We start from the raw sequence: 140801 nt of genomic DNA on the forward strand, positions 1-140801 counted from the left end.
ACCACAGCATAATACAGAGCTCCAGAGCATCCCATAGGGATTCAGAGCACCCCAAGCGCATCAGAACCCCCCCATCTCCCCATGGAAGCCCCCATCGACACCCCTGACCCACCCCCCTCCCCATGGAGCTCCCCCCATGGAACCTGCCTCTCTATGACATCAGCCCCAGCTCCAAGGGACCTGCATCCAGCACCCGTATCCCCGGGGCAGTTGCGCTTTGGGTGCAGTGGTGCTTGCAGCTCCTTGCTTGCAGCTCCTTGGTGTCACCTCCTTGGTGTCACTCTTAGCGGTGGTGGCAGCGATGGCTTTGCTCCGTGTCATCATCCTGCTGGCTTCGGCCTGGCTGGTGCAAGGCTCCTGGGACAGCTGTGGGTGAGTGGCTCCAGGCTCCAGGGTTCCTGGTATTCCATAGGGAGATGCTGCTGCTCCCAGCCACGGTCACACCAATGGGGAGGTGGGATTTGAGGAGCCCCACTTGCTTGCCATCACCCCATGCGCTGGCACAGCACAGCTATGGGGCACCCCATAGGGTCCTGTGTCCTGCAGCACCCTAGGAGGCAGGATGATGCTCATCTCTGGGACACTGCGGAGGGTCCCTTTTCCCTGCAGCACCCAATGGGGCGGGACAATGCTCGCCCTTCATCCCTAAGCATCAAGTGTTGGGCTTCTGCTTCAAGAGGGACCTGCGGTACCCGTCCCATGGCTGATTCTTACGGGATGTCGCGCATCGTCGGAGGCACGGATGCGCACCAGGGCGCCTGGCCGCGGGTGCTCAGCATCCAGTTCCCCACAGCCACCGCATTCTCGCACATCTGCGGGGGGTCCCTCATCCCGTATGAAGACAGGCTGAGGAAGTTGGGGCTTTTCAGCCTGGAGAAGAGAAGGCTGCGTGGAGACCTCAGAGCAGCCTTCCAGTACCTGAAGGGGGCCTACAGGGATGCTGGGGAGGGACTCTTTGTCAGGGACTGTAGTGACAGGACAAGGGGTAATGGGTTAAAACTTAAACAGGGGAAGTTTAAATTGGATATAAGGAGGAAATTCTTTCCTGTTAGGGTGGGGAGACGCTGGAATCGGTTGCCCAGGGAGGTTCCGAGTGCTCCATCCCTGGCGGTGTTCAAGGCCAGGTTGGATGAAGCCTTGTGTGGGATGGTTTAGTGAGAGGTGTCCCTGTCCGTGGCAGGGGGGTTGGAACTAGATGATCTTAAGGTCCTTTCCAACCCTAACTATTCTATGATTCTGTGATTCTATGATCACCCCTCAATGGGTCCTCACAGCCACTCACTGCTTCGTCGGGCAAAAGTAAGGGGGAGAAGGGATTGCAGCCATAGGGAATAGGCCAGGAGCAGCTCCCAGCCCGTCCCCTTCCCCATCCTGGATGCACTGGGAAGAGCGCTCAGGAGAAGGCTGCTTCCAGCTTGACAGCCCTTGAGCCTAAGGCACACTGCTTTCCTTTGGGAAGCAGCCGGAATGTGGCTCCTTCCCATCCCTCTTCTCCATAGAATGGATTAGAATAGATTAAAATGGAATGGAATGCAATGCAATGGTTATGGATCATGGAGTGGGGTGGGTTGGGAAGGAGCTTGAGATCATCCACTTCCAACCCCTTGCCATGGGCAGGGATGCCTTCCATAGAGCAGCTTGCTCCAAGCTGGCCTGCAGCACTGCCAGGGATGGAGCATCCAAACCTTCTCCATCCATGCCATCCCAGTGCCCCAGCACCCTCTTAGGGAATCCCTTCCTTATCTCCAGCCTGCAATTCCCTCTCGGAACCCATCAGCCCTTGTCCTATGGCTCCAATCCCTGCTCTTCCACTCCCTCCCAGCTTCACCACGGATTGCTTCATGATGGTCAGAATCATGGACGTGGCTTGGGCCAATGCCGAGACCCACAAGTGTTGGATACGGCAGGTCGTGGTCCAGGAATATTATACGGCTTAGGATCACGGTTAGGGTTAGGTTTAGAATTACGGTTAGCTTTAGGGTTAGGGTCAGGGTCACGGTTAGGTACAGGGTTAGGTTTAGGGTTAGGTCTTAGGTTTAGGGATAGGGTTAGGTTTAGGGTTACGTGTTAGGGTTAGGGATAGGGTTAGGGTTAGGGTTAGGGTTAACTGTAACCGGAGTTAACCCTAGGGGTGGAGTTAAGACCAGGTTGAGTCTTAGGGTTAGGGTTAGAGTTGCAGTTAGGATCAGGTTTAGGGTTAGAGTTAGGGTTAGGGTTAGGGTTAGGGTTAGGGTTAACCTTCACCAGAGTTAAGCCTGGGGGCGGAGTTAACCCCAGGGTTAGGGTTAGGATTAGTGTTAGCATTAACCCTAATCAGAATTAACCCTAGTTGCGGGTTTAATCACAGGCTTAGGGTTAGGGTTAGGGTTAGGGTCTGGCTTAGCGTTAGACTTAAGTTTAGGGTTAGGTTAACCCTAACCGGAGTTAACTAGGGTTAGGGTTAGGGTTAGAGTTAGGGTTAGGGTTAGGGTTAGGGTTAACCTTCACCAGAGTTAAGCCTGGGGGCGGAGTTAACCCCAGGGTTAGGGTTAGGATTAGTGTTAGCATTAACCCTAATCAGAATTAACCCTAGTTGCGGGTTTAATCACAGGCTTAGGGTTAGGGTTAGGGTTAGGGTCTGGCTTAGCGTTAGACTTAAGTTTAGGGTTAGGTTAACCCTAACCGGAGTTAACTAGGGTTAGGGTTAGGGTTAGGGTTAGGGTTAGGGTTAGGGTTAGGGTTAGGGTTAGGGTTAACCTTCACCAGAGTTAAGCCTGGGGGCGGAGTTAACCCCAGGGTTAGGGTTAGGATTAGTGTTAGCATTAACCCTAATCAGAATTAACCCTAGTTGCGGGTTTAATCACAGGCTTAGGGTTAGGGTTAGGGTTAGGGTCTGGCTTAGCGTTAGACTTAAGTTTAGGGTTAGGTTAACCCTAACCGGAGTTAACTAGGGTTAGGGTTAGGGTTAGAGTTAGGGTTAGGGTTAGGGTTAGGGTTAACCTTCACCAGAGTTAAGCCTGGGGGCGGAGTTAACCCCAGGGTTAGGGTTAGGATTAGTGTTAGCATTAACCCTAATCAGAATTAACCCTAGTTGCGGGTTTAATCACAGGCTTAGGGTTAGGGTTAGGGTTAGGGTCTGGCTTAGCGTTAGACTTAAGTTTAGGGTTAGGTTAACCCTAACCGGAGTTAACTAGGGTTAGGGTTAGGGTTAGGGTTAGGGTTAGGGTTAGGGTTAGGGTTAACCTTCACCAGAGTTAAGCCTGGGGGCGGAGTTAACCCCAGGGTTAGGGTTAGGATTAGTGTTAGCATTAACCCTAATCAGAATTAACCCTAGTTGCGGGTTTAATCACAGGCTTAGGGTTAGGGTTAGGGTTAGGGTCTGGCTTAGCGTTAGACTTAAGTTTAGGGTTAGGTTAACCCTAACCGGAGTTAACTAGGGTTAGGGTTAGGGTTAGAGTTAGGGTTAGGGTTAGGGTTAGGGTTAACCTTCACCAGAGTTAAGCCTGGGGGCGGAGTTAACCCCAGGGTTAGGGTTAGGATTAGTGTTAGCATTAACCCTAATCAGAATTAACCCTAGTTGCGGGTTTAATCACAGGCTTAGGGTTAGGGTTAGGGTTAGGGTCTGGCTTAGCGTTAGACTTAAGTTTAGGGTTAGGTTAACCCTAACCGGAGTTAACTAGGGTTAGGGTTAGGGTTAGGGTTAAGGTTAGGGTTACCTCTAACCGGAGTTAACCCTAGGGGTTAACTGCTCAAGGTTCCTCCCCAAAAACCCCAAGTGCTGGAGCTCACCCACGTCTGCCCCGGGAGCAGGGTCAGGCCCCACAGCTCTGCTCCTGCCAGCGCTGCCGAGCCCTGCACTCCCTTGATGGTGCCATCAGAGCGCCCCACACACCGCAGCACGGGCTGGGCCATTGCTCTGGCTCCGGCAGAGGCACAAGTGCCTTTGGAAGCTGCCAGCGAACAACAAGAGCTGAGAGGCGGCTGCAGAAGGGCTCTGCTGTCGGGCTGAAAGCCAAGGGTGGTGCAGGGCAAAGGAGAGACGGCAGAGCCTCAGCCCTTGGGCTTCCTTCAGAGGAGGTGGCGCTGCTGCCCTTGATCCTGGCTGCTCTCCAGGCCTGACCTGCCCTCAGCGGTCTCCAGTGGCCTCTGGCAAGGCCAGCAGCAGAGACAGGATGTTCTGCACAAATGTCTGCACCTGCTCCTGGGCCTGGGCAGTGCTGAGAGCTCTTCTGCAGCCAAATGCAAATCGTACTTTACAGTCAGACAGCGTGGTGTGGGGTGGAAGGGACCTTAAATCCCCATAGGGATTCAGAGCATCCCACAAGCAGAGCATCCCACAGGGATTCACAGCATCCCACAGTCAGAGCATCGCATAAGGAATCAGAGCATCCCACAAGGATTCAGAGCATCCCACAAGCAGAGCATGCCAGAGGGCTCCAGAGCATCCCACAGGGCTCCAGAGCATCCCACAGGGCTCCAGAGCATCCCACCAAGCAGAGCACCCCGCAGAGATTCACAGCATCACACAACCACAGCATAATACAGAGCTCCAGAGCATCCCATAGGGATTCAGAGCACCCCAAGCGCATCAGAACCCCCCCATCTCCCCATGGAAGCCCCCATCGACACCCCTGACCCACCCCCCTCCCCATGGAGCTCCCCCCATGGAACCTGCCTCTCTATGACATCAGCCCCAGCTCCAAGGGACCTGCATCCAGCACCCGTATCCCCGGGGCAGTTGCGCTTTGGGTGCAGTGGTGCTTGCAGCTCCTTGCTTGCAGCTCCTTGGTGTCACCTCCTTGGTGTCACTCTTAGCGGTGGTGGCAGCGATGGCTTTGCTCCGTGTCATCATCCTGCTGGCTTCGGCCTGGCTGGTGCAAGGCTCCTGGGACAGCTGTGGGTGAGTGGCTCCAGGCTCCAGGGTTCCTGGTATTCCATAGGGAGATGCTGCTGCTCCCAGCCACGGTCACACCAATGGGGAGGTGGGATTTGAGGAGCCCCACTTGCTTGCCATCACCCCATGCGCTGGCACAGCACAGCTATGGGGCACCCCATAGGGTCCTGTGTCCTGCAGCACCCTAGGAGGCAGGATGATGCTCATCTCTGGGACACTGCGGAGGGTCCCTTTTCCCTGCAGCACCCAATGGGGCGGGACAATGCTCGCCCTTCATCCCTAAGCATCAAGTGTTGGGCTTCTGCTTCAAGAGGGACCTGCGGTACCCGTCCCATGGCTGATTCTTACGGGATGTCGCGCATCGTCGGAGGCACGGATGCGCACCAGGGCGCCTGGCCGCGGGTGCTCAGCATCCAGTTCCCCACAGCCACCGCATTCTCGCACATCTGCGGGGGGTCCCTCATCCCGTATGAAGACAGGCTGAGGAAGTTGGGGCTTTTCAGCCTGGAGAAGAGAAGGCTGCGTGGAGACCTCAGAGCAGCCTTCCAGTACCTGAAGGGGGCCTACAGGGATGCTGGGGAGGGACTCTTTGTCAGGGACTGTAGTGACAGGACAAGGGGTAATGGGTTAAAACTTAAACAGGGGAAGTTTAAATTGGATATAAGGAGGAAATTCTTTCCTGTTAGGGTGGGGAGACGCTGGAATCGGTTGCCCAGGGAGGTTCCGAGTGCTCCATCCCTGGCGGTGTTCAAGGCCAGGTTGGATGAAGCCTTGTGTGGGATGGTTTAGTGAGAGGTGTCCCTGTCCGTGGCAGGGGGGTTGGAACTAGATGATCTTAAGGTCCTTTCCAACCCTAACTATTCTATGATTCTGTGATTCTATGATCACCCCTCAATGGGTCCTCACAGCCACTCACTGCTTCGTCGGGCAAAAGTAAGGGGGAGAAGGGATTGCAGCCATAGGGAATAGGCCAGGAGCAGCTCCCAGCCCGTCCCCTTCCCCATCCTGGATGCACTGGGAAGAGCGCTCAGGAGAAGGCTGCTTCCAGCTTGACAGCCCTTGAGCCTAAGGCACACTGCTTTCCTTTGGGAAGCAGCCGGAATGTGGCTCCTTCCCATCCCTCTTCTCCATAGAATGGATTAGAATAGATTAAAATGGAATGGAATGCAATGCAATGGTTATGGATCATGGAGTGGGGTGGGTTGGGAAGGAGCTTGAGATCATCCACTTCCAACCCCTTGCCATGGGCAGGGATGCCTTCCATAGAGCAGCTTGCTCCAAGCTGGCCTGCAGCACTGCCAGGGATGGAGCATCCAAACCTTCTCCATCCATGCCATCCCAGTGCCCCAGCACCCTCTTAGGGAATCCCTTCCTTATCTCCAGCCTGCAATTCCCTCTCGGAACCCATCAGCCCTTGTCCTATGGCTCCAATCCCTGCTCTTCCACTCCCTCCCAGCTTCACCACGGATTGCTTCATGATGGTCAGAATCATGGACGTGGCTTGGGCCAATGCCGAGACCCACAAGTGTTGGATACGGCAGGTCGTGGTCCAGGAATATTATACGGCTTAGGATCACGGTTAGGGTTAGGTTTAGAATTACGGTTAGCTTTAGGGTTAGGGTCAGGGTCACGGTTAGGTACAGGGTTAGGTTTAGGGTTAGGTCTTAGGTTTAGGGATAGGGTTAGGTTTAGGGTTACGTGTTAGGGTTAGGGATAGGGTTAGGGTTAGGGTTAGGGTTAGGGTTAGGGTTAACTGTAACCGGAGTTAACCCTAGGGGTGGAGTTAAGACCAGGTTGAGTCTTAGGGTTAGGGTTAGAGTTGCAGTTAGGATCAGGTTTAGGGTTAGGATTAGGGTTAGGGTTTAGGGTTAGGGTTAGGGTTAACCTTCACCAGAGTTAAGCCTGGGGGCGGAGTTAACCCCAGGGTTAGGGTTAGGATTAGTGTTAGCATTAACCCTAATCAGAATTAACCCTAGTTGCGGGTTTAATCACAGGCTTAGGGTTAGGGTTAGGGTTAGGGTCTGGCTTAGCGTTAGACTTAAGTTTAGGGTTAGGTTAACCCTAACCGGAGTTAACTAGGGTTAGGGTTAGGGTTAGAGTTAGGGTTAGGGTTAGGGTTAGGGTTAGGGTTAACCTTCACCAGAGTTAAGCCTGGGGGCGGAGTTAACCCCAGGGTTAGGGTTAGGATTAGTGTTAGCATTAACCCTAATCAGAATTAACCCTAGTTGCGGGTTTAATCACAGGCTTAGGGTTAGGGTTAGGGTTAGGGTCTGGCTTAGCGTTAGACTTAAGTTTAGGGTTAGGTTAACCCTAACCGGAGTTAACTAGGGTTAGGGTTAGGGTTAGAGTTAGGGTTAGGGTTAGGGTTAGGGTTAGGGTTAACCTTCACCAGAGTTAAGCCTGGGGGCGGAGTTAACCCCAGGGTTAGGGTTAGGATTAGTGTTAGCATTAACCCTAATCAGAATTAACCCTAGTTGCGGGTTTAATCACAGGCTTAGGGTTAGGGTTAGGGTTAGGGTCTGGCTTAGCGTTAGACTTAAGTTTAGGGTTAGGTTAACCCTAACCGGAGTTAACTAGGGTTAGGGTTAGGGTTAGGGTTAAGGTTAGGGTTACCTCTAACCGGAGTTAACCCTAGGGGTTAACTGCTCAAGGTTCCTCCCCAAAAACCCCAAGTGCTGGAGCTCACCCACGTCTGCCCCGGGAGCAGGGTCAGGCCCCACAGCTCTGCTCCTGCCAGCGCTGCCGAGCCCTGCACTCCCTTGATGGTGCCATCAGAGCGCCCCACACACCGCAGCACGGGCTGGGCCATTGCTCTGGCTCCGGCAGAGGCACAAGTGCCTTTGGAAGCTGCCAGCGAACAACAAGAGCTGAGAGGCGGCTGCAGAAGGGCTCTGCTGTCGGGCTGAAAGCCAAGGGTGGTGCAGGGCAAAGGAGAGACGGCAGAGCCTCAGCCCTTGGGCTTCCTTCAGAGGAGGTGGCGCTGCTGCCCTTGATCCTGGCTGCTCTCCAGGCCTGACCTGCCCTCAGCGGTCTCCAGTGGCCTCTGGCAAGGCCAGCAGCAGAGACAGGATGTTCTGCACAAATGTCTGCACCTGCTCCTGGGCCTGGGCAGTGCTGAGAGCTCTTCTGCAGCCAAATGCAAATCGTACTTTACAGTCAGACAGCGTGGTGTGGGGTGGAAGGGACCTTAAATCCGCATAGGGATTCAGAGCATCCCACAAGCAGAGCATCCCACAGGGATTCACAGCATCCCACAGGCAGAGCATCGCATAAGGAATCAGAGCATCCCACAAGGATTCAGAGCATCCCACAAGCAGAGCATGCCAGAGGGCTCCAGAGCATCCCACAGGGCTCCAGAGCATCCCACAGGGCTCCAGAGCATCCCACCAAGCAGAGCACCCCGCAGGGATTCACAGCATCACACAACCACAGCATAATACAGAGCTCCAGAGCATCCCATAGGGATTCAGAGCACCCCAAGCGCATCAGAACCCCCCCATCTCCCCATGGAAGCCCCCATCGACACCCCTGACCCACCCCCCTCCCCATGGAGCTCCCCCCATGGAACCTGCCTCTCTATGACATCAGCCCCAGCTCCAAGGGACCTGCATCCAGCACCCGTATCCCCGGGGCAGTTGCGCTTTGGGTGCAGTGGTGCTTGCAGCTCCTTGCTTGCAGCTCCTTGGTGTCACCTCCTTGGTGTCACTCTTAGCGGTGGTGGCAGCGATGGCTTTGCTCCGTGTCATCATCCTGCTGGCTTCGGCCTGGCTGGTGCAAGGCTCCTGGGACAGCTGTGGGTGAGTGGCTCCAGGCTCCAGGGTTCCTGGTATTCCATAGGGAGATGCTGCTGCTCCCAGCCACGGTCACACCAATGGGGAGGTGGGATTTGAGGAGCCCCACTTGCTTGCCATCACCCCATGCGCTGGCACAGCACAGCTATGGGGCACCCCATAGGGTCCTGTGTCCTGCAGCACCCTAGGAGGCAGGATGATGCTCATCTCTGGGACACTGCGGAGGGTCCCTTTTCCCTGCAGCACCCAATGGGGCGGGACAATGCTCGCCCTTCATCCCTAAGCATCAAGTGTTGGGCTTCTGCTTCAAGAGGGACCTGCGGTACCCGTCCCATGGCTGATTCTTACGGGATGTCGCGCATCGTCGGAGGCACGGATGCGCACCAGGGCGCCTGGCCGCGGGTGCTCAGCATCCAGTTCCCCACAGCCACCGCATTCTCGCACATCTGCGGGGGGTCCCTCATCCCGTATGAAGACAGGCTGAGGAAGTTGGGGCTTTTCAGCCTGGAGAAGAGAAGGCTGCGTGGAGACCTCAGAGCAGCCTTCCAGTACCTGAAGGGGGCCTACAGGGATGCTGGGGAGGGACTCTTTGTCAGGGACTGTAGTGACAGGACAAGGGGTAATGGGTTAAAACTTAAACAGGGGAAGTTTAAATTGGATATAAGGAGGAAATTCTTTCCTGTTAGGGTGGGGAGACGCTGGAATCGGTTGCCCAGGGAGGTTCCGAGTGCTCCATCCCTGGCGGTGTTCAAGGCCAGGTTGGATGAAGCCTTGTGTGGGATGGTTTAGTGAGAGGTGTCCCTGTCCGTGGCAGGGGGGTTGGAACTAGATGATCTTAAGGTCCTTTCCAACCCTAACTATTCTATGATTCTGTGATTCTATGATCACCCCTCAATGGGTCCTCACAGCCACTCACTGCTTCGTCGGGCAAAAGTAAGGGGGAGAAGGGATTGCAGCCATAGGGAATAGGCCAGGAGCAGCTCCCAGCCCGTCCCCTTCCCCATCCTGGATGCACTGGGAAGAGCGCTCAGGAGAAGGCTGCTTCCAGCTTGACAGCCCTTGAGCCTAAGGCACACTGCTTTCCTTTGGGAAGCAGCCGGAATGTGGCTCCTTCCCATCCCTCTTCTCCATAGAATGGATTAGAATAGATTAAAATGGAATGGAATGCAATGCAATGGTTATGGATCATGGAGTGGGGTGGGTTGGGAAGGAGCTTGAGATCATCCACTTCCAACCCCTTGCCATGGGCAGGGATGCCTTCCATAGAGCAGCTTGCTCCAAGCTGGCCTGCAGCACTGCCAGGGATGGAGCATCCAAACCTTCTCCATCCATGCCATCCCAGTGCCCCAGCACCCTCTTAGGGAATCCCTTCCTTATCTCCAGCCTGCAATTCCCTCTCGGAACCCATCAGCCCTTGTCCTATGGCTCCAATCCCTGCTCTTCCACTCCCTCCCAGCTTCACCACGGATTGCTTCATGATGGTCAGAATCATGGACGTGGCTTGGGCCAATGCCGAGACCCACAAGTGTTGGATACGGCAGGTCGTGGTCCAGGAATATTATACGGTTTAGGATCACGGTTAGGGTTAGGTTTAGAATTACGGTTAGCTTTAGGGTTAGGGTCAGGGTCACGGTTAGGTACAGGGTTAGGTTTAGGGTTAGGTCTTAGGTTTAGGGATAGGGTTAGGTTTAGGGTTACGTGTTAGGGTTAGGGATAGGGTTAGGGTTAGGGTTAGGGTTAGGGTTAACTGTAACCGGAGTTAACCCTAGGGGTGGAGTTAAGACCAGGTTGAGTCTTAGGGTTAGGGTTAGAGTTGCAGTTAGGATCAGGTTTAGGGTTAGGATTAGGGTTAGGGTTTAGGGTTAGGGTTAGGGTTAACCTTCACCAGAGTTAAGCCTGGGGGCGGAGTTAACCCCAGGGTTAGGGTTAGGATTAGTGTTAGCATTAACCCTAATCAGAATTAACCCTAGTTGCGGGTTTAATCACAGGCTTAGGGTTAGGGTTAGGGTTAGGGTCTGGCTTAGCGTTAGACTTAAGTTTAGGGTTAGGTTAACCCTAACCGGAGTTAACTAGGGTTAGGGTTAGGGTTAGAGTTAGGGTTAGGGTTAGGGTTAGGGTTAGGGTTAACCTTCACCAGAGTTAAGCCTGGGGGCGGAATTAACCCCAGGATTAGGGTTAGGATTAGTGTTAGCATTAACCCTAATCAGAATTAACCCTAGTTGCGGGTTTAATCACAGGCTTAGGGTTAGGGTTAGGGTTAGGGTCTGGCTTAGCGTTAGACTTAAGTTTAGGGTTAGGTTAACCCTAACCGGAGTTAACTAGGGTTAGGGTTAGGGTTAGAGTTAGGGTTAGGGTTAGGGTTAGGGTTAACCTTCACCAGAGTTAAGCCTGGGGGCGGAGTTAACCCCAGGGTTAGGGTTAGGATTAGTGTTAGCATTAACCCTAATCAGAATTAACCCTAGTTGCGGGTTTAATCACAGGCTTAGGGTTAGGGTTAGGGTTAGGGTCTGGCTTAGCGTTAGACTTAAGTTTAGGGTTAGGTTAACCCTAACCGGAGTTAACTAGGGTTAGGGTTAGGGTTAGGGTTAAGGTTAGGGTTACCTCTAACCGGAGTTAACCCTAGGGGTTAACTGCTCAAGGTTCCTCCCCAAAAACCCCAAGTGCTGGAGCTCACCCACGTCTGCCCCGGGAGCAGGGTCAGGCCCCACAGCTCTGCTCCTGCCAGCGCTGCCGAGCCCTGCACTCCCTTGATGGTGCCATCAGAGCGCCCCACACACCGCAGCACGGGCTGGGCCATTGCTCTGGCTCCGGCAGAGGCACAAGTGCCTTTGGAAGCTGCCAGCGAACAACAAGAGCTGAGAGGCGGCTGCAGAAGGGCTCTGCTGTCGGGCTGAAAGCCAAGGGTGGTGCAGGGCAAAGGAGAGACGGCAGAGCCTCAGCCCTTGGGCTTCCTTCAGAGGAGGTGGCGCTGCTGCCCTTGATCCTGGCTGCTCTCCAGGCCTGACCTGCCCTCAGCGGTCTCCAGTGGCCTCTGGCAAGGCCAGCAGCAGAGACAGGATGTTCTGCACAAATGTCTGCACCTGCTCCTGGGCCTGGGCAGTGCTGAGAGCTCTTCTGCAGCCAAATGCAAATCGTACTTTACAGTCAGACAGCGTGGTGTGGGGTGGAAGGGACCTTAAATCCCCATAGGGATTCAGAGCATCCCACAAGCAGAGCATCCCACAGGGATTCACAGCATCCCACAGTCAGAGCATCGCATAAGGAATCAGAGCATCCCACAAGGATTCAGAGCATCCCACAAGCAGAGCATGCCAGAGGGCTCCAGAGCATCCCACAGGGCTCCAGAGCATCCCACAGGGCTCCAGAGCATCCCACCAAGCAGAGCACCCCGCAGAGATTCACAGCATCACACAACCACAGCATAATACAGAGCTCCAGAGCATCCCATAGGGATTCAGAGCACCCCAAGCGCATCAGAACCCCCCCATCTCCCCATGGAAGCCCCCATCGACACCCCTGACCCACCCCCCTCCCCATGGAGCTCCCCCCATGGAACCTGCCTCTCTATGACATCAGCCCCAGCTCCAAGGGACCTGCATCCAGCACCCGTATCCCCGGGGCAGTTGCGCTTTGGGTGCAGTGGTGCTTGCAGCTCCTTGCTTGCAGCTCCTTGGTGTCACCTCCTTGGTGTCACTCTTAGCGGTGGTGGCAGCGATGGCTTTGCTCCGTGTCATCATCCTGCTGGCTTCGGCCTGGCTGGTGCAAGGCTCCTGGGACAGCTGTGGGTGAGTGGCTCCAGGCTCCAGGGTTCCTGGTATTCCATAGGGAGATGCTGCTGCTCCCAGCCACGGTCACACCAATGGGGAGGTGGGATTTGAGGAGCCCCACTTGCTTGCCATCACCCCATGCGCTGGCACAGCACAGCTATGGGGCACCCCATAGGGTCCTGTGTCCTGCAGCACCCTAGGAGGCAGGATGATGCTCATCTCTGGGACACTGCGGAGGGTCCCTTTTCCCTGCAGCACCCAATGGGGCGGGACAATGCTCGCCCTTCATCCCTAAGCATCAAGTGTTGGGCTTCTGCTTCAAGAGGGACCTGCGGTACCCGTCCCATGGCTGATTCTTACGGGATGTCGCGCATCGTCGGAGGCACGGATGCGCACCAGGGCGCCTGGCCGCGGGTGCTCAGCATCCAGTTCCCCACAGCCACCGCATTCTCGCACATCTGCGGGGGGTCCCTCATCCCGTATGAAGACAGGCTGAGGAAGTTGGGGCTTTTCAGCCTGGAGAAGAGAAGGCTGCGTGGAGACCTCAGAGCAGCCTTCCAGTACCTGAAGGGGGCCTACAGGGATGCTGGGGAGGGACTCTTTGTCAGGGACTGTAGTGACAGGACAAGGGGTAATGGGTTAAAACTTAAACAGGGGAAGTTTAAATTGGATATAAGGAGGAAATTCTTTCCTGTTAGGGTGGGGAGACGCTGGAATCGGTTGCCCAGGGAGGTTCCGAGTGCTCCATCCCTGGCGGTGTTCAAGGCCAGGTTGGATGAAGCCTTGTGTGGGATGGTTTAGTGAGAGGTGTCCCTGTCCGTGGCAGGGGGGTTGGAACTAGATGATCTTAAGGTCCTTTCCAACCCTAACTATTCTATGATTCTGTGATTCTATGATCACCCCTCAATGGGTCCTCACAGCCACTCACTGCTTCGTCGGGCAAAAGTAAGGGGGAGAAGGGATTGCAGCCATAGGGAATAGGCCAGGAGCAGCTCCCAGCCCGTCCCCTTCCCCATCCTGGATGCACTGGGAAGAGCGCTCAGGAGAAGGCTGCTTCCAGCTTGACAGCCCTTGAGCCTAAGGCACACTGCTTTCCTTTGGGAAGCAGCCGGAATGTGGCTCCTTCCCATCCCTCTTCTCCATAGAATGGATTAGAATAGATTAAAATGGAATGGAATGCAATGCAATGGTTATGGATCATGGAGTGGGGTGGGTTGGGAAGGAGCTTGAGATCATCCACTTCCAACCCCTTGCCATGGGCAGGGATGCCTTCCATAGAGCAGCTTGCTCCAAGCTGGCCTGCAGCACTGCCAGGGATGGAGCATCCAAACCTTCTCCATCCATGCCATCCCAGTGCCCCAGCACCCTCTTAGGGAATCCCTTCCTTATCTCCAGCCTGCAATTCCCTCTCGGAACCCATCAGCCCTTGTCCTATGGCTCCAATCCCTGCTCTTCCACTCCCTCCCAGCTTCACCACGGATTGCTTCATGATGGTCAGAATCATGGACGTGGCTTGGGCCAATGCCGAGACCCACAAGTGTTGGATACGGCAGGTCGTGGTCCAGGAATATTATACGGCTTAGGATCACGGTTAGGGTTAGGTTTAGAATTACGGTTAGCTTTAGGGTTAGGGTCAGGGTCACGGTTAGGTACAGGGTTAGGTTTAGGGTTAGGTCTTAGGTTTAGGGATAGGGTTAGGTTTAGGGTTACGTGTTAGGGTTAGGGATAGGGTTAGGGTTAGGGTTAGGGTTAGGGTTAACTGTAACCGGAGTTAACCCTAGGGGTGGAGTTAAGACCAGGTTGAGTCTTAGGGTTAGGGTTAGAGTTGCAGTTAGGATCAGGTTTAGGGTTAGGATTAGGGTTAGGGTTTAGGGTTAGGGTTAGGGTTAACCTTCACCAGAGTTAAGCCTGGGGGCGGAATTAACCCCAGGGTTAGGGTTAGGATTAGTGTTAGCATTAACCCTAATCAGAATTAACCCTAGTTGCGGGTTTAATCACAGGCTTAGGGTTAGGGTTAGGGTTAGGGTCTGGCTTAGCGTTAGACTTAAGTTTAGGGTTAGGTTAACCCTAACCGGAGTTAACTAGGGTTAGGGTTAGGGTTAGAGTTAGGGTTAGGGTTAGGGTTAGGGTTAGGGTTAACCTTCACCAGAGTTAAGCCTGGGGGCGGAGTTAACCCCAGGGTTAGGGTTAGGATTAGTGTTAGCATTAACCCTAATCAGAATTAACCCTAGTTGCGGGTTTAATCACAGGCTTAGGGTTAGGGTTAGGGTTAGGGTCTGGCTTAGCGTTAGACTTAAGTTTAGGGTTAGGTTAACCCTAACCGGAGTTAACTAGGGTTAGGGTTAGGGTTAGGGTTAAGGTTAGGGTTACCTCTAACCGGAGTTAACCCTAGGGGTTAACTGCTCAAGGTTCCTCCCCAAAAACCCCAAGTGCTGGAGCTCACCCACGTCTGCCCTGGGAGCAGGGTCAGGCCCCACAGCTCTGCTCCTGCCAGCGCTGCCGAGCCCTGCACTCCCTTGATGGTGCCATCAGAGCGCCCCACACACCGCAGCACGGGCTGGGCCATTGCTCTGGCTCCGGCAGAGGCACAAGTGCCTTTGGAAGCTGCCAGCGAACAACAAGAGCTGAGAGGCGGCTGCAGAAGGGCTCTGCTGTGGGGCTGAAAGCCAAGGGTGGTGCAGGGCAAAGGAGAGACGGCAGAGCCTCAGCCCTTGGGCTTCCTTCAGAGGAGGTGGCGCTGCTGCCCTTGATCCTGGCTGTTCTCCAGGCCTGACCTGCCCTCAGCGGTCTCCAGTGGCCTCTGGCAAGGCCAGCAGCAGAGACAGGATGTTCTGCACAAATGTCTGCACCTGCTCCTGGGCCTGGGCAGTGCTGAGAGCTCTTCTGCAGCCAAATGCAAATCGTACTTTACAGTCAGACAGCGTGGTGTGGGGTGGAAGGGACCTTAAATCCCCATAGGGATTCAGAGCATCCCACAAGCAGAGCATCCCACAGGGATTCACAGCATCCCACAGGCAGAGCATCGCATAAGGAATCAGAGCATCCCACAAGGATTCAGAGCATCCCACAAGCAGAGCATGCCAGAGGGCTCCAGAGCATGCCAGAGGGCTCCAGAGCATCCCACAGGGCTCCAGAGCATCCCACCAAGCAGAGCACCCCGCAGAGATTCACAGCATCACACAACCACAGCATAATACAGAGCTCCAGAGCATCCCATAGGGATTCAGAGCACCCCAAGCGCATCAGAACCCCCCCATCTCCCCATGGAAGCCCCCATCGACACCCCTGACCCACCCCCCTCCCCATGGAGCTCCCCCCATGGAACCTGCCTCTCTATGACATCAGCCCCAGCTCCAAGGGACCTGCATCCAGCACCCGTATCCCCGGGGCAGTTGCGCTTTGGGTGCAGTGGTGCTTGCAGCTCCTTGCTTGCAGCTCCTTGGTGTCACCTCCTTGGTGTCACTCTTAGCGGTGGTGGCAGCGATGGCTTTGCTCCGTGTCATCATCCTGCTGGCTTCGGCCTGGCTGGTGCAAGGCTCCTGGGACAGCTGTGGGTGAGTGGCTCCAGGCTCCAGGGTTCCTGGTATTCCATAGGGAGATGCTGCTGCTCCCAGCCACGGTCACACCAATGGGGAGGTGGGATTTGAGGAGCCCCACTTGCTTGCCATCACCCCATGCGCTGGCACAGCACAGCTATGGGGCACCCCATAGGGTCCTGTGTCCTGCAGCACCCTAGGAGGCAGGATGATGCTCATCTCTGGGACACTGCGGAGGGTCCCTTTTCCCTGCAGCACCCAATGGGGCGGGACAATGCTCGCCCTTCATCCCTAAGCATCAAGTGTTGGGCTTCTGCTTCAAGAGGGACCTGCGGTACCCGTCCCATGGCTGATTCTTACGGGATGTCGCGCATCGTCGGAGGCACGGATGCGCACCAGGGCGCCTGGCCGCGGGTGCTCAGCATCCAGTTCCCCACAGCCACCGCATTCTCGCACATCTGCGGGGGGTCCCTCATCCCGTATGAAGACAGGCTGAGGAAGTTGGGGCTTTTCAGCCTGGAGAAGAGAAGGCTGCGTGGAGACCTCAGAGCAGCCTTCCAGTACCTGAAGGGGGCCTACAGGGATGCTGGGGAGGGACTCTTTGTCAGGGACTGTAGTGACAGGACAAGGGGTAATGGGTTAAAACTTAAACAGGGGAAGTTTAAATTGGATATAAGGAGGAAATTCTTTCCTGTTAGGGTGGGGAGACGCTGGAATCGGTTGCCCAGGGAGGTTCCGAGTGCTCCATCCCTGGCGGTGTTCAAGGCCAGGTTGGATGAAGCCTTGTGTGGGATGGTTTAGTGAGAGGTGTCCCTGTCCGTGGCAGGGGGGTTGGAACTAGATGATCTTAAGGTCCTTTCCAACCCTAACTATTCTATGATTCTGTGATTCTATGATCACCCCTCAATGGGTCCTCACAGCCACTCACTGCTTCGTCGGGCAAAAGTAAGGGGGAGAAGGGATTGCAGCCATAGGGAATAGGCCAGGAGCAGCTCCCAGCCCGTCCCCTTCCCCATCCTGGATGCACTGGGAAGAGCGCTCAGGAGAAGGCTGCTTCCAGCTTGACAGCCCTTGAGCCTAAGGCACACTGCTTTCCTTTGGGAAGCAGCCGGAATGTGGCTCCTTCCCATCCCTCTTCTCCATAGAATGGATTAGAATAGATTAAAATGGAATGGAATGCAATGCAATGGTTATGGATCATGGAGTGGGGTGGGTTGGGAAGGAGCTTGAGATCATCCACTTCCAACCCCTTGCCATGGGCAGGGATGCCTTCCATAGAGCAGCTTGCTCCAAGCTGGCCTGCAGCACTGCCAGGGATGGAGCATCCAAACCTTCTCCATCCATGCCATCCCAGTGCCCCAGCACCCTCTTAGGGAATCCCTTCCTTATCTCCAGCCTGCAATTCCCTCTCGGAACCCATCAGCCCTTGTCCTATGGCTCCAATCCCTGCTCTTCCACTCCCTCCCAGCTTCACCACGGATTGCTTCATGATGGTCAGAATCATGGACGTGGCTTGGGCCAATGCCGAGACCCACAAGTGTTGGATACGGCAGGTCGTGGTCCAGGAATATTATACGGCTTAGGATCACGGTTAGGGTTAGGTTTAGAATTACGGTTAGCTTTAGGGTTAGGGTCAGGGTCACGGTTAGGTACAGGGTTAGGTTTAGGGTTAGGTCTTAGGTTTAGGGATAGGGTTAGGTTTAGGGTTACGTGTTAGGGTTAGGGATAGGGTTAGGGTTAGGGTTAGGGTTAGGGTTAACTGTAACCGGAGTTAACCCTAGGGGTGGAGTTAAGACCAGGTTGAGTCTTAGGGTTAGGGTTAGAGTTGCAGTTAGGATCAGGTTTAGGGTTAGGATTAGGGTTAGGGTTTAGGGTTAGGGTTAGGGTTAACCTTCACCAGAGTTAAGCCTGGGGGCGGAATTAACCCCAGGGTTAGGGTTAGGATTAGTGTTAGCATTAACCCTAATCAGAATTAACCCTAGTTGCGGGTTTAATCACAGGCTTAGGGTTAGGGTTAGGGTTAGGGTCTGGCTTAGCGTTAGACTTAAGTTTAGGGTTAGGTTAACCCTAACCGGAGTTAACTAGGGTTAGGGTTAGGGTTAGAGTTAGGGTTAGGGTTAGGGTTAGGGTTAGGGTTAACCTTCACCAGAGTTAAGCCTGGGGGCGGAGTTAACCCCAGGGTTAGGGTTAGGATTAGTGTTAGCATTAACCCTAATCAGAATTAACCCTAGTTGCGGGTTTAATCACAGGCTTAGGGTTAGGGTTAGGGTTAGGGTCTGGCTTAGCGTTAGACTTAAGTTTAGGGTTAGGTTAACCCTAACCGGAGTTAACTAGGGTTAGGGTTAGGGTTAGGGTTAAGGTTAGGGTTACCTCTAACCGGAGTTAACCCTAGGGGTTAACTGCTCAAGGTTCCTCCCCAAAAACCCCAAGTGCTGGAGCTCACCCACGTCTGCCCTGGGAGCAGGGTCAGGCCCCACAGCTCTGCTCCTGCCAGCGCTGCCGAGCCCTGCACTCCCTTGATGGTGCCATCAGAGCGCCCCACACACCGCAGCACGGGCTGGGCCATTGCTCTGGCTCCGGCAGAGGCACAAGTGCCTTTGGAAGCTGCCAGCGAACAACAAGAGCTGAGAGGCGGCTGCAGAAGGGCTCTGCTGTGGGGCTGAAAGCCAAGGGTGGTGCAGGGCAAAGGAGAGACGGCAGAGCCTCAGCCCTTGGGCTTCCTTCAGAGGAGGTGGCGCTGCTGCCCTTGATCCTGGCTGTTCTCCAGGCCTGACCTGCCCTCAGCGGTCTCCAGTGGCCTCTGGCAAGGCCAGCAGCAGAGACAGGATGTTCTGCACAAATGTCTGCACCTGCTCCTGGGCCTGGGCAGTGCTGAGAGCTCTTCTGCAGCCAAATGCAAATCGTACTTTACAGTCAGACAGCGTGGTGTGGGGTGGAAGGGACCTTAAATCCCCATAGGGATTCAGAGCATCCCACAAGCAGAGCATCCCACAGGGATTCACAGCATCCCACAGGCAGAGCATCGCATAAGGAATCAGAGCATCCCACAAGGATTCAGAGCATCCCACAAGCAGAGCATGCCAGAGGGCTCCAGAGCATGCCAGAGGGCTCCAGAGCATCCCACAGGGCTCCAGAGCATCCCACCAAGCAGAGCACCCCGCAGAGATTCACAGCATCACACAAGCACAGCATAATACAGAGCTCCAGAGCATCCCATAGGGATTCAGAGCACCCCAAGCGCATCAGAACCCCCCCATCTCCCCATGGAAGCCCCCATCGACACCCCTGACCCACCCCCCTCCCCATGGAGCTCCCCCCATGGAACCTGCCTCTCTATGACATCAGCCCCAGCTCCAAGGGACCTGCATCCAGCACCCGTATCCCCGGGGCAGTTGCGCTTTGGGTGCAGTGGTGCTTGCAGCTCCTTGCTTGCAGCTCCTTGGTGTCACCTCCTTGGTGTCACTCTTAGCGGTGGTGGCAGCGATGGCTTTGCTCCGTGTCATCATCCTGCTGGCTTCGGCCTGGCTGGTGCAAGGCTCCTGGGACAGCTGTGGGTGAGTGGCTCCAGGCTCCAGGGTTCCTGGTATTCCATAGGGAGATGCTGCTGCTCCCAGCCACGGTCACACCAATGGGGAGGTGGGATTTGAGGAGCCCCACTTGCTTGCCATCACCCCATGCGCTGGCACAGCACAGCTATGGGGCACCCCATAGGGTCCTGTGTCCTGCAGCACCCTAGGAGGCAGGATGATGCTCATCTCTGGGACACTGCGGAGGGTCCCTTTTCCCTGCAGCACCCAATGGGGCGGGACAATGCTCGCCCTTCATCCCTAAGCATCAAGTGTTGGGCTTCTGCTTCAAGAGGGACCTGCGGTACCCGTCCCATGGCTGATTCTTACGGGATGTCGCGCATCGTCGGAGGCACGGATGCGCACCAGGGCGCCTGGCCGCGGGTGCTCAGCATCCAGTTCCCCACAGCCACCGCATTCTCGCACATCTGCGGGGGGTCCCTCATCCCGTATGAAGACAGGCTGAGGAAGTTGGGGCTTTTCAGCCTGGAGAAGAGAAGGCTGCGTGGAGACCTCAGAGCAGCCTTCCAGTACCTGAAGGGGGCCTACAGGGATGCTGGGGAGGGACTCTTTGTCAGGGACTGTAGTGACAGGACAAGGGGTAATGGGTTAAAACTTAAACAGGGGAAGTTTAAATTGGATATAAGGAGGAAATTCTTTCCTGTTAGGGTGGGGAGACGCTGGAATCGGTTGCCCAGGGAGGTTCCGAGTGCTCCATCCCTGGCGGTGTTCAAGGCCAGGTTGGATGAAGCCTTGTGTGGGATGGTTTAGTGAGAGGTGTCCCTGTCCGTGGCAGGGGGGTTGGAACTAGATGATCTTAAGGTCCTTTCCAACCCTAACTATTCTATGATTCTGTGATTCTATGATCACCCCTCAATGGGTCCTCACAGCCACTCACTGCTTCGTCGGGCAAAAGTAAGGGGGAGAAGGGATTGCAGCCATAGGGAATAGGCCAGGAGCAGCTCCCAGCCCGTCCCCTTCCCCATCCTGGATGCACTGGGAAGAGCGCTCAGGAGAAGGCTGCTTCCAGCTTGACAGCCCTTGAGCCTAAGGCACACTGCTTTCCTTTGGGAAGCAGCCGGAATGTGGCTCCTTCCCATCCCTCTTCTCCATAGAATGGATTAGAATAGATTAAAATGGAATGGAATGCAATGCAATGGTTATGGATCATGGAGTGGGGTGGGTTGGGAAGGAGCTTGAGATCATCCACTTCCAACCCCTTGCCATGGGCAGGGATGCCTTCCATAGAGCAGCTTGCTCCAAGCTGGCCTGCAGCACTGCCAGGGATGGAGCATCCAAACCTTCTCCATCCATGCCATCCCAGTGCCCCAGCACCCTCTTAGGGAATCCCTTCCTTATCTCCAGCCTGCAATTCCCTCTCGGAACCCATCAGCCCTTGTCCTATAGCTCCAATCCCTGCTCTTCCACTCCCTCCCAGCTTCACCACGGATTGCTTCATGATGGTCAGAATCATGGACGTGGCTTGGGCCAATGCCGAGACCCACAAGTGTTGGATACGGCAGGTCGTGGTCCAGGAATATTATACGGCTTAGGATCACGGTTAGGGTTAGGTTTAGAATTACGGTTAGCTTTAGGGTTAGGGTCAGGGTCACGGTTAGGTACAGGGTTAGGTTTAGGGTTAGGTCTTAGGTTTAGGGATAGGGTTAGGTTTAGGGTTACGTGTTAGGGTTAGGGATAGGGTTAGGGTTAGGGTTAGGGTTAGGGTTAACTGTAACCGGAGTTAACCCTAGGGGTGGAGTTAAGACCAGGTTGAGTCTTAGGGTTAGGGTTAGAGTTGCAGTTAGGATCAGGTTTAGGGTTAGGATTAGGGTTAGGGTTTAGGGTTAGGGTTAGGGTTAACCTTCACCAGAGTTAAGCCTGGGGGCGGAGTTAACCCCAGGGTTAGGGTTAGGATTAGTGTTAGCATTAACCCTAATCAGAATTAACCCTAGTTGCGGGTTTAATCACAGGCTTAGGGTTAGGGTTAGGGTTAGGGTCTGGCTTAGCGTTAGACTTAAGTTTAGGGTTAGGTTAACCCTAACCGGAGTTAACTAGGGTTAGGGTTAGGGTTAGAGTTAGGGTTAGGGTTAGGGTTAGGGTTAGGGTTAACCTTCACCAGAGTTAAGCCTGGGGGCGGAGTTAACCCCAGGGTTAGGGTTAGGATTAGTGTTAGCATTAACCCTAATCAGAATTAACCCTAGTTGCGGGTTTAATCACAGGCTTAGGGTTAGGGTTAGGGTTAGGGTCTGGCTTAGCGTTAGACTTAAGTTTAGGGTTAGGTTAACCCTAACCGGAGTTAACTAGGGTTAGGGTTAGGGTTAGGGTTAAGGTTAGGGTTACCTCTAACCGGAGTTAACCCTAGGGGTTAACTGCTCAAGGTTCCTCCCCAAAAACCCCAAGTGCTGGAGCTCACCCACGTCTGCCCCGGGAGCAGGGTCAGGCCCCACAGCTCTGCTCCTGCCAGCGCTGCCGAGCCCTGCACTCCCTTGATGGTGCCATCAGAGCGCCCCACACACCGCAGCACGGGCTGGGCCATTGCTCTGGCTCCGGCAGAGGCACAAGTGCCTTTGGAAGCTGCCAGCGAACAACAAGAGCTGAGAGGCGGCTGCAGAAGGGCTCTGCTGTCGGGCTGAAAGCCAAGGGTGGTGCAGGGCAAAGGAGAGACGGCAGAGCCTCAGCCCTTGGGCTTCCTTCAGAGGAGGTGGCGCTGCTGCCCTTGATCCTGGCTGCTCTCCAGGCCTGACCTGCCCTCAGCGGTCTCCAGTGGCCTCTGGCAAGGCCAGCAGCAGAGACAGGATGTTCTGCACAAATGTCTGCACCTGCTCCTGGGCCTGGGCAGTGCTGAGAGCTCTTCTGCAGCCAAATGCAAATCGTACTTTACAGTCAGACAGCGTGGTGTGGGGTGGAAGGGACCTTAAATCCCCATAGGGATTCAGAGCATCCCACAAGCAGAGCATCCCACAGGGATTCACAGCATCCCACAGGCAGAGCATCGCATAAGGAATCAGAGCATCCCACAAGGATTCAGAGCATCCCACAAGCAGAGCATGCCAGAGGGCTCCAGAGCATCCCACAGGGCTCCAGAGCATCCCACAGGGCTCCAGAGCATCCCACCAAGCAGAGCACCCCGCAGAGATTCACAGCATCACACAACCACAGCATAATACAGAGCTCCAGAGCATCCCATAGGGATTCAGAGCACCCCAAGCGCATCAGAACCCCCCCATCTCCCCATGGAAGCCCCCATCGACACCCCTGACCCACCCCCCTCCCCATGGAGCTCCCCCCATGGAACCTGCCTCTCTATGACATCAGCCCCAGCTCCAAGGGACCTGCATCCAGCACCCGTATCCCCGGGGCAGTTGCGCTTTGGGTGCAGTGGTGCTTGCAGCTCCTTGCTTGCAGCTCCTTGGTGTCACCTCCTTGGTGTCACTCTTAGCGGTGGTGGCAGCGATGGCTTTGCTCCGTGTCATCATCCTGCTGGCTTCGGCCTGGCTGGTGCAAGGCTCCTGGGACAGCTGTGGGTGAGTGGCTCCAGGCTCCAGGGTTCCTGGTATTCCATAGGGAGATGCTGCTGCTCCCAGCCACGGTCACACCAATGGGGAGGTGGGATTTGAGGAGCCCCACTTGCTTGCCATCACCCCATGCGCTGGCACAGCACAGCTATGGGGCACCCCATAGGGTCCTGTGTCCTGCAGCACCCTAGGAGGCAGGATGATGCTCATCTCTGGGACACTGCGGAGGGTCCCTTTTCCCTGCAGCACCCAATGGGGCGGGACAATGCTCGCCCTTCATCCCTAAGCATCAAGTGTTGGGCTTCTGCTTCAAGAGGGACCTGCGGTACCCGTCCCATGGCTGATTCTTACGGGATGTCGCGCATCGTCGGAGGCACGGATGCGCACCAGGGCGCCTGGCCGCGGGTGCTCAGCATCCAGTTCCCCACAGCCACCGCATTCTCGCACATCTGCGGGGGGTCCCTCATCCCGTATGAAGACAGGCTGAGGAAGTTGGGGCTTTTCAGCCTGGAGAAGAGAAGGCTGCGTGGAGACCTCAGAGCAGCCTTCCAGTACCTGAAGGGGGCCTACAGGGATGCTGGGGAGGGACTCTTTGTCAGGGACTGTAGTGACAGGACAAGGGGTAATGGGTTAAAACTTAAACAGGGGAAGTTTAAATTGGATATAAGGAGGAAATTCTTTCCTGTTAGGGTGGGGAGACGCTGGAATCGGTTGCCCAGGGAGGTTCCGAGTGCTCCATCCCTGGCGGTGTTCAAGGCCAGGTTGGATGAAGCCTTGTGTGGGATGGTTTAGTGAGAGGTGTCCCTGTCCGTGGCAGGGGGGTTGGAACTAGATGATCTTAAGGTCCTTTCCAACCCTAACTATTCTATGATTCTGTGATTCTATGATCACCCCTCAATGGGTCCTCACAGCCACTCACTGCTTCGTCGGGCAAAAGTAAGGGGGAGAAGGGATTGCAGCCATAGGGAATAGGCCAGGAGCAGCTCCCAGCCCGTCCCCTTCCCCATCCTGGATGCACTGGGAAGAGCGCTCAGGAGAAGGCTGCTTCCAGCTTGACAGCCCTTGAGCCTAAGGCACACTGCTTTCCTTTGGGAAGCAGCCGGAATGTGGCTCCTTCCCATCCCTCTTCTCCATAGAATGGATTAGAATAGATTAAAATGGAATGGAATGCAATGCAATGGTTATGGATCATGGAGTGGGGTGGGTTGGGAAGGAGCTTGAGATCATCCACTTCCAACCCCTTGCCATGGGCAGGGATGCCTTCCATAGAGCAGCTTGCTCCAAGCTGGCCTGCAGCACTGCCAGGGATGGAGCATCCAAACCTTCTCCATCCATGCCATCCCAGTGCCCCAGCACCCTCTTAGGGAATCCCTTCCTTATCTCCAGCCTGCAATTCCCTCTCGGAACCCATCAGCCCTTGTCCTATGGCTCCAATCCCTGCTCTTCCACTCCCTCCCAGCTTCACCACGGATTGCTTCATGATGGTCAGAATCATGGACGTGGCTTGGGCCAATGCCGAGACCCACAAGTGTTGGATACGGCAGGTCGTGGTCCAGGAATATTATACGGCTTAGGATCACGGTTAGGGTTAGGTTTAGAATTACGGTTAGCTTTAGGGTTAGGGTCAGGGTCACGGTTAGGTACAGGGTTAGGTTTAGGGTTAGGTCTTAGGTTTAGGGATAGGGTTAGGTTTAGGGTTACGTGTTAGGGTTAGGGATAGGGTTAGGGTTAGGGTTAGGGTTAGGGTTAACTGTAACCGGAGTTAACCCTAGGGGTGGAGTTAAGACCAGGTTGAGTCTTAGGGTTAGGGTTAGAGTTGCAGTTAGGATCAGGTTTAGGGTTAGGATTAGGGTTAGGGTTTAGGGTTAGGGTTAGGGTTAACCTTCACCAGAGTTAAGCCTGGGGGCGGAATTAACCCCAGGGTTAGGGTTAGGATTAGTGTTAGCATTAACCCTAATCAGAATTAACCCTAGTTGCGGGTTTAATCACAGGCTTAGGGTTAGGGTTAGGGTTAGGGTCTGGCTTAGCGTTAGACTTAAGTTTAGGGTTAGGTTAACCCTAACCGGAGTTAACTAGGGTTAGGGTTAGGGTTAGAGTTAGGGTTAGGGTTAGGGTTAGGGTTAGGGTTAACCTTCACCAGAGTTAAGCCTGGGGGCGGAGTTAACCCCAGGGTTAGGGTTAGGATTAGTGTTAGCATTAACCCTAATCAGAATTAACCCTAGTTGCGGGTTTAATCACAGGCTTAGGGTTAGGGTTAGGGTTAGGGTCTGGCTTAGCGTTAGACTTAAGTTTAGGGTTAGGTTAACCCTAACCGGAGTTAACTAGGGTTAGGGTTAGGGTTAGGGTTAAGGTTAGGGTTACCTCTAACCGGAGTTAACCCTAGGGGTTAACTGCTCAAGGTTCCTCCCCAAAAACCCCAAGTGCTGGAGCTCACCCACGTCTGCCCTGGGAGCAGGGTCAGGCCCCACAGCTCTGCTCCTGCCAGCGCTGCCGAGCCCTGCACTCCCTTGATGGTGCCATCAGAGCGCCCCACACACCGCAGCACGGGCTGGGCCATTGCTCTGGCTCCGGCAGAGGCACAAGTGCCTTTGGAAGCTGCCAGCGAACAACAAGAGCTGAGAGGCGGCTGCAGAAGGGCTCTGCTGTGGGGCTGAAAGCCAAGGGTGGTGCAGGGCAAAGGAGAGACGGCAGAGCCTCAGCCCTTGGGCTTCCTTCAGAGGAGGTGGCGCTGCTGCCCTTGATCCTGGCTGTTCTCCAGGCCTGACCTGCCCTCAGCGGTCTCCAGTGGCCTCTGGCAAGGCCAGCAGCAGAGACAGGATGTTCTGCACAAATGTCTGCACCTGCTCCTGGGCCTGGGCAGTGCTGAGAGCTCTTCTGCAGCCAAATGCAAATCGTACTTTACAGTCAGACAGCGTGGTGTGGGGTGGAAGGGACCTTAAATCCCCATAGGGATTCAGAGCATCCCACAAGCAGAGCATCCCACAGGGATTCACAGCATCCCACAGGCAGAGCATCGCATAAGGAATCAGAGCATCCCACAAGGATTCAGAGCATCCCACAAGCAGAGCATGCCAGAGGGCTCCAGAGCATGCCAGAGGGCTCCAGAGCATCCCACAGGGCTCCAGAGCATCCCACCAAGCAGAGCACCCCGCAGAGATTCACAGCATCACACAACCACAGCATAATACAGAGCTCCAGAGCATCCCATAGGGATTCAGAGCACCCCAAGCGCATCAGAACCCCCCCATCTCCCCATGGAAGCCCCCATCGACACCCCTGACCCACCCCCCTCCCCATGGAGCTCCCCCCATGGAACCTGCCTCTCTATGACATCAGCCCCAGCTCCAAGGGACCTGCATCCAGCACCCGTATCCCCGGGGCAGTTGCGCTTTGGGTGCAGTGGTGCTTGCAGCTCCTTGCTTGCAGCTCCTTGGTGTCACCTCCTTGGTGTCACTCTTAGCGGTGGTGGCAGCGATGGCTTTGCTCCGTGTCATCATCCTGCTGGCTTCGGCCTGGCTGGTGCAAGGCTCCTGGGACAGCTGTGGGTGAGTGGCTCCAGGCTCCAGGGTTCCTGGTATTCCATAGGGAGATGCTGCTGCTCCCAGCCACGGTCACACCAATGGGGAGGTGGGATTTGAGGAGCCCCACTTGCTTGCCATCACCCCATGCGCTGGCACAGCACAGCTATGGGGCACCCCATAGGGTCCTGTGTCCTGCAGCACCCTAGGAGGCAGGATGATGCTCATCTCTGGGACACTGCGGAGGGTCCCTTTTCCCTGCAGCACCCAATGGGGCGGGACAATGCTCGCCCTTCATCCCTAAGCATCAAGTGTTGGGCTTCTGCTTCAAGAGGGACCTGCGGTACCCGTCCCATGGCTGATTCTTACGGGATGTCGCGCATCGTCGGAGGCACGGATGCGCACCAGGGCGCCTGGCCGCGGGTGCTCAGCATCCAGTTCCCCACAGCCACCGCATTCTCGCACATCTGCGGGGGGTCCCTCATCCCGTATGAAGACAGGCTGAGGAAGTTGGGGCTTTTCAGCCTGGAGAAGAGAAGGCTGCGTGGAGACCTCAGAGCAGCCTTCCAGTACCTGAAGGGGGCCTACAGGGATGCTGGGGAGGGACTCTTTGTCAGGGACTGTAGTGACAGGACAAGGGGTAATGGGTTAAAACTTAAACAGGGGAAGTTTAAATTGGATATAAGGAGGAAATTCTTTCCTGTTAGGGTGGGGAGACGCTGGAATCGGTTGCCCAGGGAGGTTCCGAGTGCTCCATCCCTGGCGGTGTTCAAGGCCAGGTTGGATGAAGCCTTGTGTGGGATGGTTTAGTGAGAGGTGTCCCTGTCCGTGGCAGGGGGGTTGGAACTAGATGATCTTAAGGTCCTTTCCAACCCTAACTATTCTATGATTCTGTGATTCTATGATCACCCCTCAATGGGTCCTCACAGCCACTCACTGCTTCGTCGGGCAAAAGTAAGGGGGAGAAGGGATTGCAGCCATAGGGAATAGGCCAGGAGCAGCTCCCAGCCCGTCCCCTTCCCCATCCTGGATGCACTGGGAAGAGCGCTCAGGAGAAGGCTGCTTCCAGCTTGACAGCCCTTGAGCCTAAGGCACACTGCTTTCCTTTGGGAAGCAGCCGGAATGTGGCTCCTTCCCATCCCTCTTCTCCATAGAATGGATTAGAATAGATTAAAATGGAATGGAATGCAATGCAATGGTTATGGATCATGGAGTGGGGTGGGTTGGGAAGGAGCTTGAGATCATCCACTTCCAACCCCTTGCCATGGGCAGGGATGCCTTCCATAGAGCAGCTTGCTCCAAGCTGGCCTGCAGCACTGCCAGGGATGGAGCATCCAAACCTTCTCCATCCATGCCATCCCAGTGCCCCAGCACCCTCTTAGGGAATCCCTTCCTTATCTCCAGCCTGCAATTCCCTCTCGGAACCCATCAGCCCTTGTCCTATAGCTCCAATCCCTGCTCTTCCACTCCCTCCCAGCTTCACCACGGATTGCTTCATGATGGTCAGAATCATGGACGTGGCTTGGGCCAATGCCGAGACCCACAAGTGTTGGATACGGCAGGTCGTGGTCCAGGAATATTATACGGCTTAGGATCACGGTTAGGGTTAGGTTTAGAATTACGGTTAGCTTTAGGGTTAGGGTCAGGGTCACGGTTAGGTACAGGGTTAGGTTTAGGGTTAGGTCTTAGGTTTAGGGATAGGGTTAGGTTTAGGGTTACGTGTTAGGGTTAGGGATAGGGTTAGGGTTAGGGTTAGGGTTAGGGTTAACTGTAACCGGAGTTAACCCTAGGGGTGGAGTTAAGACCAGGTTGAGTCTTAGGGTTAGGGTTAGAGTTGCAGTTAGGATCAGGTTTAGGGTTAGGATTAGGGTTAGGGTTTAGGGTTAGGGTTAGGGTTAACCTTCACCAGAGTTAAGCCTGGGGGCGGAGTTAACCCCAGGGTTAGGGTTAGGATTAGTGTTAGCATTAACCCTAATCAGAATTAACCCTAGTTGCGGGTTTAATCACAGGCTTAGGGTTAGGGTTAGGGTTAGGGTCTGGCTTAGCGTTAGACTTAAGTTTAGGGTTAGGTTAACCCTAACCGGAGTTAACTAGGGTTAGGGTTAGGGTTAGAGTTAGGGTTAGGGTTAGGGTTAGGGTTAGGGTTAACCTTCACCAGAGTTAAGCCTGGGGGCGGAGTTAACCCCAGGGTTAGGGTTAGGATTAGTGTTAGCATTAACCCTAATCAGAATTAACCCTAGTTGCGGGTTTAATCACAGGCTTAGGGTTAGGGTTAGGGTTAGGGTCTGGCTTAGCGTTAGACTTAAGTTTAGGGTTAGGTTAACCCTAACCGGAGTTAACTAGGGTTAGGGTTAGGGTTAGGGTTAAGGTTAGGGTTACCTCTAACCGGAGTTAACCCTAGGGGTTAACTGCTCAAGGTTCCTCCCCAAAAACCCCAAGTGCTGGAGCTCACCCACGTCTGCCCCGGGAGCAGGGTCAGGCCCCACAGCTCTGCTCCTGCCAGCGCTGCCGAGCCCTGCACTCCCTTGATGGTGCCATCAGAGCGCCCCACACACCGCAGCACGGGCTGGGCCATTGCTCTGGCTCCGGCAGAGGCACAAGTGCCTTTGGAAGCTGCCAGCGAACAACAAGAGCTGAGAGGCGGCTGCAGAAGGGCTCTGCTGTGGGGCTGAAAGCCAAGGGTGGTGCAGGGCAAAGGAGAGACGGCAGAGCCTCAGCCCTTGGGCTTCCTTCAGAGGAGGTGGCGCTGCTGCCCTTGATCCTGGCTGCTCTCCAGGCCTGACCTGCCCTCAGCGGTCTCCAGTGGCCTCTGGCAAGGCCAGCAGCAGAGACAGGATGTTCTGCACAAATGTCTGCACCTGCTCCTGGGCCTGGGCAGTGCTGAGAGCTCTTCTGCAGCCAAATGCAAATCGTACTTTACAGTCAGACAGCGTGGTGTGGGGTGGAAGGGACCTTAAATCCCCATAGGGATTCAGAGCATCCCACAAGCAGAGCATCCCACAGGGATTCACAGCATCCCACAGGCAGAGCATCGCATAAGGAATCAGAGCATCCCACAAGGATTCAGAGCATCCCACAAGCAGAGCATGCCAGAGGGCTCCAGAGCATGCCAGAGGGCTCCAGAGCATCCCACAGGGCTCCAGAGCATCCCACCAAGCAGAGCACCCCGCAGAGATTCACAGCATCACACAACCACAGCATAATACAGAGCTCCAGAGCATCCCATAGGGATTCAGAGCACCCCAAGCGCATCAGAACCCCCCCATCTCCCCATGGAAGCCCCCATCGACACCCCTGACCCACCCCCCTCCCCATGGAGCTCCCCCCATGGAACCTGCCTCTCTATGACATCAGCCCCAGCTCCAAGGGACCTGCATCCAGCACCCGTATCCCCGGGGCAGTTGCGCTTTGGGTGCAGTGGTGCTTGCAGCTCCTTGCTTGCAGCTCCTTGGTGTCACCTCCTTGGTGTCACTCTTAGCGGTGGTGGCAGCGATGGCTTTGCTCCGTGTCATCATCCTGCTGGCTTCGGCCTGGCTGGTGCAAGGCTCCTGGGACAGCTGTGGGTGAGTGGCTCCAGGCTCCAGGGTTCCTGGTATTCCATAGGGAGATGCTGCTGCTCCCAGCCACGGTCACACCAATGGGGAGGTGGGATTTGAGGAGCCCCACTTGCTTGCCATCACCCCATGCGCTGGCACAGCACAGCTATGGGGCACCCCATAGGGTCCTGTGTCCTGCAGCACCCTAGGAGGCAGGATGATGCTCATCTCTGGGACACTGCGGAGGGTCCCTTTTCCCTGCAGCACCCAATGGGGCGGGACAATGCTCGCCCTTCATCCCTAAGCATCAAGTGTTGGGCTTCTGCTTCAAGAGGGACCTGCGGTACCCGTCCCATGGCTGATTCTTACGGGATGTCGCGCATCGTCGGAGGCACGGATGCGCACCAGGGCGCCTGGCCGCGGGTGCTCAGCATCCAGTTCCCCACAGCCACCGCATTCTCGCACATCTGCGGGGGGTCCCTCATCCCGTATGAAGACAGGCTGAGGAAGTTGGGGCTTTTCAGCCTGGAGAAGAGAAGGCTGCGTGGAGACCTCAGAGCAGCCTTCCAGTACCTGAAGGGGGCCTACAGGGATGCTGGGGAGGGACTCTTTGTCAGGGACTGTAGTGACAGGACAAGGGGTAATGGGTTAAAACTTAAACAGGGGAAGTTTAAATTGGATATAAGGAGGAAATTCTTTCCTGTTAGGGTGGGGAGACGCTGGAATCGGTTGCCCAGGGAGGTTCCGAGTGCTCCATCCCTGGCGGTGTTCAAGGCCAGGTTGGATGAAGCCTTGTGTGGGATGGTTTAGTGAGAGGTGTCCCTGTCCGTGGCAGGGGGGTTGGAACTAGATGATCTTAAGGTCCTTTCCAACCCTAACTATTCTATGATTCTGTGATTCTATGATCACCCCTCAATGGGTCCTCACAGCCACTCACTGCTTCGTCGGGCAAAAGTAAGGGGGAGAAGGGATTGCAGCCATAGGGAATAGGCCAGGAGCAGCTCCCAGCCCGTCCCCTTCCCCATCCTGGATGCACTGGGAAGAGCGCTCAGGAGAAGGCTGCTTCCAGCTTGACAGCCCTTGAGCCTAAGGCACACTGCTTTCCTTTGGGAAGCAGCCGGAATGTGGCTCCTTCCCATCCCTCTTCTCCATAGAATGGATTAGAATAGATTAAAATGGAATGGAATGCAATGCAATGGTTATGGATCATGGAGTGGGGTGGGTTGGGAAGGAGCTTGAGATCATCCACTTCCAACCCCTTGCCATGGGCAGGGATGCCTTCCATAGAGCAGCTTGCTCCAAGCTGGCCTGCAGCACTGCCAGGGATGGAGCATCCAAACCTTCTCCATCCATGCCATCCCAGTGCCCCAGCACCCTCTTAGGGAATCCCTTCCTTATCTCCAGCCTGCAATTCCCTCTCGGAACCCATCAGCCCTTGTCCTATGGCTCCAATCCCTGCTCTTCCACTCCCTCCCAGCTTCACCACGGATTGCTTCATGATGGTCAGAATCATGGACGTGGCTTGGGCCAATGCCGAGACCCACAAGTGTTGGATACGGCAGGTCGTGGTCCAGGAATATTATACGGCTTAGGATCACGGTTAGGGTTAGGTTTAGAATTACGGTTAGCTTTAGGGTTAGGGTCAGGGTCACGGTTAGGTACAGGGTTAGGTTTAGGGTTAGGTCTTAGGTTTAGGGATAGGGTTAGGTTTAGGGTTACGTGTTAGGGTTAGGGATAGGGTTAGGGTTAGGGTTAGGGTTAGGGTTAACTGTAACCGGAGTTAACCCTAGGGGTGGAGTTAAGACCAGGTTGAGTCTTAGGGTTAGGGTTAGAGTTGCAGTTAGGATCAGGTTTAGGGTTAGGATTAGGGTTAGGGTTTAGGGTTAGGGTTAGGGTTAACCTTCACCAGAGTTAAGCCTGGGGGCGGAATTAACCCCAGGGTTAGGGTTAGGATTAGTGTTAGCATTAACCCTAATCAGAATTAACCCTAGTTGCGGGTTTAATCACAGGCTTAGGGTTAGGGTTAGGGTTAGGGTCTGGCTTAGCGTTAGACTTAAGTTTAGGGTTAGGTTAACCCTAACCGGAGTTAACTAGGGTTAGGGTTAGGGTTAGAGTTAGGGTTAGGGTTAGGGTTAGGGTTAGGGTTAACCTTCACCAGAGTTAAGCCTGGGGGCGGAGTTAACCCCAGGGTTAGGGTTAGGATTAGTGTTAGCATTAACCCTAATCAGAATTAACCCTAGTTGCGGGTTTAATCACAGGCTTAGGGTTAGGGTTAGGGTTAGGGTCTGGCTTAGCGTTAGACTTAAGTTTAGGGTTAGGTTAACCCTAACCGGAGTTAACTAGGGTTAGGGTTAGGGTTAGGGTTAAGGTTAGGGTTACCTCTAACCGGAGTTAACCCTAGGGGTTAACTGCTCAAGGTTCCTCCCCAAAAACCCCAAGTGCTGGAGCTCACCCACGTCTGCCCTGGGAGCAGGGTCAGGCCCCACAGCTCTGCTCCTGCCAGCGCTGCCGAGCCCTGCACTCCCTTGATGGTGCCATCAGAGCGCCCCACACACCGCAGCACGGGCTGGGCCATTGCTCTGGCTCCGGCAGAGGCACAAGTGCCTTTGGAAGCTGCCAGCGAACAACAAGAGCTGAGAGGCGGCTGCAGAAGGGCTCTGCTGTCGGGCTGAAAGCCAAGGGTGGTGCAGGGCAAAGGAGAGACGGCAGAGCCTCAGCCCTTGGGCTTCCTTCAGAGGAGGTGGCGCTGCTGCCCTTGATCCTGGCTGCTCTCCAGGCCTGACCTGCCCTCAGCGGTCTCCAGTGGCCTCTGGCAAGGCCAGCAGCAGAGACAGGATGTTCTGCACAAATGTCTGCACCTGCTCCTGGGCCTGGGCAGTGCTGAGAGCTCTTCTGCAGCCAAATGCAAATCGTACTTTACAGTCAGACAGCGTGGTGTGGGGTGGAAGGGACCTTAAATCCCCATAGGGATTCAGAGCATCCCACAAGCAGAGCATCCCACAGGGATTCACAGCATCCCACAGGCAGAGCATCGCATAAGGAATCAGAGCATCCCACAAGGATTCAGAGCATCCCACAAGCAGAGCATGCCAGAGGGCTCCAGAGCATCCCACAGGGCTCCAGAGCATCCCACAGGGCTCCAGAGCATCCCACCAAGCAGAGCACCCCGCAGAGATTCACAGCATCACACAACCACAGCATAATACAGAGCTCCAGAGCATCCCATAGGGATTCAGAGCACCCCAAGCGCATCAGAACCCCCCCATCTCCCCATGGAAGCCCCCATCGACACCCCTGACCCACCCCCCTCCCCATGGAGCTCCCCCCATGGAACCTGCCTCTCTATGACATCAGCCCCAGCTCCAAGGGACCTGCATCCAGCACCCGTATCCCCGGGGCAGTTGCGCTTTGGGTGCAGTGGTGCTTGCAGCTCCTTGCTTGCAGCTCCTTGGTGTCACCTCCTTGGTGTCACTCTTAGCGGTGGTGGCAGCGATGGCTTTGCTCCGTGTCATCATCCTGCTGGCTTCGGCCTGGCTGGTGCAAGGCTCCTGGGACAGCTGTGGGTGAGTGGCTCCAGGCTCCAGGGTTCCTGGTATTCCATAGGGAGATGCTGCTGCTCCCAGCCACGGTCACACCAATGGGGAGGTGGGATTTGAGGAGCCCCACTTGCTTGCCATCACCCCATGCGCTGGCACAGCACAGCTATGGGGCACCCCATAGGGTCCTGTGTCCTGCAGCACCCTAGGAGGCAGGATGATGCTCATCTCTGGGACACTGCGGAGGGTCCCTTTTCCCTGCAGCACCCAATGGGGCGGGACAATGCTCGCCCTTCATCCCTAAGCATCAAGTGTTGGGCTTCTGCTTCAAGAGGGACCTGCGGTACCCGTCCCATGGCTGATTCTTACGGGATGTCGCGCATCGTCGGAGGCACGGATGCGCACCAGGGCGCCTGGCCGCGGGTGCTCAGCATCCAGTTCCCCACAGCCACCGCATTCTCGCACATCTGCGGGGGGTCCCTCATCCCGTATGAAGACAGGCTGAGGAAGTTGGGGCTTTTCAGCCTGGAGAAGATAAGGCTGCGTGGAGACCTCATAGCAGCCTTCCAGTACCTGAAGGGGGCCTACAGGGATGCTGGGGAGGGACTCTTTGTCAGGGACTGTAGTGACAGGACAAGGGGTAATGGGTTAAAACTTAAACAGGGGAAGTTTAAATTGGATATAAGGAGGAAATTCTTTCCTGTTAGGGTGGGGAGACGCTGGAATCGGTTGCCCAGGGAGGTTCCGAGTGCTCCATCCCTGGCGGTGTTCAAGGCCAGGTTGGATGAAGCCTTGTGTGGGATGGTTTAGTGAGAGGTGTCCCTGTCCGTGGCAGGGGGGTTGGAACTAGATGATCTTAAGGTCCTTTCCAACCCTAACTATTCTATGATTCTGTGATTCTATGATCACCCCTCAATGGGTCCTCACAGCCACTCACTGCTTCGTCGGGCAAAAGTAAGGGGGAGAAGGGATTGCAGCCATAGGGAATAGGCCAGGAGCAGCTCCCAGCCCGTCCCCTTCCCCATCCTGGATGCACTGGGAAGAGCGCTCAGGAGAAGGCTGCTTCCAGCTTGACAGCCCTTGAGCCTAAGGCACACTGCTTTCCTTTGGGAAGCAGCCGGAATGTGGCTCCTTCCCATCCCTCTTCTCCATAGAATGGATTAGAATAGATTAAAATGGAATGGAATGCAATGCAATGGTTATGGATCATGGAGTGGGGTGGGTTGGGAAGGAGCTTGAGATCATCCACTTCCAACCCCTTGCCATGGGCAGGGATGCCTTCCATAGAGCAGCTTGCTCCAAGCTGGCCTGCAGCACTGCCAGGGATGGAGCATCCAAACCTTCTCCATCCATGCCATCCCAGTGCCCCAGCACCCTCTTAGGGAATCCCTTCCTTATCTCCAGCCTGCAATTCCCTCTCGGAACCCATCAGCCCTTGTCCTATGGCTCCAATCCCTGCTCTTCCACTCCCTCCCAGCTTCACCACGGATTGCTTCATGATGGTCAGAATCATGGACGTGGCTTGGGCCAATGCCGAGACCCACAAGTGTTGGATACGGCAGGTCGTGGTCCAGGAATATTATACGGCTTAGGATCACGGTTAGGGTTAGGTTTAGAATTACGGTTAGCTTTAGGGTTAGGGTCAGGGTCACGGTTAGGTACAGGGTTAGGTTTAGGGTTAGGTCTTAGGTTTAGGGATAGGGTTAGGTTTAGGGTTACGTGTTAGGGTTAGGGATAGGGTTAGGGTTAGGGTTAGGGTTAGGGTTAACTGTAACCGGAGTTAACCCTAGGGGTGGAGTTAAGACCAGGTTGAGTCTTAGGGTTAGGGTTAGAGTTGCAGTTAGGATCAGGTTTAGGGTTAGGATTAGGGTTAGGGTTTAGGGTTAGGGTTAGGGTTAACCTTCACCAGAGTTAAGCCTGGGGGCGGAGTTAACCCCAGGGTTAGGGTTAGGATTAGTGTTAGCATTAACCCTAATCAGAATTAACCCTAGTTGCGGGTTTAATCACAGGCTTAGGGTTAGGGTTAGGGTTAGGGTCTGGCTTAGCGTTAGACTTAAGTTTAGGGTTAGGTTAACCCTAACCGGAGTTAACTAGGGTTAGGGTTAGGGTTAGAGTTAGGGTTAGGGTTAGGGTTAGGGTTAGGGTTAACCTTCACCAGAGTTAAGCCTGGGGGCGGAGTTAACCCCAGGGTTAGGGTTAGGATTAGTGTTAGCATTAACCCTAATCAGAATTAACCCTAGTTGCGGGTTTAATCACAGGCTTAGGGTTAGGGTTAGGGTTAGGGTCTGGCTTAGCGTTAGACTTAAGTTTAGGGTTAGGTTAACCCTAACCGGAGTTAACTAGGGTTAGGGTTAGGGTTAGGGTTAAGGTTAGGGTTACCTCTAACCGGAGTTAACCCTAGGGGTTAACTGCTCAAGGTTCCTCCCCAAAAACCCCAAGTGCTGGAGCTCACCCACGTCTGCCCCGGGAGCAGGGTCAGGCCCCACAGCTCTGCTCCTGCCAGCGCTGCCGAGCCCTGCACTCCCTTGATGGTGCCATCAGAGCGCCCCACACACCGCAGCACGGGCTGGGCCATTGCTCTGGCTCCGGCAGAGGCACAAGTGCCTTTGGAAGCTGCCAGCGAACAACAAGAGCTGAGAGGCGGCTGCAGAAGGGCTCTGCTGTGGGGCTGAAAGCCAAGGGTGGTGCAGGGCAAAGGAGAGACGGCAGAGCCTCAGCCCTTGGGCTTCCTTCAGAGGAGGTGGCGCTGCTGCCCTTGATCCTGGCTGCTCTCCAGGCCTGACCTGCCCTCAGCGGTCTCCAGTGGCCTCTGGCAAGGCCAGCAGCAGAGACAGGATGTTCTGCACAAATGTCTGCACCTGCTCCTGGGCCTGGGCAGTGCTGAGAGCTCTTCTGCAGCCAAATGCAAATCGTACTTTACAGTCAGACAGCGTGGTGTGGGGTGGAAGGGACCTTAAATCCCCATAGGGATTCAGAGCATCCCACAAGCAGAGCATCCCACAGGGATTCACAGCATCCCACAGGCAGAGCATCGCATAAGGAATCAGAGCATCCCACAAGGATTCAGAGCATCCCACAAGCAGAGCATGCCAGAGGGCTCCAGAGCATCCCACAGGGCTCCAGAGCATCCCACAGGGCTCCAGAGCATCCCACCAAGCAGAGCACCCCGCAGAGATTCACAGCATCACACAACCACAGCATAATACAGAGCTCCAGAGCATCCCATAGGGATTCAGAGCACCCCAAGCGCATCAGAACCCCCCCATCTCCCCATGGAAGCCCCCATCGACACCCCTGACCCACCCCCCTCCCCATGGAGCTCCCCCCATGGAACCTGCCTCTCTATGACATCAGCCCCAGCTCCAAGGGACCTGCATCCAGCACCCGTATCCCCGGGGCAGTTGCGCTTTGGGTGCAGTGGTGCTTGCAGCTCCTTGCTTGCAGCTCCTTGGTGTCACCTCCTTGGTGTCACTCTTAGCGGTGGTGGCAGCGATGGCTTTGCTCCGTGTCATCATCCTGCTGGCTTCGGCCTGGCTGGTGCAAGGCTCCTGGGACAGCTGTGGGTGAGTGGCTCCAGGCTCCAGGGTTCCTGGTATTCCATAGGGAGATGCTGCTGCTCCCAGCCACGGTCACACCAATGGGGAGGTGGGATTTGAGGAGCCCCACTTGCTTGCCATCACCCCATGCGCTGGCACAGCACAGCTATGGGGCACCCCATAGGGTCCTGTGTCCTGCAGCACCCTAGGAGGCAGGATGATGCTCATCTCTGGGACACTGCGGAGGGTCCCTTTTCCCTGCAGCACCCAATGGGGCGGGACAATGCTCGCCCTTCATCCCTAAGCATCAAGTGTTGGGCTTCTGCTTCAAGAGGGACCTGCGGTACCCGTCCCATGGCTGATTCTTACGGGATGTCGCGCATCGTCGGAGGCACGGATGCGCACCAGGGCGCCTGGCCGCGGGTGCTCAGCATCCAGTTCCCCACAGCCACCGCATTCTCGCACATCTGCGGGGGGTCCCTCATCCCGTATGAAGACAGGCTGAGGAAGTTGGGGCTTTTCAGCCTGGAGAAGAGAAGGCTGCGTGGAGACCTCAGAGCAGCCTTCCAGTACCTGAAGGGGGCCTACAGGGATGCTGGGGAGGGACTCTTTGTCAGGGACTGTAGTGACAGGACAAGGGGTAATGGGTTAAAACTTAAACAGGGGAAGTTTAAATTGGATATAAGGAGGAAATTCTTTCCTGTTAGGGTGGGGAGACGCTGGAATCGGTTGCCCAGGGAGGTTCCGAGTGCTCCATCCCTGGCGGTGTTCAAGGCCAGGTTGGATGAAGCCTTGTGTGGGATGGTTTAGTGAGAGGTGTCCCTGTCCGTGGCAGGGGGGTTGGAACTAGATGATCTTAAGGTCCTTTCCAACCCTAACTATTCTATGATTCTGTGATTCTATGATCACCCCTCAATGGGTCCTCACAGCCACTCACTGCTTCGTCGGGCAAAAGTAAGGGGGAGAAGGGATTGCAGCCATAGGGAATAGGCCAGGAGCAGCTCCCAGCCCGTCCCCTTCCCCATCCTGGATGCACTGGGAAGAGCGCTCAGGAGAAGGCTGCTTCCAGCTTGACAGCCCTTGAGCCTAAGGCACACTGCTTTCCTTTGGGAAGCAGCCGGAATGTGGCTCCTTCCCATCCCTCTTCTCCATAGAATGGATTAGAATAGATTAAAATGGAATGGAATGCAATGCAATGGTTATGGATCATGGAGTGGGGTGGGTTGGGAAGGAGCTTGAGATCATCCACTTCCAACCCCTTGCCATGGGCAGGGATGCCTTCCATAGAGCAGCTTGCTCCAAGCTGGCCTGCAGCACTGCCAGGGATGGAGCATCCAAACCTTCTCCATCCATGCCATCCCAGTGCCCCAGCACCCTCTTAGGGAATCCCTTCCTTATCTCCAGCCTGCAATTCCCTCTCGGAACCCATCAGCCCTTGTCCTATGGCTCCAATCCCTGCTCTTCCACTCCCTCCCAGCTTCACCACGGATTGCTTCATGATGGTCAGAATCATGGACGTGGCTTGGGCCAATGCCGAGACCCACAAGTGTTGGATACGGCAGGTCGTGGTCCAGGAATATTATACGGCTTAGGATCACGGTTAGGGTTAGGTTTAGAATTACGGTTAGCTTTAGGGTTAGGGTCAGGGTCACGGTTAGGTACAGGGTTAGGTTTAGGGTTAGGTCTTAGGTTTAGGGATAGGGTTAGGTTTAGGGTTACGTGTTAGGGTTAGGGATAGGGTTAGGGTTAGGGTTAGGGTTAGGGTTAGGGTTAACTGTAACCGGAGTTAACCCTAGGGGTGGAGTTAAGACCAGGTTGAGTCTTAGGGTTAGGGTTAGAGTTGCAGTTAGGATCAGGTTTAGGGTTAGGATTAGGGTTAGGGTTTAGGGTTAGGGTTAGGGTTAACCTTCACCAGAGTTAAGCCTGGGGGCGGAGTTAACCCCAGGGTTAGGGTTAGGATTAGTGTTAGCATTAACCCTAATCAGAATTAACCCTAGTTGCGGGTTTAATCACAGGCTTAGGGTTAGGGTTAGGGTTAGGGTCTGGCTTAGCGTTAGACTTAAGTTTAGGGTTAGGTTAACCCTAACCGGAGTTAACTAGGGTTAGGGTTAGGGTTAGGGTTAAGGTTAGGGTTACCTCTAACCGGAGTTAACCCTAGGGGTTAACTGCTCAAGGTTCCTCCCCAAAAACCCCAAGTGCTGGAGCTCACCCACGTCTGCCCCGGGAGCAGGGTCAGGCCCCACAGCTCTGCTCCTGCCAGCGCTGCCGAGCCCTGCACTCCCTTGATGGTGCCATCAGAGCGCCCCACACACCGCAGCACGGGCTGGGCCATTGCTCTGGCTCCGGCAGAGGCACAAGTGCCTTTGGAAGCTGCCAGCGAACAACAAGAGCTGAGAGGCGGCTGCAGAAGGGCTCTGCTGTCGGGCTGAAAGCCAAGGGTGGTGCAGGGCAAAGGAGAGACGGCAGAGCCTCAGCCCTTGGGCTTCCTTCAGAGGAGGTGGCGCTGCTGCCCTTGATCCTGGCTGCTCTCCAGGCCTGACCTGCCCTCAGCGGTCTCCAGTGGCCTCTGGCAAGGCCAGCAGCAGAGACAGGATGTTCTGCACAAATGTCTGCACCTGCTCCTGGGCCTGGGCAGTGCTGAGAGCTCTTCTGCAGCCAAATGCAAATCGTACTTTACAGTCAGACAGTGTGGTGTGGGGTGGAAGGGACCTTAAATCCCCATAGGGATTCAGAGCATCCCACAAGCAGAGCATCCCACAGGGATTCACAGCATCCCACAGGCAGAGCATCGCATAAGGAATCAGAGCATCCCACAAGGATTCAGAGCATCCCACAAGCAGAGCATGCCAGAGGGCTCCAGAGCATCCCACAGGGCTCCAGAGCATCCCACCAAGCAGAGCACCCCGCAGAGATTCACAGCATCACACAACCACAGCATAATACAGAGCTCCAGAGCATCCCATAGGGATTCAGAGCACCCCAAGCGCATCAGAACCCCCCCATCTCCCCATGGAAGCCCCCATCGACACCCCTGACCCACCCCCCTCCCCATGGAGCTCCCCCCATGGAACCTGCCTCTCTATGACATCAGCCCCAGCTCCAAGGGACCTGCATCCAGCACCCGTATCCCCGGGGCAGTTGCGCTTTGGGTGCAGTGGTGCTTGCAGCTCCTTGCTTGCAGCTCCTTGGTGTCACCTCCTTGGTGTCACTCTTAGCGGTGGTGGCAGCGATGGCTTTGCTCCGTGTCATCATCCTGCTGGCTTCGGCCTGGCTGGTGCAAGGCTCCTGGGACAGCTGTGGGTGAGTGGCTCCAGGCTCCAGGGTTCCTGGTATTCCATAGGGAGATGCTGCTGCTCCCAGCCACGGTCACACCAATGGGGAGGTGGGATTTGAGGAGCCCCACTTGCTTGCCATCACCCCATGCGCTGGCACAGCACAGCTATGGGGCACCCCATAGGGTCCTGTGTCCTGCAGCACCCTAGGAGGCAGGATGATGCTCATCTCTGGGACACTGCGGAGGGTCCCTTTTCCCTGCAGCACCCAATGGGGCGGGACAATGCTCGCCCTTCAGCCCTAAGCATCAAGTGTTGGGCTTCTGCTTCAAGAGGGACCTGCGGTACCCGTCCCATGGCTGATTCTTACGGGATGTCGCGCATCGTCGGAGGCACGGATGCGCACCAGGGCGCCTGGCCGCGGGTGCTCAGCATCCAGTTCCCCACAGCCACCGCATTCTCGCACATCTGCGGGGGGTCCCTCATCCCGTATGAAGACAGGCTGAGGAAGTTGGGGCTTTTCAGCCTGGAGAAGAGAAGGCTGCGTGGAGACCTCAGAGCAGCCTTCCAGTACCTGAAGGGGGCCTACAGGGATGCTGGGGAGGGACTCTTTGTCAGGGACTGTAGTGACAGGACAAGGGGTAATGGGTTAAAACTTAAACAGGGGAAGTTTAAATTGGATATAAGGAGGAAATTCTTTCCTGTTAGGGTGGGGAGACGCTGGAATCGGTTGCCCAGGGAGGTTCCGAGTGCTCCATCCCTGGCGGTGTTCAAGGCCAGGTTGGATGAAGCCTTGTGTGGGATGGTTTAGTGAGAGGTGTCCCTGTCCGTGGCAGGGGGGTTGGAACTAGATGATCTTAAGGTCCTTTCCAACCCTAACTATTCTATGATTCTGTGATTCTATGATCACCCCTCAATGGGTCCTCACAGCCACTCACTGCTTCGTCGGGCAAAAGTAAGGGGGAGAAGGGATTGCAGCCATAGGGAATAGGCCAGGAGCAGCTCCCAGCCCGTCCCCTTCCCCATCCTGGATGCACTGGGAAGAGCGCTCAGGAGAAGGCTGCTTCCAGCTTGACAGCCCTTGAGCCTAAGGCACACTGCTTTCCTTTGGGAAGCAGCCGGAATGTGGCTCCTTCCCATCCCTCTTCTCCATAGAATGGATTAGAATAGATTAAAATGGAATGGAATGCAATGCAATGGTTATGGATCATGGAGTGGGGTGGGTTGGGAAGGAGCTTGAGATCATCCACTTCCAACCCCTTGCCATGGGCAGGGATGCCTTCCATAGAGCAGCTTGCTCCAAGCTGGCCTGCAGCACTGCCAGGGATGGAGCATCCAAACCTTCTCCATCCATGCCATCCCAGTGCCCCAGCACCCTCTTAGGGAATCCCTTCCTTATCTCCAGCCTGCAATTCCCTCTCGGAACCCATCAGCCCTTGTCCTATGGCTCCAATCCCTGCTCTTCCACTCCCTCCCAGCTTCACCACGGATTGCTTCATGATGGTCAGAATCATGGACGTGGCTTGGGCCAATGCCGAGACCCACAAGTGTTGGATACGGCAGGTCGTGGTCCAGGAATATTATACGGCTTAGGATCACGGTTAGGGTTAGGTTTAGAATTACGGTTAGCTTTAGGGTTAGGGTCAGGGTCACGGTTAGGTACAGGGTTAGGTTTAGGGTTAGGTCTTAGGTTTAGGGATAGGGTTAGGTTTAGGGTTACGTGTTAGGGTTAGGGATAGGGTTAGGGTTAGGGTTAGGGTTAGGGTTAACTGTAACCGGAGTTAACCCTAGGGGTGGAGTTAAGACCAAGTTGAGTCTTAGGGTTAGGGTTAGAGTTGCAGTTAGGATCAGGTTTAGGGTTAGGATTAGGGTTAGGGTTTAGGGTTAGGGTTAGGGTTAACCTTCACCAGAGTTAAGCCTGGGGGCGGAGTTAACCCCAGGGTTAGGGTTAGGATTAGTGTTAGCATTAACCCTAATCAGAATTAACCCTAGTTGCGGGTTTAATCACAGGCTTAGGGTTAGGGTTAGGGTTAGGGTCTGGCTTAGCGTTAGACTTAAGTTTAGGGTTAGGTTAACCCTAACCGGAGTTAACTAGGGTTAGGGTTAGGGTTAGAGTTAGGGTTAGGGTTAGGGTTAGGGTTAGGGTTAACCTTCACCAGAGTTAAGCCTGGGGGCGGAGTTAACCCCAGGGTTAGGGTTAGGATTAGTGTTAGCATTAACCCTAATCAGAATTAACCCTAGTTGCGGGTTTAATCACAGGCTTAGGGTTAGGGTTAGGGTTAGGGTCTGGCTTAGCGTTAGACTTAAGTTTAGGGTTAGGTTAACCCTAACCGGAGTTAACTAGGGTTAGGGTTAGGGTTAGAGTTAGGGTTAGGGTTAGGGTTAGTGTTAACCTTCACCAGAGTTAAGCCTGGGGGCGGAGTTAACCCCAGGGTTAGGGTTAGGATTAGTGTTAGCATTAACCCTAATCAGAATTAACCCTAGTTGCGGGTTTAATCACAGGCTTAGGGTTAGGGTTAGGGTTAGGGTCTGGCTTAGCGTTAGACTTAAGTTTAGGGTTAGGTTAACCCTAACCGGAGTTAACTAGGGTTAGGGTTAGGGTTAGGGTTAAGGTTAGGGTTACCTCTAACCGGAGTTAACCCTAGGGGTTAACTGCGCAAGGTTCCTCCCCAAAAACCCCAAGTGCTGGAGCTCACCCACGTCTGCCCCGGGAGCAGGGTCAGGCCCCACAGCTCTGCTCCTGCCAGCGCTGCCGAGCCCTGCACTCCCTTGATGGTGCCATCAGAGCGCCCCACACACCGCAGCACGGGCTGGGCCATTGCTCTGGCTCCGGCAGAGGCACAAGTGCCTTTGGAAGCTGCCAGCGAACAACAAGAGCTGAGAGGCGGCTGCAGAAGGGCTCTGCTGTCGGGCTGAAAGCCAAGGGTGGTGCAGGGCAAAGGAGAGACGGCAGAGCCTCAGCCCTTGGGCTTCCTTCAGAGGAGGTGGCGCTGCTGCCCTTGATCCTGGCTGCTCTCCAGGCCTGACCTGCCCTCAGCGGTCTCCAGTGGCCTCTGGCAAGGCCAGCAGCAGAGACAGGATGTTCTGCACAAATGTCTGCACCTGCTCCTGGGCCTGGGCAGTGCTGAGAGCTCTTCTGCAGCCAAATGCAAATCGTACTTTACAGTCAGACAGCGTGGTGTGGGGTGGAAGGGACCTTAAATCCCCATAGGGATTCAGAGCATCCCACAAGCAGAGCATCCCACAGGGATTCACAGCATCCCACAGTCAGAGCATCGCATAAGGAATCAGAGCATCCCACAAGGATTCAGAGCATCCCACAAGCAGAGCATGCCAGAGGGCTCCAGAGCATCCCACAGGGCTCCAGAGCATCCCACAGGGCTCCAGAGCATCCCACCAAGCAGAGCACCCCGCAGAGATTCACAGCATCACACAACCACAGCATAATACAGAGCTCCAGAGCATCCCATAGGGATTCAGAGCACCCCAAGCGCATCAGAACCCCCCCATCTCCCCATGGAAGCCCCCATCGACACCCCTGACCCACCCCCCTCCCCATGGAGCTCCCCCCATGGAACCTGCCTCTCTATGACATCAGCCCCAGCTCCAAGGGACCTGCATCCAGCACCCGTATCCCCGGGGCAGTTGCGCTTTGGGTGCAGTGGTGCTTGCAGCTCCTTGCTTGCAGCTCCTTGGTGTCACCTCCTTGGTGTCACTCTTAGCGGTGGTGGCAGCGATGGCTTTGCTCCGTGTCATCATCCTGCTGGCTTCGGCCTGGCTGGTGCAAGGCTCCTGGGACAGCTGTGGGTGAGTGGCTCCAGGCTCCAGGGTTCCTGGTATTCCATAGGGAGATGCTGCTGCTCCCAGCCACGGTCACACCAATGGGGAGGTGGGATTTGAGGAGCCCCACTTGCTTGCCATCACCCCATGCGCTGGCACAGCACAGCTATGGGGCACCCCATAGGGTCCTGTGTCCTGCAGCACCCTAGGAGGCAGGATGATGCTCATCTCTGGGACACTGCGGAGGGTCCCTTTTCCCTGCAGCACCCAATGGGGCGGGACAATGCTCGCCCTTCATCCCTAAGCATCAAGTGTTGGGCTTCTGCTTCAAGAGGGACCTGCGGTACCCGTCCCATGGCTGATTCTTACGGGATGTCGCGCATCGTCGGAGGCACGGATGCGCACCAGGGCGCCTGGCCGCGGGTGCTCAGCATCCAGTTCCCCACAGCCACCGCATTCTCGCACATCTGCGGGGGGTCCCTCATCCCGTATGAAGACAGGCTGAGGAAGTTGGGGCTTTTCAGCCTGGAGAAGATAAGGCTGCGTGGAGACCTCATAGCAGCCTTCCAGTACCTGAAGGGGGCCTACAGGGATGCTGGGGAGGGACTCTTTGTCAGGGACTGTAGTGACAGGACAAGGGGTAATGGGTTAAAACTTAAACAGGGGAAGTTTAAATTGGATATAAGGAGGAAATTCTTTCCTGTTAGGGTGGGGAGACGCTGGAATCGGTTGCCCAGGGAGGTTCCGAGTGCTCCATCCCTGGCGGTGTTCAAGGCCAGGTTGGATGAAGCCTTGTGTGGGATGGTTTAGTGAGAGGTGTCCCTGTCCGTGGCAGGGGGGTTGGAACTAGATGATCTTAAGGTCCTTTCCAACCCTAACTATTCTATGATTCTGTGATTCTATGATCACCCCTCAATGGGTCCTCACAGCCACTCACTGCTTCGTCGGGCAAAAGTAAGGGGGAGAAGGGATTGCAGCCATAGGGAATAGGCCAGGAGCAGCTCCCAGCCCGTCCCCTTCCCCATCCTGGATGCACTGGGAAGAGCGCTCAGGAGAAGGCTGCTTCCAGCTTGACAGCCCTTGAGCCTAAGGCACACTGCTTTCCTTTGGGAAGCAGCCGGAATGTGGCTCCTTCCCATCCCTCTTCTCCATAGAATGGATTAGAATAGATTAAAATGGAATGGAATGCAATGCAATGGTTATGGATCATGGAGTGGGGTGGGTTGGGAAGGAGCTTGAGATCATCCACTTCCAACCCCTTGCCATGGGCAGGGATGCCTTCCATAGAGCAGCTTGCTCCAAGCTGGCCTGCAGCACTGCCAGGGATGGAGCATTCAAACCTTCTCCATCCATGCCATCCCAGTGCCCCAGCACCCTCTTAGGGAATCCCTTCCTTATCTCCAGCCTGCAATTCCCTCTCGGAACCCATCAGCCCTTGTCCTATGGCTCCAATCCCTGCTCTTCCACTCCCTCCCAGCTTCACCACGGATTGCTTCATGATGGTCAGAATCATGGACGTGGCTTGGGCCAATGCCGAGACCCACAAGTGTTGGATACGGCAGGTCGTGGTCCAGGAATATTATACGGCTTAGGATCACGGTTAGGGTTAGGTTTAGAATTACGGTTAGCTTTAGGGTTAGGGTCAGGGTCACGGTTAGGTACAGGGTTAGGTTTAGGGTTAGGTCTTAGGTTTAGGGATAGGGTTAGGTTTAGGGTTACGTGTTAGGGTTAGGGATAGGGTTAGGGTTAGGGTTAACTGTAACCGGAGTTAACCCTAGGGGTGGAGTTAAGACCAGGTTGAGTCTTAGGGTTAGGGTTAGAGTTGCAGTTAGGATCAGGTTTAGGGTTAGGATTAGGGTTAGGGTTTAGGGTTAGGGTTAGGGTTAACCTTCACCAGAGTTAAGCCTGGGGGCGGAGTTAACCCCAGGGTTAGGGTTAGGATTAGTGTTAGCATTAACCCTAATCAGAATTAACCCTAGTTGCGGGTTTAATCACAGGCTTAGGGTTAGGGTTAGGGTCTGGCTTAGCGTTAGACTTAAGTTTAGGGTTAGGTTAACCCTAACCGGAGTTAACTAGGGTTAGGGTTAAGGTTAGAGTTAGGGTTAGGGTTAGGGTTAGGGTTAGGGTTAACCTTCACCAGAGTTAAGCCTGGGGGCGGAGTTAACCCCAGGGTTAGGGTTAGGATTAGTGTTAGCATTAACCCTAATCAGAATTAACCCTAGTTGCGGGTTTAATCACAGGCTTAGGGTTAGGGTTAGGGTTAGGGTCTGGCTTAGCGTTAGACTTAAGTTTAGGGTTAGGTTAACCCTAACCGGAGTTAACTAGGGTTAGGGTTAGGGTTAGAGTTAGGGTTAGGGTTAGGGTTAGGGTTAGGGTTAACCTTCACCAGAGTTAAGCCTGGGGGCGGAGTTAACCCCAGGGTTAGGGTTAGGATTAGTGTTAGCATTAACCCTAATCAGAATTAACCCTAGTTGCGGGTTTAATCACAGGCTTAGGGTTAGGGTTAGGGTTAGGGTCTGGCTTAGCGTTAGACTTAAGTTTAGGGTTAGGTTAACCCTAACCGGAGTTAACTAGGGTTAGGGTTAGGGTTAGGGTTAAGGTTAGGGTTACCTCTAACCGGAGTTAACCCTAGGGGTTAACTGCTCAAGTTTCCTCCCCAAAAACCCCAAGTGCTGGAGCTCACCCACGTCTGCCCCGGGAGCAGGGTCAGGCCCCACAGCTCTGCTCCTGCCAGCGCTGCCGAGCCCTGCACTCCCTTGATGGTGCCATCAGAGCGCCCCACACACCGCAGCACGGGCTGGGCCATTGCTCTGGCTCCGGCAGAGGCACAAGTGCCTTTGGAAGCTGCCAGCGAACAACAAGAGCTGAGAGGCGGCTGCAGAAGGGCTCTGCTGTCGGGCTGAAAGCCAAGGGTGGTGCAGGGCAAAGGAGAGACGGCAGAGCCTCAGCCCTTGGGCTTCCTTCAGAGGAGGTGGCGCTGCTGCCCTTGATCCTGGCTGCTCTCCAGGCCTGACCTGCCCTCAGCGGTCTCCAGTGGCCTCTGGCAAGGCCAGCAGCAGAGACAGGATGTTCTGCACAAATGTCTGCACCTGCTCCTGGGCCTGGGCAGTGCTGAGAGCTCTTCTGCAGCCAAATGCAAATCGTACTTTACAGTCAGACAGCGTGGTGTGGGGTGGAAGGGACCTTAAATCCCCATAGGGATTCAGAGCATCCCACAAGCAGAGCATCCCACAGGGATTCACAGCATCCCACAGGCAGAGCATCGCATAAGGAATCAGAGCATCCCACAAGGATTCAGAGCATCCCACAAGCAGAGCATGCCAGAGGGCTCCAGAGCATCCCACAGGGCTCCAGAGCATCCCACAGGGCTCCAGAGCATCCCACCAAGCAGAGCACCCCGCAGAGATTCACAGCATCACACAACCACAGCATAATACAGAGCTCCAGAGCATCCCATAGGGATTCAGAGCACCCCAAGCGCATCAGAACCCCCCCATCTCCCCATGGAAGCCCCCATCGACACCCCTGACCCACCCCCCTCCCCATGGAGCTCCCCCCATGGAACCTGCCTCACTATGACATCAGCCCCAGCTCCAAGGGACCTGCATCCAGCACCCGTATCCCCGGGGCAGTTGCGCTTTGGGTGCAGTGGTGCTTGCAGCTCCTTGCTTGCAGCTCCTTGGTGTCACCTCCTTGGTGTCACTCTTAGCGGTGGTGGCAGCGATGGCTTTGCTCCGTGTCATCATCCTGCTGGCTTCGGCCTGGCTGGTGCAAGGCTCCTGGGACAGCTGTGGGTGAGTGGCTCCAGGCTCCAGGGTTCCTGGTATTCCATAGGGAGATGCTGCTGCTCCCAGCCACGGTCACACCAATGGGGAGGTGGGATTTGAGGAGCCCCACTTGCTTGCCATCACCCCATGCGCTGGCACAGCACAGCTATGGGGCACCCCATAGGGTCCTGTGTCCTGCAGCACCCTAGGAGGCAGGATGATGCTCATCTCTGGGACACTGCGGAGGGTCCCTTTTCCCTGCAGCACCCAATGGGGCGGGACAATGCTCGCCCTTCATCCCTAAGCATCAAGTGTTGGGCTTCTGCTTCAAGAGGGACCTGCGGTACCCGTCCCATGGCTGATTCTTACGGGATGTCGCGCATCGTCGGAGGCACGGATGCGCACCAGGGCGCCTGGCCGCGGGTGCTCAGCATCCAGTTCCCCACAGCCACCGCATTCTCGCACATCTGCGGGGGGTCCCTCATCCCGTATGAAGACAGGCTGAGGAAGTTGGGGCTTTTCAGCCTGGAGAAGAGAAGGCTGCGTGGAGACCTCAGAGCAGCCTTCCAGTACCTGAAGGGGGCCTACAGGGATGCTGGGGAGGGACTCTTTGTCAGGGACTGTAGTGACAGGACAAGGGGTAATGGGTTAAAACTTAAACAGGGGAAGTTTAAATTGGATATAAGGAGGAAATTCTTTCCTGTTAGGGTGGGGAGACGCTGGAATCGGTTGCCCAGGGAGGTTCCGAGTGCTCCATCCCTGGCGGTGTTCAAGGCCAGGTTGGATGAAGCCTTGTGTGGGATGGTTTAGTGAGAGGTGTCCCTGTCCGTGGCAGGGGGGTTGGAACTAGATGATCTTAAGGTCCTTTCCAACCCTAACTATTCTATGATTCTGTGATTCTATGATCACCCCTCAATGGGTCCTCACAGCCACTCACTGCTTCGTCGGGCAAAAGTAAGGGGGAGAAGGGATTGCAGCCATAGGGAATAGGCCAGGAGCAGCTCCCAGCCCGTCCCCTTCCCCATCCTGGATGCACTGGGAAGAGCGCTCAGGAGAAGGCTGCTTCCAGCTTGACAGCCCTTGAGCCTAAGGCACACTGCTTTCCTTTGGGAAGCAGCCGGAATGTGGCTCCTTCCCATCCCTCTTCTCCATAGAATGGATTAGAATAGATTAAAATGGAATGGAATGCAATGCAATGGTTATGGATCATGGAGTGGGGTGGGTTGGGAAGGAGCTTGAGATCATCCACTTCCAACCCCTTGCCATGGGCAGGGATGCCTTCCATAGAGCAGCTTGCTCCAAGCTGGCCTGCAGCACTGCCAGGGATGGAGCATCCAAACCTTCTCCATCCATGCCATCCCAGTGCCCCAGCACCCTCTTAGGGAATCCCTTCCTTATCTCCAGCCTGCAATTCCCTCTCGGAACCCATCAGCCCTTGTCCTATGGCTCCAATCCCTGCTCTTCCACTCCCTCCCAGCTTCACCACGGATTGCTTCATGATGGTCAGAATCATGGACGTGGCTTGGGCCAATGCCGAGACCCACAAGTGTTGGATACGGCAGGTCGTGGTCCAGGAATATTATACGGCTTAGGATCACGGTTAGGGTTAGGTTTAGAATTACGGTTAGCTTTAGGGTTAGGGTCAGGGTCACGGTTAGGTACAGGGTTAGGTTTAGGGTTAGGTCTTAGGTTTAGGGATAGGGTTAGGTTTAGGGTTACGTGTTAGGGTTAGGGATAGGGTTAGGGTTAGGGTTAGGGTTAGGGTTAACTGTAACCGGAGTTAACCCTAGGGGTGGAGTTAAGACCAGGTTGAGTCTTAGGGTTAGGGTTAGAGTTGCAGTTAGGATCAGGTTTAGGGTTAGGATTAGGGTTAGGGTTTAGGGTTAGGGTTAGGGTTAACCTTCACCAGAGTTAAGCCTGGGGGCGGAGTTAACCCCAGGGTTAGGGTTAGGATTAGTGTTAGCATTAACCCTAATCAGAATTAACCCTAGTTGCGGGTTTAATCACAGGCTTAGGGTTAGGGTTAGGGTTAGGGTCTGGCTTAGCGTTAGACTTAAGTTTAGGGTTAGGTTAACCCTAACCGGAGTTAACTAGGGTTAGGGTTAGGGTTAGAGTTAGGGTTAGGGTTAGGGTTAGGGTTAGGGTTAACCTTCACCAGAGTTAAGCCTGGGGGCGGAGTTAACCCCAGGGTTAGGGTTAGGATTAGTGTTAGCATTAACCCTAATCAGAATTAACCCTAGTTGCGGGTTTAATCACAGGCTTAGGGTTAGGGTTAGGGTTAGGGTCTGGCTTAGCGTTAGACTTAAGTTTAGGGTTAGGTTAACCCTAACCGGAGTTAACTAGGGTTAGGGTTAGGGTTAGAATTAGGGTTAGGGTTAGGGTTAGGGTTAGGGTTAACCTTCACCAGAGTTAAGCCTGGGGGCGGAGTTAACCCCAGGGTTAGGGTTAGGATTAGTGTTAGCATTAACCCTAATCAGAATTAACCCTAGTTGCGGGTTTAATCACAGGCTTAGGGTTAGGGTTAGGGTTAGGGTCTGGCTTAGCGTTAGACTTAAGTTTAGGGTTAGGTTAACCCTAACCGGAGTTAACTAGGGTTAGGGTTAGGGTTAGGGTTAAGGTTAGGGTTACCTCTAACCGGAGTTAACCCTAGGGGTTAACTGCTCAAGGTTCCTCCCCAAAAACCCCAAGTGCTGGAGCTCACCCACGTCTGCCCCGGGAGCAGGGTCAGGCCCCACAGCTCTGCTCCTGCCAGCGCTGCCGAGCCCTGCACTCCCTTGATGGTGCCATCAGAGCGCCCCACACACCGCAGCACGGGCTGGGCCATTGCTCTGGCTCCGGCAGAGGCACAAGTGCCTTTGGAAGCTGCCAGCGAACAACAAGAGCTGAGAGGCGGCTGCAGAAGGGCTCTGCTGTCGGGCTGAAAGCCAAGGGTGGTGCAGGGCAAAGGAGAGACGGCAGAGCCTCAGCCCTTGGGCTTCCTTCAGAGGAGGTGGCGCTGCTGCCCTTGATCCTGGCTGCTCTCCAGGCCTGACCTGCCCTCAGCGGTCTCCAGTGGCCTCTGGCAAGGCCAGCAGCAGAGACAGGATGTTCTGCACAAATGTCTGCACCTGCTCCTGGGCCTGGGCAGTGCTGAGAGCTCTTCTGCAGCCAAATGCAAATCGTACTTTACAGTCAGACAGCGTGGTGTGGGGTGGAAGGGACCTTAAATCCCCATAGGGATTCAGAGCATCCCACAAGCAGAGCATCCCACAGGGATTCACAGCATCCCACAGGCAGAGCATCGCATAAGGAATCAGAGCATCCCACAAGGATTCAGAGCATCCCACAAGCAGAGCATGCCAGAGGGCTCCAGAGCATCCCACAGGGCTCCAGAGCATCCCACAGGGCTCCAGAGCATCCCACCAAGCAGAGCACCCCGCAGAGATTCACAGCATCACACAACCACAGCATAATACAGAGCTCCAGAGCATCCCATAGGGATTCAGAGCACCCCAAGCGCATCAGAACCCCCCCATCTCCCCATGGAAGCCCCCATCGACACCCCTGACCCACCCCCCTCCCCATGGAGCTCCCCCCATGGAACCTGCCTCTCTATGACATCAGCCCCAGCTCCAAGGGACCTGCATCCAGCACCCGTATCCCCGGGGCAGTTGCGCTTTGGGTGCAGTGGTGCTTGCAGCTCCTTGCTTGCAGCTCCTTGGTGTCACCTCCTTGGTGTCACTCTTAGCGGTGGTGGCAGCGATGGCTTTGCTCCGTGTCATCATCCTGCTGGCTTCGGCCTGGCTGGTGCAAGGCTCCTGGGACAGCTGTGGGTGAGTGGCTCCAGGCTCCAGGGTTCCTGGTATTCCATAGGGAGATGCTGCTGCTCCCAGCCACGGTCACACCAATGGGGAGGTGGGATTTGAGGAGCCCCACTTGCTTGCCATCACCCCATGCGCTGGCACAGCACAGCTATGGGGCACCCCATAGGGTCCTGTGTCCTGCAGCACCCTAGGAGGCAGGATGATGCTCATCTCTGGGACACTGCGGAGGGTCCCTTTTCCCTGCAGCACCCAATGGGGCGGGACAATGCTCGCCCTTCATCCCTAAGCATCAAGTGTTGGGCTTCTGCTTCAAGAGGGACCTGCGGTACCCGTCCCATGGCTGATTCTTACGGGATGTCGCGCATCGTCGGAGGCACGGATGCGCACCAGGGCGCCTGGCCGCGGGTGCTCAGCATCCAGTTCCCCACAGCCACCGCATTCTCGCACATCTGCGGGGGGTCCCTCATCCCGTATGAAGACAGGCTGAGGAAGTTGGGGCTTTTCAGCCTGGAGAAGAGAAGGCTGCGTGGAGACCTCAGAGCAGCCTTCCAGTACCTGAAGGGGGCCTACAGGGATGCTGGGGAGGGACTCTTTGTCAGGGACTGTAGTGACAGGACAAGGGGTAATGGGTTAAAACTTAAACAGGGGAAGTTTAAATTGGATATAAGGAGGAAATTCTTTCCTGTTAGGGTGGGGAGACGCTGGAATCGGTTGCCCAGGGAGGTTCCGAGTGCTCCATCCCTGGCGGTGTTCAAGGCCAGGTTGGATGAAGCCTTGTGTGGGATGGTTTAGTGAGAGGTGTCCCTGTCCGTGGCAGGGGGGTTGGAACTAGATGATCTTAAGGTCCTTTCCAACCCTAACTATTCTATGATTCTGTGATTCTATGATCACCCCTCAATGGGTCCTCACAGCCACTCACTGCTTCGTCGGGCAAAAGTAAGGGGGAGAAGGGATTGCAGCCATAGGGAATAGGCCAGGAGCAGCTCCCAGCCCGTCCCCTTCCCCATCCTGGATGCACTGGGAAGAGCGCTCAGGAGAAGGCTGCTTCCAGCTTGACAGCCCTTGAGCCTAAGGCACACTGCTTTCCTTTGGGAAGCAGCCGGAATGTGGCTCCTTCCCATCCCTCTTCTCCATAGAATGGATTAGAATAGATTAAAATGGAATGGAATGCAATGCAATGGTTATGGATCATGGAGTGGGGTGGGTTGGGAAGGAGCTTGAGATCATCCACTTCCAACCCCTTGCCATGGGCAGGGATGCCTTCCATAGAGCAGCTTGCTCCAAGCTGGCCTGCAGCACTGCCAGGGATGGAGCATCCAAACCTTCTCCATCCATGCCATCCCAGTGCCCCAGCACCCTCTTAGGGAATCCCTTCCTTATCTCCAGCCTGCAATTCCCTCTCGGAACCCATCAGCCCTTGTCCTATGGCTCCAATCCCTGCTCTTCCACTCCCTCCCAGCTTCACCACGGATTGCTTCATGATGGTCAGAATCATGGACGTGGCTTGGGCCAATGCCGAGACCCACAAGTGTTGGATACGGCAGGTCGTGGTCCAGGAATATTATACGGCTTAGGATCACGGTTAGGGTTAGGTTTAGAATTACGGTTAGCTTTAGGGTTAGGGTCAGGGTCACGGTTAGGTACAGGGTTAGGTTTAGGGTTAGGTCTTAGGTTTAGGGATAGGGTTAGGTTTAGGGTTACGTGTTAGGGTTAGGGATAGGGTTAGGGTTAGGGTTAGGGTTAGGGTTAACTGTAACCGGAGTTAACCCTAGGGGTGGAGTTAAGACCAGGTTGAGTCTTAGGGTTAGGGTTAGAGTTGCAGTTAGGATCAGGTTTAGGGTTAGGATTAGGGTTAGGGTTTAGGGTTAGGGTTAGGGTTAACCTTCACCAGAGTTAAGCCTGGGGGCGGAGTTAACCCCAGGGTTAGGGTTAGGATTAGTGTTAGCATTAACCCTAATCAGAATTAACCCTAGTTGCGGGTTTAATCACAGGCTTAGGGTTAGGGTTAGGGTTAGGGTCTGGCTTAGCGTTAGACTTAAGTTTAGGGTTAGGTTAACCCTAACCGGAGTTAACTAGGGTTAGGGTTAGGGTTAGAGTTAGGGTTAGGGTTAGGGTTAGGGTTAACCTTCACCAGAGTTAAGCCTGGGGGCGGAGTTAACCCCAGGGTTAGGGTTAGGATTAGTGTTAGCATTAACCCTAATCAGAATTAACCCTAGTTGCGGGTTTAATCACAGGCTTAGGGTTAGGGTTAGGGTTAGGGTCTGGCTTAGCGTTAGACTTAAGTTTAGGGTTAGGTTAACCCTAACCGGAGTTAACTAGGGTTAGGGTTAGGGTTAGAGTTAGGGTTAGGGTTAGGGTTAGGGTTAACCTTCACCAGAGTTAAGCCTGGGGGCGGAGTTAACCCCAGGGTTAGGGTTAGGATTAGTGTTAGCATTAACCCTAATCAGAATTAACCCTAGTTGCGGGTTTAATCACAGGCTTAGGGTTAGGGTTAGGGTTAGGGTCTGGCTTAGCGTTAGACTTAAGTTTAGGGTTAGGTTAACCCTAACCGGAGTTAACTAGGGTTAGGGTTAGGGTTAGGGTTAAGGTTAGGGTTACCTCTAACCGGAGTTAACCCTAGGGGTTAACTGCTCAAGGTTCCTCCCCAAAAACCCCAAGTGCTGGAGCTCACCCACGTCTGCCCCGGGAGCAGGGTCAGGCCCCACAGCTCTGCTCCTGCCAGCGCTGCCGAGCCCTGCACTCCCTTGATGGTGCCATCAGAGCGCCCCACACACCGCAGCACGGGCTGGGCCATTGCTCTGGCTCCGGCAGAGGCACAAGTGCCTTTGGAAGCTGCCAGCGAACAACAAGAGCTGAGAGGCGGCTGCAGAAGGGCTCTGCTGTCGGGCTGAAAGCCAAGGGTGGTGCAGGGCAAAGGAGAGACGGCAGAGCCTCAGCCCTTGGGCTTCCTTCAGAGGAGGTGGCGCTGCTGCCCTTGATCCTGGCTGCTCTCCAGGCCTGACCTGCCCTCAGCGGTCTCCAGTGGCCTCTGGCAAGGCCAGCAGCAGAGACAGGATGTTCTGCACAAATGTCTGCACCTGCTCCTGGGCCTGGGCAGTGCTGAGAGCTCTTCTGCAGCCAAATGCAAATCGTACTTTACAGTCAGACAGCGTGGTGTGGGGTGGAAGGGACCTTAAATCCCCATAGGGATTCAGAGCATCCCACAAGCAGAGCATCCCACAGGGATTCACAGCATCCCACAGGCAGAGCATCGCATAAGGAATCAGAGCATCCCACAAGGATTCAGAGCATCCCACAAGCAGAGCATGCCAGAGGGCTCCAGAGCATCCCACAGGGCTCCAGAGCATCCCACAGGGCTCCAGAGCATCCCACCAAGCAGAGCACCCCGCAGAGATTCACAGCATCACACAACCACAGCATAATACAGAGCTCCAGAGCATCCCATAGGGATTCAGAGCACCCCAAGCGCATCAGAACCCCCCCATCTCCCCATGGAAGCCCCCATCGACACCCCTGACCCACCCCCCTCCCCATGGAGCTCCCCCCATGGAACCTGCCTCACTATGACATCAGCCCCAGCTCCAAGGGACCTGCATCCAGCACCCGTATCCCCGGGGCAGTTGCGCTTTGGGTGCAGTGGTGCTTGCAGCTCCTTGCTTGCAGCTCCTTGGTGTCACCTCCTTGGTGTCACTCTTAGCGGTGGTGGCAGCGATGGCTTTGCTCCGTGTCATCATCCTGCTGGCTTCGGCCTGGCTGGTGCAAGGCTCCTGGGACAGCTGTGGGTGAGTGGCTCCAGGCTCCAGGGTTCCTGGTATTCCATAGGGAGATGCTGCTGCTCCCAGCCACGGTCACACCAATGGGGAGGTGGGATTTGAGGAGCCCCACTTGCTTGCCATCACCCCATGCGCTGGCACAGCACAGCTATGGGGCACCCCATAGGGTCCTGTGTCCTGCAGCACCCTAGGAGGCAGGATGATGCTCATCTCTGGGACACTGCGGAGGGTCCCTTTTCCCTGCAGCACCCAATGGGGCGGGACAATGCTCGCCCTTCATCCCTAAGCATCAAGTGTTGGGCTTCTGCTTCAAGAGGGACCTGCGGTACCCGTCCCATGGCTGATTCTTACGGGATGTCGCGCATCGTCGGAGGCACGGATGCGCACCAGGGCGCCTGGCCGCGGGTGCTCAGCATCCAGTTCCCCACAGCCACCGCATTCTCGCACATCTGCGGGGGGTCCCTCATCCCGTATGAAGACAGGCTGAGGAAGTTGGGGCTTTTCAGCCTGGAGAAGAGAAGGCTGCGTGGAGACCTCAGAGCAGCCTTCCAGTACCTGAAGGGGGCCTACAGGGATGCTGGGGAGGGACTCTTTGTCAGGGACTGTAGTGACAGGACAAGGGGTAATGGGTTAAAACTTAAACAGGGGAAGTTTAAATTGGATATAAGGAGGAAATTCTTTCCTGTTAGGGTGGGGAGACGCTGGAATCGGTTGCCCAGGGAGGTTCCGAGTGCTCCATCCCTGGCGGTGTTCAAGGCCAGGTTGGATGAAGCCTTGTGTGGGATGGTTTAGTGAGAGGTGTCCCTGTCCGTGGCAGGGGGGTTGGAACTAGATGATCTTAAGGTCCTTTCCAACCCTAACTATTCTATGATTCTGTGATTCTATGATCACCCCTCAATGGGTCCTCACAGCCACTCACTGCTTCGTCGGGCAAAAGTAAGGGGGAGAAGGGATTGCAGCCATAGGGAATAGGCCAGGAGCAGCTCCCAGCCCGTCCCCTTCCCCATCCTGGATGCACTGGGAAGAGCGCTCAGGAGAAGGCTGCTTCCAGCTTGACAGCCCTTGAGCCTAAGGCACACTGCTTTCCTTTGGGAAGCAGCCGGAATGTGGCTCCTTCCCATCCCTCTTCTCCATAGAATGGATTAGAATAGATTAAAATGGAATGGAATGCAATGCAATGGTTATGGATCATGGAGTGGGGTGGGTTGGGAAGGAGCTTGAGATCATCCACTTCCAACCCCTTGCCATGGGCAGGGATGCCTTCCATAGAGCAGCTTGCTCCAAGCTGGCCTGCAGCACTGCCAGGGATGGAGCATCCAAACCTTCTCCATCCATGCCATCCCAGTGCCCCAGCACCCTCTTAGGGAATCCCTTCCTTATCTCCAGCCTGCAATTCCCTCTCGGAACCCATCAGCCCTTGTCCTATGGCTCCAATCCCTGCTCTTCCACTCCCTCCCAGCTTCACCACGGATTGCTTCATGATGGTCAGAATCATGGACGTGGCTTGGGCCAATGCCGAGACCCACAAGTGTTGGATACGGCAGGTCGTGGTCCAGGAATATTATACGGCTTAGGATCACGGTTAGGGTTAGGTTTAGAATTACGGTTAGCTTTAGGGTTAGGGTCAGGGTCACGGTTAGGTACAGGGTTAGGTTTAGGGTTAGGTCTTAGGTTTAGGGATAGGGTTAGGTTTAGGGTTACGTGTTAGGGTTAGGGATAGGGTTAGGGTTAGGGTTAGGGTTAGGGTTAACTGTAACCGGAGTTAACCCTAGGGGTGGAGTTAAGACCAGGTTGAGTCTTAGGGTTAGGGTTAGAGTTGCAGTTAGGATCAGGTTTAGGGTTAGGATTAGGGTTAGGGTTTAGGGTTAGGGTTAGGGTTAACCTTCACCAGAGTTAAGCCTGGGGGCGGAGTTAACCCCAGGGTTAGGGTTAGGATTAGTGTTAGCATTAACCCTAATCAGAATTAACCCTAGTTGCGGGTTTAATCACAGGCTTAGGGTTAGGGTTAGGGTTAGGGTCTGGCTTAGCGTTAGACTTAAGTTTAGGGTTAGGTTAACCCTAACCGGAGTTAACTAGGGTTAGGGTTAGGGTTAGAGTTAGGGTTAGGGTTAGGGTTAGGGTTAACCTTCACCAGAGTTAAGCCTGGGGGCGGAGTTAACCCCAGGGTTAGGGTTAGGATTAGTGTTAGCATTAACCCTAATCAGAATTAACCCTAGTTGCGGGTTTAATCACAGGCTTAGGGTTAGGGTTAGGGTTAGGGTCTGGCTTAGCGTTAGACTTAAGTTTAGGGTTAGGTTAACCCTAACCGGAGTTAACTAGGGTTAGGGTTAGGGTTAGAGTTAGGGTTAGGGTTAGGGTTAGGGTTAACCTTCACCAGAGTTAAGCCTGGGGGCGGAGTTAACCCCAGGGTTAGGGTTAGGATTAGTGTTAGCATTAACCCTAATCAGAATTAACCCTAGTTGCGGGTTTAATCACAGGCTTAGGGTTAGGGTTAGGGTTAGGGTCTGGCTTAGCGTTAGACTTAAGTTTAGGGTTAGGTTAACCCTAACCGGAGTTAACTAGGGTTAGGGTTAGGGTTAGGGTTAAGGTTAGGGTTACCTCTAACCGGAGTTAACCCTAGGGGTTAACTGCTCAAGGTTCCTCCCCAAAAACCCCAAGTGCTGGAGCTCACCCACGTCTGCCCCGGGAGCAGGGTCAGGCCCCACAGCTCTGCTCCTGCCAGCGCTGCCGAGCCCTGCACTCCCTTGATGGTGCCATCAGAGCGCCCCACACACCGCAGCACGGGCTGGGCCATTGCTCTGGCTCCGGCAGAGGCACAAGTGCCTTTGGAAGCTGCCAGCGAACAACAAGAGCTGAGAGGCGGCTGCAGAAGGGCTCTGCTGTCGGGCTGAAAGCCAAGGGTGGTGCAGGGCAAAGGAGAGACGGCAGAGCCTCAGCCCTTGGGCTTCCTTCAGAGGAGGTGGCGCTGCTGCCCTTGATCCTGGCTGCTCTCCAGGCCTGACCTGCCCTCAGCGGTCTCCAGTGGCCTCTGGCAAGGCCAGCAGCAGAGACAGGATGTTCTGCACAAATGTCTGCACCTGCTCCTGGGCCTGGGCAGTGCTGAGAGCTCTTCTGCAGCCAAATGCAAATCGTACTTTACAGTCAGACAGCGTGGTGTGGGGTGGAAGGGACCTTAAATCCCCATAGGGATTCAGAGCATCCCACAAGCAGAGCATCCCACAGGGATTCACAGCATCCCACAGGCAGAGCATCGCATAAGGAATCAGAGCATCCCACAAGGATTCAGAGCATCCCACAAGCAGAGCATGCCAGAGGGCTCCAGAGCATCCCACAGGGCTCCAGAGCATCCCACAGGGCTCCAGAGCATCCCACCAAGCAGAGCACCCCGCAGAGATTCACAGCATCACACAACCACAGCATAATACAGAGCTCCAGAGCATCCCATAGGGATTCAGAGCACCCCAAGCGCATCAGAACCCCCCCATCTCCCCATGGAAGCCCCCATCGACACCCCTGACCCACCCCCCTCCCCATGGAGCTCCCCCCATGGAACCTGCCTCACTATGACATCAGCCCCAGCTCCAAGGGACCTGCATCCAGCACCCGTATCCCCGGGGCAGTTGCGCTTTGGGTGCAGTGGTGCTTGCAGCTCCTTGCTTGCAGCTCCTTGGTGTCACCTCCTTGGTGTCACTCTTAGCGGTGGTGGCAGCGATGGCTTTGCTCCGTGTCATCATCCTGCTGGCTTCGGCCTGGCTGGTGCAAGGCTCCTGGGACAGCTGTGGGTGAGTGGCTCCAGGCTCCAGGGTTCCTGGTATTCCATAGGGAGATGCTGCTGCTCCCAGCCACGGTCACACCAATGGGGAGGTGGGATTTGAGGAGCCCCACTTGCTTGCCATCACCCCATGCGCTGGCACAGCACAGCTATGGGGCACCCCATAGGGTCCTGTGTCCTGCAGCACCCTAGGAGGCAGGATGATGCTCATCTCTGGGACACTGCGGAGGGTCCCTTTTCCCTGCAGCACCCAATGGGGCGGGACAATGCTCGCCCTTCATCCCTAAGCATCAAGTGTTGGGCTTCTGCTTCAAGAGGGACCTGCGGTACCCGTCCCATGGCTGATTCTTACGGGATGTCGCGCATCGTCGGAGGCACGGATGCGCACCAGGGCGCCTGGCCGCGGGTGCTCAGCATCCAGTTCCCCACAGCCACCGCATTCTCGCACATCTGCGGGGGGTCCCTCATCCCGTATGAAGACAGGCTGAGGAAGTTGGGGCTTTTCAGCCTGGAGAAGAGAAGGCTGCGTGGAGACCTCAGAGCAGCCTTCCAGTACCTGAAGGGGGCCTACAGGGATGCTGGGGAGGGACTCTTTGTCAGGGACTGTAGTGACAGGACAAGGGGTAATGGGTTAAAACTTAAACAGGGGAAGTTTAAATTGGATATAAGGAGGAAATTCTTTCCTGTTAGGGTGGGGAGACGCTGGAATCGGTTGCCCAGGGAGGTTCCGAGTGCTCCATCCCTGGCGGTGTTCAAGGCCAGGTTGGATGAAGCCTTGTGTGGGATGGTTTAGTGAGAGGTGTCCCTGTCCGTGGCAGGGGGGTTGGAACTAGATGATCTTAAGGTCCTTTCCAACCCTAACTATTCTATGATTCTGTGATTCTATGATCACCCCTCAATGGGTCCTCACAGCCACTCACTGCTTCGTCGGGCAAAAGTAAGGGGGAGAAGGGATTGCAGCCATAGGGAATAGGCCAGGAGCAGCTCCCAGCCCGTCCCCTTCCCCATCCTGGATGCACTGGGAAGAGCGCTCAGGAGAAGGCTGCTTCCAGCTTGACAGCCCTTGAGCCTAAGGCACACTGCTTTCCTTTGGGAAGCAGCCGGAATGTGGCTCCTTCCCATCCCTCTTCTCCATAGAATGGATTAGAATAGATTAAAATGGAATGGAATGCAATGCAATGGTTATGGATCATGGAGTGGGGTGGGTTGGGAAGGAGCTTGAGATCATCCACTTCCAACCCCTTGCCATGGGCAGGGATGCCTTCCATAGAGCAGCTTGCTCCAAGCTGGCCTGCAGCACTGCCAGGGATGGAGCATCCAAACCTTCTCCATCCATGCCATCCCAGTGCCCCAGCACCCTCTTAGGGAATCCCTTCCTTATCTCCAGCCTGCAATTCCCTCTCGGAACCCATCAGCCCTTGTCCTATGGCTCCAATCCCTGCTCTTCCACTCCCTCCCAGCTTCACCACGGATTGCTTCATGATGGTCAGAATCATGGACGTGGCTTGGGCCAATGCCGAGACCCACAAGTGTTGGATACGGCAGGTCGTGGTCCAGGAATATTATACGGCTTAGGATCACGGTTAGGGTTAGGTTTAGAATTACGGTTAGCTTTAGGGTTAGGGTCAGGGTCACGGTTAGGTACAGGGTTAGGTTTAGGGTTAGGTCTTAGGTTTAGGGATAGGGTTAGGTTTAGGGTTACGTGTTAGGGTTAGGGATAGGGTTAGGGTTAGGGTTAGGGTTAGGGTTAACTGTAACCGGAGTTAACCCTAGGGGTGGAGTTAAGACCAGGTTGAGTCTTAGGGTTAGGGTTAGAGTTGCAGTTAGGATCAGGTTTAGGGTTAGGATTAGGGTTAGGGTTTAGGGTTAGGGTTAGGGTTAACCTTCACCAGAGTTAAGCCTGGGGGCGGAGTTAACCCCAGGGTTAGGGTTAGGATTAGTGTTAGCATTAACCCTAATCAGAATTAACCCTAGTTGCGGGTTTAATCACAGGCTTAGGGTTAGGGTTAGGGTTAGGGTCTGGCTTAGCGTTAGACTTAAGTTTAGGGTTAGGTTAACCCTAACCGGAGTTAACTAGGGTTAGGGTTAGGGTTAGGGTTAAGGTTAGGGTTACCTCTAACCGGAGTTAACCCTAGGGGTTAACTGCTCAAGGTTCCTCCCCAAAAACCCCAAGTGCTGGAGCTCACCCACGTCTGCCCCGGGAGCAGGGTCAGGCCCCACAGCTCTGCTCCTGCCAGCGCTGCCGAGCCCTGCACTCCCTTGATGGTGCCATCAGAGCGCCCCACACACCGCAGCACGGGCTGGGCCATTGCTCTGGCTCCGGCAGAGGCACAAGTGCCTTTGGAAGCTGCCAGCGAACAACAAGAGCTGAGAGGCGGCTGCAGAAGGGCTCTGCTGTCGGGCTGAAAGCCAAGGGTGGTGCAGGGCAAAGGAGAGACGGCAGAGCCTCAGCCCTTGGGCTTCCTTCAGAGGAGGTGGCGCTGCTGCCCTTGATCCTGGCTGCTCTCCAGGCCTGACCTGCCCTCAGCGGTCTCCAGTGGCCTCTGGCAAGGCCAGCAGCAGAGACAGGATGTTCTGCACAAATGTCTGCACCTGCTCCTGGGCCTGGGCAGTGCTGAGAGCTCTTCTGCAGCCAAATGCAAATCGTACTTTACAGTCAGACAGCGTGGTGTGGGGTGGAAGGGACCTTAAATCCCCATAGGGATTCAGAGCATCCCACAAGCAGAGCATCCCACAGGGATTCACAGCATCCCACAGGCAGAGCATCGCATAAGGAATCAGAGCATCCCACAAGGATTCAGAGCATCCCACAAGCAGAGCATGCCAGAGGGCTCCAGAGCATCCCACAGGGCTCCAGAGCATCCCACAGGGCTCCAGAGCATCCCACCAAGCAGAGCACCCCGCAGAGATTCACAGCATCACACAACCACAGCATAATACAGAGCTCCAGAGCATCCCATAGGGATTCAGAGCACCCCAAGCGCATCAGAACCCCCCCATCTCCCCATGGAAGCCCCCATCGACACCCCTGACCCACCCCCCTCCCCATGGAGCTCCCCCCATGGAACCTGCCTCACTATGACATCAGCCCCAGCTCCAAGGGACCTGCATCCAGCACCCGTATCCCCGGGGCAGTTGCGCTTTGGGTGCAGTGGTGCTTGCAGCTCCTTGCTTGCAGCTCCTTGGTGTCACCTCCTTGGTGTCACTCTTAGCGGTGGTGGCAGCGATGGCTTTGCTCCGTGTCATCATCCTGCTGGCTTCGGCCTGGCTGGTGCAAGGCTCCTGGGACAGCTGTGGGTGAGTGGCTCCAGGCTCCAGGGTTCCTGGTATTCCATAGGGAGATGCTGCTGCTCCCAGCCACGGTCACACCAATGGGGAGGTGGGATTTGAGGAGCCCCACTTGCTTGCCATCACCCCATGCGCTGGCACAGCACAGCTATGGGGCACCCCATAGGGTCCTGTGTCCTGCAGCACCCTAGGAGGCAGGATGATGCTCATCTCTGGGACACTGCGGAGGGTCCCTTTTCCCTGCAGCACCCAATGGGGCGGGACAATGCTCGCCCTTCATCCCTAAGCATCAAGTGTTGGGCTTCTGCTTCAAGAGGGACCTGCGGTACCCGTCCCATGGCTGATTCTTACGGGATGTCGCGCATCGTCGGAGGCACGGATGCGCACCAGGGCGCCTGGCCGCGGGTGCTCAGCATCCAGTTCCCCACAGCCACCGCATTCTCGCACATCTGCGGGGGGTCCCTCATCCCGTATGAAGACAGGCTGAGGAAGTTGGGGCTTTTCAGCCTGGAGAAGAGAAGGCTGCGTGGAGACCTCAGAGCAGCCTTCCAGTACCTGAAGGGGGCCTACAGGGATGCTGGGGAGGGACTCTTTGTCAGGGACTGTAGTGACAGGACAAGGGGTAATGGGTTAAAACTTAAACAGGGGAAGTTTAAATTGGATATAAGGAGGAAATTCTTTCCTGTTAGGGTGGGGAGACGCTGGAATCGGTTGCCCAGGGAGGTTCCGAGTGCTCCATCCCTGGCGGTGTTCAAGGCCAGGTTGGATGAAGCCTTGTGTGGGATGGTTTAGTGAGAGGTGTCCCTGTCCGTGGCAGGGGGGTTGGAACTAGATGATCTTAAGGTCCTTTCCAACCCTAACTATTCTATGATTCTGTGATTCTATGATCACCCCTCAATGGGTCCTCACAGCCACTCACTGCTTCGTCGGGCAAAAGTAAGGGGGAGAAGGGATTGCAGCCATAGGGAATAGGCCAGGAGCAGCTCCCAGCCCGTCCCCTTCCCCATCCTGGATGCACTGGGAAGAGCGCTCAGGAGAAGGCTGCTTCCAGCTTGACAGCCCTTGAGCCTAAGGCACACTGCTTTCCTTTGGGAAGCAGCCGGAATGTGGCTCCTTCCCATCCCTCTTCTCCATAGAATGGATTAGAATAGATTAAAATGGAATGGAATGCAATGCAATGGTTATGGATCATGGAGTGGGGTGGGTTGGGAAGGAGCTTGAGATCATCCACTTCCAACCCCTTGCCATGGGCAGGGATGCCTTCCATAGAGCAGCTTGCTCCAAGCTGGCCTGCAGCACTGCCAGGGATGGAGCATCCAAACCTTCTCCATCCATGCCATCCCAGTGCCCCAGCACCCTCTTAGGGAATCCCTTCCTTATCTCCAGCCTGCAATTCCCTCTCGGAACCCATCAGCCCTTGTCCTATGGCTCCAATCCCTGCTCTTCCACTCCCTCCCAGCTTCACCACGGATTGCTTCATGATGGTCAGAATCATGGACGTGGCTTGGGCCAATGCCGAGACCCACAAGTGTTGGATACGGCAGGTCGTGGTCCAGGAATATTATACGGTTTAGGATCACGGTTAGGGTTAGGTTTAGAATTACGGTTAGCTTTAGGGTTAGGGTCAGGGTCACGGTTAGGTACAGGGTTAGGTTTAGGGTTAGGTCTTAGGTTTAGGGATAGGGTTAGGTTTAGGGTTACGTGTTAGGGTTAGGGATAGGGTTAGGGTTAGGGTTAGGGTTAGGGTTAACTGTAACCGGAGTTAACCCTAGGGGTGGAGTTAAGACCAGGTTGAGTCTTAGGGTTAGGGTTAGAGTTGCAGTTAGGATCAGGTTTAGGGTTAAGATTAGGGTTAGGGTTTAGGGTTAGGGTTAGGGTTAACCTTCACCAGAGTTAAGCCTGGGGGCGGAGTTAACCCCAGGGTTAGCGTTAGGATTAGTGTTAGCATTAACCCTAATCAGAATTAACCCTAGTTGCGGGTTTAATCACAGGCTTAGGGTTAGGGTTAGGGTTAGGGTCTGGCTTAGCGTTAGACTTAAGTTTAGGGTTAGGTTAACCCTAACCGGAGTTAACTAGGGTTAGGGTTAGGGTTAGGGTTAAGGTTAGGGTTACCTCTAACCGGAGTTAACCCTAGGGGTTAACTGCTCAAGGTTCCTCCCCAAAAACCCCAAGTGCTGGAGCTCACCCACGTCTGCCCCGGGAGCAGGGTCAGGCCCCACAGCTCTGCTCCTGCCAGCGCTGCCGAGCCCTGCACTCCCTTGATGGTGCCATCAGAGCGCCCCACACACCGCAGCACGGGCTGGGCCATTGCTCTGGCTCCGGCAGAGGCACAAGTGCCTTTGGAAGCTGCCAGCGAACAACAAGAGCTGAGAGGCGGCTGCAGAAGGGCTCTGCTGTCGGGCTGAAAGCCAAGGGTGGTGCAGGGCAAAGGAGAGACGGCAGAGCCTCAGCCCTTGGGCTTCCTTCAGAGGAGGTGGCGCTGCTGCCCTTGATCCTGGCTGCTCTCCAGGCCTGACCTGCCCTCAGCGGTCTCCAGTGGCCTCTGGCAAGGCCAGCAGCAGAGACAGGATGTTCTGCACAAATGTCTGCACCTGCTCCTGGGCCTGGGCAGTGCTGAGAGCTCTTCTGCAGCCAAATGCAAATCGTACTTTACAGTCAGACAGCGTGGTGTGGGGTGGAAGGGACCTTAAATCCCCATAGGGATTCAGAGCATCCCACAAGCAGAGCATCCCACAGGGATTCACAGCATCCCACAGGCAGAGCATCGCATAAGGAATCAGAGCATCCCACAAGGATTCAGAGCATCCCACAAGCAGAGCATGCCAGAGGGCTCCAGAGCATCCCACAGGGCTCCAGAGCATCCCACAGGGCTCCAGAGCATCCCACCAAGCAGAGCACCCCGCAGAGATTCACAGCATCACACAACCACAGCATAATACAGAGCTCCAGAGCATCCCATAGGGATTCAGAGCACCCCAAGCGCATCAGAACCCCCCCATCTCCCCATGGAAGCCCCCATCGACACCCCTGACCCACCCCCCTCCCCATGGAGCTCCCCCCATGGAACCTGCCTCTCTATGACATCAGCCCCAGCTCCAAGGGACCTGCATCCAGCACCCGTATCCCCGGGGCAGTTGCGCTTTGGGTGCAGTGGTGCTTGCAGCTCCTTGCTTGCAGCTCCTTGGTGTCACCTCCTTGGTGTCACTCTTAGCGGTGGTGGCAGCGATGGCTTTGCTCCGTGTCATCATCCTGCTGGCTTCGGCCTGGCTGGTGCAAGGCTCCTGGGACAGCTGTGGGTGAGTGGCTCCAGGCTCCAGGGTTCCTGGTATTCCATAGGGAGATGCTGCTGCTCCCAGCCACGGTCACACCAATGGGGAGGTGGGATTTGAGGAGCCCCACTTGCTTGCCATCACCCCATGCGCTGGCACAGCACAGCTATGGGGCACCCCATAGGGTCCTGTGTCCTGCAGCACCCTAGGAGGCAGGATGATGCTCATCTCTGGGACACTGCGGAGGGTCCCTTTTCCCTGCAGCACCCAATGGGGCGGGACAATGCTCGCCCTTCATCCCTAAGCATCAAGTGTTGGGCTTCTGCTTCAAGAGGGACCTGCGGTACCCGTCCCATGGCTGATTCTTACGGGATGTCGCGCATCGTCGGAGGCACGGATGCGCACCAGGGCGCCTGGCCGCGGGTGCTCAGCATCCAGTTCCCCACAGCCACCGCATTCTCGCACATCTGCGGGGGGTCCCTCATCCCGTATGAAGACAGGCTGAGGAAGTTGGGGCTTTTCAGCCTGGAGAAGAGAAGGCTGCGTGGAGACCTCATAGCAGCCTTCCAGTACCTGAAGGGGGCCTACAGGGATGCTGGGGAGGGACTCTTTGTCAGGGACTGTAGTGACAGGACAAGGGGTAATGGGTTAAAACTTAAACAGGGGAAGTTTAAATTGGATATAAGGAGGAAATTCTTTCCTGTTAGGGTGGGGAGACGCTGGAATCGGTTGCCCAGGGAGGTTCCGAGTGCTCCATCCCTGGCGGTGTTCAAGGCCAGGTTGGATGAAGCCTTGTGTGGGATGGTTTAGTGAGAGGTGTCCCTGTCCGTGGCAGGGGGGTTGGAACTAGATGATCTTAAGGTCCTTTCCAACCCTAACTATTCTATGATTCTGTGATTCTATGATCACCCCTCAATGGGTCCTCACAGCCACTCACTGCTTCGTCGGGCAAAAGTAAGGGGGAGAAGGGATTGCAGCCATAGGGAATAGGCCAGGAGCAGCTCCCAGCCCGTCCCCTTCCCCATCCTGGATGCACTGGGAAGAGCGCTCAGGAGAAGGCTGCTTCCAGCTTGACAGCCCTTGAGCCTAAGGCACACTGCTTTCCTTTGGGAAGCAGCCGGAATGTGGCTCCTTCCCATCCCTCTTCTCCATAGAATGGATTAGAATAGATTAAAATGGAATGGAATGCAATGCAATGGTTATGGATCATGGAGTGGGGTGGGTTGGGAAGGAGCTTGAGATCATCCACTTCCAACCCCTTGCCATGGGCAGGGATGCCTTCCATAGAGCAGCTTGCTCCAAGCTGGCCTGCAGCACTGCCAGGGATGGAGCATCCAAACCTTCTCCATCCATGCCATCCCAGTGCCCCAGCACCCTCTTAGGGAATCCCTTCCTTATCTCCAGCCTGCAATTCCCTCTCGGAACCCATCAGCCCTTGTCCTATGGCTCCAATCCCTGCTCTTCCACTCCCTCCCAGCTTCACCACGGATTGCTTCATGATGGTCAGAATCATGGACGTGGCTTGGGCCAATGCCGAGACCCACAAGTGTTGGATACGGCAGGTCGTGGTCCAGGAATATTATACGGCTTAGGATCACGGTTAGGGTTAGGTTTAGAATTACGGTTAGCTTTAGGGTTAGGGTCAGGGTCACGGTTAGGTACAGGGTTAGGTTTAGGGTTAGGTCTTAGGTTTAGGGATAGGGTTAGGTTTAGGGTTACGTGTTAGGGTTAGGGATAGGGTTAGGGTTAGGGTTAGGGTTAGGGTTAACTGTAACCGGAGTTAACCCTAGGGGTGGAGTTAAGACCAGGTTGAGTCTTAGGGTTAGGGTTAGAGTTGCAGTTAGGATCAGGTTTAGGGTTAGGATTAGGGTTAGGGTTTAGGGTTAGGGTTAGGGTTAACCTTCACCAGAGTTAAGCCTGGGGGCGGAATTAACCCCAGGGTTAGGGTTAGGATTAGTGTTAGCATTAACCCTAATCAGAATTAACCCTAGTTGCGGGTTTAATCACAGGCTTAGGGTTAGGGTTAGGGTTAGGGTCTGGTTTAGCGTTAGACTTAAGTTTAGGGTTAGGTTAACCCTAACCGGAGTTAACTAGGGTTAGGGTTAGGGTTAGAGTTAGGGTTAGGGTTAGGGTTAGGGTTAGGGTTAACCTTCACCAGAGTTAAGCCTGGGGGCGGAGTTAACCCCAGGGTTAGGGTTAGGATTAGTGTTAGCATTAACCCTAATCAGAATTAACCCTAGTTGCGGGTTTAATCACAGGCTTAGGGTTAGGGTTAGGGTTAGGGTCTGGCTTAGCGTTAGACTTAAGTTTAGGGTTAGGTTAACCCTAACCGGAGTTAACTAGGGTTAGGGTTAGGGTTAGAGTTAGGGTTAGGGTTAGGGTTAGGGTTAGGGTTAACCTTCACCAGAGTTAAACCTGGGGGCGGAGTTAACCCCAGGGTTAGGGTTAGGATTAGTGTTAGCATTAACCCTAATCAGAATTAACCCTAGTTGCGGGTTTAATCACAGGCTTAGGCTTAGGGTTAGGGTTAGGGTCTGGCTTAGCGTTAGACTTAAGTTTAGGGTTAGGTTAACCCTAACCGGAGTTAACTAGGGTTAGGGTTAGGGTTAGGGTTAAGGTTAGGGTTACCTCTAACCGGAGTTAACCCTAGGGGTTAACTGCTCAAGGTTCCTCCCCAAAAACCCCAAGTGCTGGAGCTCACCCACGTCTGCCCCGGGAGCAGGGTCAGGCCCCACAGCTCTGCTCCTGCCAGCGCTGCCGAGCCCTGCACTCCCTTGATGGTGCCATCAGAGCGCCCCACACACCGCAGCACGGGCTGGGCCATTGCTCTGGCTCCGGCAGAGGCACAAGTGCCTTTGGAAGCTGCCAGCGAACAACAAGAGCTGAGAGGCGGCTGCAGAAGGGCTCTGCTGTCGGGCTGAAAGCCAAGGGTGGTGCAGGGCAAAGGAGAGACGGCAGAGCCTCAGCCCTTGGGCTTCCTTCAGAGGAGGTGGCGCTGCTGCCCTTGATCCTGGCTGCTCTCCAGGCCTGACCTGCCCTCAGCGGTCTCCAGTGGCCTCTGGCAAGGCCAGCAGCAGAGACAGGATGTTCTGCACAAATGTCTGCACCTGCTCCTGGGCCTGGGCAGTGCTGAGAGCTCTTCTGCAGCCAAATGCAAATCGTACTTTACAGTCAGACAGCGTGGTGTGGGGTGGAAGGGACCTTAAATCCCCATAGGGATTCAGAGCATCCCACAAGCAGAGCATCCCACAGGGATTCACAGCATCCCACAGGCAGAGCATCGCATAAGGAATCAGAGCATCCCACAAGGATTCAGAGCATCCCACAAGCAGAGCATGCCAGAGGGCTCCAGAGCATCCCACAGGGCTCCAGAGCATCCCACAGGGCTCCAGAGCATCCCACCAAGCAGAGCACCCCGCAGAGATTCACAGCATCACACAACCACAGCATAATACAGAGCTCCAGAGCATCCCATAGGGATTCAGAGCACCCCAAGCGCATCAGAACCCCCCCATCTCCCCATGGAAGCCCCCATCGACACCCCTGACCCACCCCCCTCCCCATGGAGCTCCCCCCATGGAACCTGCCTCTCTATGACATCAGCCCCAGCTCCAAGGGACCTGCATCCAGCACCCGTATCCCCGGGGCAGTTGCGCTTTGGGTGCAGTGGTGCTTGCAGCTCCTTGCTTGCAGCTCCTTGGTGTCACCTCCTTGGTGTCACTCTTAGCGGTGGTGGCAGCGATGGCTTTGCTCCGTGTCATCATCCTGCTGGCTTCGGCCTGGCTGGTGCAAGGCTCCTGGGACAGCTGTGGGTGAGTGGCTCCAGGCTCCAGGGTTCCTGGTATTCCATAGGGAGATGCTGCTGCTCCCAGCCACGGTCACACCAATGGGGAGGTGGGATTTGAGGAGCCCCACTTGCTTGCCATCACCCCATGCGCTGGCACAGCACAGCTATGGGGCACCCCATAGGGTCCTGTGTCCTGCAGCACCCTAGGAGGCAGGATGATGCTCATCTCTGGGACACTGCGGAGGGTCCCTTTTCCCTGCAGCACCCAATGGGGCGGGACAATGCTCGCCCTTCATCCCTAAGCATCAAGTGTTGGGCTTCTGCTTCAAGAGGGACCTGCGGTACCCGTCCCATGGCTGATTCTTACGGGATGTCGCGCATCGTCGGAGGCACGGATGCGCACCAGGGCGCCTGGCCGCGGGTGCTCAGCATCCAGTTCCCCACAGCCACCGCATTCTCGCACATCTGCGGGGGGTCCCTCATCCCGTATGAAGACAGGCTGAGGAAGTTGGGGCTTTTCAGCCTGGAGAAGAGAAGGCTGCATGGAGACCTCATAGCAGCCTTCCAGTACCTGAAGGGGGCCTACAGGGATGCTGGGGAGGGACTCTTTGTCAGGGACTGTAGTGACAGGACAAGGGGTAATGGGTTAAAACTTAAACAGGGGAAGTTTAAATTGGATATAAGGAGGAAATTCTTTCCTGTTAGGGTGGGGAGACGCTGGAATCGGTTGCCCAGGGAGGTTCCGAGTGCTCCATCCCTGGCGGTGTTCAAGGCCAGGTTGGATGAAGCCTTGTGTGGGATGGTTTAGTGAGAGGTGTCCCTGTCCGTGGCAGGGGGGTTGGAACTAGATGATCTTAAGGTCCTTTCCAACCCTAACTATTCTATGATTCTGTGATTCTATGATCACCCCTCAATGGGTCCTCACAGCCACTCACTGCTTCGTCGGGCAAAAGTAAGGGGGAGAAGGGATTGCAGCCATAGGGAATAGGCCAGGAGCAGCTCCCAGCCCGTCCCCTTCCCCATCCTGGATGCACTGGGAAGAGCGCTCAGGAGAAGGCTGCTTCCAGCTTGACAGCCCTTGAGCCTAAGGCACACTGCTTTCCTTTGGGAAGCAGCCGGAATGTGGCTCCTTCCCATCCCTCTTCTCCATAGAATGGATTAGAATAGATTAAAATGGAATGGAATGCAATGCAATGGTTATGGATCATGGAGTGGGGTGGGTTGGGAAGGAGCTTGAGATCATCCACTTCCAACCCCTTGCCATGGGCAGGGATGCCTTCCATAGAGCAGCTTGCTCCAAGCTGGCCTGCAGCACTGCCAGGGATGGAGCATCCAAACCTTCTCCATCCATGCCATCCCAGTGCCCCAGCACCCTCTTAGGGAATCCCTTCCTTATCTCCAGCCTGCAATTCCCTCTCGGAACCCATCAGCCCTTGTCCTATGGCTCCAATCCCTGCTCTTCCACTCCCTCCCAGCTTCACCACGGATTGCTTCATGATGGTCAGAATCATGGACGTGGCTTGGGCCAATGCCGAGACCCACAAGTGTTGGATACGGCAGGTCGTGGTCCAGGAATATTATACGGCTTAGGATCACGGTTAGGGTTAGGTTTAGAATTACGGTTAGCTTTAGGGTTAGGGTCAGGGTCACGGTTAGGTACAGGGTTAGGTTTAGGGTTAGGTCTTAGGTTTAGGGATAGGGTTAGGTTTAGGGTTACGTGTTAGGGTTAGGGATAGGGTTAGGGTTAGGGTTAGGGTTAGGGTTAACTGTAACCGGAGTTAACCCTAGGGGTGGAGTTAAGACCAGGTTGAGTCTTAGGGTTAGGGTTAGAGTTGCAGTTAGGATCAGGTTTAGGGTTAGGATTAGGGTTAGGGTTTAGGGTTAGGGTTAGGGTTAACCTTCACCAGAGTTAAGCCTGGGGGCGGAGTTAACCCCAGGGTTAGGGTTAGGATTAGTGTTAGCATTAACCCTAATCAGAATTAACCCTAGTTGCGGGTTTAATCACAGGCTTAGGGTTAGGGTTAGGGTTAGGGTCTGGCTTAGCGTTAGACTTAAGTTTAGGGTTAGGTTAACCCTAACCGGAGTTAACTAGGGTTTGGGTTAGGGTTAGAGTTAGGGTTAGGGTTAGGGTTAGGGTTAGGGTTAACCTTCACCAGAGTTAAGCCTGGGGGCGGAGTTAACCCCAGGGTTAGGGTTAGGATTAGTGTTTGCATTAACCCTAATCAGAATTAACCCTAGTTGCGGGTTTAATCACAGGCTTAGGGTTAGGGTTAGGGTTAGGGTCTGGCTTAGCGTTAGACTTAAGTTTAGGGTTAGGTTAACCCTAACCGGAGTTAACTAGGGTTAGGGTTAGGGTTAGGGTTAAGGTTAGGGTTACCTCTAACCGGAGTTAACCCTAGGGGTTAACTGCTCAAGGTTCCTCCCCAAAAACCCCAAGTGCTGGAGCTCACCCACGTCTGCCCCGGGAGCAGGGTCAGGCCCCACAGCTCTGCTCCTGCCAGCGCTGCCGAGCCCTGCACTCCCTTGATGGTGCCATCAGAGCGCCCCACACACCGCAGCACGGGCTGGGCCATTGCTCTGGCTCCGGCAGAGGCACAAGTGCCTTTGGAAGCTGCCAGCGAACAACAAGAGCTGAGAGGCGGCTGCAGAAGGGCTCTGCTGTCGGGCTGAAAGCCAAGGGTGGTGCAGGGCAAAGGAGAGACGGCAGAGCCTCAGCCCTTGGGCTTCCTTCAGAGGAGGTGGCGCTGCTGCCCTTGATCCTGGCTGCTCTCCAGGCCTGACCTGCCCTCAGCGGTCTCCAGTGGCCTCTGGCAAGGCCAGCAGCAGAGACAGGATGTTCTGCACAAATGTCTGCACCTGCTCCTGGGCCTGGGCAGTGCTGAGAGCTCTTCTGCAGCCAAATGCAAATCGTACTTTACAGTCAGACAGCGTGGTGTGGGGTGGAAGGGACCTTAAATCCCCATAGGGATTCAGAGCATCCCACAAGCAGAGCATCCCACAGGGATTCACAGCATCCCACAGGCAGAGCATCGCATAAGGAATCAGAGCATCCCACAAGGATTCAGAGCATCCCACAAGCAGAGCATACCAGAGGGCTCCAGAGCATCCCACAGGGCTCCAGAGCATCCCACAGGGCTCCAGAGCATCCCACCAAGCAGAGCACCCCGCAGAGATTCACAGCATCACACAACCACAGCATAATACAGAGCTCCAGAGCATCCCATAGGGATTCAGAGCACCCCAAGCGCATCAGAACCCCCCCATCTCCCCATGGAAGCCCCCATCGACACCCCTGACCCACCCCCCTCCCCATGGAGCTCCCCCCATGGAACCTGCCTCTCTATGACATCAGCCCCAGCTCCAAGGGACCTGCATCCAGCACCCGTATCCCCGGGGCAGTTGCGCTTTGGGTGCAGTGGTGCTTGCAGCTCCTTGCTTGCAGCTCCTTGGTGTCACCTCCTTGGTGTCACTCTTAGCGGTGGTGGCAGCGATGGCTTTGCTCCGTGTCATCATCCTGCTGGCTTCGGCCTGGCTGGTGCAAGGCTCCTGGGACAGCTGTGGGTGAGTGGCTCCAGGCTCCAGGGTTCCTGGTATTCCATAGGGAGATGCTGCTGCTCCCAGCCACGGTCACACCAATGGGGAGGTGGGATTTGAGGAGCCCCACTTGCTTGCCATCACCCCATGCGCTGGCACAGCACAGCTATGGGGCACCCCATAGGGTCCTGTGTCCTGCAGCACCCTAGGAGGCAGGATGATGCTCATCTCTGGGACACTGCGGAGGGTCCCTTTTCCCTGCAGCACCCAATGGGGCGGGACAATGCTCGCCCTTCATCCCTAAGCATCAAGTGTTGGGCTTCTGCTTCAAGAGGGACCTGCGGTACCCGTCCCATGGCTGATTCTTACGGGATGTCGCGCATCGTCGGAGGCACGGATGCGCACCAGGGCGCCTGGCCGCGGGTGCTCAGCATCCAGTTCCCCACAGCCACCGCATTCTCGCACATCTGCGGGGGGTCCCTCATCCCGTATGAAGACAGGCTGAGGAAGTTGGGGCTTTTCAGCCTGGAGAAGAGAAGGCTGCATGGAGACCTCATAGCAGCCTTCCAGTACCTGAAGGGGGCCTACAGGGATGCTGGGGAGGGACTCTTTGTCAGGGACTGTAGTGACAGGACAAGGGGTAATGGGTTAAAACTTAAACAGGGGAAGTTTAAATTGGATATAAGGAGGAAATTCTTTCCTGTTAGGGTGGGGAGACGCTGGAATCGGTTGCCCAGGGAGGTTCCGAGTGCTCCATCCCTGGCGGTGTTCAAGGCCAGGTTGGATGAAGCCTTGTGTGGGATGGTTTAGTGAGAGGTGTCCCTGTCCGTGGCAGGGGGGTTGGAACTAGATGATCTTAAGGTCCTTTCCAACCCTAACTATTCTATGATTCTGTGATTCTATGATCACCCCTCAATGGGTCCTCACAGCCACTCACTGCTTCGTCGGGCAAAAGTAAGGGGGAGAAGGGATTGCAGCCATAGGGAATAGGCCAGGAGCAGCTCCCAGCCCGTCCCCTTCCCCATCCTGGATGCACTGGGAAGAGCGCTCAGGAGAAGGCTGCTTCCAGCTTGACAGCCCTTGAGCCTAAGGCACACTGCTTTCCTTTGGGAAGCAGCCGGAATGTGGCTCCTTCCCATCCCTCTTCTCCATAGAATGGATTAGAATAGATTAAAATGGAATGGAATGCAATGCAATGGTTATGGATCATGGAGTGGGGTGGGTTGGGAAGGAGCTTGAGATCATCCACTTCCAACCCCTTGCCATGGGCAGGGATGCCTTCCATAGAGCAGCTTGCTCCAAGCTGGCCTGCAGCACTGCCAGGGATGGAGCATCCAAACCTTCTCCATCCATGCCATCCCAGTGCCCCAGCACCCTCTTAGGGAATCCCTTCCTTATCTCCAGCCTGCAATTCCCTCTCGGAACCCATCAGCCCTTGTCCTATGGCTCCAATCCCTGCTCTTCCACTCCCTCCCAGCTTCACCACGGATTGCTTCATGATGGTCAGAATCATGGACGTGGCTTGGGCCAATGCCGAGACCCACAAGTGTTGGATACGGCAGGTCGTGGTCCAGGAATATTATACGGCTTAGGATCACGGTTAGGGTTAGGTTTAGAATTACGGTTAGCTTTAGGGTTAGGGTCAGGGTCACGGTTAGGTACAGGGTTAGGTTTAGGGTTAGGTCTTAGGTTTAGGGATAGGGTTAGGTTTAGGGTTACGTGTTAGGGTTAGGGATAGGGTTAGGGTTAGGGTTAGGGTTAGGGTTAACTGTAACCGGAGTTAACCCTAGGGGTGGAGTTAAGACCAGGTTGAGTCTTAGGGTTAGGGTTAGAGTTGCAGTTAGGATCAGGTTTAGGGTTAGGATTAGGGTTAGGGTTTAGGGTTAGGGTTAGGGTTAACCTTCACCAGAGTTAAGCCTGGGGGCGGAGTTAACCCCAGGGTTAGGGTTAGGATTAGTGTTAGCATTAACCCTAATCAGAATTAACCCTAGTTGCGGGTTTAATCACAGGCTTAGGGTTAGGGTTAGGGTTAGGGTCTGGCTTAGCGTTAGACTTAAGTTTAGGGTTAGGTTAACCCTAACCGGAGTTAACTAGGGTTTGGGTTAGGGTTAGAGTTAGGGTTAGGGTTAGGGTTAGGGTTAGGGTTAACCTTCACCAGAGTTAAGCCTGGGGGCGGAGTTAACCCCAGGGTTAGGGTTAGGATTAGTGTTTGCATTAACCCTAATCAGAATTAACCCTAGTTGCGGGTTTAATCACAGGCTTAGGGTTAGGGTTAGGGTTAGGGTCTGGCTTAGCGTTAGACTTAAGTTTAGGGTTAGGTTAACCCTAACCGGAGTTAACTAGGGTTAGGGTTAGGGTTAGGGTTAAGGTTAGGGTTACCTCTAACCGGAGTTAACCCTAGGGGTTAACTGCTCAAGGTTCCTCCCCAAAAACCCCAAGTGCTGGAGCTCACCCACGTCTGCCCCGGGAGCAGGGTCAGGCCCCACAGCTCTGCTCCTGCCAGCGCTGCCGAGCCCTGCACTCCCTTGATGGTGCCATCAGAGCGCCCCACACACCGCAGCACGGGCTGGGCCATTGCTCTGGCTCCGGCAGAGGCACAAGTGCCTTTGGAAGCTGCCAGCGAACAACAAGAGCTGAGAGGCGGCTGCAGAAGGGCTCTGCTGTCGGGCTGAAAGCCAAGGGTGGTGCAGGGCAAAGGAGAGACGGCAGAGCCTCAGCCCTTGGGCTTCCTTCAGAGGAGGTGGCGCTGCTGCCCTTGATCCTGGCTGCTCTCCAGGCCTGACCTGCCCTCAGCGGTCTCCAGTGGCCTCTGGCAAGGCCAGCAGCAGAGACAGGATGTTCTGCACAAATGTCTGCACCTGCTCCTGGGCCTGGGCAGTGCTGAGAGCTCTTCTGCAGCCAAATGCAAATCGTACTTTACAGTCAGACAGCGTGGTGTGGGGTGGAAGGGACCTTAAATCCCCATAGGGATTCAGAGCATCCCACAAGCAGAGCATCCCACAGGGATTCACAGCATCCCACAGGCAGAGCATCGCATAAGGAATCAGAGCATCCCACAAGGATTCAGAGCATCCCACAAGCAGAGCATACCAGAGGGCTCCAGAGCATCCCACAGGGCTCCAGAGCATCCCACAGGGCTCCAGAGCATCCCACCAAGCAGAGCACCCCGCAGAGATTCACAGCATCACACAACCACAGCATAATACAGAGCTCCAGAGCATCCCATAGGGATTCAGAGCACCCCAAGCGCATCAGAACCCCCCCATCTCCCCATGGAAGCCCCCATCGACACCCCTGACCCACCCCCCTCCCCATGGAGCTCCCCCCATGGAACCTGCCTCACTATGACATCAGCCCCAGCTCCAAGGGACCTGCATCCAGCACCCGTATCCCCGGGGCAGTTGCGCTTTGGGTGCAGTGGTGCTTGCAGCTCCTTGCTTGCAGCTCCTTGGTGTCACCTCCTTGGTGTCACTCTTAGCGGTGGTGGCAGCGATGGCTTTGCTCCGTGTCATCATCCTGCTGGCTTCGGCCTGGCTGGTGCAAGGCTCCTGGGACAGCTGTGGGTGAGTGGCTCCAGGCTCCAGGGTTCCTGGTATTCCATAGGGAGATGCTGCTGCTCCCAGCCACGGTCACACCAATGGGGAGGTGGGATTTGAGGAGCCCCACTTGCTTGCCATCACCCCATGCGCTGGCACAGCACAGCTATGGGGCACCCCATAGGGTCCTGTGTCCTGCAGCACCCTAGGAGGCAGGATGATGCTCATCTCTGGGACACTGCGGAGGGTCCCTTTTCCCTGCAGCACCCAATGGGGCGGGACAATGCTCGCCCTTCATCCCTAAGCATCAAGTGTTGGGCTTCTGCTTCAAGAGGGACCTGCGGTACCCGTCCCATGGCTGATTCTTACGGGATGTCGCGCATCGTCGGAGGCACGGATGCGCACCAGGGCGCCTGGCCGCGGGTGCTCAGCATCCAGTTCCCCACAGCCACCGCATTCTCGCACATCTGCGGGGGGTCCCTCATCCCGTATGAAGACAGGCTGAGGAAGTTGGGGCTTTTCAGCCTGGAGAAGAGAAGGCTGCGTGGAGACCTCAGAGCAGCCTTCCAGTACCTGAAGGGGGCCTACAGGGATGCTGGGGAGGGACTCTTTGTCAGGGACTGTAGTGACAGGACAAGGGGTAATGGGTTAAAACTTAAACAGGGGAAGTTTAAATTGGATATAAGGAGGAAATTCTTTCCTGTTAGGGTGGGGAGACGCTGGAATCGGTTGCCCAGGGAGGTTCCGAGTGCTCCATCCCTGGCGGTGTTCAAGGCCAGGTTGGATGAAGCCTTGTGTGGGATGGTTTAGTGAGAGGTGTCCCTGTCCGTGGCAGGGGGGTTGGAACTAGATGATCTTAAGGTCCTTTCCAACCCTAACTATTCTATGATTCTGTGATTCTATGATCACCCCTCAATGGGTCCTCACAGCCACTCACTGCTTCGTCGGGCAAAAGTAAGGGGGAGAAGGGATTGCAGCCATAGGGAATAGGCCAGGAGCAGCTCCCAGCCCGTCCCCTTCCCCATCCTGGATGCACTGGGAAGAGCGCTCAGGAGAAGGCTGCTTCCAGCTTGACAGCCCTTGAGCCTAAGGCACACTGCTTTCCTTTGGGAAGCAGCCGGAATGTGGCTCCTTCCCATCCCTCTTCTCCATAGAATGGATTAGAATAGATTAAAATGGAATGGAATGCAATGCAATGGTTATGGATCATGGAGTGGGGTGGGTTGGGAAGGAGCTTGAGATCATCCACTTCCAACCCCTTGCCATGGGCAGGGATGCCTTCCATAGAGCAGCTTGCTCCAAGCTGGCCTGCAGCACTGCCAGGGATGGAGCATCCAAACCTTCTCCATCCATGCCATCCCAGTGCCCCAGCACCCTCTTAGGGAATCCCTTCCTTATCTCCAGCCTGCAATTCCCTCTCGGAACCCATCAGCCCTTGTCCTATGGCTCCAATCCCTGCTCTTCCACTCCCTCCCAGCTTCACCACGGATTGCTTCATGATGGTCAGAATCATGGACGTGGCTTGGGCCAATGCCGAGACCCACAAGTGTTGGATACGGCAGGTCGTGGTCCAGGAATATTATACGGCTTAGGATCACGGTTAGGGTTAGGTTTAGAATTACGGTTAGCTTTAGGGTTAGGGTCAGGGTCACGGTTAGGTACAGGGTTAGGTTTAGGGTTAGGTCTTAGGTTTAGGGATAGGGTTAGGTTTAGGGTTACGTGTTAGGGTTAGGGATAGGGTTAGGGTTAGGGTTAGGGTTAGGGTTAACTGTAACCGGAGTTAACCCTAGGGGTGGAGTTAAGACCAGGTTGAGTCTTAGGGTTAGGGTTAGAGTTGCAGTTAGGATCAGGTTTAGGGTTAGGATTAGGGTTAGGGTTTAGGGTTTAGGGTTAGGGTTAGCGTTAACCTTCACCAGAGTTAAGCCTGGGGGCGGAGTTAACCCCAGGGTTAGGGTTAGGATTAGTGTTAGCATTAACCCTAATCAGAATTAACCCTAGTTGCGGGTTTAATCACAGGTTTAGGGTTAGGGTTAGGGTTAGGGTCTGGCTTAGCGTTAGACTTAAGTTTAGGGTTAGGTTAACCCTAACCGGAGTTAACTAGGGTTAGGGTTAGGGTTAGAGTTAGGGTTAGGGTTAGGGTTAGGGTTAACCTTCACCAGAGTTAAGCCTGGGGGCGGAGTTAACCCCAGGGTTAGGGTTAGGATTAGTGTTAGCATTAACCCTAATCAGAATTAACCCTAGTTGCGGGTTTAATCACAGGCTTAGGGTTAGGGTTAGGGTTAGGGTCTGGCTTAGCGTTAGACTTAAGTTTAGGGTTAGGTTAACCCTAACCGGAGTTAACTAGGGTTAGGGTTAGGGTTAGAGTTAGGGTTAGGGTTAGGGTTAGGGTTAGGGTTAACCTTCACCAGAGTTAAGCCTGGGGGCGGAGTTAACCCCAGGGTTAGGGTTAGGATTAGTGTTAGCATTAACCCTAATCAGAATTAACCCTAGTTGCGGGTTTAATCACAGGCTTAGGCTTAGGGTTAGGGTTAGGGTCTGGCTTAGCGTTAGACTTAAGTTTAGGGTTAGGTTAACCCTAACCGGAGTTAACTAGGGTTAGGGTTAGGGTTAGGGTTAAGGTTAGGGTTACCTCTAACCGGAGTTAACCCTAGGGGTTAACTGCTCAAGGTTCCTCCCCAAAAACCCCAAGTGCTGGAGCTCACCCACGTCTGCCCCGGGAGCAGGGTCAGGCCCCACAGCTCTGCTCCTGCCAGCGCTGCCGAGCCCTGCACTCCCTTGATGGTGCCATCAGAGCGCCCCACACACCGCAGCACGGGCTGGGCCATTGCTCTGGCTCCGGCAGAGGCACAAGTGCCTTTGGAAGCTGCCAGCGAACAACAAGAGCTGAGAGGCGGCTGCAGAAGGGCTCTGCTGTCGGGCTGAAAGCCAAGGGTGGTGCAGGGCAAAGGAGAGACGGCAGAGCCTCAGCCCTTGGGCTTCCTTCAGAGGAGGTGGCGCTGCTGCCCTTGATCCTGGCTGCTCTCCAGGCCTGACCTGCCCTCAGCGGTCTCCAGTGGCCTCTGGCAAGGCCAGCAGCAGAGACAGGATGTTCTGCACAAATGTCTGCACCTGCTCCTGGGCCTGGGCAGTGCTGAGAGCTCTTCTGCAGCCAAATGCAAATCGTACTTTACAGTCAGACAGCGTGGTGTGGGGTGGAAGGGACCTTAAATCCCCATAGGGATTCAGAGCATCCCACAAGCAGAGCATCCCACAGGGATTCACAGCATCCCACAGGCAGAGCATCGCATAAGGAATCAGAGCATCCCACAAGGATTCAGAGCATCCCACAAGCAGAGCATGCCAGAGGGCTCCAGAGCATCCCACAGGGCTCCAGAGCATCCCACAGGGCTCCAGAGCATCCCACCAAGCAGAGCACCCCGCAGAGATTCACAGCATCACACAACCACAGCATAATACAGAGCTCCAGAGCATCCCATAGGGATTCAGAGCACCCCAAGCGCATCAGAACCCCCCCATCTCCCCATGGAAGCCCCCATCGACACCCCTGACCCACCCCCCTCCCCATGGAGCTCCCCCCATGGAACCTGCCTCACTATGACATCAGCCCCAGCTCCAAGGGACCTGCATCCAGCACCCGTATCCCCGGGGCAGTTGCGCTTTGGGTGCAGTGGTGCTTGCAGCTCCTTGCTTGCAGCTCCTTGGTGTCACCTCCTTGGTGTCACTCTTAGCGGTGGTGGCAGCGATGGCTTTGCTCCGTGTCATCATCCTGCTGGCTTCGGCCTGGCTGGTGCAAGGCTCCTGGGACAGCTGTGGGTGAGTGGCTCCAGGCTCCAGGGTTCCTGGTATTCCATAGGGAGATGCAGCTGCTCCCAGCCACGGTCACACCAATGGGGAGGTGGGATTTGAGGAGCCCCACTTGCTTGCCATCACCCCATGCGCTGGCACAGCACAGCTATGGGGCACCCCATAGGGTCCTGTGTCCTGCAGCACCCTAGGAGGCAGGATGATGCTCATCTCTGGGACACTGCGGAGGGTCCCTTTTCCCTGCAGCACCCAATGGGGCGGGACAATGCTCGCCCTTCATCCCTAAGCATCAAGTGTTGGGCTTCTGCTTCAAGAGGGACCTGCGGTACCCGTCCCATGGCTGATTCTTACGGGATGTCGCGCATCGTCGGAGGCACGGATGCGCACCAGGGCGCCTGGCCGCGGGTGCTCAGCATCCAGTTCCCCACAGCCACCGCATTCTCGCACATCTGCGGGGGGTCCCTCATCCTGTATGAAGACAGGCTGAGGAAGTTGGGGCTTTTCAGCCTGGAGAAGAGAAGGCTGCGTGGAGACCTCAGAGCAGCCTTCCAGTACCTGAAGGGGGCCTACAGGGATGCTGGGGAGGGACTCTTTGTCAGGGACTGTAGTGACAGGACAAGGGGTAATGGGTTAAAACTTAAACAGGGGAAGTTTAAATTGGATATAAGGAGGAAATTCTTTCCTGTTAGGGTGGGGAGACGCTGGAATCGGTTGCCCAGGGAGGTTCCGAGTGCTCCATCCCTGGCGGTGTTCAAGGCCAGGTTGGATGAAGCCTTGTGTGGGATGGTTTAGTGAGAGGTGTCCCTGTCCGTGGCAGGGGGGTTGGAACTAGATGATCTTAAGGTCCTTTCCAACCCTAACTATTCTATGATTCTGTGATTCTATGATCACCCCTCAATGGGTCCTCACAGCCACTCACTGCTTCGTCGGGCAAAAGTAAGGGGGAGAAGGGATTGCAGCCATAGGGAATAGGCCAGGAGCAGCTCCCAGCCCGTCCCCTTCCCCATCCTGGATGCACTGGGAAGAGCGCTCAGGAGAAGGCTGCTTCCAGCTTGACAGCCCTTGAGCCTAAGGCACACTGCTTTCCTTTGGGAAGCAGCCGGAATGTGGCTCCTTCCCATCCCTCTTCTCCATAGAATGGATTAGAATAGATTAAAATGGAATGGAATGCAATGCAATGGTTATGGATCATGGAGTGGGGTGGGTTGGGAAGGAGCTTGAGATCATCCACTTCCAACCCCTTGCCATGGGCAGGGATGCCTTCCATAGAGCAGCTTGCTCCAAGCTGGCCTGCAGCACTGCCAGGGATGGAGCATCCAAACCTTCTCCATCCATGCCATCCCAGTGCCCCAGCACCCTCTTAGGGAATCCCTTCCTTATCTCCAGCCTGCAATTCCCTCTCGGAACCCATCAGCCCTTGTCCTATGGCTCCAATCCCTGCTCTTCCACTCCCTCCCAGCTTCACCACGGATTGCTTCATGATGGTCAGAATCATGGACGTGGCTTGGGCCAATGCCGAGACCCACAAGTGTTGGATACGGCAGGTCGTGGTCCAGGAATATTATACGGCTTAGGATCACGGTTAGGGTTAGGTTTAGAATTACGGTTAGCTTTAGGGTTAGGGTCAGGGTCACGGTTAGGTACAGGGTTAGGTTTAGGGTTAGGTCTTAGGTTTAGGGATAGGGTTAGGTTTAGGGTTACGTGTTAGGGTTAGGGATAGGGTTAGGGTTAGGGTTAGGGTTAGGGTTAACTGTAACCGGAGTTAACCCTAGGGGTGGAGTTAAGACCAGGTTGAGTCTTAGGGTTAGGGTTAGAGTTGCAGTTAGGATCAGGTTTAGGGTTAGGATTAGGGTTAGGGTTTAGGGTTAGGGTTAGGGTTAACCTTCACCAGAGTTAAGCCTGGGGGCGGAGTTAACCCCAGGGTTAGGGTTAGGATTAGTGTTAGCATTAACCCTAATCAGAATTAACCCTAGTTGCGGGTTTAATCACAGGCTTAGGGTTAGGGTTAGGGTTAGGGTCTGGCTTAGCGTTAGACTTAAGTTTAGGGTTAGGTTAACCCTAACCGGAGTTAACTAGGGTTAGGGTTAGGGTTAGGGTTAAGGTTAGGGTTACCTCTAACCGGAGTTAACCCTAGGGGTTAACTGCTCAAGGTTCCTCCCCAAAAACCCCAAGTGCTGGAGCTCACCCACGTCTGCCCCGGGAGCAGGGTCAGGCCCCACAGCTCTGCTCCTGCCAGCGCTGCCGAGCCCTGCACTCCCTTGATGGTGCCATCAGAGCGCCCCACACACCGCAGCACGGGCTGGGCCATTGCTCTGGCTCCGGCAGAGGCACAAGTGCCTTTGGAAGCTGCCAGCGAACAACAAGAGCTGAGAGGCGGCTGCAGAAGGGCTCTGCTGTCGGGCTGAAAGCCAAGGGTGGTGCAGGGCAAAGGAGAGACGGCAGAGCCTCAGCCCTTGGGCTTCCTTCAGAGGAGGTGGCGCTGCTGCCCTTGATCCTGGCTGCTCTCCAGGCCTGACCTGCCCTCAGCGGTCTCCAGTGGCCTCTGGCAAGGCCAGCAGCAGAGACAGGATGTTCTGCACAAATGTCTGCACCTGCTCCTGGGCCTGGGCAGTGCTGAGAGCTCTTCTGCAGCCAAATGCAAATCGTACTTTACAGTCAGACAGCGTGGTGTGGGGTGGAAGGGACCTTAAATCCCCATAGGGATTCAGAGCATCCCACAAGCAGAGCATCCCACAGGGATTCACAGCATCCCACAGGCAGAGCATCGCATAAGGAATCAGAGCATCCCACAAGGATTCAGAGCATCCCACAAGCAGAGCATGCCAGAGGGCTCCAGAGCATCCCACAGGGCTCCAGAGCATCCCACAGGGCTCCAGAGCATCCCACCAAGCAGAGCACCCCGCAGAGATTCACAGCATCACACAACCACAGCATAATACAGAGCTCCAGAGCATCCCATAGGGATTCAGAGCACCCCAAGCGCATCAGAACCCCCCCATCTCCCCATGGAAGCCCCCATCGACACCCCTGACCCACCCCCCTCCCCATGGAGCTCCCCCCATGGAACCTGCCTCTCTATGACATCAGCCCCAGCTCCAAGGGACCTGCATCCAGCACCCGTATCCCCGGGGCAGTTGCGCTTTGGGTGCAGTGGTGCTTGCAGCTCCTTGCTTGCAGCTCCTTGGTGTCACCTCCTTGGTGTCACTCTTAGCGGTGGTGGCAGCGATGGCTTTGCTCCGTGTCATCATCCTGCTGGCTTCGGCCTGGCTGGTGCAAGGCTCCTGGGACAGCTGTGGGTGAGTGGCTCCAGGCTCCAGGGTTCCTGGTATTCCATAGGGAGATGCTGCTGCTCCCAGCCACGGTCACACCAATGGGGAGGTGGGATTTGAGGAGCCCCACTTGCTTGCCATCACCCCATGCGCTGGCACAGCACAGCTATGGGGCACCCCATAGGGTCCTGTGTCCTGCAGCACCCTAGGAGGCAGGATGATGCTCATCTCTGGGACACTGCGGAGGGTCCCTTTTCCCTGCAGCACCCAATGGGGCGGGACAATGCTCGCCCTTCATCCCTAAGCATCAAGTGTTGGGCTTCTGCTTCAAGAGGGACCTGCGGTACCCGTCCCATGGCTGATTCTTACGGGATGTCGCGCATCGTCGGAGGCACGGATGCGCACCAGGGCGCCTGGCCGCGGGTGCTCAGCATCCAGTTCCCCACAGCCACCGCATTCTCGCACATCTGCGGGGGGTCCCTCATCCCGTATGAAGACAGGCTGAGGAAGTTGGGGCTTTTCAGCCTGGAGAAGAGAAGGCTGCGTGGAGACCTCAGAGCAGCCTTCCAGTACCTGAAGGGGGCCTACAGGGATGCTGGGGAGGGACTCTTTGTCAGGGACTGTAGTGACAGGACAAGGGGTAATGGGTTAAAACTTAAACAGGGGAAGTTTAAATTGGATATAAGGAGGAAATTCTTTCCTGTTAGGGTGGAGAGACGCTGGAATCGGTTGCCCAGGGAGGTTCCGAGTGCTCCATCCCTGGCGGTGTTCAAGGCCAGGTTGGATGAAGCCTTGTGTGGGATGGTTTAGTGAGAGGTGTCCCTGTCCGTGGCAGGGGGGTTGGAACTAGATGATCTTAAGGTCCTTTCCAACCCTAACTATTCTATGATTCTGTGATTCTATGATCACCCCTCAATGGGTCCTCACAGCCACTCACTGCTTCGTCGGGCAAAAGTAAGGGGGAGAAGGGATTGCAGCCATAGGGAATAGGCCAGGAGCAGCTCCCAGCCCGTCCCCTTCCCCATCCTGGATGCACTGGGAAGAGCGCTCAGGAGAAGGCTGCTTCCAGCTTGACAGCCCTTGAGCCTAAGGCACACTGCTTTCCTTTGGGAAGCAGCCGGAATGTGGCTCCTTCCCATCCCTCTTCTCCATAGAATGGATTAGAATAGATTAAAATGGAATGGAATGCAATGCAATGGTTATGGATCATGGAGTGGGGTGGGTTGGGAAGGAGCTTGAGATCATCCACTTCCAACCCCTTGCCATGGGCAGGGATGCCTTCCATAGAGCAGCTTGCTCCAAGCTGGCCTGCAGCACTGCCAGGGATGGAGCATCCAAACCTTCTCCATCCATGCCATCCCAGTGCCCCAGCACCCTCTTAGGGAATCCCTTCCTTATCTCCAGCCTGCAATTCCCTCTCGGAACCCATCAGCCCTTGTCCTATGGCTCCAATCCCTGCTCTTCCACTCCCTCCCAGCTTCACCACGGATTGCTTCATGATGGTCAGAATCATGGACGTGGCTTGGGCCAATGCCGAGACCCACAAGTGTTGGATACGGCAGGTCGTGGTCCAGGAATATTATACGGCTTAGGATCACGGTTAGGGTTAGGTTTAGAATTACGGTTAGCTTTAGGGTTAGGGTCAGGGTCACGGTTAGGTACAGGGTTAGGTTTAGGGTTAGGTCTTAGGTTTAGGGATAGGGTTAGGTTTAGGGTTACGTGTTAGGGTTAGGGATAGGGTTAGGGTTAGGGTTAGGGTTAGGGTTAACTGTAACCGGAGTTAACCCTAGGGGTGGAGTTAAGACCAGGTTGAGTCTTAGGGTTAGGGTTAGAGTTGCAGTTAGGATCAGGTTTAGGGTTAGGATTAGGGTTAGGGTTTAGGGTTAGGGTTAGGGTTAACCTTCACCAGAGTTAAGCCTGGGGGCGGAGTTAACCCCAGGGTTAGGGTTAGGATTAGTGTTAGCATTAACCCTAATCAGAATTAACCCTAGTTGCGGGTTTAATCACAGGCTTAGGGTTAGGGTTAGGGTTAGGGTCTGGCTTAGCGTTAGACTTAAGTTTAGGGTTAGGTTAACCCTAACCGGAGTTAACTAGGGTTAGGGTTAGGGTTAGAGTTAGGGTTAGGGTTAGGGTTAGGGTTAGGGTTAACCTTCACCAGAGTTAAGCCTGGGGGCGGAGTTAACCCCAGGGTTAGGGTTAGGATTAGTGTTAGCATTAACCCTAATCAGAATTAACCCTAGTTGCGGGTTTAATCACAGGCTTAGGGTTAGGGTTAGGGTTAGGGTCTGGCTTAGCGTTAGACTTAAGTTTAGGGTTAGGTTAACCCTAACCGGAGTTAACTAGGGTTAGGGTTAGGGTTAGAGTTAGGGTTAGGGTTAGGGTTAGGGTTAACCTTCACCAGAGTTAAGCCTGGGGGCGGAGTTAACCCCAGGGTTAGGGTTAGGATTAGTGTTAGCATTAACCCTAATCAGAATTAACCCTAGTTGCGGGTTTAATCACAGGCTTAGGGTTAGGGTTAGGGTTAGGGTCTGGCTTAGCGTTAGACTTAAGTTTAGGGTTAGGTTAACCCTAACCGGAGTTAACTAGGGTTAGGGTTAGGGTTAGAGTTAGGGTTAGGGTTAGGGTTAGGGTTAGGGTTAACCTTCACCAGAGTTAAACCTGGGGGCGGAGTTAACCCCAGGGTTAGGGTTAGGATTAGTGTTAGCATTAACCCTAATCAGAATTAACCCTAGTTGCGGGTTTAATCACAGGCTTAGGGTTAGGGTTAGGGTTAGGGTCTGGCTTAGCGTTAGACTTAAGTTTAGGGTTAGGTTAACCCTAACCGGAGTTAACTAGGGTTAGGGTTAGGGTTAGGGTTAAGGTTAGGGTTACCTCTAACCGGAGTTAACCCTAGGGGTTAACTGCTCAAGGTTCCTCCCCAAAAACCCCAAGTGCTGGAGCTCACCCACGTCTGCCCCGGGAGCAGGGTCAGGCCCCACAGCTCTGCTCCTGCCAGCGCTGCCGAGCCCTGCACTCCCTTGATAGTGCCATCAGAGCGCCCCACACACCGCAGCACGGGCTGGGCCATTGCTCTGGCTCCGGCAGAGGCACAAGTGCCTTTGGAAGCTGCCAGCGAACAACAAGAGCTGAGAGGCGGCTGCAGAAGGGCTCTGCTGTGGGGCTGAAAGCCAAGGGTGGTGCAGGGCAAAGGAGAGACGGCAGAGCCTCAGCCCTTGGGCTTCCTTCAGAGGAGGTGGCGCTGCTGCCCTTGATCCTGGCTGCTCTCCAGGCCTGACCTGCCCTCAGCGGTCTCCAGTGGCCTCTGGCAAGGCCAGCAGCAGAGACAGGATGTTCTGCACAAATGTCTGCACCTGCTCCTGGGCCTGGGCAGTGCTGAGAGCTCTTCTGCAGCCAAATGCAAATCGTACTTTACAGTCAGACAGCGTGGTGTGGGGTGGAAGGGACCTTAAATCCCCATAGGGATTCAGAGCATCCCACAAGCAGAGCATCCCACAGGGATTCACAGCATCCCACAGGCAGAGCATCGCATAAGGAATCAGAGCATCCCACAAGGATTCAGAGCATCCCACAAGCAGAGCATGCCAGAGGGCTCCAGAGCATCCCACAGGGCTCCAGAGCATCCCACAGGGCTCCAGAGCATCCCACCAAGCAGAGCACCCCGCAGAGATTCACAGCATCACACAACCACAGCATAATACAGAGCTCCAGAGCATCCCATAGGGATTCAGAGCACCCCAAGCGCATCAGAACCCCCCCATCTCCCCATGGAAGCCCCCATCGACACCCCTGACCCACCCCCCTCCCCATGGAGCTCCCCCCATGGAACCTGCCTCTCTATGACATCAGCCCCAGCTCCAAGGGACCTGCATCCAGCACCCGTATCCCCGGGGCAGTTGCGCTTTGGGTGCAGTGGTGCTTGCAGCTCCTTGCTTGCAGCTCCTTGGTGTCACCTCCTTGGTGTCACTCTTAGCGGTGGTGGCAGCGATGGCTTTGCTCCGTGTCATCATCCTGCTGGCTTCGGCCTGGCTGGTGCAAGGCTCCTGGGACAGCTGTGGGTGAGTGGCTCCAGGCTCCAGGGTTCCTGGTATTCCATAGGGAGATGCTGCTGCTCCCAGCCACGGTCACACCAATGGGGAGGTGGGATTTGAGGAGCCCCACTTGCTTGCCATCACCCCATGCGCTGGCACAGCACAGCTATGGGGCACCCCATAGGGTCCTGTGTCCTGCAGCACCCTAGGAGGCAGGATGATGCTCATCTCTGGGACACTGCGGAGGGTCCCTTTTCCCTGCAGCACCCAATGGGGCGGGACAATGCTCGCCCTTCATCCCTAAGCATCAAGTGTTGGGCTTCTGCTTCAAGAGGGACCTGCGGTACCCGTCCCATGGCTGATTCTTACGGGATGTCGCGCATCGTCGGAGGCACGGATGCGCACCAGGGCGCCTGGCCGCGGGTGCTCAGCATCCAGTTCCCCACAGCCACCGCATTCTCGCACATCTGCGGGGGGTCCCTCATCCCGTATGAAGACAGGCTGAGGAAGTTGGGGCTTTTCAGCCTGGAGAAGAGAAGGCTGCGTGGAGACCTCATAGCAGCCTTCCAGTACCTGAAGGGGGCCTACAGGGATGCTGGGGAGGGACTCTTTGTCAGGGACTGTAGTGACAGGACAAGGGGTAATGGGTTAAAACTTAAACAGGGGAAGTTTAAATTGGATATAAGGAGGAAATTCTTTCCTGTTAGGGTGGGGAGACGCTGGAATCGGTTGCCCAGGGAGGTTCCGAGTGCTCCATCCCTGGCGGTGTTCAAGGCCAGGTTGGATGAAGCCTTGTGTGGGATGGTTTAGTGAGAGGTGTCCCTGTCCGTGGCAGGGGGGTTGGAACTAGATGATCTTAAGGTCCTTTCCAACCCTAACTATTCTATGATTCTGTGATTCTATGATCACCCCTCAATGGGTCCTCACAGCCACTCACTGCTTCGTCGGGCAAAAGTAAGGGGGAGAAGGGATTGCAGCCATAGGGAATAGGCCAGGAGCAGCTCCCAGCCCGTCCCCTTCCCCATCCTGGATGCACTGGGAAGAGCGCTCAGGAGAAGGCTGCTTCCAGCTTGACAGCCCTTGAGCCTAAGGCACACTGCTTTCCTTTGGGAAGCAGCCGGAATGTGGCTCCTTCCCATCCCTCTTCTCCATAGAATGGATTAGAATAGATTAAAATGGAATGGAATGCAATGCAATGGTTATGGATCATGGAGTGGGGTGGGTTGGGAAGGAGCTTGAGATCATCCACTTCCAACCCCTTGCCATGGGCAGGGATGCCTTCCATAGAGCAGCTTGCTCCAAGCTGGCCTGCAGCACTGCCAGGGATGGAGCATCCAAACCTTCTCCATCCATGCCATCCCAGTGCCCCAGCACCCTCTTAGGGAATCCCTTCCTTATCTCCAGCCTGCAATTCCCTCTCGGAACCCATCAGCCCTTGTCCTATGGCTCCAATCCCTGCTCTTCCACTCCCTCCCAGCTTCACCACGGATTGCTTCATGATGGTCAGAATCATGGACGTGGCTTGGGCCAATGCCGAGACCCACAAGTGTTGGATACGGCAGGTCGTGGTCCAGGAATATTATACGGCTTAGGATCACGGTTAGGGTTAGGTTTAGAATTACGGTTAGCTTTAGGGTTAGGGTCAGGGTCACGGTTAGGTACAGGGTTAGGTTTAGGGTTAGGTCTTAGGTTTAGGGATAGGGTTAGGTTTAGGGTTACGTGTTAGGGTTAGGGATAGGGTTAGGGTTAGGGTTAGGGTTAGGGTTAACTGTAACCGGAGTTAACCCTAGGGGTGGAGTTAAGACCAGGTTGAGTCTTAGGGTTAGGGTTAGAGTTGCAGTTAGGATCAGGTTTAGGGTTAGGATTAGGGTTAGGGTTTAGGGTTAGGGTTAGGGTTAACCTTCACCAGAGTTAAGCCTGGGGGCGGAGTTAACCCCAGGGTTAGGGTTAGGATTAGTGTTAGCATTAACCCTAATCAGAATTAACCCTAGTTGCGGGTTTAATCACAGGCTTAGGGTTAGGGTTAGGGTTAGGGTCTGGCTTAGCGTTAGACTTAAGTTTAGGGTTAGGTTAACCCTAACCGGAGTTAACTAGGGTTAGGGTTAGGGTTAGGGTTAAGGTTAGGGTTACCTCTAACCGGAGTTAACCCTAGGGGTTAACTGCTCAAGGTTCCTCCCCAAAAACCCCAAGTGCTGGAGCTCACCCACGTCTGCCCCGGGAGCAGGGTCAGGCCCCACAGCTCTGCTCCTGCCAGCGCTGCCGAGCCCTGCACTCCCTTGATGGTGCCATCAGAGCGCCCCACACACCGCAGCACGGGCTGGGCCATTGCTCTGGCTCCGGCAGAGGCACAAGTGCCTTTGGAAGCTGCCAGCGAACAACAAGAGCTGAGAGGCGGCTGCAGAAGGGCTCTGCTGTCGGGCTGAAAGCCAAGGGTGGTGCAGGGCAAAGGAGAGACGGCAGAGCCTCAGCCCTTGGGCTTCCTTCAGAGGAGGTGGCGCTGCTGCCCTTGATCCTGGCTGCTCTCCAGGCCTGACCTGCCCTCAGCGGTCTCCAGTGGCCTCTGGCAAGGCCAGCAGCAGAGACAGGATGTTCTGCACAAATGTCTGCACCTGCTCCTGGGCCTGGGCAGTGCTGAGAGCTCTTCTGCAGCCAAATGCAAATCGTACTTTACAGTCAGACAGCGTGGTGTGGGGTGGAAGGGACCTTAAATCCCCATAGGGATTCAGAGCATCCCACAAGCAGAGCATCCCACAGGGATTCACAGCATCCCACAGGCAGAGCATCGCATAAGGAATCAGAGCATCCCACAAGGATTCAGAGCATCCCACAAGCAGAGCATGCCAGAGGGCTCCAGAGCATCCCACAGGGCTCCAGAGCATCCCACAGGGCTCCAGAGCATCCCACCAAGCAGAGCACCCCGCAGAGATTCACAGCATCACACAACCACAGCATAATACAGAGCTCCAGAGCATCCCATAGGGATTCAGAGCACCCCAAGCGCATCAGAACCCCCCCATCTCCCCATGGAAGCCCCCATCGACACCCCTGACCCACCCCCCTCCCCATGGAGCTCCCCCCATGGAACCTGCCTCTCTATGACATCAGCCCCAGCTCCAAGGGACCTGCATCCAGCACCCGTATCCCCGGGGCAGTTGCGCTTTGGGTGCAGTGGTGCTTGCAGCTCCTTGCTTGCAGCTCCTTGGTGTCACCTCCTTGGTGTCACTCTTAGCGGTGGTGGCAGCGATGGCTTTGCTCCGTGTCATCATCCTGCTGGCTTCGGCCTGGCTGGTGCAAGGCTCCTGGGACAGCTGTGGGTGAGTGGCTCCAGGCTCCAGGGTTCCTGGTATTCCATAGGGAGATGCTGCTGCTCCCAGCCACGGTCACACCAATGGGGAGGTGGGATTTGAGGAGCCCCACTTGCTTGCCATCACCCCATGCGCTGGCACAGCACAGCTATGGGGCACCCCATAGGGTCCTGTGTCCTGCAGCACCCTAGGAGGCAGGATGATGCTCATCTCTGGGACACTGCGGAGGGTCCCTTTTCCCTGCAGCACCCAATGGGGCGGGACAATGCTCGCCCTTCATCCCTAAGCATCAAGTGTTGGGCTTCTGCTTCAAGAGGGACCTGCGGTACCCGTCCCATGGCTGATTCTTACGGGATGTCGCGCATCGTCGGAGGCACGGATGCGCACCAGGGCGCCTGGCCGCGGGTGCTCAGCATCCAGTTCCCCACAGCCACCGCATTCTCGCACATCTGCGGGGGGTCCCTCATCCCGTATGAAGACAGGCTGAGGAAGTTGGGGCTTTTCAGCCTGGAGAAGAGAAGGCTGCGTGGAGACCTCATAGCAGCCTTCCAGTACCTGAAGGGGGCCTACAGGGATGCTGGGGAGGGACTCTTTGTCAGGGACTGTAGTGACAGGACAAGGGGTAATGGGTTAAAACTTAAACAGGGGAAGTTTAAATTGGATATAAGGAGGAAATTCTTTCCTGTTAGGGTGGGGAGACGCTGGAATCGGTTGCCCAGGGAGGTTCCGAGTGCTCCATCCCTGGCGGTGTTCAAGGCCAGGTTGGATGAAGCCTTGTGTGGGATGGTTTAGTGAGAGGTGTCCCTGTCCGTGGCAGGGGGGTTGGAACTAGATGATCTTAAGGTCCTTTCCAACCCTAACTATTCTATGATTCTGTGATTCTATGATCACCCCTCAATGGGTCCTCACAGCCACTCACTGCTTCGTCGGGCAAAAGTAAGGGGGAGAAGGGATTGCAGCCATAGGGAATAGGCCAGGAGCAGCTCCCAGCCCGTCCCCTTCCCCATCCTGGATGCACTGGGAAGAGCGCTCAGGAGAAGGCTGCTTCCAGCTTGACAGCCCTTGAGCCTAAGGCACACTGCTTTCCTTTGGGAAGCAGCCGGAATGTGGCTCCTTCCCATCCCTCTTCTCCATAGAATGGATTAGAATAGATTAAAATGGAATGGAATGCAATGCAATGGTTATGGATCATGGAGTGGGGTGGGTTGGGAAGGAGCTTGAGATCATCCACTTCCAACCCCTTGCCATGGGCAGGGATGCCTTCCATAGAGCAGCTTGCTCCAAGCTGGCCTGCAGCACTGCCAGGGATGGAGCATCCAAACCTTCTCCATCCATGCCATCCCAGTGCCCCAGCACCCTCTTAGGGAATCCCTTCCTTATCTCCAGCCTGCAATTCCCTCTCGGAACCCATCAGCCCTTGTCCTATGGCTCCAATCCCTGCTCTTCCACTCCCTCCCAGCTTCACCACGGATTGCTTCATGATGGTCAGAATCATGGACGTGGCTTGGGCCAATGCCGAGACCCACAAGTGTTGGATACGGCAGGTCGTGGTCCAGGAATATTATACGGCTTAGGATCACGGTTAGGGTTAGGTTTAGAATTACGGTTAGCTTTAGGGTTAGGGTCAGGGTCACGGTTAGGTACAGGGTTAGGTTTAGGGTTAGGTCTTAGGTTTAGGGATAGGGTTAGGTTTAGGGTTACGTGTTAGGGTTAGGGATAGGGTTAGGGTTAGGGTTAGGGTTAGGGTTAACTGTAACCGGAGTTAACCCTAGGGGTGGAGTTAAGACCAGGTTGAGTCTTAGGGTTAGGGTTAGAGTTGCAGTTAGGATCAGGTTTAGGGTTAGGATTAGGGTTAGGGTTTAGGGTTAGGGTTAGGGTTAACCTTCACCAGAGTTAAGCCTGGGGGCGGAGTTAACCCCAGGGTTAGGGTTAGGATTAGTGTTAGCATTAACCCTAATCAGAATTAACCCTAGTTGCGGGTTTAATCACAGGCTTAGGGTTAGGGTTAGGGTTAGGGTCTGGCTTAGCGTTAGACTTAAGTTTAGGGTTAGGTTAACCCTAACCGGAGTTAACTAGGGTTTGGGTTAGGGTTAGAGTTAGGGTTAGGGTTAGGGTTAGGGTTAGGGTTAACCTTCACCAGAGTTAAGCCTGGGGGCGGAGTTAACCCCAGGGTTAGGGTTAGGATTAGTGTTAGCATTAACCCTAATCAGAATTAACCCTAGTTGCGGGTTTAATCACAGGCTTAGGGTTAGGGTTAGGGTTAGGGTCTGGCTTAGCGTTAGACTTAAGTTTAGGGTTAGGTTAACCCTAACCGGAGTTAACTAGGGTTAGGGTTAGGGTTAGGGTTAAGGTTAGGGTTACCTCTAACCGGAGTTAACCCTAGGGGTTAACTGCTCAAGGTTCCTCCCCAAAAACCCCAAGTGCTGGAGCTCACCCACGTCTGCCCCGGGAGCAGGGTCAGGCCCCACAGCTCTGCTCCTGCCAGCGCTGCCGAGCCCTGCACTCCCTTGATGGTGCCATCAGAGCGCCCCACACACCGCAGCACGGGCTGGGCCATTGCTCTGGCTCCGGCAGAGGCACAAGTGCCTTTGGAAGCTGCCAGCGAACAACAAGAGCTGAGAGGCGGCTGCAGAAGGGCTCTGCTGTCGGGCTGAAAGCCAAGGGTGGTGCAGGGCAAAGGAGAGACGGCAGAGCCTCAGCCCTTGGGCTTCCTTCAGAGGAGGTGGCGCTGCTGCCCTTGATCCTGGCTGCTCTCCAGGCCTGACCTGCCCTCAGCGGTCTCCAGTGGCCTCTGGCAAGGCCAGCAGCAGAGACAGGATGTTCTGCACAAATGTCTGCACCTGCTCCTGGGCCTGGGCAGTGCTGAGAGCTCTTCTGCAGCCAAATGCAAATCGTACTTTACAGTCAGACAGCGTGGTGTGGGGTGGAAGGGACCTTAAATCCCCATAGGGATTCAGAGCATCCCACAAGCAGAGCATCCCACAGGGATTCACAGCATCCCACAGGCAGAGCATCGCATAAGGAATCAGAGCATCCCACAAGGATTCAGAGCATCCCACAAGCAGAGCATACCAGAGGGCTCCAGAGCATCCCACAGGGCTCCAGAGCATCCCACAGGGCTCCAGAGCATCCCACCAAGCAGAGCACCCCGCAGAGATTCACAGCATCACACAACCACAGCATAATACAGAGCTCCAGAGCATCCCATAGGGATTCAGAGCACCCCAAGCGCATCAGAACCCCCCCATCTCCCCATGGAAGCCCCCATCGACACCCCTGACCCACCCCCCTCCCCATGGAGCTCCCCCCATGGAACCTGCCTCTCTATGACATCAGCCCCAGCTCCAAGGGACCTGCATCCAGCACCCGTATCCCCGGGGCAGTTGCGCTTTGGGTGCAGTGGTGCTTGCAGCTCCTTGCTTGCAGCTCCTTGGTGTCACCTCCTTGGTGTCACTCTTAGCGGTGGTGGCAGCGATGGCTTTGCTCCGTGTCATCATCCTGCTGGCTTCGGCCTGGCTGGTGCAAGGCTCCTGGGACAGCTGTGGGTGAGTGGCTCCAGGCTCCAGGGTTCCTGGTATTCCATAGGGAGATGCTGCTGCTCCCAGCCACGGTCACACCAATGGGGAGGTGGGATTTGAGGAGCCCCACTTGCTTGCCATCACCCCATGCGCTGGCACAGCACAGCTATGGGGCACCCCATAGGGTCCTGTGTCCTGCAGCACCCTAGGAGGCAGGATGATGCTCATCTCTGGGACACTGCGGAGGGTCCCTTTTCCCTGCAGCACCTAATGGGGCGGGACAATGCTCGCCCTTCATCCCTAAGCATCAAGTGTTGGGCTTCTGCTTCAAGAGGGACCTGCGGTACCCGTCCCATGGCTGATTCTTACGGGATGTCGCGCATCGTCGGAGGCACGGATGCGCACCAGGGCGCCTGGCCGCGGGTGCTCAGCATCCAGTTCCCCACAGCCACCGCATTCTCGCACATCTGCGGGGGGTCCCTCATCCCGTATGAAGACAGGCTGAGGAAGTTGGGGCTTTTCAGCCTGGAGAAGAGAAGGCTGCGTGGAGACCTCAGAGCAGCCTTCCAGTACCTGAAGGGGGCCTACAGGGATGCTGGGGAGGGACTCTTTGTCAGGGACTGTAGTGACAGGACAAGGGGTAATGGGTTAAAACTTAAACAGGGGAAGTTTAAATTGGATATAAGGAGGAAATTCTTTCCTGTTAGGGTGGGGAGACGCTGGAATCGGTTGCCCAGGGAGGTTCCGAGTGCTCCATCCCTGGCGGTGTTCAAGGCCAGGTTGGATGAAGCCTTGTGTGGGATGGTTTAGTGAGAGGTGTCCCTGTCCGTGGCAGGGGGGTTGGAACTAGATGATCTTAAGGTCCTTTCCAACCCTAACTATTCTATGATTCTGTGATTCTATGATCACCCCTCAATGGGTCCTCACAGCCACTCACTGCTTCGTCGGGCAAAAGTAAGGGGGAGAAGGGATTGCAGCCATAGGGAATAGGCCAGGAGCAGCTCCCAGCCCGTCCCCTTCCCCATCCTGGATGCACTGGGAAGAGCGCTCAGGAGAAGGCTGCTTCCAGCTTGACAGCCCTTGAGCCTAAGGCACACTGCTTTCCTTTGGGAAGCAGCCGGAATGTGGCTCCTTCCCATCCCTCTTCTCCATAGAATGGATTAGAATAGATTAAAATGGAATGGAATGCAATGCAATGGTTATGGATCATGGAGTGGGGTGGGTTGGGAAGGAGCTTGAGATCATCCACTTCCAACCCCTTGCCATGGGCAGGGATGCCTTCCATAGAGCAGCTTGCTCCAAGCTGGCCTGCAGCACTGCCAGGGATGGAGCATCCAAACCTTCTCCATCCATGCCATCCCAGTGCCCCAGCACCCTCTTAGGGAATCCCTTCCTTATCTCCAGCCTGCAATTCCCTCTCGGAACCCATCAGCCCTTGTCCTATGGCTCCAATCCCTGCTCTTCCACTCCCTCCCAGCTTCACCACGGATTGCTTCATGATGGTCAGAATCATGGACGTGGCTTGGGCCAATGCCGAGACCCACAAGTGTTGGATACGGCAGGTCGTGGTCCAGGAATATTATACGGCTTAGGATCACGGTTAGGGTTAGGTTTAGAATTACGGTTAGCTTTAGGGTTAGGGTCAGGGTCACGGTTAGGTACAGGGTTAGGTTTAGGGTTAGGTCTTAGGTTTAGGGATAGGGTTAGGTTTAGGGTTACGTGTTAGGGTTAGGGATAGGGTTAGGGTTAGGGTTAGGGTTAGGGTTAACTGTAACCGGAGTTAACCCTAGGGGTGGAGTTAAGACCAGGTTGAGTCTTAGGGTTAGGGTTAGAGTTGCAGTTAGGATCAGGTTTAGGGTTAGGATTAGGGTTAGGGTTTAGGGTTAGGGTTAGGGTTAACCTTCACCAGAGTTAAGCCTGGGGGCGGAGTTAACCCCAGGGTTAGGGTTAGGATTAGTGTTAGCATTAACCCTAATCAGAATTAACCCTAGTTGCGGGTTTAATCACAGGCTTAGGGTTAGGGTTAGGGTTAGGGTCTGGCTTAGCGTTAGACTTAAGTTTAGGGTTAGGTTAACCCTAACCGGAGTTAACTAGGGTTAGGGTTAGGGTTAGAGTTAGGGTTAGGGTTAGGGTTAGGGTTAGGGTTAACCTTCACCAGAGTTAAGCCTGGGGGCGGAGTTAACCCCAGGGTTAGGGTTAGGATTAGTGTTAGCATTAACCCTAATCAGAATTAACCCTAGTTGCGGGTTTAATCACAGGCTTAGGGTTAGGGTTAGGGTTAGGGTCTGGCTTAGCGTTAGACTTAAGTTTAGGGTTAGGTTAACCCTAACCGGAGTTAACTAGGGTTAGGGTTAGGGTTAGGGTTAAGGTTAGGGTTACCTCTAACCGGAGTTAACCCTAGGGGTTAACTGCTCAAGGTTCCTCCCCAAAAACCCCAAGTGCTGGAGCTCACCCACGTCTGCCCCGGGAGCAGGGTCAGGCCCCACAGCTCTGCTCCTGCCAGCGCTGCCGAGCCCTGCACTCCCTTGATGGTGCCATCAGAGCGCCCCACACACCGCAGCACGGGCTGGGCCATTGCTCTGGCTCCGGCAGAGGCACAAGTGCCTTTGGAAGCTGCCAGCGAACAACAAGAGCTGAGAGGCGGCTGCAGAAGGGCTCTGCTGTCGGGCTGAAAGCCAAGGGTGGTGCAGGGCAAAGGAGAGACGGCAGAGCCTCAGCCCTTGGGCTTCCTTCAGAGGAGGTGGCGCTGCTGCCCTTGATCCTGGCTGCTCTCCAGGCCTGACCTGCCCTCAGCGGTCTCCAGTGGCCTCTGGCAAGGCCAGCAGCAGAGACAGGATGTTCTGCACAAATGTCTGCACCTGCTCCTGGGCCTGGGCAGTGCTGAGAGCTCTTCTGCAGCCAAATGCAAATCGTACTTTACAGTCAGACAGCGTGGTGTGGGGTGGAAGGGACCTTAAATCCCCATAGGGATTCAGAGCATCCCACAAGCAGAGCATCCCACAGGGATTCACAGCATCCCACAGGCAGAGCATCGCATAAGGAATCAGAGCATCCCACAAGGATTCAGAGCATCCCACAAGCAGAGCATACCAGAGGGCTCCAGAGCATCCCACAGGGCTCCAGAGCATCCCACAGGGCTCCAGAGCATCCCACCAAGCAGAGCACCCCGCAGAGATTCACAGCATCACACAACCACAGCATAATACAGAGCTCCAGAGCATCCCATAGGGATTCAGAGCACCCCAAGCGCATCAGAACCCCCCCATCTCCCCATGGAAGCCCCCATCGACACCCCTGACCCACCCCCCTCCCCATGGAGCTCCCCCCATGGAACCTGCCTCTCTATGACATCAGCCCCAGCTCCAAGGGACCTGCATCCAGCACCCGTATCCCCGGGGCAGTTGCGCTTTGGGTGCAGTGGTGCTTGCAGCTCCTTGCTTGCAGCTCCTTGGTGTCACCTCCTTGGTGTCACTCTTAGCGGTGGTGGCAGCGATGGCTTTGCTCCGTGTCATCATCCTGCTGGCTTCGGCCTGGCTGGTGCAAGGCTCCTGGGACAGCTGTGGGTGAGTGGCTCCAGGCTCCAGGGTTCCTGGTATTCCATAGGGAGATGCTGCTGCTCCCAGCCACGGTCACACCAATGGGGAGGTGGGATTTGAGGAGCCCCACTTGCTTGCCATCACCCCATGCGCTGGCACAGCACAGCTATGGGGCACCCCATAGGGTCCTGTGTCCTGCAGCACCCTAGGAGGCAGGATGATGCTCATCTCTGGGACACTGCGGAGGGTCCCTTTTCCCTGCAGCACCTAATGGGGCGGGACAATGCTCGCCCTTCATCCCTAAGCATCAAGTGTTGGGCTTCTGCTTCAAGAGGGACCTGCGGTACCCGTCCCATGGCTGATTCTTACGGGATGTCGCGCATCGTCGGAGGCACGGATGCGCACCAGGGCGCCTGGCCGCGGGTGCTCAGCATCCAGTTCCCCACAGCCACCGCATTCTCGCACATCTGCGGGGGGTCCCTCATCCCGTATGAAGACAGGCTGAGGAAGTTGGGGCTTTTCAGCCTGGAGAAGAGAAGGCTGCGTGGAGACCTCAGAGCAGCCTTCCAGTACCTGAAGGGGGCCTACAGGGATGCTGGGGAGGGACTCTTTGTCAGGGACTGTAGTGACAGGACAAGGGGTAATGGGTTAAAACTTAAACAGGGGAAGTTTAAATTGGATATAAGGAGGAAATTCTTTCCTGTTAGGGTGGGGAGACGCTGGAATCGGTTGCCCAGGGAGGTTCCGAGTGCTCCATCCCTGGCGGTGTTCAAGGCCAGGTTGGATGAAGCCTTGTGTGGGATGGTTTAGTGAGAGGTGTCCCTGTCCGTGGCAGGGGGGTTGGAACTAGATGATCTTAAGGTCCTTTCCAACCCTAACTATTCTATGATTCTGTGATTCTATGATCACCCCTCAATGGGTCCTCACAGCCACTCACTGCTTCGTCGGGCAAAAGTAAGGGGGAGAAGGGATTGCAGCCATAGGGAATAGGCCAGGAGCAGCTCCCAGCCCGTCCCCTTCCCCATCCTGGATGCACTGGGAAGAGCGCTCAGGAGAAGGCTGCTTCCAGCTTGACAGCCCTTGAGCCTAAGGCACACTGCTTTCCTTTGGGAAGCAGCCGGAATGTGGCTCCTTCCCATCCCTCTTCTCCATAGAATGGATTAGAATAGATTAAAATGGAATGGAATGCAATGCAATGGTTATGGATCATGGAGTGGGGTGGGTTGGGAAGGAGCTTGAGATCATCCACTTCCAACCCCTTGCCATGGGCAGGGATGCCTTCCATAGAGCAGCTTGCTCCAAGCTGGCCTGCAGCACTGCCAGGGATGGAGCATCCAAACCTTCTCCATCCATGCCATCCCAGTGCCCCAGCACCCTCTTAGGGAATCCCTTCCTTATCTCCAGCCTGCAATTCCCTCTCGGAACCCATCAGCCCTTGTCCTATGGCTCCAATCCCTGCTCTTCCACTCCCTCCCAGCTTCACCACGGATTGCTTCATGATGGTCAGAATCATGGACGTGGCTTGGGCCAATGCCGAGACCCACAAGTGTTGGATACGGCAGGTCGTGGTCCAGGAATATTATACGGCTTAGGATCACGGTTAGGGTTAGGTTTAGAATTACGGTTAGCTTTAGGGTTAGGGTCAGGGTCACGGTTAGGTACAGGGTTAGGTTTAGGGTTAGGTCTTAGGTTTAGGGATAGGGTTAGGTTTAGGGTTACGTGTTAGGGTTAGGGATAGGGTTAGGGTTAGGGTTAGGGTTAGGGTTAACTGTAACCGGAGTTAACCCTAGGGGTGGAGTTAAGACCAGGTTGAGTCTTAGGGTTAGGGTTAGAGTTGCAGTTAGGATCAGGTTTAGGGTTAGGATTAGGGTTAGGGTTTAGGGTTAGGGTTAGGGTTAACCTTCACCAGAGTTAAGCCTGGGGGCGGAGTTAACCCCAGGGTTAGGGTTAGGATTAGTGTTAGCATTAACCCTAATCAGAATTAACCCTAGTTGCGGGTTTAATCACAGGCTTAGGGTTAGGGTTAGGGTTAGGGTCTGGCTTAGCGTTAGACTTAAGTTTAGGGTTAGGTTAACCCTAACCGGAGTTAACTAGGGTTAGGGTTAGGGTTAGAGTTAGGGTTAGGGTTAGGGTTAGGGTTAGGGTTAACCTTCACCAGAGTTAAGCCTGGGGGCGGAGTTAACCCCAGGGTTAGGGTTAGGATTAGTGTTAGCATTAACCCTAATCAGAATTAACCCTAGTTGCGGGTTTAATCACAGGCTTAGGGTTAGGGTTAGGGTTAGGGTCTGGCTTAGCGTTAGACTTAAGTTTAGGGTTAGGTTAACCCTAACCGGAGTTAACTAGGGTTAGGGTTAGGGTTAGGGTTAAGGTTAGGGTTACCTCTAACCGGAGTTAACCCTAGGGGTTAACTGCTCAAGGTTCCTCCCCAAAAACCCCAAGTGCTGGAGCTCACCCACGTCTGCCCCGGGAGCAGGGTCAGGCCCCACAGCTCTGCTCCTGCCAGCGCTGCCGAGCCCTGCACTCCCTTGATGGTGCCATCAGAGCGCCCCACACACCGCAGCACGGGCTGGGCCATTGCTCTGGCTCCGGCAGAGGCACAAGTGCCTTTGGAAGCTGCCAGCGAACAACAAGAGCTGAGAGGCGGCTGCAGAAGGGCTCTGCTGTCGGGCTGAAAGCCAAGGGTGGTGCAGGGCAAAGGAGAGACGGCAGAGCCTCAGCCCTTGGGCTTCCTTCAGAGGAGGTGGCGCTGCTGCCCTTGATCCTGGCTGCTCTCCAGGCCTGACCTGCCCTCAGCGGTCTCCAGTGGCCTCTGGCAAGGCCAGCAGCAGAGACAGGATGTTCTGCACAAATGTCTGCACCTGCTCCTGGGCCTGGGCAGTGCTGAGAGCTCTTCTGCAGCCAAATGCAAATCGTACTTTACAGTCAGACAGCGTGGTGTGGGGTGGAAGGGACCTTAAATCCCCATAGGGATTCAGAGCATCCCACAAGCAGAGCATCCCACAGGGATTCACAGCATCCCACAGGCAGAGCATCGCATAAGGAATCAGAGCATCCCACAAGGATTCAGAGCATCCCACAAGCAGAGCATGCCAGAGGGCTCCAGAGCATCCCACAGGGCTCCAGAGCATCCCACAGGGCTCCAGAGCATCCCACCAAGCAGAGCACCCCGCAGAGATTCACAGCATCACACAACCACAGCATAATACAGAGCTCCAGAGCATCCCATAGGGATTCAGAGCACCCCAAGCGCATCAGAACCCCCCCATCTCCCCATGGAAGCCCCCATCGACACCCCTGACCCACCCCCCTCCCCATGGAGCTCCCCCCATGGAACCTGCCTCTCTATGACATCAGCCCCAGCTCCAAGGGACCTGCATCCAGCACCCGTATCCCCGGGGCAGTTGCGCTTTGGGTGCAGTGGTGCTTGCAGCTCCTTGCTTGCAGCTCCTTGGTGTCACCTCCTTGGTGTCACTCTTAGCGGTGGTGGCAGCGATGGCTTTGCTCCGTGTCATCATCCTGCTGGCTTCGGCCTGGCTGGTGCAAGGCTCCTGGGACAGCTGTGGGTGAGTGGCTCCAGGCTCCAGGGTTCCTGGTATTCCATAGGGAGATGCTGCTGCTCCCAGCCACGGTCACACCAATGGGGAGGTGGGATTTGAGGAGCCCCACTTGCTTGCCATCACCCCATGCGCTGGCACAGCACAGCTATGGGGCACCCCATAGGGTCCTGTGTCCTGCAGCACCCTAGGAGGCAGGATGATGCTCATCTCTGGGACACTGCAGAGGGTCCCTTTTCCCTGCAGCACCCAATGGGGCGGGACAATGCTCGCCCTTCATCCCTAAGCATCAAGTGTTGGGCTTCTGCTTCAAGAGGGACCTGCGGTACCCGTCCCATGGCTGATTCTTACGGGATGTCGCGCATCGTCGGAGGCACGGATGCGCACCAGGGCGCCTGGCCGCGGGTGCTCAGCATCCAGTTCCCCACAGCCACCGCATTCTCGCACATCTGCGGGGGGTCCCTCATCCCGTATGAAGACAGGCTGAGGAAGTTGGGGCTTTTCAGCCTGGAGAAGAGAAGGCTGCGTGGAGACCTCAGAGCAGCCTTCCAGTACCTGAAGGGGGCCTACAGGGATGCTGGGGAGGGACTCTTTGTCAGGGACTGTAGTGACAGGACAAGGGGTAATGGGTTAAAACTTAAACAGGGGAAGTTTAAATTGGATATAAGGAGGAAATTCTTTCCTGTTAGGGTGGGGAGACGCTGGAATCGGTTGCCCAGGGAGGTTCCGAGTGCTCCATCCCTGGCGGTGTTCAAGGCCAGGTTGGATGAAGCCTTGTGTGGGATGGTTTAGTGAGAGGTGTCCCTGTCCGTGGCAGGGGGGTTGGAACTAGATGATCTTAAGGTCCTTTCCAACCCTAACTATTCTATGATTCTGTGATTCTATGATCACCCCTCAATGGGTCCTCACAGCCACTCACTGCTTCGTCGGGCAAAAGTAAGGGGGAGAAGGGATTGCAGCCATAGGGAATAGGCCAGGAGCAGCTCCCAGCCCGTCCCCTTCCCCATCCTGGATGCACTGGGAAGAGCGCTCAGGAGAAGGCTGCTTCCAGCTTGACAGCCCTTGAGCCTAAGGCACACTGCTTTCCTTTGGGAAGCAGCCGGAATGTGGCTCCTTCCCATCCCTCTTCTCCATAGAATGGATTAGAATAGATTAAAATGGAATGGAATGCAATGCAATGGTTATGGATCATGGAGTGGGGTGGGTTGGGAAGGAGCTTGAGATCATCCACTTCCAACCCCTTGCCATGGGCAGGGATGCCTTCCATAGAGCAGCTTGCTCCAAGCTGGCCTGCAGCACTGCCAGGGATGGAGCATCCAAACCTTCTCCATCCATGCCATCCCAGTGCCCCAGCACCCTCTTAGGGAATCCCTTCCTTATCTCCAGCCTGCAATTCCCTCTCGGAACCCATCAGCCCTTGTCCTATGGCTCCAATCCCTGCTCTTCCACTCCCTCCCAGCTTCACCACGGATTGCTTCATGATGGTCAGAATCATGGACGTGGCTTGGGCCAATGCCGAGACCCACAAGTGTTGGATACGGCAGGTCGTGGTCCAGGAATATTATACGGCTTAGGATCACGGTTAGGGTTAGGTTTAGAATTACGGTTAGCTTTAGGGTTAGGGTCAGGGTCACGGTTAGGTACAGGGTTAGGTTTAGGGTTAGGTCTTAGGTTTAGGGATAGGGTTAGGTTTAGGGTTACGTGTTAGGGTTAGGGATAGGGTTAGGGTTAGGGTTAGGGTTAGGGTTAACTGTAACCGGAGTTAACCCTAGGGGTGGAGTTAAGACCAGGTTGAGTCTTAGGGTTAGGGTTAGAGTTGCAGTTAGGATCAGGTTTAGGGTTAGGATTAGGGTTAGGGTTTAGGGTTAGGGTTAGGGTTAACCTTCACCAGAGTTAAGCCTGGGGGCGGAGTTAACCCCAGGGTTAGGGTTAGGATTAGTGTTAGCATTAACCCTAATCAGAATTAACCCTAGTTGCGGGTTTAATCACAGGCTTAGGGTTAGGGTTAGGGTTAGGGTCTGGCTTAGCGTTAGACTTAAGTTTAGGGTTAGGTTAACCCTAACCGGAGTTAACTAGGGTTTGGGTTAGGGTTAGAGTTAGGGTTAGGGTTAGGGTTAGGGTTAGGGTTAACCTTCACCAGAGTTAAGCCTGGGGGCGGAGTTAACCCCAGGGTTAGGGTTAGGATTAGTGTTAGCATTAACCCTAATCAGAATTAACCCTAGTTGCGGGTTTAATCACAGGCTTAGGGTTAGGGTTAGGGTTAGGGTCTGGCTTAGCGTTAGACTTAAGTTTAGGGTTAGGTTAACCCTAACCGGAGTTAACTAGGGTTAGGGTTAGGGTTAGGGTTAAGGTTAGGGTTACCTCTAACCGGAGTTAACCCTAGGGGTTAACTGCTCAAGGTTCCTCCCCAAAAACCCCAAGTGCTGGAGCTCACCCACGTCTGCCCCGGGAGCAGGGTCAGGCCCCACAGCTCTGCTCCTGCCAGCGCTGCCGAGCCCTGCACTCCCTTGATGGTGCCATCAGAGCGCCCCACACACCGCAGCACGGGCTGGGCCATTGCTCTGGCTCCGGCAGAGGCACAAGTGCCTTTGGAAGCTGCCAGCGAACAACAAGAGCTGAGAGGCGGCTGCAGAAGGGCTCTGCTGTCGGGCTGAAAGCCAAGGGTGGTGCAGGGCAAAGGAGAGACGGCAGAGCCTCAGCCCTTGGGCTTCCTTCAGAGGAGGTGGCGCTGCTGCCCTTGATCCTGGCTGCTCTCCAGGCCTGACCTGCCCTCAGCGGTCTCCAGTGGCCTCTGGCAAGGCCAGCAGCAGAGACAGGATGTTCTGCACAAATGTCTGCACCTGCTCCTGGGCCTGGGCAGTGCTGAGAGCTCTTCTGCAGCCAAATGCAAATCGTACTTTACAGTCAGACAGCGTGGTGTGGGGTGGAAGGGACCTTAAATCCCCATAGGGATTCAGAGCATCCCACAAGCAGAGCATCCCACAGGGATTCACAGCATCCCACAGGCAGAGCATCGCATAAGGAATCAGAGCATCCCACAAGGATTCAGAGCATCCCACAAGCAGAGCATACCAGAGGGCTCCAGAGCATCCCACAGGGCTCCAGAGCATCCCACAGGGCTCCAGAGCATCCCACCAAGCAGAGCACCCCGCAGAGATTCACAGCATCACACAACCACAGCATAATACAGAGCTCCAGAGCATCCCATAGGGATTCAGAGCACCCCAAGCGCATCAGAACCCCCCCATCTCCCCATGGAAGCCCCCATCGACACCCCTGACCCACCCCCCTCCCCATGGAGCTCCCCCCATGGAACCTGCCTCTCTATGACATCAGCCCCAGCTCCAAGGGACCTGCATCCAGCACCCGTATCCCCGGGGCAGTTGCGCTTTGGGTGCAGTGGTGCTTGCAGCTCCTTGCTTGCAGCTCCTTGGTGTCACCTCCTTGGTGTCACTCTTAGCGGTGGTGGCAGCGATGGCTTTGCTCCGTGTCATCATCCTGCTGGCTTCGGCCTGGCTGGTGCAAGGCTCCTGGGACAGCTGTGGGTGAGTGGCTCCAGGCTCCAGGGTTCCTGGTATTCCATAGGGAGATGCTGCTGCTCCCAGCCACGGTCACACCAATGGGGAGGTGGGATTTGAGGAGCCCCACTTGCTTGCCATCACCCCATGCGCTGGCACAGCACAGCTATGGGGCACCCCATAGGGTCCTGTGTCCTGCAGCACCCTAGGAGGCAGGATGATGCTCATCTCTGGGACACTGCGGAGGGTCCCTTTTCCCTGCAGCACCTAATGGGGCGGGACAATGCTCGCCCTTCATCCCTAAGCATCAAGTGTTGGGCTTCTGCTTCAAGAGGGACCTGCGGTACCCGTCCCATGGCTGATTCTTACGGGATGTCGCGCATCGTCGGAGGCACGGATGCGCACCAGGGCGCCTGGCCGCGGGTGCTCAGCATCCAGTTCCCCACAGCCACCGCATTCTCGCACATCTGCGGGGGGTCCCTCATCCCGTATGAAGACAGGCTGAGGAAGTTGGGGCTTTTCAGCCTGGAGAAGAGAAGGCTGCGTGGAGACCTCAGAGCAGCCTTCCAGTACCTGAAGGGGGCCTACAGGGATGCTGGGGAGGGACTCTTTGTCAGGGACTGTAGTGACAGGACAAGGGGTAATGGGTTAAAACTTAAACAGGGGAAGTTTAAATTGGATATAAGGAGGAAATTCTTTCCTGTTAGGGTGGGGAGACGCTGGAATCGGTTGCCCAGGGAGGTTCCGAGTGCTCCATCCCTGGCGGTGTTCAAGGCCAGGTTGGATGAAGCCTTGTGTGGGATGGTTTAGTGAGAGGTGTCCCTGTCCGTGGCAGGGGGGTTGGAACTAGATGATCTTAAGGTCCTTTCCAACCCTAACTATTCTATGATTCTGTGATTCTATGATCACCCCTCAATGGGTCCTCACAGCCACTCACTGCTTCGTCGGGCAAAAGTAAGGGGGAGAAGGGATTGCAGCCATAGGGAATAGGCCAGGAGCAGCTCCCAGCCCGTCCCCTTCCCCATCCTGGATGCACTGGGAAGAGCGCTCAGGAGAAGGCTGCTTCCAGCTTGACAGCCCTTGAGCCTAAGGCACACTGCTTTCCTTTGGGAAGCAGCCGGAATGTGGCTCCTTCCCATCCCTCTTCTCCATAGAATGGATTAGAATAGATTAAAATGGAATGGAATGCAATGCAATGGTTATGGATCATGGAGTGGGGTGGGTTGGGAAGGAGCTTGAGATCATCCACTTCCAACCCCTTGCCATGGGCAGGGATGCCTTCCATAGAGCAGCTTGCTCCAAGCTGGCCTGCAGCACTGCCAGGGATGGAGCATCCAAACCTTCTCCATCCATGCCATCCCAGTGCCCCAGCACCCTCTTAGGGAATCCCTTCCTTATCTCCAGCCTGCAATTCCCTCTCGGAACCCATCAGCCCTTGTCCTATGGCTCCAATCCCTGCTCTTCCACTCCCTCCCAGCTTCACCACGGATTGCTTCATGATGGTCAGAATCATGGACGTGGCTTGGGCCAATGCCGAGACCCACAAGTGTTGGATACGGCAGGTCGTGGTCCAGGAATATTATACGGCTTAGGATCACGGTTAGGGTTAGGTTTAGAATTACGGTTAGCTTTAGGGTTAGGGTCAGGGTCACGGTTAGGTACAGGGTTAGGTTTAGGGTTAGGTCTTAGGTTTAGGGATAGGGTTAGGTTTAGGGTTACGTGTTAGGGTTAGGGATAGGGTTAGGGTTAGGGTTAGGGTTAGGGTTAACTGTAACCGGAGTTAACCCTAGGGGTGGAGTTAAGACCAGGTTGAGTCTTAGGGTTAGGGTTAGAGTTGCAGTTAGGATCAGGTTTAGGGTTAGGATTAGGGTTAGGGTTTAGGGTTAGGGTTAGGGTTAACCTTCACCAGAGTTAAGCCTGGGGGCGGAGTTAACCCCAGGGTTAGGGTTAGGATTAGTGTTAGCATTAACCCTAATCAGAATTAACCCTAGTTGCGGGTTTAATCACAGGCTTAGGGTTAGGGTTAGGGTTAGGGTCTGGCTTAGCGTTAGACTTAAGTTTAGGGTTAGGTTAACCCTAACCGGAGTTAACTAGGGTTAGGGTTAGGGTTAGAGTTAGGGTTAGGGTTAGGGTTAGGGTTAGGGTTAACCTTCACCAGAGTTAAGCCTGGGGGCGGAGTTAACCCCAGGGTTAGGGTTAGGATTAGTGTTAGCATTAACCCTAATCAGAATTAACCCTAGTTGCGGGTTTAATCACAGGCTTAGGGTTAGGGTTAGGGTTAGGGTCTGGCTTAGCGTTAGACTTAAGTTTAGGGTTAGGTTAACCCTAACCGGAGTTAACTAGGGTTAGGGTTAGGGTTAGGGTTAAGGTTAGGGTTACCTCTAACCGGAGTTAACCCTAGGGGTTAACTGCTCAAGGTTCCTCCCCAAAAACCCCAAGTGCTGGAGCTCACCCACGTCTGCCCCGGGAGCAGGGTCAGGCCCCACAGCTCTGCTCCTGCCAGCGCTGCCGAGCCCTGCACTCCCTTGATGGTGCCATCAGAGCGCCCCACACACCGCAGCACGGGCTGGGCCATTGCTCTGGCTCCGGCAGAGGCACAAGTGCCTTTGGAAGCTGCCAGCGAACAACAAGAGCTGAGAGGCGGCTGCAGAAGGGCTCTGCTGTCGGGCTGAAAGCCAAGGGTGGTGCAGGGCAAAGGAGAGACGGCAGAGCCTCAGCCCTTGGGCTTCCTTCAGAGGAGGTGGCGCTGCTGCCCTTGATCCTGGCTGCTCTCCAGGCCTGACCTGCCCTCAGCGGTCTCCAGTGGCCTCTGGCAAGGCCAGCAGCAGAGACAGGATGTTCTGCACAAATGTCTGCACCTGCTCCTGGGCCTGGGCAGTGCTGAGAGCTCTTCTGCAGCCAAATGCAAATCGTACTTTACAGTCAGACAGCGTGGTGTGGGGTGGAAGGGACCTTAAATCCCCATAGGGATTCAGAGCATCCCACAAGCAGAGCATCCCACAGGGATTCACAGCATCCCACAGGCAGAGCATCGCATAAGGAATCAGAGCATCCCACAAGGATTCAGAGCATCCCACAAGCAGAGCATGCCAGAGGGCTCCAGAGCATCCCACAGGGCTCCAGAGCATCCCACAGGGCTCCAGAGCATCCCACCAAGCAGAGCACCCCGCAGAGATTCACAGCATCACACAACCACAGCATAATACAGAGCTCCAGAGCATCCCATAGGGATTCAGAGCACCCCAAGCGCATCAGAACCCCCCCATCTCCCCATGGAAGCCCCCATCGACACCCCTGACCCACCCCCCTCCCCATGGAGCTCCCCCCATGGAACCTGCCTCTCTATGACATCAGCCCCAGCTCCAAGGGACCTGCATCCAGCACCCGTATCCCCGGGGCAGTTGCGCTTTGGGTGCAGTGGTGCTTGCAGCTCCTTGCTTGCAGCTCCTTGGTGTCACCTCCTTGGTGTCACTCTTAGCGGTGGTGGCAGCGATGGCTTTGCTCCGTGTCATCATCCTGCTGGCTTCGGCCTGGCTGGTGCAAGGCTCCTGGGACAGCTGTGGGTGAGTGGCTCCAGGCTCCAGGGTTCCTGGTATTCCATAGGGAGATGCTGCTGCTCCCAGCCACGGTCACACCAATGGGGAGGTGGGATTTGAGGAGCCCCACTTGCTTGCCATCACCCCATGCGCTGGCACAGCACAGCTATGGGGCACCCCATAGGGTCCTGTGTCCTGCAGCACCCTAGGAGGCAGGATGATGCTCATCTCTGGGACACTGCAGAGGGTCCCTTTTCCCTGCAGCACCCAATGGGGCGGGACAATGCTCGCCCTTCATCCCTAAGCATCAAGTGTTGGGCTTCTGCTTCAAGAGGGACCTGCGGTACCCGTCCCATGGCTGATTCTTACGGGATGTCGCGCATCGTCGGAGGCACGGATGCGCACCAGGGCGCCTGGCCACGGGTGCTCAGCATCCAGTTCCCCACAGCCACCGCATTCTCGCACATCTGCGGGGGGTCCCTCATCCCGTATGAAGACAGGCTGAGGAAGTTGGGGCTTTTCAGCCTGGAGAAGAGAAGGCTGCGTGGAGACCTCATAGCAGCCTTCCAGTACCTGAAGGGGGCCTACAGGGATGCTGGGGAGGGACTCTTTGTCAGGGACTGTAGTGACAGGACAAGGGGTAATGGGTTAAAACTTAAACAGGGGAAGTTTAAATTGGGTATAAGGAGGAAATTCTTTCCTGTTAGGGTGGGGAGACGCTGGAATCGGTTGCCCAGGGAGGTTCCGAGTGCTCCATCCCTGGCGGTGTTCAAGGCCAGGTTGGATGAAGCCTTGTGTGGGATGGTTTAGTGAGAGGTGTCCCTGTCCGTGGCAGGGGGGTTGGAACTAGATGATCTTAAGGTCCTTTCCAACCCTAACTATTCTATGATTCTGTGATTCTATGATCACCCCTCAATGGGTCCTCACAGCCACTCACTGCTTCGTCGGGCAAAAGTAAGGGGGAGAAGGGATTGCAGCCATAGGGAATAGGCCAGGAGCAGCTCCCAGCCCGTCCCCTTCCCCATCCTGGATGCACTGGGAAGAGCGCTCAGGAGAAGGCTGCTTCCAGCTTGACAGCCCTTGAGCCTAAGGCACACTGCTTTCCTTTGGGAAGCAGCCGGAATGTGGCTCCTTCCCATCCCTCTTCTCCATAGAATGGATTAGAATAGATTAAAATGGAATGGAATGCAATGCAATGGTTATGGATCATGGAGTGGGGTGGGTTGGGAAGGAGCTTGAGATCATCCACTTCCAACCCCTTGCCATGGGCAGGGATGCCTTCCATAGAGCAGCTTGCTCCAAGCTGGCCTGCAGCACTGCCAGGGATGGAGCATCCAAACCTTCTCCATCCATGCCATCCCAGTGCCCCAGCACCCTCTTAGGGAATCCCTTCCTTATCTCCAGCCTGCAATTCCCTCTCGGAACCCATCAGCCCTTGTCCTATGGCTCCAATCCCTGCTCTTCCACTCCCTCCCAGCTTCACCACGGATTGCTTCATGATGGTCAGAATCATGGACGTGGCTTGGGCCAATGCCGAGACCCACAAGTGTTGGATACGGCAGGTCGTGGTCCAGGAATATTATACGGCTTAGGATCACGGTTAGGGTTAGGTTTAGAATTACGGTTAGCTTTAGGGTTAGGGTCAGGGTCACGGTTAGGTACAGGGTTAGGTTTAGGGTTAGGTCTTAGGTTTAGGGATAGGGTTAGGTTTAGGGTTACGTGTTAGGGTTAGGGATAGGGTTAGGGTTAGGGTTAGGGTTAGGGTTAACTGTAACCGGAGTTAACCCTAGGGGTGGAGTTAAGACCAGGTTGAGTCTTAGGGTTAGGGTTAGAGTTGCAGTTAGGATCAGGTTTAGGGTTAGGATTAGGGTTAGGGTTTAGGGTTAGGGTTAGGGTTAACCTTCACCAGAGTTAAGCCTGGGGGCGGAGTTAACCCCAGGGTTAGGGTTAGGATTAGTGTTAGCATTAACCCTAATCAGAATTAACCCTAGTTGCGGGTTTAATCACAGGCTTAGGGTTAGGGTTAGGGTTAGGGTCTGGCTTAGCGTTAGACTTAAGTTTAGGGTTAGGTTAACCCTAACCGGAGTTAACTAGGGTTAGGGTTAGGGTTAGAGTTAGGGTTAGGGTTAGGGTTAGGGTTAGGGTTAACCTTCACCAGAGTTAAGCCTGGGGGCGGAGTTAACCCCAGGGTTAGGGTTAGGATTAGTGTTAGCATTAACCCTAATCAGAATTAACCCTAGTTGCGGGTTTAATCACAGGCTTAGGGTTAGGGTTAGGGTTAGGGTCTGGCTTAGCGTTAGACTTAAGTTTAGGGTTAGGTTAACCCTAACCGGAGTTAACTAGGGTTAGGGTTAGGGTTAGGGTTAAGGTTAGGGTTACCTCTAACCGGAGTTAACCCTAGGGGTTAACTGCTCAATGTTCCTCCCCAAAAACCCCAAGTGCTGGAGCTCACCCACGTCTGCCCCGGGAGCAGGGTCAGGCCCCACAGCTCTGCTCCTGCCAGCGCTGCCGAGCCCTGCACTCCCTTGATGGTGCCATCAGAGCGCCCCACACACCGCAGCACGGGCTGGGCCATTGCTCTGGCTCCGGCAGAGGCACAAGTGCCTTTGGAAGCTGCCAGCGAACAACAAGAGCTGAGAGGCGGCTGCAGAAGGGCTCTGCTGTCGGGCTGAAAGCCAAGGGTGGTGCAGGGCAAAGGAGAGACGGCAGAGCCTCAGCCCTTGGGCTTCCTTCAGAGGAGGTGGCGCTGCTGCCCTTGATCCTGGCTGCTCTCCAGGCCTGACCTGCCCTCAGCGGTCTCCAGTGGCCTCTGGCAAGGCCAGCAGCAGAGACAGGATGTTCTGCACAAATGTCTGCACCTGCTCCTGGGCCTGGGCAGTGCTGAGAGCTCTTCTGCAGCCAAATGCAAATCGTACTTTACAGTCAGACAGCGTGGTGTGGGGTGGAAGGGACCTTAAATCCCCATAGGGATTCAGAGCATCCCACAAGCAGAGCATCCCACAGGGATTCACAGCATCCCACAGGCAGAGCATCGCATAAGGAATCAGAGCATCCCACAAGGATTCAGAGCATCCCACAAGCAGAGCATGCCAGAGGGCTCCAGAGCATCCCACAGGGCTCCAGAGCATCCCACAGGGCTCCAGAGCATCCCACCAAGCAGAGCACCCCGCAGAGATTCACAGCATCACACAACCACAGCATAATACAGAGCTCCAGAGCATCCCATAGGGATTCAGAGCACCCCAAGCGCATCAGAACCCCCCCATCTCCCCATGGAAGCCCCCATCGACACCCCTGACCCACCCCCCTCCCCATGGAGCTCCCCCCATGGAACCTGCCTCTCTATGACATCAGCCCCAGCTCCAAGGGACCTGCATCCAGCACCCGTATCCCCGGGGCAGTTGCGCTTTGGGTGCAGTGGTGCTTGCAGCTCCTTGCTTGCAGCTCCTTGGTGTCACCTCCTTGGTGTCACTCTTAGCGGTGGTGGCAGCGATGGCTTTGCTCCGTGTCATCATCCTGCTGGCTTCGGCCTGGCTGGTGCAAGGCTCCTGGGACAGCTGTGGGTGAGTGGCTCCAGGCTCCAGGGTTCCTGGTATTCCATAGGGAGATGCTGCTGCTCCCAGCCACGGTCACACCAATGGGGAGGTGGGATTTGAGGAGCCCCACTTGCTTGCCATCACCCCATGCGCTGGCACAGCACAGCTATGGGGCACCCCATAGGGTCCTGTGTCCTGCAGCACCCTAGGAGGCAGGATGATGCTCATCTCTGGGACACTGCAGAGGGTCCCTTTTCCCTGCAGCACCCAATGGGGCGGGACAATGCTCGCCCTTCATCCCTAAGCATCAAGTGTTGGGCTTCTGCTTCAAGAGGGACCTGCGGTACCCGTCCCATGGCTGATTCTTACGGGATGTCGCGCATCGTCGGAGGCACGGATGCGCACCAGGGCGCCTGGCCACGGGTGCTCAGCATCCAGTTCCCCACAGCCACCGCATTCTCGCACATCTGCGGGGGGTCCCTCATCCCGTATGAAGACAGGCTGAGGAAGTTGGGGCTTTTCAGCCTGGAGAAGAGAAGGCTGCGTGGAGACCTCATAGCAGCCTTCCAGTACCTGAAGGGGGCCTACAGGGATGCTGGGGAGGGACTCTTTGTCAGGGACTGTAGTGACAGGACAAGGGGTAATGGGTTAAAACTTAAACAGGGGAAGTTTAAATTGGATATAAGGAGGAAATTCTTTCCTGTTAGGGTGGGGAGACGCTGGAATCGGTTGCCCAGGGAGGTTCCGAGTGCTCCATCCCTGGCGGTGTTCAAGGCCAGGTTGGATGAAGCCTTGTGTGGGATGGTTTAGTGAGAGGTGTCCCTGTCCGTGGCAGGGGGGTTGGAACTAGATGATCTTAAGGTCCTTTCCAACCCTAACTATTCTATGATTCTGTGATTCTATGATCACCCCTCAATGGGTCCTCACAGCCACTCACTGCTTCGTCGGGCAAAAGTAAGGGGGAGAAGGGATTGCAGCCATAGGGAATAGGCCAGGAGCAGCTCCCAGCCCGTCCCCTTCCCCATCCTGGATGCACTGGGAAGAGCGCTCAGGAGAAGGCTGCTTCCAGCTTGACAGCCCTTGAGCCTAAGGCACACTGCTTTCCTTTGGGAAGCAGCCGGAATGTGGCTCCTTCCCATCCCTCTTCTCCATAGAATGGATTAGAATAGATTAAAATGGAATGGAATGCAATGCAATGGTTATGGATCATGGAGTGGGGTGGGTTGGGAAGGAGCTTGAGATCATCCACTTCCAACCCCTTGCCATGGGCAGGGATGCCTTCCATAGAGCAGCTTGCTCCAAGCTGGCCTGCAGCACTGCCAGGGATGGAGCATCCAAACCTTCTCCATCCATGCCATCCCAGTGCCCCAGCACCCTCTTAGGGAATCCCTTCCTTATCTCCAGCCTGCAATTCCCTCTCGGAACCCATCAGCCCTTGTCCTATGGCTCCAATCCCTGCTCTTCCACTCCCTCCCAGCTTCACCACGGATTGCTTCATGATGGTCAGAATCATGGACGTGGCTTGGGCCAATGCCGAGACCCACAAGTGTTGGATACGGCAGGTCGTGGTCCAGGAATATTATACGGCTTAGGATCACGGTTAGGGTTAGGTTTAGAATTACGGTTAGCTTTAGGGTTAGGGTCAGGGTCACGGTTAGGTACAGGGTTAGGTTTAGGGTTAGGTCTTAGGTTTAGGGATAGGGTTAGGTTTAGGGTTACGTGTTAGGGTTAGGGATAGGGTTAGGGTTAGGGTTAGGGTTAGGGTTAACTGTAACCGGAGTTAACCCTAGGGGTGGAGTTAAGACCAGGTTGAGTCTTAGGGTTAGGGTTAGAGTTGCAGTTAGGATCAGGTTTAGGGTTAGGATTAGGGTTAGGGTTTAGGGTTAGGGTTAGGGTTAACCTTCACCAGAGTTAAGCCTGGGGGCGGAGTTAACCCCAGGGTTAGGGTTAGGATTAGTGTTAGCATTAACCCTAATCAGAATTAACCCTAGTTGAGGGTTTAATCACAGGCTTAGGGTTAGGGTTAGGGTTAGGGTCTGGCTTAGCGTTAGACTTAAGTTTAGGGTTAGGTTAACCCTAACCGGAGTTAACTAGGGTTAGGGTTAGGGTTAGAGTTAGGGTTAGGGTTAGGGTTAGGGTTAGGGTTAACCTTCACCAGAGTTAAGCCTGGGGGCGGAGTTAACCCCAGGGTTAGGGTTAGGATTAGTGTTAGCATTAACCCTAATCAGAATTAACCCTAGTTGCGGGTTTAATCACAGGCTTAGGGTTAGGGTTAGGGTCTGGCTTAGCGTTAGACTTAAGTTTAGGGTTAGGTTAACCCTAACCGGAGTTAACTAGGGTTAGGGTTAGGGTTAGGGTTAAGGTTAGGGTTACCTCTAACCGGAGTTAACCCTAGGGGTTAACTGCTCAAGGTTCCTCCCCAAAAACCCCAAGTGCTGGAGCTCACCCACATCTGCCCCGGGAGCAGGGTCAGGCCCCACAGCTCTGCTCCTGCCAGCGCTGCCGAGCCCTGCACTCCCTTGATGGTGCCATCAGAGCGCCCCACACACCGCAGCACGGGCTGGGCCATTGCTCTGGCTCCGGCAGAGGCACAAGTGCCTTTGGAAGCTGCCAGCGAACAACAAGAGCTGAGAGGCGGCTGCAGAAGGGCTCTGCTGTCGGGCTGAAAGCCAAGGGTGGTGCAGGGCAAAGGAGAGACGGCAGAGCCTCAGCCCTTGGGCTTCCTTCAGAGGAGGTGGCGCTGCTGCCCTTGATCCTGGCTGCTCTCCAGGCCTGACCTGCCCTCAGCGGTCTCCAGTGGCCTCTGGCAAGGCCAGCAGCAGAGACAGGATGTTCTGCACAAATGTCTGCACCTGCTCCTGGGCCTGGGCAGTGCTGAGAGCTCTTCTGCAGCCAAATGCAAATCGTACTTTACAGTCAGACAGCGTGGTGTGGGGTGGAAGGGACCTTAAATCCCCATAGGGATTCAGAGCATCCCACAAGCAGAGCATCCCACAGGGATTCACAGCATCCCACAGTCAGAGCATCGCATAAGGAATCAGAGCATCCCACAAGGATTCAGAGCATCCCACAAGCAGAGCATGCCAGAGGGCTCCAGAGCATCCCACAGGGCTCCAGAGCATCCCACAGGGCTCCAGAGCATCCCACCAAGCAGAGCACCCCGCAGAGATTCACAGCATCACACAACCACAGCATAATACAGAGCTCCAGAGCATCCCATAGGGATTCAGAGCACCCCAAGCGCATCAGAACCCCCCCATCTCCCCATGGAAGCCCCCATCGACACCCCTGACCCACCCCCCTCCCCATGGAGCTCCCCCCATGGAACCTGCCTCTCTATGACATCAGCCCCAGCTCCAAGGGACCTGCATCCAGCACCCGTATCCCCGGGGCAGTTGCGCTTTGGGTGCAGTGGTGCTTGCAGCTCCTTGCTTGCAGCTCCTTGGTGTCACCTCCTTGGTGTCACTCTTAGCGGTGGTGGCAGCGATGGCTTTGCTCCGTGTCATCATCCTGCTGGCTTCGGCCTGGCTGGTGCAAGGCTCCTGGGACAGCTGTGGGTGAGTGGCTCCAGGCTCCAGGGTTCCTGGTATTCCATAGGGAGATGCAGCTGCTCCCAGCCACGGTCACACCAATGGGGAGGTGGGATTTGAGGAGCCCCACTTGCTTGCCATCACCCCATGCGCTGGCACAGCACAGCTATGGGGCACCCCATAGGGTCCTGTGTCCTGCAGCACCCTAGGAGGCAGGATGATGCTCATCTCTGGGACACTGCGGAGGGTCCCTTTTCCCTGCAGCACCTAATGGGGCGGGACAATGCTCGCCCTTCATCCCTAAGCATCAAGTGTTGGGCTTCTGCTTCAAGAGGGACCTGCGGTACCCGTCCCATGGCTGATTCTTACGGGATGTCGCGCATCGTCGGAGGCACGGATGCGCACCAGGGCGCCTGGCCGCGGGTGCTCAGCATCCAGTTCCCCACAGCCGCCGCATTCTCGCACATCTGTGGGGGGTCCCTCATCCCGTATGAAGACAGGCTGAGGAAGTTGGGGCTTTTCAGCCTGGAGAAGAGAAGGCTGCGTGGAGACCTCAGAGCAGCCTTCCAGTACCTGAAGGGGGCCTACAGGGATGCTGGGGAGGGACTCTTTGTCAGGGACTGTAGTGACAGGACAAGGGGTAATGGGTTAAAACTTAAACAGGGGAAGTTTAAATTGGATATAAGGAGGAAATTCTTTCCTGTTAGGGTGGGGAGACGCTGGAATCGGTTGCCCAGGGAGGTTCCGAGTGCTCCATCCCTGGCGGTGTTCAAGGCCAGGTTGGATGAAGCCTTGTGTGGGATGGTTTAGTGAGAGGTGTCCCTGTCCGTGGCAGGGGGGTTGGAACTAGATGATCTTAAGGTCCTTTCCAACCCTAACTATTCTATGATTCTGTGATTCTATGATCACCCCTCAATGGGTCCTCACAGCCACTCACTGCTTCGTCGGGCAAAAGTAAGGGGGAGAAGGGATTGCAGCCATAGGGAATAGGCCAGGAGCAGCTCCCAGCCCGTCCCCTTCCCCATCCTGGATGCACTGGGAAGAGCGCTCAGGAGAAGGCTGCTTCCAGCTTGACAGCCCTTGAGCCTAAGGCACACTGCTTTCCTTTGGGAAGCAGCCGGAATGTGGCTCCTTCCCATCCCTCTTCTCCATAGAATGGATTAGAATAGATTAAAATGGAATGGAATGCAATGCAATGGTTATGGATCATGGAGTGGGGTGGGTTGGGAAGGAGCTTGAGGTCATCCACTTCCAACCCCTTGCCATGGGCAGGGATGCCTTCCATAGAGCAGCTTGCTCCAAGCTGGCCTGCAGCACTGCCAGGGATGGAGCATCCAAACCTTCTCCATCCATGCCATCCCAGTGCCCCAGCACCCTCTTAGGGAATCCCTTCCTTATCTCCAGCCTGCAATTCCCTCTCGGAACCCATCAGCCCTTGTCCTATGGCTCCAATCCCTGCTCTTCCACTCCCTCCCAGCTTCACCACGGATTGCTTCATGATGGTCAGAATCATGGACGTGGCTTGGGCCAATGCCGAGACCCACAAGTGTTGGATACGGCAGGTCGTGGTCCAGGAATATTATACGGCTTAGGATCACGGTTAGGGTTAGGTTTAGAATTACGGTTAGCTTTAGGGTTAGGGTCAGGGTCACGGTTAGGTACAGGGTTAGGTTTAGGGTTAGGTCTTAGGTTTAGGGATAGGGTTAGGTTTAGGGTTACGTGTTAGGGTTAGGGATAGGGTTAGGGTTAGGTTTAGGGTTAGGGTTAACTGTAACCGGAGTTAACCCTAGGGGTGGAGTTAAGACCAGGTTGAGTCTTAGGGTTAGGGTTAGAGTTGCAGTTAGGATCAGGTTTAGGGTTAGGATTAGGGTTAGGGTTTAGGGTTAGGGTTAGGGTTAACCTTCACCAGAGTTAAGCCTGGGGGCGGAGTTAACCCCAGGGTTAGGGTTAGGATTAGTGTTAGCATTAACCCTAATCAGAATTAACCCTAGTTGCGGGTTTAATCACAGGCTTAGGGTTAGGGTTAGGGTTAGGGTCTGGCTTAGCGTTAGACTTAAGTTTAGGGTTAGGTTAACCCTAACCGGAGTTAACTAGGGTTTGGGTTAGGGTTAGAGTTAGGGTTAGGGTTAGGGTTAGGGTTAGGGTTAACCTTCACCAGAGTTAAGCCTGGGGGCGGAGTTAACCCCAGGGTTAGGGTTAGGATTAGTGTTAGCATTAACCCTAATCAGAATTAACCCTAGTTGCGGGTTTAATCACAGGCTTAGGGTTAGGGTTAGGGTTAGGGTCTGGCTTAGCGTTAGACTTAAGTTTAGGGTTAGGTTAACCCTAACCGGAGTTAACTAGGGTTAGGGTTAGGGTTAGAGTTAGGGTTAGGGTTAGGGTTAGGGTTAACCTTCACCAGAGTTAAGCCTGGGGGCGGAGTTAACCCCAGGGTTAGGGTTAGGATTAGTGTTAGCATTAACCCTAATCAGAATTAACCCTAGTTGCGGGTTTAATCACAGGCTTAGGGTTAGGGTTAGGGTTAGGGTCTGGCTTAGCGTTAGACTTAAGTTTAGGGTTAGGTTAACCCTAACCGGAGTTAACTAGGGTTAGGGTTAGGGTTAGGGTTAAGGTTAGGGTTACCTCTAACCGGAGTTAACCCTAGGGGTTAACTGCTCAAGGTTCCTCCCCAAAAACCCCAAGTGCTGGAGCTCACCCACGTCTGCCCCGGGAGCAGGGTCAGGCCCCACAGCTCTGCTCCTGCCAGCGCTGCCGAGCCCTGCACTCCCTTGATGGTGCCATCAGAGCGCCCCACACACCGCAGCACGGGCTGGGCCATTGCTCTGGCTCCGGCAGAGGCACAAGTGCCTTTGGAAGCTGCCAGCGAACAACAAGAGCTGAGAGGCGGCTGCAGAAGGGCTCTGCTGTCGGGCTGAAAGCCAAGGGTGGTGCAGGGCAAAGGAGAGACGGCAGAGCCTCAGCCCTTGGGCTTCCTTCAGAGGAGGTGGCGCTGCTGCCCTTGATCCTGGCTGCTCTCCAGGCCTGACCTGCCCTCAGCGGTCTCCAGTGGCCTCTGGCAAGGCCAGCAGCAGAGACAGGATGTTCTGCACAAATGTCTGCACCTGCTCCTGGGCCTGGGCAGTGCTGAGAGCTCTTCTGCAGCCAAATGCAAATCGTACTTTACAGTCAGACAGCATGGTGTGGGGTGGAAGGGACCTTAAATCCCCATAGGGATTCAGAGCATCCCACAAGCAGAGCATCCCACAGGGATTCACAGCATCCCACAGGCAGAGCATCGCATAAGGAATCAGAGCATCCCACAAGGATTCAGAGCATCCCACAAGCAGAGCATGCCAGAGGGCTCCAGAGCATCCCACAGGGCTCCAGAGCATCCCACAGGGCTCCAGAGCATCCCACCAAGCAGAGCACCCCGCAGAGATTCACAGCATCACACAACCACAGCATAATACAGAGCTCCAGAGCATCCCATAGGGATTCAGAGCACCCCAAGCGCATCAGAACCCCCCCATCTCCCCATGGAAGCCCCCATCGACACCCCTGACCCACCCCCCTCCCCATGGAGCTCCCCCCATGGAACCTGCCTCTCTATGACATCAGCCCCAGCTCCAAGGGACCTGCATCCAGCACCCGTATCCCCGGGGCAGTTGCGCTTTGGGTGCAGTGGTGCTTGCAGCTCCTTGCTTGCAGCTCCTTGGTGTCACCTCCTTGGTGTCACTCTTAGCGGTGGTGGCAGCGATGGCTTTGCTCCGTGTCATCATCCTGCTGGCTTCGGCCTGGCTGGTGCAAGGCTCCTGGGACAGCTGTGGGTGAGTGGCTCCAGGCTCCAGGGTTCCTGGTATTCCATAGGGAGATGCTGCTGCTCCCAGCCACGGTCACACCAATGGGGAGGTGGGATTTGAGGAGCCCCACTTGCTTGCCATCACCCCATGCGCTGGCACAGCACAGCTATGGGGCACCCCATAGGGTCCTGTGTCCTGCAGCACCCTAGGAGGCAGGATGATGCTCATCTCTGGGACACTGCGGAGGGTCCCTTTTCCCTGCAGCACCCAATGGGGCGGGACAATGCTCGCCCTTCATCCCTAAGCATCAAGTGTTGGGCTAAGAGGAACATGCTAGGGATTGAAGGATGGCGGGCTAAGGAGGACTATCAATCTCTTGTTTCACTTGTGGGAAAGGATAGCTTTTTAGACCCTGTCCCGCAGGGGAAAAAGGGTACTAGGACTGGCTCCCTGAAATGTCTGTACACCAATGCACGCAGCATGGGGAATAAACAGGAGGAGTTAGAAGTCTGTGTGCGGGCTAAAGGTTATGATCTAGTGGCGATTACAGAGACATGGTGGGACAGTTCACATGACTGGAATGTGGTCATGGATGGCTATGTCCTTTTTAGGAAAGATAGGTCAGCAAAGCGAGGTGGTGGAGTGGCTCTTTACGTGAGAGAGCAACTAGAATGTATTGAGTTCTGTCCGGGGTCGGATGAGGAGCAAGTGGAATGTCTGTGGGTACGAATCAAGGGGCTGACTGGCACGGGTGATACAGTTGTGGGGGTCTATTACAGACCTCCTGATCAGGACGAAGGAGTTGATGAGGCTTTCTACAGGCAACTGGAAGTAGCCTCGCGACTACATGCCTTAGTCGTCGTGGGGGACTTTAATTACCCCGATATTTGCTGGAAGACTCACACAGCCAGTCATTCACAGTCTAGGAGGTTCCTCGAGTGCATTGATGATAATTTCTTAATGCAAATGGTGGACGTACCAACTAGGGGAGCAGCGCTGCTAGATTTAGTACTCGCCAACAAGGAGGGTTTGGTCGAAGTGGTGACGGTCAATGGCAGCCTTGGCTGCAGTGACCATGAGATGGTGGAGTTTAGGATCCTGTGTGGGAGGAATAGAATACCTAGCAAAGCCACAGTTCTGGATTTCCGAAGGGCCAACTTTGGCCTCTTCAGTCAACTGCTAAGGGAGGTCTCATGGGAAAGTGTACTAGGCGGTAAAGGGGCTCAAGATAGTTGGTTAGCATTCAAGGACCGCTTCTTCCAAGCTCAGGATCGGAGCGTCCCAATAAGTAGGAAGTCAAGTAAGGGATCTAGGAGACCGGCGTGGTTAAACAAGGAGCTGCTGGGCAAACTCAAGTGGAAAAGGAGAATCTATGGATTATGGAAGGAGGGGCTGGCCGCTTGGGAGGAATATAGGACAGTTGTTAGAGGATGTAGGGAGGCAATTAGGACAGCTAAGGCCTCCTTGGAACTCAATCTTGCTAGTCGGGTTAAAGACAATAGAAAGGGCTTCTTCAAATACATAGCAAATAAAACTAACACAAGAGGCAATATAGGCCCACTGCTGAACGAAGTGGGTACCCTGGAGACAGAGGATATAAAGAAGGCAGAGGTGCTGAATGCCTTCTTTGCCTCTGTCTTTACTCCTGCAGACTCTCCCCGAGGGCCCCGGATTTCTATAGCCCCAGAAGGAGTCAGGACAAAGGAGGAGTTTGCTTTGGTAGATGAGGATTGGGTTAGGGATCAGCTATGCAATCTGGACATCTGTAAATCGATGGGTCCGGATGGAATGCACCCACGGGTGCTGAGGGAGCTGGCGGAGGTCATTGCTAGGCCACTTTCCATCATCTTTGGTAAGTCGTGGGAAACGGGCGAGGTGCCTGAGGATTGGCGGATGGCAAAGGTCACACCAATCTATAAGAAGGGCAAGAAGGAGGACCCGGGTAATTATAGACCGGTCAGCCTTACCTCCATCCCTGGAAAGGTGATGGAACAACTTATTCTTGACTCCATCACTAGGCATATCAAGGATGAGGGGGTCATTAAGAACAGCCAACATGGTTTTATGAGGGGGAAGTCATGTATGACCAACCTTATAGCCTTCTATGAGGAAGTGACTAGGTGGAGGGATGATGGTAGAGCGGTAGATGTAGTTTTTCTTGATTTCAGTAAGGCATTTGATACTGTCTCCCACAGCATCCTCATAGATAAGCTAAGGAAGTGTGGGCTTGACGATCAAGTAGTGAGGTGGATCGAGAACTGGTTGAAAGGAAGAAGGCAGAGAGTTGTGGTCAATGGCGCAGAATCTAGCTGGAGGTCTGTGACTAGTGGAGTTCCTCAGGGGTCGGTGCTGGGACCGGTGCTGTTTAATATTTTCATCAATGACCTGGATGAGGGAACTGAGTGCACCCTCAGCAAGTTTGCTGATGACACAAAACTGGGAGGAGTGGCTGACACAGCAGAGGACTGTGCTGCCATTCAGCGAGACCTGGACAGGCTGGAGAGTTGGGCGGGGAGAAACTTGATGAAATTTAACAAGGGCAAGTGTAGAGTCTTGCATCTGGGGAAGAACAACCCCATGTACCAGTACAGGTTGGGGGTTGACCTGCTGGAAAATAGTGAAGGGGAAAGGGACCTGGGGGTCCTGGTGGATAGGAGGATGACCATGAGCCAGCAATGTGCTCTTGTGGCCAAGAAGGCAAATGGCATCTTAGGGTGCATTAGAAAGGGAGTGGTTAGTAGGTCAAGAGAGGTTCTCCTCCCCCTCTACTCAGCCTTGGTGAGGCCGCATCTGGAATATTGTGTCCAGTTCTGGGCCCCTCAATTCAAGAAGGACAGGGAATTGCTTGAAGGAGTCCAGCGCAGAGCCACAAAGATGATTAAGGGAGTGGAACATCTCCCTTATGAGGAGAGGCTGAGGGAGCTGGGTCTCTTTAGCTTGGAGAAGAGGAGACTGAGGGGTGACCTCATCAATGTTTACAAATATGTAAAGGGTAGGTGTCAGGATGATGGAGCTAGGCTTTTTTCAGTGATATCCAGTGATAGGACAAGGGGCAATGGGTGTAAACTGGAGCATAGGAAGTTCCACGTTAACATCAGGAAGAACTTCTTTACTGTAAGAGTGACAGAGCACTGGAACAGGTTGCCCAGGGGGGTTGTGGAGTCTCCTACACTGGAGATATTCAAGGCCCGCCTGGACAAGTTCCTGTGTGATGTACTGTAGGTTACCCTGCTCTTGCAGGGGGGTTGGACTAGATGATCTTTTTAGGTCCCTTCCAACCCTTGGGATTCTGTGATTCTGTGATTCTGTGATTCTGCTTCAAGAGGGACCTGCGGTACCCGTCCCATGGCTGATTCTTACGGGATGTCGCGCATCGTCGGAGGCACGGATGCGCACCAGGGCGCCTGGCCGCGGGTGCTCAGCATCCAGTTCCCCACAGCCACCGCATTCTCGCACATCTGCGGGGGGTCCCTCATCCCGTATGAAGACAGGCTGAGGAAGTTGGGGCTTTTCAGCCTGGAGAAGAGAAGGCTGCGTGGAGACCTCATAGCAGCCTTCCAGTACCTGAAGGGGGCCTACAGGGATGCTGGGGAGGGACTCTTTGTCAGGGACTGTAGTGACAGGACAAGGGGTAATGGGTTAAAACTTAAACAGGGGAAGTTTAAATTGGATATAAGGAGGAAATTCTTTCCTGTTAGGGTGGGGAGACGCTGGAATCGGTTGCCCAGGGAGGTTCCGAGTGCTCCATCCCTGGCGGTGTTCAAGGCCAGGTTGGATGAAGCCTTGTGTGGGATGGTTTAGTGAGAGGTGTCCCTGTCCGTGGCAGGGGGGTTGGAACTAGATGATCTTAAGGTCCTTTCCAACCCTAACTATTCTATGATTCTGTGATTCTATGATCACCCCTCAATGGGTCCTCACAGCCACTCACTGCTTCGTCGGGCAAAAGTAAGGGGGAGAAGGGATTGCAGCCATAGGGAATAGGCCAGGAGCAGCTCCCAGCCCGTCCCCTTCCCCATCCTGGATGCACTGGGAAGAGCGCTCAGGAGAAGGCTGCTTCCAGCTTGACAGCCCTTGAGCCTAAGGCACACTGCTTTCCTTTGGGAAGCAGCCGGAATGTGGCTCCTTCCCATCCCTCTTCTCCATAGAATGGATTAGAATAGATTAAAATGGAATGCAATGCAATGCAATGGTTATGGATCATGGAGTGGGGTGGGTTGGGAAGGAGCTTGAGATCATCCACTTCCAACCCCTTGCCATGGGCAGGGATGCCTTCCATAGAGCAGCTTGCTCCAAGCTGGCCTGCAGCACTGCCAGGGATGGAGCATCCAAACCTTCTCCATCCATGCCATCCCAGTGCCCCAGCACCCTCTTAGGGAATCCCTTCCTTATCTCCAGCCTGCAATTCCCTCTCGGAACCCATCAGCCCTTGTCCTATGGCTCCAATCCCTGCTCTTCCACTCCCTCCCAGCTTCACCACGGATTGCTTCATGATGGTCAGAATCATGGACGTGGCTTGGGCCAATGCCGAGACCCACAAGTGTTGGATACGGCAGGTCGTGGTCCAGGAATATTATACGGCTTAGGATCACGGTTAGGGTTAGGTTTAGAATTACGGTTAGCTTTAGGGTTAGGGTCAGGGTCACGGTTAGGTACAGGGTTAGGTTTAGGGTTAGGTCTTAGGTTTAGGGATAGGGTTAGGTTTAGGGTTACGTGTTAGGGTTAGGGATAGGGTTAGGGTTAGGGTTAGGGTTAGGGTTAACTGTAACCGGAGTTAACCCTAGGGGTGGAGTTAAGACCAGGTTGAGTCTTAGGGTTAGGGTTAGAGTTGCAGTTAGGATCAGGTTTAGGGTTAGGATTAGGGTTAGGGTTTAGGGTTAGGGTTAGGGTTAACCTTCACCAGAGTTAAGCCTGGGGGCGGAGTTAACCCCAGGGTTAGGGTTAGGATTAGTGTTAGCATTAACCCTAATCAGAATTAACCCTAGTTGCGGGTTTAATCACAGGCTTAGGGTTAGGGTTAGGGTTAGGGTCTGGCTTAGCGTTAGACTTAAGTTTAGGGTTAGGTTAACCCTAACCGGAGTTAACTAGGGTTAGGGTTAGGGTTAGAGTTAGGGTTAGGGTTAGGGTTAGGGTTAGGGTTAGGGTTAGGGTTAACCTTCACCAGAGTTAAGCCTGGGGGCGGAGTTAACCCCAGGGTTAGGGTTAGGATTAGTGTTAGCATTAACCCTAATCAGAATTAACCCTAGTTGCGGGTTTAATCACAGGCTTAGGGTTAGGGTTAGGGTTAGGGTCTGGCTTAGCGTTAGACTTCAGTTTAGGGTTAGGTTAACCCTAACCGGAGTTAACTAGGGTTAGGGTTAGGGTTAGAGTTAGGGTTAGGGTTAGGGTTAGGGTTAACCTTCACCAGAGTTAAGCCTGGGGGCGGAGTTAACCCCAGGGTTAGGGTTAGGATTAGTGTTAGCATTAACCCTAATCAGAATTAACCCTAGTTGCGGGTTTAATCACAGGCTTAGGGTTAGGGTTAGGGTTAGGGTCTGGCTTAGCGTTAGACTTAAGTTTAGGATTAGGTTAACCCTAACCGGAGTTAACTAGGGTTAGGGTTAGGGTTAGGGTTAAGGTTAGGGTTACCTCTAACCGGAGTTAACCCTAGGGGTTAACTGCTCAAGGTTCCTCCCCAAAAACCCCAAGTGCTGGAGCTCACCCACGTCTGCCCCGGGAGCAGGGTCAGGCCCCACAGCTCTGCTCCTGCCAGCGCTGCCGAGCCCTGCACTCCCTTGATGGTGCCATCAGAGCGCCCCACACACCGCAGCACGGGCTGGGCCATTGCTCTGGCTCCGGCAGAGGCACAAGTGCCTTTGGAAGCTGCCAGCGAACAACAAGAGCTGAGAGGCGGCTGCAGAAGGGCTCTGCTGTCGGGCTGAAAGCCAAGGGTGGTGCAGGGCAAAGGAGAGACGGCAGAGCCTCAGCCCTTGGGCTTCCTTCAGAGGAGGTGGCGCTGCTGCCCTTGATCCTGGCTGCTCTCCAGGCCTGACCTGCCCTCAGCGGTCTCCAGTGGCCTCTGGCAAGGCCAGCAGCAGAGACAGGATGTTCTGCACAAATGTCTGCACCTGCTCCTGGGCCTGGGCAGTGCTGAGAGCTCTTCTGCAGCCAAATGCAAATCGTACTTTACAGTCAGACAGCGTGGTGTGGGGTGGAAGGGACCTTAAATCCCCATAGGGATTCAGAGCATCCCACAAGCAGAGCATCCCACAGGGATTCACAGCATCCCACAGGCAGAGCATCGCATAAGGAATCAGAGCATCCCACAAGGATTCAGAGCATCCCACAAGCAGAGCATTCCAGAGGGCTCCAGAGCATCCCACAGGGCTCCAGAGCATCCCACAGGGCTCCAGAGCATCCCACAGGGCTCCAGAGCATCCCACCAAGCAGAGCACCCCGCAGAGATTCACAGCATCACACAACCACAGCATAATACAGAGCTCCAGAGCATCCCATAGGGATTCAGAGCACCCCAAGCGCATCAGAACCCCCCCATCTCCCCATGGAAGCCCCCATCGACACCCCTGACCCACCCCCCTCCCCATGGAGCTCCCCCCATGGAACCTGCCTCTCTATGACATCAGCCCCAGCTCCAAGGGACCTGCATCCAGCACCCGTATCCCCGGGGCAGTTGCGCTTTGGGTGCAGTGGTGCTTGCAGCTCCTTGCTTGCAGCTCCTTGGTGTCACCTCCTTGGTGTCACTCTTAGCGGTGGTGGCAGCGATGGCTTTGCTCCGTGTCATCATCCTGCTGGCTTCGGCCTGGCTGGTGCAAGGCTCCTGGGACAGCTGTGGGTGAGTGGCTCCAGGCTCCAGGGTTCCTGGTATTCCATAGGGAGATGCTGCTGCTCCCAGCCACGGTCACACCAATGGGGAGGTGGGATTTGAGGAGCCCCACTTGCTTGCCATCACCCCATGCGCTGGCACAGCACAGCTATGGGGCACCCCATAGGGTCCTGTGTCCTGCAGCACCCTAGGAGGCAGGATGATGCTCATCTCTGGGACACTGCGGAGGGTCCCTTTTCCCTGCAGCACCCAATGGGGCGGGACAATGCTCGCCCTTCATCCCTAAGCATCAAGTGTTGGGCTTCTGCTTCAAGAGGGACCTGCGGTACCCGTCCCATGGCTGATTCTTACGGGATGTCGCGCATCGTCGGAGGCACGGATGCGCACCAGGGCGCCTGGCCGCGGGTGCTCAGCATCCAGTTCCCCACAGCCACCGCATTCTCGCACATCTGCGGGGGGTCCCTCATCCCGTATGAAGACAGGCTGAGGAAGTTGGGGCTTTTCAGCCTGGAGAAGAGAAGGCTGCGTGGAGACCTCAGAGCAGCCTTCCAGTACCTGAAGGGGGCCTACAGGGATGCTGGGGAGGGACTCTTTGTCAGGGACTGTAGTGACAGGACAAGGGGTAATGGGTTAAAACTTAAACAGGGGAAGTTTAAATTGGATATAAGGAGGAAATTCTTTCCTGTTAGGGTGGGGAGACGCTGGAATCGGTTGCCCAGGGAGGTTCCGAGTGCTCCATCCCTGGCGGTGTTCAAGGCCAGGTTGGATGAAGCCTTGTGTGGGATGGTTTAGTGAGAGGTGTCCCTGTCCGTGGCAGGGGGGTTGGAACTAGATGATCTTAAGGTCCTTTCCAACCCTAACTATTCTATGATTCTGTGATTCTATGATCACCCCTCAATGGGTCCTCACAGCCACTCACTGCTTCGTCGGGCAAAAGTAAGGGGGAGAAGGGATTGCAGCCATAGGGAATAGGCCAGGAGCAGCTCCCAGCCCGTCCCCTTCCCCATCCTGGATGCACTGGGAAGAGCGCTCAGGAGAAGGCTGCTTCCAGCTTGACAGCCCTTGAGCCTAAGGCACACTGCTTTCCTTTGGGAAGCAGCCGGAATGTGGCTCCTTCCCATCCCTCTTCTCCATAGAATGGATTAGAATAGATTAAAATGGAATGGAATGCAATGCAATGGTTATGGATCATGGAGTGGGGTGGGTTGGGAAGGAGCTTGAGATCATCCACTTCCAACCCCTTGCCATGGGCAGGGATGCCTTCCATAGAGCAGCTTGCTCCAAGCTGGCCTGCAGCACTGCCAGGGATGGAGCATCCAAACCTTCTCCATCCATGCCATCCCAGTGCCCCAGCACCCTCTTAGGGAATCCCTTCCTTATCTCCAGCCTGCAATTCCCTCTCGGAACCCATCAGCCCTTGTCCTATGGCTCCAATCCCTGCTCTTCCACTCCCTCCCAGCTTCACCACGGATTGCTTCATGATGGTCAGAATCATGGACGTGGCTTGGGCCAATGCCGAGACCCACAAGTGTTGGATACGGCAGGTCGTGGTCCAGGAATATTATACGGCTTAGGATCACGGTTAGGGTTAGGTTTAGAATTACGGTTAGCTTTAGGGTTAGGGTCAGGGTCACGGTTAGGTACAGGGTTAGGTTTAGGGTTAGGTCTTAGGTTTAGGGATAGGGTTAGGTTTAGGGTTACGTGTTAGGGTTAGGGATAGGGTTAGGGTTAGGGTTAGGGTTAACTGTAACCGGAGTTAACCCTAGGGGTGGAGTTAAGACCAGGTTGAGTCTTAGGGTTAGGGTTAGAGTTGCAGTTAGGATCAGGTTTAGGGTTAGGATTAGGGTTAGGGTTTAGGGTTAGGGTTAGGGTTAACCTTCACCAGAGTTAAGCCTGGGGGCGGAGTTAACCCCAGGGTTAGGGTTAGGATTAGTGTTAGCATTAACCCTAATCAGAATTAACCCTAGTTGCGGGTTTAATCACAGGCTTAGGGTTAGGGTTAGGGTTAGGGTCTGGCTTAGCGTTAGACTTAAGTTTAGGGTTAGGTTAACCCTAACCGGAGTTAACTAGGGTTAGGGTTAGGGTTAGAGTTAGGGTTAGGGTTAGGGTTAGGGTTAACCTTCACCAGAGTTAAGCCTGGGGGCGGAGTTAACCCCAGGGTTAGGGTTAGGATTAGTGTTAGCATTAACCCTAATCAGAATTAACCCTAGTTGCGGGTTTAATCACAGGCTTAGGGTTAGGGTTAGGGTTAAGGTCTGGCTTAGCGTTAGACTTAAGTTTAGGGTTAGGTTAACCCTAACCGGAGTTAACTAGGGTTAGGGTTAGGGTTAGAGTTAGGGTTAGGGTTAGGGTTAGGGTTAACCTTCACCAGAGTTAAGCCTGGGGGCGGAGTTAACCCCAGGGTTAGGGTTAGGATTAGTGTTAGCATTAACCCTAATCAGAATTAACCCTAGTTGCGGGTTTAATCACAGGCTTAGGGTTAGGGTTAGGGTTAGGGTCTGGCTTAGCGTTAGACTTAAGTTTAGGGTTAGGTTAACCCTAACCGGAGTTAACTAGGGTTAGGGTTAGGGTTAGGGTTAAGGTTAGGGTTACCTCTAACCGGAGTTAACCCTAGGGGTTAACTGCTCAAGGTTCCTCCCCAAAAACCCCAAGTGCTGGAGCTCACCCACGTCTGCCCCGGGAGCAGGGTCAGGCCCCACAGCTCTGCTCCTGCCAGCGCTGCCGAGCCCTGCACTCCCTTGATGGTGCCATCAGAGCGCCCCACACACCGCAGCACGGGCTGGGCCATTGCTCTGGCTCCGGCAGAGGCACAAGTGCCTTTGGAAGCTGCCAGCGAACAACAAGAGCTGAGAGGCGGCTGCAGAAGGGCTCTGCTGTCGGGCTGAAAGCCAAGGGTGGTGCAGGGCAAAGGAGAGACGGCAGAGCCTCAGCCCTTGGGCTTCCTTCAGAGGAGGTGGCGCTGCTGCCCTTGATCCTGGCTGCTCTCCAGGCCTGACCTGCCCTCAGCGGTCTCCAGTGGCCTCTGGCAAGGCCAGCAGCAGAGACAGGATGTTCTGCACAAATGTCTGCACCTGCTCCTGGGCCTGGGCAGTGCTGAGAGCTCTTCTGCAGCCAAATGCAAATCGTACTTTACAGTCAGACAGCGTGGTGTGGGGTGGAAGGGACCTTAAATCCCCATAGGGATTCAGAGCATCCCACAAGCAGAGCATCCCACAGGGATTCACAGCATCCCACAGGCAGAGCATCGCATAAGGAATCAGAGCATCCCACAAGGATTCAGAGCATCCCACAAGCAGAGCATGCCAGAGGGCTCCAGAGCATCCCACAGGGCTCCAGAGCATCCCACAGGGCTCCAGAGCATCCCACCAAGCAGAGCACCCCGCAGAGATTCACAGCATCACACAACCACAGCATAATACAGAGCTCCAGAGCATCCCATAGGGATTCAGAGCACCCCAAGCGCATCAGAACCCCCCCATCTCCCCATGGAAGCCCCCATCGACACCCCTGACCCACCCCCCTCCCCATGGAGCTCCCCCCATGGAACCTGCCTCTCTATGACATCAGCCCCAGCTCCAAGGGACCTGCATCCAGCACCCGTATCCCCGGGGCAGTTGCGCTTTGGGTGCAGTGGTGCTTGCAGCTCCTTGCTTGCAGCTCCTTGGTGTCACCTCCTTGGTGTCACTCTTAGCGGTGGTGGCAGCGATGGCTTTGCTCCGTGTCATCATCCTGCTGGCTTCGGCCTGGCTGGTGCAAGGCTCCTGGGACAGCTGTGGGTGAGTGGCTCCAGGCTCCAGGGTTCCTGGTATTCCATAGGGAGATGCTGCTGCTCCCAGCCACGGTCACACCAATGGGGAGGTGGGATTTGAGGAGCCCCACTTGCTTGCCATCACCCCATGCGCTGGCACAGCACAGCTATGGGGCACCCCATAGGGTCCTGTGTCCTGCAGCACCCTAGGAGGCAGGATGATGCTCATCTCTGGGACACTGCGGAGGGTCCCTTTTCCCTGCAGCACCCAATGGGGCGGGACAATGCTCGCCCTTCATCCCTAAGCATCAAGTGTTGGGCTTCTGCTTCAAGAGGGACCTGCGGTACCCGTCCCATGGCTGATTCTTACGGGATGTCGCGCATCGTCGGAGGCACGGATGCGCACCAGGGCGCCTGGCCGCGGGTGCTCAGCATCCAGTTCCCCACAGCCACCGCATTCTCGCACATCTGCGGGGGGTCCCTCATCCCGTATGAAGACAGGCTGAGGAAGTTGGGGCTTTTCAGCCTGGAGAAGAGAAGGCTGCGTGGAGACCTCAGAGCAGCCTTCCAGTACCTGAAGGGGGCCTACAGGGATGCTGGGGAGGGACTCTTTGTCAGGGACTGTAGTGACAGGACAAGGGGTAATGGGTTAAAACTTAAACAGGGGAAGTTTAAATTGGATATAAGGAGGAAATTCTTTCCTGTTAGGGTGGGGAGACGCTGGAATCGGTTGCCCAGGGAGGTTCCGAGTGCTCCATCCCTGGCGGTGTTCAAGGCCAGGTTGGATGAAGCCTTGTGTGGGATGGTTTAGTGAGAGGTGTCCCTGTCCGTGGCAGGGGGGTTGGAACTAGATGATCTTAAGGTCCTTTCCAACCCTAACTATTCTATGATTCTGTGATTCTATGATCACCCCTCAATGGGTCCTCACAGCCACTCACTGCTTCGTCGGGCAAAAGTAAGGGGGAGAAGGGATTGCAGCCATAGGGAATAGGCCAGGAGCAGCTCCCAGCCCGTCCCCTTCCCCATCCTGGATGCACTGGGAAGAGCGCTCAGGAGAAGGCTGCTTCCAGCTTGACAGCCCTTGAGCCTAAGGCACACTGCTTTCCTTTGGGAAGCAGCCGGAATGTGGCTCCTTCCCATCCCTCTTCTCCATAGAATGGATTAGAATAGATTAAAATGGAATGGAATGCAATGCAATGGTTATGGATCATGGAGTGGGGTGGGTTGGGAAGGAGCTTGAGATCATCCACTTCCAACCCCTTGCCATGGGCAGGGATGCCTTCCATAGAGCAGCTTGCTCCAAGCTGGCCTGCAGCACTGCCAGGGATGGAGCATCCAAACCTTCTCCATCCATGCCATCCCAGTGCCCCAGCACCCTCTTAGGGAATCCCTTCCTTATCTCCAGCCTGCAATTCCCTCTCGGAACCCATCAGCCCTTGTCCTATGGCTCCAATCCCTGCTCTTCCACTCCCTCCCAGCTTCACCACGGATTGCTTCATGATGGTCAGAATCATGGACGTGGCTTGGGCCAATGCCGAGACCCACAAGTGTTGGATACGGCAGGTCGTGGTCCAGGAATATTATACGGCTTAGGATCACGGTTAGGGTTAGGTTTAGAATTACGGTTAGCTTTAGGGTTAGGGTCAGGGTCACGGTTAGGTACAGGGTTAGGTTTAGGGTTAGGTCTTAGGTTTAGGGATAGGGTTAGGTTTAGGGTTACGTGTTAGGGTTAGGGATAGGGTTAGGGTTAGGGTTAGGGTTAACTGTAACCGGAGTTAACCCTAGGGGTGGAGTTAAGACCAGGTTGAGTCTTAGGGTTAGGGTTAGAGTTGCAGTTAGGATCAGGTTTAGGGTTAGGATTAGGGTTAGGGTTTAGGGTTAGGGTTAGGGTTAACCTTCACCAGAGTTAAGCCTGGGGGCGGAGTTAACCCCAGGGTTAGGGTTAGGATTAGTGTTAGCATTAACCCTAATCAGAATTAACCCTAGTTGCGGGTTTAATCACAGGCTTAGGGTTAGGGTTAGGGTTAGGGTCTGGCTTAGCGTTAGACTTAAGTTTAGGGTTAGGTTAACCCTAACCGGAGTTAACTAGGGTTAGGGTTAGGGTTAGGGTTAGAGTTAGGGTTAGGGTTAGGGTTAGGGTTAGGGTTAACCTTCACCAGAGTTAAGCCTGGGGGCGGAGTTAACCCCAGGGTTAGGGTTAGGATTAGTGTTAGCATTAACCCTAATCAGAATTAACCCTAGTTGCGGGTTTAATCACAGGCTTAGGCTTAGGGTTAGGGTTAGGGTCTGGCTTAGCGTTAGACTTAAGTTTAGGGTTAGGTTAACCCTAACCGGAGTTAACTAGGGTTAGGGTTAGGGTTAGGGTTAAGGTTAGGGTTACCTCTAACCGGAGTTAACCCTAGGGGTTAACTGCTCAAGGTTCCTCCCCAAAAACCCCAAGTGCTGGAGCTCACCCACGTCTGCCCCGGGAGCAGGGTCAGGCCCCACAGCTCTGCTCCTGCCAGCGCTGCCGAGCCCTGCACTCCCTTGATGGTGCCATCAGAGCGCCCCACACACCGCAGCACGGGCTGGGCCATTGCTCTGGCTCCGGCAGAGGCACAAGTGCCTTTGGAAGCTGCCAGCGAACAACAAGAGCTGAGAGGCGGCTGCAGAAGGGCTCTGCTGTCGGGCTGAAAGCCAAGGGTGGTGCAGGGCAAAGGAGAGACGGCAGAGCCTCAGCCCTTGGGCTTCCTTCAGAGGAGGTGGCGCTGCTGCCCTTGATCCTGGCTGCTCTCCAGGCCTGACCTGCCCTCAGCGGTCTCCAGTGGCCTCTGGCAAGGCCAGCAGCAGAGACAGGATGTTCTGCACAAATGTCTGCACCTGCTCCTGGGCCTGGGCAGTGCTGAGAGCTCTTCTGCAGCCAAATGCAAATCGTACTTTACAGTCAGACAGCGTGGTGTGGGGTGGAAGGGACCTTAAATCCCCATAGGGATTCAGAGCATCCCACAAGCAGAGCATCCCACAGGGATTCACAGCATCCCACAGGCAGAGCATCGCATAAGGAATCAGAGCATCCCACAAGGATTCAGAGCATCCCACAAGCAGAGCATGCCAGAGGGCTCCAGAGCATCCCACAGGGCTCCAGAGCATCCCACAGGGCTCCAGAGCATCCCACCAAGCAGAGCACCCCGCAGAGATTCACAGCATCACACAACCACAGCATAATACAGAGCTCCAGAGCATCCCATAGGGATTCAGAGCACCCCAAGCGCATCAGAACCCCCCCATCTCCCCATGGAAGCCCCCATCGACACCCCTGACCCACCCCCCTCCCCATGGAGCTCCCCCCATGGAACCTGCCTCTCTATGACATCAGCCCCAGCTCCAAGGGACCTGCATCCAGCACCCGTATCCCCGGGGCAGTTGCGCTTTGGGTGCAGTGGTGCTTGCAGCTCCTTGCTTGCAGCTCCTTGGTGTCACCTCCTTGGTGTCACTCTTAGCGGTGGTGGCAGCGATGGCTTTGCTCCGTGTCATCATCCTGCTGGCTTCGGCCTGGCTGGTGCAAGGCTCCTGGGACAGCTGTGGGTGAGTGGCTCCAGGCTCCAGGGTTCCTGGTATTCCATAGGGAGATGCTGCTGCTCCCAGCCACGGTCACACCAATGGGGAGGTGGGATTTGAGGAGCCCCACTTGCTTGCCATCACCCCATGCGCTGGCACAGCACAGCTATGGGGCACCCCATAGGGTCCTGTGTCCTGCAGCACCCTAGGAGGCAGGATGATGCTCATCTCTGGGACACTGCGGAGGGTCCCTTTTCCCTGCAGCACCCAATGGGGCGGGACAATGCTCGCCCTTCATCCCTAAGCATCAAGTGTTGGGCTTCTGCTTCAAGAGGGACCTGCGGTACCCGTCCCATGGCTGATTCTTACGGGATGTCGCGCATCGTCGGAGGCACGGATGCGCACCAGGGCGCCTGGCCGCGGGTGCTCAGCATCCAGTTCCCCACAGCCACCGCATTCTCGCACATCTGCGGGGGGTCCCTCATCCCGTATGAAGACAGGCTGAGGAAGTTGGGGCTTTTCAGCCTGGAGAAGAGAAGGCTGCGTGGAGACCTCAGAGCAGCCTTCCAGTACCTGAAGGGGGCCTACAGGGATGCTGGGGAGGGACTCTTTGTCAGGGACTGTAGTGACAGGACAAGGGGTAATGGGTTAAAACTTAAACAGGGGAAGTTTAAATTGGATATAAGGAGGAAATTCTTTCCTGTTAGGGTGGGGAGACGCTGGAATCGGTTGCCCAGGGAGGTTCCGAGTGCTCCATCCCTGGCGGTGTTCAAGGCCAGGTTGGATGAAGCCTTGTGTGGGATGGTTTAGTGAGAGGTGTCCCTGTCCGTGGCAGGGGGGTTGGAACTAGATGATCTTAAGGTCCTTTCCAACCCTAACTATTCTATGATTCTGTGATTCTATGATCACCCCTCAATGGGTCCTCACAGCCACTCACTGCTTCGTCGGGCAAAAGTAAGGGGGAGAAGGGATTGCAGCCATAGGGAATAGGCCAGGAGCAGCTCCCAGCCCGTCCCCTTCCCCATCCTGGATGCACTGGGAAGAGCGCTCAGGAGAAGGCTGCTTCCAGCTTGACAGCCCTTGAGCCTAAGGCACACTGCTTTCCTTTGGGAAGCAGCCGGAATGTGGCTCCTTCCCATCCCTCTTCTCCATAGAATGGATTAGAATAGATTAAAATGGAATGGAATGCAATGCAATGGTTATGGATCATGGAGTGGGGTGGGTTGGGAAGGAGCTTGAGATCATCCACTTCCAACCCCTTGCCATGGGCAGGGATGCCTTCCATAGAGCAGCTTGCTCCAAGCTGGCCTGCAGCACTGCCAGGGATGGAGCATCCAAACCTTCTCCATCCATGCCATCCCAGTGCCCCAGCACCCTCTTAGGGAATCCCTTCCTTATCTCCAGCCTGCAATTCCCTCTCGGAACCCATCAGCCCTTGTCCTATGGCTCCAATCCCTGCTCTTCCACTCCCTCCCAGCTTCACCACGGATTGCTTCATGATGGTCAGAATCATGGACGTGGCTTGGGCCAATGCCGAGACCCACAAGTGTTGGATACGGCAGGTCGTGGTCCAGGAATATTATACGGCTTAGGATCACGGTTAGGGTTAGGTTTAGAATTACGGTTAGCTTTAGGGTTAGGGTCAGGGTCACGGTTAGGTACAGGGTTAGGTTTAGGGTTAGGTCTTAGGTTTAGGGATAGGGTTAGGTTTAGGGTTACGTGTTAGGGTTAGGGATAGGGTTAGGGTTAGGGTTAGGGTTAGGGTTAACTGTAACCGGAGTTAACCCTAGGGGTGGAGTTAAGACCAGGTTGAGTCTTAGGGTTAGGGTTAGAGTTGCAGTTAGGATCAGGTTTAGGGTTAGGATTAGGGTTAGGGTTTAGGGTTAGGGTTAGGGTTAACCTTCACCAGAGTTAAGCCTGGGGGCGGAGTTAACCCCAGGGTTAGGGTTAGGATTAGTGTTAGCATTAACCCTAATCAGAATTAACCCTAGTTGCGGGTTTAATCACAGGCTTAGGGTTAGGGTTAGGGTTAGGGTCTGGCTTAGCGTTAGACTTAAGTTTAGGGTTAGGTTAACCCTAACCGGAGTTAACTAGGGTTAGGGTTAGGGTTAGAGTTAGGGTTAGGGTTAGGGTTAGGGTTAGGGTTAACCTTCACCAGAGTTAAGCCTGGGGGCGGAGTTAACCCCAGGGTTAGGGTTAGGATTAGTGTTAGCATTAACCCTAATCAGAATTAACCCTAGTTGCGGGTTTAATCACAGGCTTAGGGTTAGGGTTAGGGTCTGGCTTAGCATTAGACTTAAGTTTAGGGTTAGGTTAACCCTAACCGGAGTTAACTAGGGTTAGGGTTAGGGTTAGGGTTAAGGTTAGGGTTACCTCTAACCGGAGTTAACCCTAGGGGTTAACTGCTCAAGGTTCCTCCCCAAAAACCCCAAGTGCTGGAGCTCACCCACGTCTGCCCCGGGAGCAGGGTCAGGCCCCACAGCTCTGCTCCTGCCAGCGCTGCCGAGCCCTGCACTCCCTTGATGGTGCCATCAGAGCGCCCCACACACCGCAGCACGGGCTGGGCCATTGCTCTGGCTCCGGCAGAGGCACAAGTGCCTTTGGAAGCTGCCAGCGAACAACAAGAGCTGAGAGGCGGCTGCAGAAGGGCTCTGCTGTCGGGCTGAAAGCCAAGGGTGGTGCAGGGCAAAGGAGAGACGGCAGAGCCTCAGCCCTTGGGCTTCCTTCAGAGGAGGTGGCGCTGCTGCCCTTGATCCTGGCTGCTCTCCAGGCCTGACCTGCCCTCAGCGGTCTCCAGTGGCCTCTGGCAAGGCCAGCAGCAGAGACAGGATGTTCTGCACAAATGTCTGCACCTGCTCCTGGGCCTGGGCAGTGCTGAGAGCTCTTCTGCAGCCAAATGCAAATCGTACTTTACAGTCAGACAGCGTGGTGTGGGGTGGAAGGGACCTTAAATCCCCATAGGGATTCAGAGCATCCCACAAGCAGAGCATCCCACAGGGATTCACAGCATCCCACAGGCAGAGCATCGCATAAGGAATCAGAGCATCCCACAAGGATTCAGAGCATCCCACAAGCAGAGCATGCCAGAGGGCTCCAGAGCATCCCACAGGGCTCCAGAGCATCCCACAGGGCTCCAGAGCATCCCACCAAGCAGAGCACCCCGCAGAGATTCACAGCATCACACAACCACAGCATAATACAGAGCTCCAGAGCATCCCATAGGGATTCAGAGCACCCCAAGCGCATCAGAACCCCCCCATCTCCCCATGGAAGCCCCCATCGACACCCCTGACCCACCCCCCTCCCCATGGAGCTCCCCCCATGGAACCTGCCTCTCTATGACATCAGCCCCAGCTCCAAGGGACCTGCATCCAGCACCCGTATCCCCGGGGCAGTTGCGCTTTGGGTGCAGTGGTGCTTGCAGCTCCTTGCTTGCAGCTCCTTGGTGTCACCTCCTTGGTGTCACTCTTAGCGGTGGTGGCAGCGATGGCTTTGCTCCGTGTCATCATCCTGCTGGCTTCGGCCTGGCTGGTGCAAGGCTCCTGGGACAGCTGTGGGTGAGTGGCTCCAGGCTCCAGGGTTCCTGGTATTCCATAGGGAGATGCTGCTGCTCCCAGCCACGGTCACACCAATGGGGAGGTGGGATTTGAGGAGCCCCACTTGCTTGCCATCACCCCATGCGCTGGCACAGCACAGCTATGGGGCACCCCATAGGGTCCTGTGTCCTGCAGCACCCTAGGAGGCAGGATGATGCTCATCTCTGGGACACTGCGGAGGGTCCCTTTTCCCTGCAGCACCCAATGGGGCGGGACAATGCTCGCCCTTCATCCCTAAGCATCAAGTGTTGGGCTTCTGCTTCAAGAGGGACCTGCGGTACCCGTCCCATGGCTGATTCTTACGGGATGTCGCGCATCGTCGGAGGCACGGATGCGCACCAGGGCGCCTGGCCGCGGGTGCTCAGCATCCAGTTCCCCACAGCCACCGCATTCTCGCACATCTGCGGGGGGTCCCTCATCCCGTATGAAGACAGGCTGAGGAAGTTGGGGCTTTTCAGCCTGGAGAAGAGAAGGCTGCGTGGAGACCTCATAGCAGCCTTCCAGTACCTGAAGGGGGCCTACAGGGATGCTGGGGAGGGACTCTTTGTCAGGGACTGTAGTGACAGGACAAGGGGTAATGGGTTAAAACTTAAACAGGGGAAGTTTAAATTGGATATAAGGAGGAAATTCTTTCCTGTTAGGGTGGGGAGACGCTGGAATCGGTTGCCCAGGGAGGTTCCGAGTGCTCCATCCCTGGCGGTGTTCAAGGCCAGGTTGGATGAAGCCTTGTGTGGGATGGTTTAGTGAGAGGTGTCCCTGTCCGTGGCAGGGGGGTTGGAACTAGATGATCTTAAGGTCCTTTCCAACCCTAACTATTCTATGATTCTGTGATTCTATGATCACCCCTCAATGGGTCCTCACAGCCACTCACTGCTTCGTCGGGCAAAAGTAAGGGGGAGAAGGGATTGCAGCCATAGGGAATAGGCCAGGAGCAGCTCCCAGCCCGTCCCCTTCCCCATCCTGGATGCACTGGGAAGAGCGCTCAGGAGAAGGCTGCTTCCAGCTTGACAGCCCTTGAGCCTAAGGCACACTGCTTTCCTTTGGGAAGCAGCCGGAATGTGGCTCCTTCCCATCCCTCTTCTCCATAGAATGGATTAGAATAGATTAAAATGGAATGGAATGCAATGCAATGGTTATGGATCATGGAGTGGGGTGGGTTGGGAAGGAGCTTGAGATCATCCACTTCCAACCCCTTGCCATGGGCAGGGATGCCTTCCATAGAGCAGCTTGCTCCAAGCTGGCCTGCAGCACTGCCAGGGATGGAGCATCCAAACCTTCTCCATCCATGCCATCCCAGTGCCCCAGCACCCTCTTAGGGAATCCCTTCCTTATCTCCAGCCTGCAATTCCCTCTCGGAACCCATCAGCCCTTGTCCTATGGCTCCAATCCCTGCTCTTCCACTCCCTCCCAGCTTCACCACGGATTGCTTCATGATGGTCAGAATCATGGACGTGGCTTGGGCCAATGCCGAGACCCACAAGTGTTGGATACGGCAGGTCGTGGTCCAGGAATATTATACGGCTTAGGATCACGGTTAGGGTTAGGTTTAGAATTACGGTTAGCTTTAGGGTTAGGGTCAGGGTCACGGTTAGGTACAGGGTTAGGTTTAGGGTTAGGTCTTAGGTTTAGGGATAGGGTTAGGTTTAGGGTTACGTGTTAGGGTTAGGGATAGGGTTAGGGTTAGGGTTAGGGTTAGGGTTAACTGTAACCGGAGTTAACCCTAGGGGTGGAGTTAAGACCAGGTTGAGTCTTAGGGTTAGGGTTAGAGTTGCAGTTAGGATCAGGTTTAGGGTTAGGATTAGGGTTAGGGTTTAGGGTTAGGGTTAGGGTTAACCTTCACCAGAGTTAAGCCTGGGGGCGGAGTTAACCCCAGGGTTAGGGTTAGGATTAGTGTTAGCATTAACCCTAATCAGAATTAACCCTAGTTGCGGGTTTAATCACAGGCTTAGGGTTAGGGTTAGGGTTAGGGTCTGGCTTAGCGTTAGACTTAAGTTTAGGGTTAGGTTAACCCTAACCGGAGTTAACTAGGGTTAGGGTTAGGGTTAGAGTTAGGGTTAGGGTTAGGGTTAGGGTTAGGGTTAACCTTCACCAGAGTTAAGCCTGGGGGCGGAGTTAACCCCAGGGTTAGGGTTAGGATTAGTGTTAGCATTAACCCTAATCAGAATTAACCCTAGTTGCGGGTTTAATCACAGGCTTAGGGTTAGGGTTAGGGTTAGGGTCTGGCTTAGCGTTAGACTTAAGTTTAGGGTTAGGTTAACCCTAACCGGAGTTAACTAGGGTTAGGGTTAGGGTTAGGGTTAAGGTTAGGGTTACCTCTAACCGGAGTTAACCCTAGGGGTTAACTGCTCAAGGTTCCTCCCCAAAAACCCCAAGTGCTGGAGCTCACCCACGTCTGCCCCGGGAGCAGGGTCAGGCCCCACATCTCTGCTCCTGCCAGCGCTGCCGAGCCCTGCACTCCCTTGATGGTGCCATCAGAGCGCCCCACACACCGCAGCACGGGCTGGGCCATTGCTCTGGCTCCGGCAGAGGCACAAGTGCCTTTGGAAGCTGCCAGCGAACAACAAGAGCTGAGAGGCGGCTGCAGAAGGGCTCTGCTGTCGGGCTGAAAGCCAAGGGTGGTGCAGGGCAAAGGAGAGACGGCAGAGCCTCAGCCCTTGGGCTTCCTTCAGAGGAGGTGGCGCTGCTGCCCTTGATCCTGGCTGTTCTCCAGGCCTGACCTGCCCTCAGCGGTCTCCAGTGGCCTCTGGCAAGGCCAGCAGCAGAGACAGGATGTTCTGCACAAATGTCTGCACCTGCTCCTGGGCCTGGGCAGTGCTGAGAGCTCTTCTGCAGCCAAATGCAAATCGTACTTTACAGTCAGACAGCGTGGTGTGGGGTGGAAGGGACCTTAAATCCCCATAGGGATTCAGAGCATCCCACAAGCAGAGCATCCCACAGGGATTCACAGCATCCCACAGTCAGAGCATCGCATAAGGAATCAGAGCATCCCACAAGGATTCAGAGCATCCCACAAGCAGAGCATGCCAGAGGGCTCCAGAGCATCCCACAGGGCTCCAGAGCATCCCACAGGGCTCCAGAGCATCCCACCAAGCAGAGCACCCCGCAGAGATTCACAGCATCACACAACCACAGCATAATACAGAGCTCCAGAGCATCCCATAGGGATTCAGAGCACCCCAAGCGCATCAGAACCCCCCCATCTCCCCATGGAAGCCCCCATCGACACCCCTGACCCACCCCCCTCCCCATGGAGCTCCCCCCATGGAACCTGCCTCTCTATGACATCAGCCCCAGCTCCAAGGGACCTGCATCCAGCACCCGTATCCCCGGGGCAGTTGCGCTTTGGGTGCAGTGGTGCTTGCAGCTCCTTGCTTGCAGCTCCTTGGTGTCACCTCCTTGGTGTCACTCTTAGCGGTGGTGGCAGCGATGGCT

The sequence above is a fragment of the Lathamus discolor genome, unplaced genomic scaffold, assembly GCF_037157495.1.
Source record: "Lathamus discolor isolate bLatDis1 unplaced genomic scaffold, bLatDis1.hap1 Scaffold_73, whole genome shotgun sequence".
NCBI lineage: Eukaryota > Metazoa > Chordata > Aves > Psittaciformes > Psittacidae > Lathamus > Lathamus discolor.